The 122,602-nt window shown below is 36.5% G+C and overlaps 34 non-coding genes across 34 annotated transcripts; 7 read left to right on the top strand and 27 right to left on the bottom strand.

Annotated features, from left to right (window-relative positions):
* The first annotated feature begins 11,070 nt into the window (after positions 1–11,070).
* On the top strand, positions 11,071–11,163 carry TRNAI-UAU (transfer RNA isoleucine (anticodon UAU)). Its single transcript is given in 2 exon segments — positions 11,071–11,108; positions 11,128–11,163. It is a non-coding gene; the product is annotated as a tRNA-Ile (tRNA).
* A 2,511-nt stretch (positions 11,164–13,674) lies between these two features.
* On the bottom strand, positions 13,675–13,756 carry TRNAS-UGA (transfer RNA serine (anticodon UGA)). Its single transcript has one exon. It is a non-coding gene; the product is annotated as a tRNA-Ser (tRNA).
* A 379-nt stretch (positions 13,757–14,135) lies between these two features.
* On the top strand, positions 14,136–14,228 carry TRNAI-UAU (transfer RNA isoleucine (anticodon UAU)). Its single transcript is given in 2 exon segments — positions 14,136–14,173; positions 14,193–14,228. It is a non-coding gene; the product is annotated as a tRNA-Ile (tRNA).
* Positions 14,229–16,731: 2,503 nt separating this feature from the next.
* On the bottom strand, positions 16,732–16,813 carry TRNAS-AGA (transfer RNA serine (anticodon AGA)). The gene has a single exon. It is a non-coding gene; the product is annotated as a tRNA-Ser (tRNA).
* Positions 16,814–19,803: 2,990 nt separating this feature from the next.
* On the bottom strand, positions 19,804–19,885 carry TRNAS-AGA (transfer RNA serine (anticodon AGA)). Its single transcript has one exon. It is a non-coding gene; the product is annotated as a tRNA-Ser (tRNA).
* Positions 19,886–22,866: 2,981 nt separating this feature from the next.
* TRNAS-AGA (transfer RNA serine (anticodon AGA)) lies at positions 22,867–22,948 on the bottom strand. The gene has a single exon. It is a non-coding gene; the product is annotated as a tRNA-Ser (tRNA).
* A 2,904-nt stretch (positions 22,949–25,852) lies between these two features.
* Positions 25,853–25,934, bottom strand: TRNAS-AGA (transfer RNA serine (anticodon AGA)). Its single transcript has one exon. It is a non-coding gene; the product is annotated as a tRNA-Ser (tRNA).
* Positions 25,935–28,917: 2,983 nt separating this feature from the next.
* TRNAS-AGA (transfer RNA serine (anticodon AGA)) lies at positions 28,918–28,999 on the bottom strand. The gene has a single exon. It is a non-coding gene; the product is annotated as a tRNA-Ser (tRNA).
* A 379-nt stretch (positions 29,000–29,378) lies between these two features.
* On the top strand, positions 29,379–29,471 carry TRNAI-UAU (transfer RNA isoleucine (anticodon UAU)). The gene is given in 2 exon segments: positions 29,379–29,416; positions 29,436–29,471. It is a non-coding gene; the product is annotated as a tRNA-Ile (tRNA).
* Positions 29,472–31,989: 2,518 nt separating this feature from the next.
* On the bottom strand, positions 31,990–32,071 carry TRNAS-AGA (transfer RNA serine (anticodon AGA)). Its single transcript has one exon. It is a non-coding gene; the product is annotated as a tRNA-Ser (tRNA).
* A 379-nt stretch (positions 32,072–32,450) lies between these two features.
* On the top strand, positions 32,451–32,543 carry TRNAI-UAU (transfer RNA isoleucine (anticodon UAU)). The gene is given in 2 exon segments: positions 32,451–32,488; positions 32,508–32,543. It is a non-coding gene; the product is annotated as a tRNA-Ile (tRNA).
* A 7,485-nt stretch (positions 32,544–40,028) lies between these two features.
* On the bottom strand, positions 40,029–40,110 carry TRNAS-UGA (transfer RNA serine (anticodon UGA)). Its single transcript has one exon. It is a non-coding gene; the product is annotated as a tRNA-Ser (tRNA).
* Positions 40,111–43,024: 2,914 nt separating this feature from the next.
* On the bottom strand, positions 43,025–43,106 carry TRNAS-UGA (transfer RNA serine (anticodon UGA)). Its single transcript has one exon. It is a non-coding gene; the product is annotated as a tRNA-Ser (tRNA).
* A 2,977-nt stretch (positions 43,107–46,083) lies between these two features.
* Positions 46,084–46,165, bottom strand: TRNAS-UGA (transfer RNA serine (anticodon UGA)). Its single transcript has one exon. It is a non-coding gene; the product is annotated as a tRNA-Ser (tRNA).
* Positions 46,166–46,544: 379 nt separating this feature from the next.
* Positions 46,545–46,637, top strand: TRNAI-UAU (transfer RNA isoleucine (anticodon UAU)). The gene is given in 2 exon segments: positions 46,545–46,582; positions 46,602–46,637. It is a non-coding gene; the product is annotated as a tRNA-Ile (tRNA).
* A 2,504-nt stretch (positions 46,638–49,141) lies between these two features.
* On the bottom strand, positions 49,142–49,223 carry TRNAS-UGA (transfer RNA serine (anticodon UGA)). The gene has a single exon. It is a non-coding gene; the product is annotated as a tRNA-Ser (tRNA).
* A 379-nt stretch (positions 49,224–49,602) lies between these two features.
* On the top strand, positions 49,603–49,695 carry TRNAI-UAU (transfer RNA isoleucine (anticodon UAU)). The gene is given in 2 exon segments: positions 49,603–49,640; positions 49,660–49,695. It is a non-coding gene; the product is annotated as a tRNA-Ile (tRNA).
* Positions 49,696–52,136: 2,441 nt separating this feature from the next.
* TRNAS-AGA (transfer RNA serine (anticodon AGA)) lies at positions 52,137–52,218 on the bottom strand. Its single transcript has one exon. It is a non-coding gene; the product is annotated as a tRNA-Ser (tRNA).
* A 2,913-nt stretch (positions 52,219–55,131) lies between these two features.
* Positions 55,132–55,213, bottom strand: TRNAS-UGA (transfer RNA serine (anticodon UGA)). The gene has a single exon. It is a non-coding gene; the product is annotated as a tRNA-Ser (tRNA).
* Positions 55,214–58,124: 2,911 nt separating this feature from the next.
* Positions 58,125–58,206, bottom strand: TRNAS-UGA (transfer RNA serine (anticodon UGA)). The gene has a single exon. It is a non-coding gene; the product is annotated as a tRNA-Ser (tRNA).
* A 2,914-nt stretch (positions 58,207–61,120) lies between these two features.
* On the bottom strand, positions 61,121–61,202 carry TRNAS-UGA (transfer RNA serine (anticodon UGA)). The gene has a single exon. It is a non-coding gene; the product is annotated as a tRNA-Ser (tRNA).
* A 2,914-nt stretch (positions 61,203–64,116) lies between these two features.
* TRNAS-UGA (transfer RNA serine (anticodon UGA)) lies at positions 64,117–64,198 on the bottom strand. The gene has a single exon. It is a non-coding gene; the product is annotated as a tRNA-Ser (tRNA).
* Positions 64,199–67,109: 2,911 nt separating this feature from the next.
* On the bottom strand, positions 67,110–67,191 carry TRNAS-UGA (transfer RNA serine (anticodon UGA)). Its single transcript has one exon. It is a non-coding gene; the product is annotated as a tRNA-Ser (tRNA).
* Positions 67,192–70,105: 2,914 nt separating this feature from the next.
* TRNAS-UGA (transfer RNA serine (anticodon UGA)) lies at positions 70,106–70,187 on the bottom strand. The gene has a single exon. It is a non-coding gene; the product is annotated as a tRNA-Ser (tRNA).
* Positions 70,188–73,101: 2,914 nt separating this feature from the next.
* Positions 73,102–73,183, bottom strand: TRNAS-UGA (transfer RNA serine (anticodon UGA)). Its single transcript has one exon. It is a non-coding gene; the product is annotated as a tRNA-Ser (tRNA).
* Positions 73,184–76,103: 2,920 nt separating this feature from the next.
* On the bottom strand, positions 76,104–76,185 carry TRNAS-UGA (transfer RNA serine (anticodon UGA)). The gene has a single exon. It is a non-coding gene; the product is annotated as a tRNA-Ser (tRNA).
* Positions 76,186–79,097: 2,912 nt separating this feature from the next.
* TRNAS-UGA (transfer RNA serine (anticodon UGA)) lies at positions 79,098–79,179 on the bottom strand. Its single transcript has one exon. It is a non-coding gene; the product is annotated as a tRNA-Ser (tRNA).
* A 2,913-nt stretch (positions 79,180–82,092) lies between these two features.
* TRNAS-AGA (transfer RNA serine (anticodon AGA)) lies at positions 82,093–82,174 on the bottom strand. Its single transcript has one exon. It is a non-coding gene; the product is annotated as a tRNA-Ser (tRNA).
* Positions 82,175–85,087: 2,913 nt separating this feature from the next.
* TRNAS-UGA (transfer RNA serine (anticodon UGA)) lies at positions 85,088–85,169 on the bottom strand. Its single transcript has one exon. It is a non-coding gene; the product is annotated as a tRNA-Ser (tRNA).
* Positions 85,170–88,080: 2,911 nt separating this feature from the next.
* Positions 88,081–88,162, bottom strand: TRNAS-UGA (transfer RNA serine (anticodon UGA)). The gene has a single exon. It is a non-coding gene; the product is annotated as a tRNA-Ser (tRNA).
* A 2,914-nt stretch (positions 88,163–91,076) lies between these two features.
* Positions 91,077–91,158, bottom strand: TRNAS-UGA (transfer RNA serine (anticodon UGA)). Its single transcript has one exon. It is a non-coding gene; the product is annotated as a tRNA-Ser (tRNA).
* Positions 91,159–91,537: 379 nt separating this feature from the next.
* Positions 91,538–91,630, top strand: TRNAI-UAU (transfer RNA isoleucine (anticodon UAU)). Its single transcript is given in 2 exon segments — positions 91,538–91,575; positions 91,595–91,630. It is a non-coding gene; the product is annotated as a tRNA-Ile (tRNA).
* Positions 91,631–94,077: 2,447 nt separating this feature from the next.
* Positions 94,078–94,159, bottom strand: TRNAS-UGA (transfer RNA serine (anticodon UGA)). The gene has a single exon. It is a non-coding gene; the product is annotated as a tRNA-Ser (tRNA).
* Positions 94,160–96,473: 2,314 nt separating this feature from the next.
* TRNAS-AGA (transfer RNA serine (anticodon AGA)) lies at positions 96,474–96,555 on the bottom strand. The gene has a single exon. It is a non-coding gene; the product is annotated as a tRNA-Ser (tRNA).
* Positions 96,556–122,602: the final 26,047 nt, after the last annotated feature.

Genomic DNA, 122,602 nt, shown 5'->3' with positions numbered 1-122,602 from the left:
TGATACCACAGGACTACTCCCAGCTCGGGGCAACCTAGCGCTCCCCCCCCTCTCGGCCCGATGGGCCCCTCCCCGGGGCAATCTTATACCCTCACCGGATCCCGGGGCTCCCTCTCCCTCCCTGGAGGAGTGCTGCCAGCGCAAGTCTTCACAGCCCCACATGAGCCCTTCCGCGGTCATACTTCCAGGGATGGGGTCTGTAAAACTATGATACCCACATATATTCCCCTCTGAGTCTCTTCCTACCACCCCCTAGAGTCATCTGGGTTCCCCCCCTCACTACCCTATAGTTGTGTTATCCCCCACTAGAAGGATTATCAGGATTAGACATTGACTCTTTCCCTCAAGCTCCCATTCCTTTATCGTTAGCGTTATAGATGTTCCCCCCCATTTTGATTTTGATTCAGGGCCCCATGAAAGGGTTCTGTTGTTGCTGCTCGCGATCGTTACTGTTATTGCTCCGAATGGAGCTCATGTTATTATGCTCGCTTCACCTACAGGCTGAGACAAATTGTTGCTTATGAGGATATATGTATCCCCCCCCCGTTCCCCTACCCCCCCCCCCTGTTCCCCTAGCCCCCCCCCCCTTTCCTACCCCCCCCTCCTTCGCCCCCCCACTCTCCCCCTTCCCCCCCCCCTCTCCCCTTCCCCCCCTCCCCACCCGCCTCCCTCCCCTCCACCACCCCCCACCCCCCTCTCCCCCCTCCCTCTCCCACACCCCCCCTCCCCACCCCCCCCCTTCCCCTCTCCCTCCCCCCCACCCCTACCCCTACCACCAACCCCCCTCCCGCCTTCACCAACTAACTACCCTCTCACTCTGCTAAAACTGTTCCCCAACAACACACAGGTGAGAGAGACACTGCCCGGACTAAAAGCAGGAGGCAACGACCCCCCCCCGACACACTGATAACTTCTAACACCTGGTCACTTGAATGCTTTGTTAGTACTGGTTGAATGTGATCTGATGTTATCTATGTCTCTAATCTACACCATCTCAACAGGTACCAGGCGACTATAGCAGTCTTTATGAAAGATGTCAAGGCCTAACTTTCCTGCCATGGCCCATGTAATGCATATTCTCAATGTTACCCCGATGTTCAGCTCTGGTTGTTAAAGAAATAATCCATAATTACGTCAGCCAAACATGTCACAGGAGCCTATTGCCCTTTCCAAGGGCTAACCGGCCCCCACCCTGGGGATGCATGCTACATACTCCTTGATGCTCAAAATGACGTTATCCAATAACGGGCTCCTCCCGAGCCCCCTTTTTGATCCCCCCCGCTCCCCCCCCCCATCCTGTCGCGGTCCTCTCCCACTCCCTCTCCCCTCTCCCCTCCTCCTCCCCTCTCCCCCCCCCACACTCCCCTCGTCTCTTGCCCCCCCCCCCATACCTGGTAATCCCCTACCCCTTGCCCCCCTTCTCCCCCTCTCCCTCCCTCCCCCCCTCCATCACACTCCCCCCCCATTCTCCCCTCAACCCCACTCCCTCTGCCTATCCCCCCCTCCCCTCTCTCCCCCCCTCCTCCCCCCACCCCCCCCAAGCATCCTACCCTTCCCTGGAAAGGACGCCTCATAACAGTATCCCACCAGACATCGGGAGTGTGTAGCCTATCCCAAAAGGTTGGCACTACTTACCCTGGTGGTAAAGGATTGTGTAATGCAATATGTACTTTGAGTGTTTCATGCTATCTAAAATGAAAAACAACAGAGAACATGTGATTGAACTGCCCTTTCACCCTCCCACCTCTACCCCCCTACCTACACCCCCCCCCTCTCTCTCCCCCCCCCTACCCTCTCCCCCCTCCTTATTTTATCTTTCCTTCTCCCTTTTGGCTCTCCCTTCCTCCCCCCCCCTCCTCTCGCCCCCCTCTATCTCTAGGCACCCATCCTCATGCGCGCAGCTCATTCCCCCACTCCCACCAGCCCTAAACCACTCCCCCCCCAATCTCACCCGCACCTCAATACATGGGAAACCAAAAGATGTTATCCCCCTTTAGCCCCCCCCGCACGAAGGAAAATAGGGCGATGGTAGTATAGACCCGATCTGCCCTGTTGGCAGTAAGTTCCCTAGAAGCCTCTCCAATTCGGACACTCTAGAGAAAATATGCTCGGGTGTAACCGAATATTGTTAAGGGTCTCTGCCCAGCCCGCCTCTGCTGGAGGCCATTACCGGCCCGGCCCCCAAGGGTCTTATACCACTCCAGCCGGTCCTTAGATTAGACCGGTTTTCAACCTTTAAGACCCCATTAGGGTCGACTTTCTTCTCCTCTTCTCTTACCCGCTGTTACTGTCCCAGCGGTTCCTCACCCAATCCTCCCTCTCTTCCCCCCCCAACCCACCCTCTCTCTCCCCCCCGCTTCCCCCCCATTTTGGCTGCTTGTCTCTCAGCTCTACGCCAATGAAAACACACACGCCGATTCCCCGTCAGAGCAGGCAACCCCAGTCACTAAGACCCCCTCTCAAGCCTCCCCCCCCCAAACCGGAAGGGACCCCACCCATGGCCCAGCGAAAACTTAAGACAAAATGTCTCAACAAAAAGCACTAAAAATTGTTTCCCTAAATGTTAAGGGCCTGCACAACAATAGGAAGAGATGCCTGGCACTCCAGGAATTAAGAAGTCGGGGGGTGATATGGTTTTCCTCCAGGAGACCAACTTCACATCTCAGGAGCCGCCTAAAACATTTCAGCAAGCGTATCCGTTGAGCTACTTCTCTTCGTTTAGTAGCAAACGCAGAGGGGTTGCCATTCTGATTCGTCAGGGCACCTGGCTGGTCAAGAGAGAGGACTGAAATGCTGAAGTAGATTACTGCTATAAAGTCTTTCTTTTTGTATGCTGTCTGAAGCAGAGAGATACCCTGAAACTCTGGAGAGAGAACAGCTTGATTTAAGTATTCTAGGTGTGTCAGAGGGAACATTTGCATGTGATTAAATGAAGACCTTTGTGTCATCAAATGTATGAGCCCATCATTTGCGTCTTGGTTAACATTGTTCTTGTTATTAAAGTTTGTTCCAAGTTTTTTTGCATATGTTAACCTTAGTTAGTGACGTATGTCTTTCAGGACTCTAATCCCGCCCCCGTTGGTTCCCTATTGGACAATAGGATTAAGGGATTAACCAATGAGACACGATTGCGGGATATATAGCTTTTACCCGAAATCCACTTAATATTAGTCCCTGAAGAAGAAACGTTCCGTTTCGAAACGCGTAGGACAAGCTTGTACTAGTGCTCTAGCCCCATACTGGCACACTACTGCGCGATTTTGACTGTTGCTGAGCGGCGCCGAATCCCTGCGGTGACGTCACGATCCAGGAAGTGATCCACACGGAGGAGAGTGTTGGCGCACAGCTGATGTCTAAAACTGCCCTGCTGAAACACTGCAGGAATCAGCAGCTCCCAGCCTGCCTGTGCTCAGGGGAGCAAGATCAAGCAGAGGTTGTGCATACATTTCAATAGGACCCTGCACCATCGAGGACAGCAGTATCACCCCTGCAAAGAAATATATCCTGGTCTCCGAAGGCATTGGGTAAAATATCCCGAAACTGCTTGTTATTAATTTATTTGATGTACGCACATTACTCACCATTTATTATTCATGTCAATAATATTTTGTAATGCACTATGAGTGTTGTGCGCTGTGTCTCTTTTTTGTATCCATTTGACAGAATGGCTATTTCTAGAACACGCACTGACAAAATTTGGGTTCAAAGATTCGTTCATGAAGGGGGTTCAGGGACTATACCGAAACCCGTCAGCCTCAAAAAGACTTTCAGGTGGAGGCCCCGAACGATTCCAAATCCGCAATGGAACCCGGCAAGGATGCCCCCTCTCCCCTCTTCTTTTCGCCCTCACGATCGAATCACTGGCGACTAGAATAAGACAAAACCCAAATATTCAGGGTCTCTCCCTCGATCAGGAACAATACAAAATTTCCCTTTTCGCTGATGATATCATCCTAACTCTGACTAACCCCCTAACTTCCCTCCCTAACCTTCAGATGGAACTGACGGAGTTTGGGAAGGTATCAGGATATAAAATAAACAGCGACAAATCTGAGGCCCTAAATCGTAGCCTCCCAGATCCCGTGGTCAAACTCCTTAAACTAAATTTTAGCTATAGATGGTGCCCTTCGCACATTAAGTATCTGGGAATTAATGTGTCAAGGCACTACCGGGATCTATACCGGGTTAACTACCCGAAGTTATGGGTCAAGATCAAAAAGGATCTAGATCATTGGGAAGGTTACCAGATCTCGTGGTTCGGGAGGATGATCTCCGCAAAAATGAATATACTCCCAAGAATGTTATACTTTTTTCAGACACTCCCGATCCACGTTCCGGCCACTGATCTAAAATACATACAGAACAGATTGCTCCACTTCATTTGGCAGGGCAAGAGGCCCAAAGTAGCCAGATCGGTCCTGATGGCCGCGAGATCCAGGGGGGGACTGGGGGTACCAGATTTATATAAATACTACCTAGCTGCCCAGCTCAAGCAGGTAGTAATGTGGAACTCAGACCCGACCCGTTGTTGCTGGGTAAACATAGAGACTCAATATGCCAAGATGCCTTCCTTGCAAGCCTACCTCTGGAGCCTGGACAGAGGAGAGGGGCAAAAATATAATCTTGCACTGCAGGCCTCACGACTCACGTGGGATGTCTGGAATAGATGCAAAATCAAATATGATCTCTCCTCAACTAGTTCTCAACTGACCCCTATCTTTAATAACCCGAGATTCCCTCCGGGATGCGGATCTAAACTGTTCGTCCAATTCAACACAAGGGGTATAGAGGCGATTGCTGATCTTTTGAGCCTAGGGAAGCTCCTGACCTATCAAGAACTGAGGACTAAATATAAAATTCGAGAATTGGACATATTCAAATATCTACAAATCAGAAATTTTGTACGGACCACCTGTCCTCTTCCAGAATACCCCACTCTCACTAAGTTCGAGCACCTCTGTGAGGTTAAGACTCACCAGAAGGGTCTAATATCAGATATATACAATGTACTAGAGCACTCAACGACTCCCAAACAGCATGATTACATGCTTAGATGGTCAGCAGATATGAGTATGAATATAGAAAGAGAGACTTGGGAAGAAATCTGGCAGGCAGCCTCAGAAACTTCCCTATGTACTACAATCAAGGAAAATATTTACAAGATTATGTTTGGCTGGTATCTTACCCCAGCACGATTAAACCAGATCTACCCTCTGGCATCAGACCAATGTTGGAGAGGCTGTGGTAATAGAGGGGACATGGTCCACATCTGGTGGTCCTGTCCAGAAATTGTGAAATACTGGACCAAGGTCCACATTTTGATAAAAGAGGTCACCGACCTAGAAATTCCTATTGAACCACTGACCTACCTGTTGGCTGCGCCAATGCCGGACATTGTCCGGCCCACCAGGAAATTAATCTCCTTCATCCTTACCGCGGCTAGATGCTGCATTGCGGCCTCCTGGAGGAAAACGACCACGCCAGCACTGAGCACAATCAAAAACAGAATCGGTGATGTGATGTCCATGGAACGGCTGACCGCCATCGTTAGGCAAAAAGTCCCCGCCTATGAGGAAATTTGGGAACCCTGGATCCTTCTCACTAGAGTTGCCCAACCAACCTTAACGAGTCGGAGGCCCTCCTCCTCCCCGTAAGGACTAAAAAACAGTTCGAAACAGAGAACATACAACAGCCAAATGGGTTTCCCACCCCTCCCACCTAACTCTCCACCCTCCCCCTCTCTCTCCCCTTCATTCCCCACACCCCTCCCTCTCTTCGCCTTCCTTCCCCGAAGGCATCCCCCCCTTCCTCTTTTTTTCTTCTTCTCTGGCATCTCCAGTTGCCACTTTACTTCTCCCCCAAAAAAGTTGTTAAAAAAATTATTTTTAGGCTATGTTATTTGTAATGACTGATGTACTGTATAAGTGCCTAATAAAAACATTGGAAAAAAAAAAAAAGGAACAAGGCATACTTGTGGAGTGCAAGAGCACTCATCACCCTATACTTCTCCCTGAGTGCCGGTGGCAGACCGCGCAGGATGATGTCGGGCACCGTATCGATACAAGCAAATGTAGGTTGGGTTCTGGAATCGGGTGCTCTTCCGTGAGCAGGTGTGCTTGTGGCGGCGGGCGAGGGTAGGTGGTCTGGGAGGAAGCTTTCCTCCTGTCTTGGTCGCCGTGTTGTCTCCTGGTGTGGTCTTGACGGGGTTATCATGTTATCCTCCTCCTCAACGGCATACATGTACACTCCTGCTCTGACATCGGGGATACAGGGGCATGAACACCGAGCAAATTATGTATCCCCGCTATGTCAGCCTCTATCTTCTCCATCCGTCGATCCATCCATTGATCCATATTTAGCATCCGTTGTTCCATATTTAGCATGGTCTCCAGAAGCAGATCTATCTTTGCCAGCACAATAGAGTTCTCGGGAATATCCACACTTATCCCATTCAGCATCCGGTCTAACGAGCTGCTTCTTGTGCATGGTGTTCTGTGGACATCTGTTTGGATGGGTGCTACGGAGAATGAGATGGGGGTTCCATGGAGAGAAGCGCAGCGTCATCAAAGAAGGGTGGAGGAGGTGACCTGTGGATATCCTGGAGAGGAGAAGTGGCAGCGTCGTCGAAGAGGAATGGAGAAAGTGACATCTGGATTTTCGGGCGAGAAGCGGCAGAGTCGTCTAAGCGCAAAGGAGAAAGTGACCCGTGGATTTCAGAGGCACCAGCGGCAGCGTCGTCAAAGAGCACTGGCGAAGATGGCCTGTGGGTTTCCGGGAGGGCGGCGGCAGCGTCAAGGACGAGTAGTGGAGAAGACGGGCTGAAGATTTTCAGGAGAGCGGCGGCAGAGTCGTCGAAGTGAATGGGAGGAAGTGGTCTGCGGGTTCGATGGGTTGGCTGCCATTTGTTTTGCGTTGAGTGTACATTGCCGTATTTCTTCTTGACATAATAAGGCTGACGTCTATTAAAACAATTAGCCTTTGGAGTCAGCAGAAGGTTTTCTGTATTGGCCTTAGCCTGTCGCTTTGGCCTTGGCGTGGAAACGGCTGCCACCTTTCGCTTTTTCTGCATAACAGGCACGGCAGAGGCGAGTGGGTTCCTGCATCCGTAGAATCGGGGTTGATCCATGGAAGCAGATGGCACAATGCAGTATCTGCACAAGGGCAAGTTCAGATAAAGATCATTGAGTGGTTGGCTATGCAAAGTTTGTAACCTTTTATGCATGGTGACGAGGTACAGGTGTTAAAATATAATGAAGAAATAAGTGCGGAACCCAAAAAACACCTTAATAATGTGAATCACTATATAAATATAATAGTGTACCATATAAATCACCTTGTATAATTAAATAAAACACAATACAGGTGTTACTCTACTCTGAAAGTATAATTCAAACCATACAGTCCGTTGGTTGTGGCGTGTGCTGCTAAATCAGAGAGTGGCTCAGCACTCACACAAACTAGAAGAAAAAAACACAGGAAAAGCGCAAAACGCAAATGGTGAAGTATGTCATATACAAATGTATTCGTGATAAGGAGGTAAGTATTAAGCGTACATCAATATAGAACAAAATGAGCATTCATGTGCAAAATTGCACGATGTTACCACATTGCAGTCATCTGGGTAGAAGGTAAGGTCCAATGGTACAGCAGCTGGCGTTAGTGCAACGTCATCAGAGTCTCTCACCACCCGGATGTCCTCGCGATCAACAGCCTCAGTCCTTGAGCTGCTGGAATCACCCCACCGACTGGAGCATCTGTGTAGATCAAGGCACTGCGTGTAGACCGCACATGCGGAAGTCTTTATAACCAGCAGTGCACGTCCATGTTGAAGCACTTTCTCTGTTACCAGATCCCCCGGTGTGCAGCAGTAGTATACAGTCCCGGCGCTCGCGCACCTCAGTGACGTCACGGGTAGCATGCAGAGTGAGAACGGAACGAACTAGGCCAATAGTTCATACCACAAAGGCATAAAAATGCTAATATAGCAATGAGTAGTGGCAAAATTAAAAGGTACCAAGCTATAAAATAATCCAACGCGTTTCGAAGCTAAAAATGCTTCTTCTCCAGGGATAAAATTCACCGTCACATTCTCCAGTATTAAATACACACGTCACTGCCATCATTGGTCAGCCTATTAGGGCAATAAGCCAATCACATGTATATACTCAAAACTGGGGGCGTGACAATGGATCGGATCAGAAATATACAAAAGCAGTTAACACACTTTATTACATATATAACTCTGCAAAAAAACGGCTCTGCAAAAAAAGGGGGAAATAAAACACAATCATTAAACAAATACACATCGTTATTACATATTTATTTATCTAAAAGTTGATAAAAATGATTATAAAAAATATAAGAAATTTCCCACATAGAGAAGATTATACTGTTCAATGGAGTCAATGGACCTGATGCTATCCTAAGAGATAACAAATATAAACGTGATGAAGTATATTAGATACATACGGTGGCATCCATATAGTGCTAATAAAATGCCCATACATCTAACTCTTCGTTCAACCCCTTAGGTACCATACAATCTAATTTATGTATCCAAAAGGATTCCTGAGCAGAAAGGGCCTTAAGTCTATCACCCCCTCTCCTGTCTATTGCAACATGTTTGATGCCCAGAAATGTCAAACTTGAAGGGTCTTTCTGATGGTGGGTCAGGAAATGTCTGGAAACACTGTGTTTTTCAAATCCATTCCTGATATTCCGGATGTGTTCCTGTATTCTTATCTTTAAATTACATTTCGTTCTCCCTACGTAATGTAATCCACAGGAACATTCTAGTAAATACACTACGTACATTGAATCACAGGTTATGAAATCCTCTATAGTGAACACTTCTTTTGTTTTTTTAGACAAAAAGGTCTTCCTATTTACATGCATGTATTTACATACAGAACACTTTGTGCAGTTGAAGTTACCCATGGGTTTATTACCCAGCCAAATCTTTTTAGAGACTGGACATGTGATTAGTCCAATGTCACTAGGAGTTAAGACATTCTTTAGATTTGAAGCTTTTCTATAAATGAATCTAGGTTTCTTAGCCAGATGGTCACCCAACACTGGATCATTACTTAAAATAGACCAGTGTTTCGAAACCACCTTCTCGATTTGTTTGTGTACAGAACTATAGTTAGTCACAAATGCCACATCTACTGTTTGCGTGGTTGTAACCCTTGGTTTCTTTTCCTTTTGAGTCAACAGATTTTCACGGTCCATACACTGTACTCTTTGAGTTCTTTTGCTAAGTACTCAGAATTGTATCCTCTTTCAATAAACCGTCAAAACATTAAATCTGCTTGTTTCAAATAGGTGTTGTTGTCACTGCAATTTCTTTTCAACCTCATGAACTGGCCCCAAGGGATATTTCTAATCCAAGTGTCTTTATGATTACTGGATGCCATCAGTAGGTTATTTGTGTCAACCTCCTTAAGGAAGGTCTCAGTTTGCACCCTTCCTTCTTGATTAGATGTTAGTTTGAGGTCCAGATAATTAATGGTATTCATATCTGTTTGGTGTGTGAACTCCAAATTGAAGTCATTGTTATTAATAAATGACACAAAGTTGTCTACTGATGCATTATCCCTGTCCCAAAAACCAGGACATCATCTATATAACGCCGCCAAACAATGATGTTATTGGCAAAGGGATTGTTGGCCCATATACATTGATCCTCCCAGTGTCCCACATACAGGTTTGCGAAACTACAGAACCCATATAAGATCATATTGAACCCCCCAAAAAAATAAATCTGATTTTAATATAAAATGTTCTGTCTCTGAATTTAATATCATAGTACAAAGTACATTTGTTCTTAATGCGAATCATTCTGTTTCACAAAAGATTCCATAAAGTTTACATTTGATTAATTTCTTAATTTTCTGTAAACTTCAGGAAGTTACAGTACAATTATTACAGTACATTAATGACCATTTTTCAGTAAAATTCAAGCTAAGTTGTTTATTTCTTCAACAGGTTTAGAAAGCCCTGCTTATCTTTTGTGAATGATAACAATAAAACATTACAAATGCTTTTTCATAACAAATAGATATTTGTGCTGAAGTGTGATAAGCAGTTGAATTATAACATTGATTATTCCCATTATATGTAAACAATATAGTTTTAGCAGACTGTAAAGAATGTACACATCTCAATACATGCAGTACTTAGCACAGTCCTTAAGAAGAATTCAAATATTATCTGTAATTATAAAGTGGAAGAATTCCCTCACTCTCACACTAAAGTGCTCATTATCCGTTGTCACCTTAAGATATTTCTGTAGGGGTAAGCCGTTTCTCCTCTATTTTATGTTGTGCAAAGTATTGCACACAAATGACCTCTTAGCACTATGTTGCAGCATAGAGATACTTATCAATAGAAGACAATGCATTTATTGAAATGGAACCCTATATTAAATGTTTTACAGCTAGCAGCACCCTAAAATGTATAACTTGGATAATGTTTGAAGAATTCAGGGTGTTTTCTTCTTTGGTGTGCCACATATTCCAGTAAGTAAAGATTGCTTTGCCAAGCAGATACAAACAAAATGCAAAGTGCAGTGAAGTTTTTAATAACACATTACCACTGAGAAAGTCAACGTAGTCAGCTGGATTTGAACCTGCGCAGGGAAACCCCAATGGATTTCTAGTCCTTCGCCTTAACCACTCGGCCATGACTACATAGCTGGTAGTACTGAATACAGTCACACAGATGGCTCTTGAGCGGATATGGGTAACACTCACTAATGAATGATGACCAATATGAACTAAATAACCATGAGAACATTTTCATAAAGAGAAATACATGACTTGTTTGTACACATTGTTTAAACAACATTATCTTTGTAAAATGTTGCTTCTATTGGGTTTTTGAAAAATGACGAGAAATACTTTGTGTTAACCACATTCAATGTACAGTATGAAACAGATCTGAGGCAGAAAAAAAGAAAAGGGGTTAAAAGGAGTAATGGGAAAATGATCTAACTTGGATGTCAGAGATTAAAAGAGCAGAGTTGGAGGGCAATTGGGGCAAGAAGAAGATGGATCATTACAGGGACCTGCTCCAGTGGCGTAATTGGTTAGCGCACGGTACTTATATGTCAGTATATGCTAAGCTATACCGAGGTTGTGAGTTCAAGCCTCACCTGAAGCAAACCCTTTTTTTGTTTCATCAACCAATAGCATTGTTTGAATGTATACAATGTTAAATAAAAGGCCTATGGATGTAAATTGTAAAATGTAATCTTTTACATTAAAAACAACATTTCCGCATTTTGCTATTTGGCTTACATTGGAGCGCATGTAAATCAGTCAAATTTAATAGGTGTCTCAATGTGGGCAAGAAGATATTGGTAATTGATGATGTATGATTTAAAAAAATAAAAAAATGAGAGCTGTCCAAGCAAATTCTTCCTTTTTTCAAACCAAAATACACCAGTGGAGCCAATGCTACCTATTATTTGGATCTAGAGGATACATATATTTCCAGATGTATATATCCTAAAAAGGCAATCTTTAATGAGCATCCTGTCTATCTGTACTAAGTAGGGGTCAGCCTATCCCCCCTTCTTAACCCAACTATTCACCTCTCACATTCGTATCTTGCTCACCATATGTAAACCACTTCTCACCTCTCTCATAATCTGTTGTTATTACATTTCCTCCACCTACCCCCTGAGAATGATTAATAAACAAATCTAAACTCAATACAAAACCTCATTAAGAGTTAAAATTCACCCTAGCAAAGTCACATTCTGCCTTTCAATCAAGCCTGAAATATTTTTTCAAACACAATTTACACCTGAATGGCGGTGGTGGAACAAAAGCTTTCTACGTTTTGTTTTTAAATCCAAACAAGTATAAATACCTCTTAAGAGTTAATCCTCACTGTAGCACAACCCCATGCATTTCACCAGAGTCTTCAATTGAATAAATTCTCTTATTGCTATAGGCGAGTGGATCTTGTATGTTGTAGAAACCAAGAGTGCTGAAAGAAGTTTTGCATGTACGACCACCTTTTCTTTCAGTTTTACTTGCTTTATGCTTTATGCTTTATCAGAGTGGGCAATCATAAATGACAACATAGAAGAGGATTAAAGAATCTTCTTTTTTTTGCCATTTACATAGCAAGCTAAAGGAAAACATGCTAAAACCACAATGAAGATTTGAGTAACACAGTTAAAGTAAATATGAAGGAACAAGGCTTGATGTTAATATTAAAGCTATTTTAAATGCCTTAAGCATAGAATAAAATATTCCAACACATTTGAACTTTGCAACTCACTCAAAAAATCATGTCTTTTGATCAATTTTAAACAGAGGGTTCAGGGCTCTACGGATTTAAAGAATTTATTATATCAAATACACAACATTTCAACCATCAAAAAGTGGTCTTTCTCAAGTGAGAAAGACCACTTTTTGATGGTTGAAACGTTGTGTATTTGATTTAATAAATTCTTTAAATCCGTAGAGCCCTGAACCCTCTGTTTTTTTTGCTGACTTTGGAGTCTGTCATTCACAGGGACTCCCCTGGATCAAGAGCACCAGTAACAACAAGTATCAGTTAGAGTTTTCAGTTTTTGGTGTGCAGCATTTATCTTGTTTTTTCTGCTTTTGATCAATTTTGACATACAAAGGGTGGAGGGATACCAACATTGATCTCTTGGGTATCTAGAGGGAACTATCAATATGCAGACTATGGCAAAAGTATCAACAAAATAAACATGTCCAAGAATTAGGTATTCAATATTGTTAATCTGCAAGACAAAAACATACAGAACCCCTATAAGATCATATTGTAACCCCCCAAAAAATTAAATCTTATTTTAATATAAAATGTTCTGTCTCTGAATTTAATATCAAAGTACAAAGTACATTTGTTCTTAATGCGAATCATTCTGTTTCACAAAAGATTCCATAAAGTTTACATTTGATTAATTTCTTAATTTTCTGTAAACTTCAGGAAGTTACAGTACAATTATTACAGTATATTAATGACCATTTTTCAGTAAAATTCAAGCTAAGTTGTTTATTTCTTCAACAGGTTTATAAAGCCCTGCTTATCTTTGTGAATGATAACAATAAAACATTACAAATGCTTTTTCATAACAAAAAGCTATTTGTGCTGAAGTGTGATAAGCAGTTGAACTATAACATTGATTATTCCCATTATATTTAAACAATATAGTTTTGGCATACTGTAAATAATGTACACATCTTAATACATGCAGTACTTAGCACAGTCCTTAAGATTAATTCAAATATTATCTGTAATTATAAAGTGGAAGAATTCCCTCACTCTCACACTAAAGTGCTCATTATCCTTTGTCACCTTAAATTATTTCTGTAGGGGTAAGCCGTTTCTCCTCTATTTTATGTTGTGCAAAGTATTGCACACAAATGACCTCTTAGCACTATGTTGCAGCATAGAGATACTTATCAATAGAAGACAATGCATTTATTGAAATGGAGTTCTTTATTAAATGTTTTACAGCCAGCAGCACCCTAAAATGTATAACTTGGATAATGTTTGAAGAATTCAGAGTGTTTTCTTCTTTAGTGTGCCACATATTCCAGTAAGTAAAGATTGCTTTGCCAAGCAGATACAAACAAAATGCAAAGTGCAGTGAAGTTTTTAATAACACGTTACCACTGAAAAAGTCAACATAGTCAGCAGGATTTGAACCTGCGCGGGGAAACCCCAATGGATTTCAAGTCCATCGCCTTAACCACTCGGCCATGACTACATAGCTGGTAGTACTGAATACAGTCACACAGATGGCTCTTGAGCGGATCTGGGTAACACTCACTAATGAATGATGACCAATATGAACTAAATAACCATGAGAACATTTTCATAAAGAGAAATACATGACTTGTTTGTACACATTGTTTAAACAACATTATCTTTGTAAAATGTTGCTTCTATTGGGTTTTTGAAAAATGACGAGAAATACTTTGTGTTAACCACATTCAATGTACAGTATGAAACAGATCTGAGGCAGAAAAAAAGAAAAGGGGTTAAAAGGAGTAATGGGAAAATGATCTAACTTGGATGTCAGAGATTAAAAGAGCAGAGTTGGAGGGCAATTGGGGCAAGAAGAAGATGGATCATTACAGGAACATGCTTCAGTGGCGTAATCGGTTAGCGCACGGTACTTATATGTCAGTATATGCTAAGCTATACCGAGGTTGTGAGTTCAAGCCTCACCTGAAGCAAACCCTTTTTTTGTTTCATCAACCAATAGCATTGTTTGAATGTATACAATGTTAAATAAAAGGCCTATGGATGTAAATTGTAAAATGTAATCTTTTACATTAAAAACAACATTTCCGCATTTTGCTATTTGGCTTACATTGGAGCGCATGTAAAGCAGTCAAATTCAATAGGTGTCTCAATGTGGGCAAGAAGATATTGGTAATTGATGATGTATGATTTAAAAAAATAAAAAAATGAGAGCTGTCCAAGCAAATTGTTCCTTTTTTCAAACCAAAATACACCAGTGGAGCCAATGCTACCCATTATTTGAATCTAGAGGATACATATATTTCCAGATGTCCAGTATATATCCTAAAAAGGCAATCTTTAATGAGCATCCTGTCTATCTGTACTAAGTAAGGGTCAGCCTATCCCCCCTTCTTAACCCAACTATTCACCTCTCACATTCGTATCTTGCTCACCATATGTAAACCACTTCTCACCTATCTCATAATCTGTTGTTATTACATTTCCTCCACCTACCCCCTGAGAATGATTAATAAATACAAAACCTCATTAAGAGTTAAAATTCACCCTAGCAAAGTCACATTCTGCCTTTCAATCAAGCCTGAAATATTTTTTCAAACACAATTTGCACCTGAATGGCGGTGGTGGAACAAAAGCTTTCTACGTTTTGTTTTTAAATCCAAACAAGTATAAATCCCTCTTAAGAGTTAATCCTCACTGTAGCACAACCCCATGCTATTTCACCAGAGTCTTCAATTGAATAAATTCTCTTATTGCTATAGGCGAGTGGATCTTGTATGTGGTAGAAACCAAGAGTGCTGAAAGAAGTTTTGCATGTACGACCACCTTTTCTTTCAGTTTTACTTGCTTTATGCTTTATGCTTTATCAGAGTGGGCAATCATAAATGACAACATAGAAGAGGAATAAAGAATCTTCTTTTTTTGCCAATTACATAGCAAGCTAAAGGAAAACATGCTAAAACCACATTGAAGATTTGAGTAACACAGTTAAAGTAAATATGAAGGAACAAGGCTTGATGTTAATATTAAAGATATTTTAAATGCCTTAAGCATAGAATAAAATATTCCAACACATTTGAACTTTGCAACTCACTCAAAAAATCATGTCTTTTGATCAATTTTAAACAGAGGGTTCAGGGCTCTACGGATTTAAAAAATTTATTATATCAAATACACAACGTTTCAACCATCAAAAAGTGGTCTTTCTCAAGTGAGAAAGACCACTTTTTGGTGGTTGAAACGTTGTGTATTTGATTTAATAAATTCTTTAAATCCATAGAGCCCTGAACCCTCTGTTTTTTTTTTGCTGACTTTGGAGTCTGTCATTCACAGGGACTCCCCTGGATCAAGAGCACCAGTAACAACAAGTATCAGTTAGAGTTTTCAGTTTTTGGTGTGCAGCATTTATCTTGTTTTTTTCTGCTTTTGATCAATTTTGACATACAAAGGTTGGAGGGATACCAACATTGATCTCTTGGGTATCTAGAGGGAACTATCAATATGCTGACTATGGCAAAAGTATCAACAAAATAAACATGTCCAAGAATTAGGTATTCAATATTGTTAATCTGCAAGACAAAAACATACAGAACCCCTATAAGATCATATTGAACCCCCCAAAAAATTAAATCTGATTTTAATATAAAATGTTCTGTCTCTGAATTTAATATCAAAGTACAAAGTACATTTGTTCTTAATGCGAATCATTCTGTTTCACAAAAGATTCCATAAAGTTTACATTTGATTAATTTCTTAATTTTCTGTAAACTTCAGGAAGTTACAGTACAATTATTACAGTATATTAATGACAATTTTTCAGTAAAATTCAAGCTAAGTTGTTTATTTCTTCAACAGGTTTATAAAGCCCTGCTTATCTTTGTGAATGATAACAATAAAACATTACAAATGTTTTTTCATAACAAAAAGCTTTTTGTGCTGAAGTGTGATAAGCAGTTGAACTATAACATTGATTATTCCCATTATATTTAAACAATATAGTTTTGGCATACTGTAAATAATGTACACATCTTAATACATGCAGTACTTAGCACAGTCCTTAAGAAGAATTCAAATATTATCTGTAATTATAAAGTGGAAGAATTCCCTCACTCTCACACTAAAGTGCTCATTATCCTTTGTCACCTTAAATTATTTCTGTAGGGGTAAGCCGTTTCTCCTCTATTTTATGTTGTGCAAAGTATTGCACACAAATGACCTCTTAGCACTATGTTGCAGCATAGAGATACTTATCAATAGAAGACAATGCATTTATTGAAATGGAGTTCTTTATTAAATGTTTTACAGCCAGCAGCACCCTAAAATGTATAACTTGGAAAATGTTTGAAGAATTCAGAGTGTTTTCTTCTTTAGTGTGCCACATATTCCAGTAAGTAAAGATTGCTTTGCCAAGCAGATACAAACAAAATGCAAAGTGCAGTAAAGTTTTTAATAACACGTTACCACTGAAAAAGTCAACGTAGTCAGCAGGATTTGAACCTGCGCGGGGAAACCCCAATGGATTTCTAGTCCATCGCCTTAACCACTCGGCCATGACTACATAGCTGGTAGTACTGAATACAGTCACACAGATGGCTCTTGAGCGGATCTGGGTAACACTCACTAATGAATGATGACCAATATGAACTAAATAACCATGAGAACATTTTCATAAAGAGAAATACATGACTTGTTTGTACACATTGTTTAAACAACATTATCTTTGTAAAATGTTGCTTCTATTGGGTTTTTGAAAAATGACGAGAAATACTTTGTGTTAACCACATTCAATGTACAGTATGAAACAGATCTGAGGCAGAAAAAAAGAAAAGGGGTTAAAAGGAGTAATGGGAAAATGATCTAACTTGGATGTCAGAGATTAAAAGAGCAGAGTTGGAGGGCAATTGGGGCAAGAAGAAGATGGATCATTACAGGAACATGCTCCAGTGGTGTAATTGGTTAGCGCACGGTACTTATATGTCAGTATATGCTAAGCTATACCGAGGTTGTGAGTTCAAGCCTCACCTGAAGCAAACCCTTTTTTTGTTTCATCAACCAATAGCATTGTTTGAATGTATACAATGTTAAATAAAAGGCCTATGGATGTAAATTGTAAAATGTAATCTTTTACATTAAAAACAACATTTCCGCATTTTGCTATTTGGCTTACATTGGAGCGCATGTAAAGCAGTCAAATTCAATAGGTGTCTCAATGTGGGCAAGAAGATATTGGTAATTGATGATGTATGATTTAAAAAAATAAAAAAATGAGAGCTGTCCAAGCAAATTGTTCCTTTTTTCAAACCAAAATACACCAGTGGAGCCAATGCTACCCATTATTTGGATCTAGAGGATACATATATTTCCAGATGTACAGTATATATCCTAAAAAGGCAATCTTTAATGAGCATCCTGTCTATCTGTACTAAGTAGGGATCAGCCTATCCCCCCTTCTTAACCCAACTATTCAACTCTCACATTCGTATCTTGCTCACCATATGTAAACCACTTCTCACCTCTCTCGTAATCTGTTGTTATTACATTTCCTCCACCTACCCCCTGAGAATGATTAATAAACAAATCTAAACTCAATACAAAACCTCATTAAGAGTTAAAATTCACCCTAGCAAAGTCACATTCTGCCTTTCAATCAAGCCTGAAATATTTTTTCAAACACAATTTGCACCTGAATGGCGGTGGTGGAACAAAAGCTTTCTACGTTTTGTTTTTAAATCCAAACAAGTATAAATCCCTCTTAAGAGTTAATCCTCACTGTAGCACAACCCCATGCTATTTCACCAGAGTCTTCAATTGAATAAATTCTCTTATTGCTATAGGCGAGTGGATCTTGTATGTGGTAGAAACCAAGAGTGCTGAAAGAAGTTTTGCATGTACGACCACCTTTTCTTTCAGTTTTACTTGCTTTATGCTTTATGCTTTATCAGAGTGGGCAATCATAAATGACAACATAGAAGAGGAATAAAGAATCTTCTTTTTTTTGCCAATTACATAGCAAGCTAAAGGAAAACATGCTAAAACCACATTGAAGATTTGAGTAACACAGTTAAAGTAAATATGAAGGAACAAGGCTTGATGTTAATATTAAAGATATTTTAAATGCCTTAAGCATAGAATAAAATATTCCAACACATTTGAACTTTGCAACTCACTCAAAAAATCATGTCTTTTGATCAATTTTAAACAGAGGGTTCAGGGCTCTACGGATTTAAAGAATTTATTATATCAAATACACAACGTTTCAACCATCAAAAAGTGGTCTTTCTCAAGTGAGAAAGACCACTTTTTGATGGTTGAAACGTTGTGTATTTGATTTAATAAATTCTTTAAATCCGTAGAGCCCTGAACCCTCTGTTTTTTTTGCTGACTTTGGAGTCTGTCATTCACAGGGACTCCCCTGGATCAAGAGCACCAGTAACAGCAAGTATCAGTTAGAGTTTTCAGTTTTTGGTGTGCAGCATTTATCTTGTTTTTTTCTGCTTTTGATCAATTTTGACATACAAAGGGTGGAGGGATACCAACATTGATCTCTTGGGTATCTAGAAGGAACTATAAATATGCAGACTATGGCAAAAGTATCAACAAAATAAACATGTCCAAGAATTAGGTATTCAATATTGTTAATCTGCAAGACAAAAACATACAGAACCCCTATAAGATCATATTGAACCCCCCAAAAAATTAAATCTTATTTTAATATAAAATGTTCTGTCTCTGAATTTAATATCAAAGTACAAAGTACATTTGTTCTTAATGCGAATCATTCTGTTTCACAAATTATTCCATAAAGTTTACATTTGATTAATTTCTTAATTTTCTGTAAACTTCAGGAAGTTACAGTACAATTATTACAGTATATTAATGACCATTTTTCAGTAAAATTCAAGCTAAGTTGTTTATTTCTTCAACAGGTTTAGAAAGCCCTGCTTATCTTTTGTGAATGATAACAATAAAACATTACAAATGCTTTTTCATAACAAAAAGCTATGTGTGCTGAAGTGTGATAAGCAGTTGAACTATAACATTGATTATTTCCATTATATTTAAACAATATAGTTTTGGCAGACTGTAAAGAATGTACACATCTCAATACATGCAGTACTTAGCACAGTCCTTAAGAAGAATTCAAATATTATCTGTAATTATAAAGTGGAAGAATTCCCTCACTCTCACACTAAAGTGCTCATTATCCGTTGTCACCTTAAGTTATTTCTGTAAGGGTAAGCCGTTTCTCCTCTATTTTATGTTGTGCAAAGTATTGCACACAAATGACCTCTTAGCACTATGTTGCAGCATAGAGATACTTATCAATAGAAGACAATGCATTTATTGAAATGGAGTTCTTTATTAAATGTTTTACAGCCAGCAGCACCCTAAAATGTATAACTTGGATAATGTTTGAAGAATTCAGAGTGTTTTCTTCTTTAGTGTGCCACATATTCCAGTAAGTAAAGATTGCTTTGCCAAGCAGATACAAACAAAATGCAAAGTGCAGTGAAGTTTTTAATAACACGTTACCACTGAAAAAGTCAACGTAGTCAGCAGGATTTGAACCTGCGAGGGGAAACCCCAATGGATTTCTAGTCCATCGCCTTAACCACTCGGCCATGACTACATAGCTGGTAGTGTATAGTCACACAGATGGCTCTTGAGCGGATATGGGTAACACTCACTAATGAATGATGACCAATATGAACTAAATAACCATGAGAACATTTTCATAAAGTGAAATACATGACTTGTTTGTACACATTGTTTAAACAACATTATCTTTGTAAAATGTTGCTTCTATTGGGTTTTTGAAAAATGACGAGAAATACTTTTTGTTAACCACATTCAATGTACAGTATGAAACAGATCTGAGGCAGAAAAAAAGAAAAGGGGTTAAAAGGAGTAATGGGAAAATGATCTAACTTGGATGTCAGAGATTAAAAGAGCAGAGTTGGAGGGCAATTGGGGCAAGAAGAAGATGGATTATTACAGGAACATGCTCCAGTGGCGTAATCGGTTAGCGCACAGTACTTATATGTCAGTATATGCTAAGCTATGCCGAGGTTGTGAGTTCAAGCCTCACCTGAAGCAAACCCTTTTTTTGTTTCATCAACCAATAGCATTGTTTGAATGTATACAATGTTAAATAAAAGGCCTATGGATGTAAATTGTAAAATGTAATCTTTTACATTAAAAACAACATTTCCGCATTTTGCTATTTGGCTTACATTGGAGCGCATGTAAAGCAGTCAAATTCAATAGGTGTCTCAATGTGGGCAAGAAGATATTGGTAATTGATGATGTATGATTTAAAAAAATAAAAAAATGAGAGCTGTCCAAGCAAATTCTTCCTTTTTTCAAACCAAAATACACCAGTGGAGCCAATGCTACCCATTATTTGGGTCTAGAGGATACATATATTTCCAGATGTATATATCCTAAAAAGGCAATCTTTAATGAGCATCCTGTCTATCTGTACTAAGTAAGGGTCAGCTTATCCCCCCTTCTTAACCCAACTATTCACCTCTCACATTCGTATCTTGCTCACCATATGTAAACCACTTCTCACCTATCTCATAATCTGTTGTTATTACATTTCCTCCACCTACCCCCTGAGAATGATTAATAAACAAATCTAAACTCAATACAAAACCTCATTAAGAGTTAAAATTCACCCTAGCAAAGTCACATTCTGCCTTTCAATCAAGCCTGAAATATTTTTTCAAACACAATTTGCACCTGAATGGCGGTGGTGGAACAAAAGCTTTCTACGTTTTGTTTTTAAATCCAAACAAGTATAAATCCCTCTTAAGAGTTAATCCTCACTGTAGCACAACCCCATGCTATTTCACCAGAGTCTTCAATTGAATAAATTATCTTATTGCTATAGGCGAGTGGATCTTGTATGTGGTAGAAACCAAGAGTGCTGAAAGAAGTTTTGCATGTACGACCACCTTTTCTTTCAGTTTTACTTGCTTTATGCTTTATGCTTTATCAGAGTGGGCAATCATAAATGACAACATAGAAGAGGAATAAAGAATCTTCTTTTTTTTGCCAATTACATAGCAAGCTAAAGGAAAACATGCTAAAACCACATTGAAGATTTGAGTAACACAGTTAAAGTAAATATGAAGGAACAAGGCTTGATGTTAATATTAAAGATATTTTAAATGCCTTAAGCATAGAATAAAATATTCCAACACATTTGAACTTTGCAACTCACTCAAAAAATCATGTCTTTTGATCAATTTTAAACAGAGGGTTCAGGGCTCTACGGATTTAAAGAATGTATTATATCAAATACACAACGTTTCAACCATCAAAAAGTGGTCTTTCTCAAGTGAGAAAGACCACTTTTTGATGGTTGAAACGTTGTGTATTTGATTTAATAAGTTCTTTAAATCCGTAGAGCCCTGAACCCTCTGTTTTTTTTTGCTGACTTTGGAGTCTGTCATTCACAGGGACTCCCCTGGATCAAGAGCACCAGTAACAACAAGTATCAGTTAGAGTTTTCAGTTTTTGGTGTGCAGCATTTATCTTGTTTTTTTCTGCTTTTGATCAATTTTGACATACAAAGGGTGGAGGGATACCAACATTGATCTCTTGGGTATCTAGAAGGAACTATCAATATGCAGACTATGGCAAAAGTATCAACAAAATAAACATGTCCAAGAATTAGGTATTCAATATTGTTAATCTGCAAGACAAAAACATACAGAACCCCTATAAGATCATATTGAACCCCCCAAAAAATTAAATCTTATTTTAATATAAAATGTTCTGTCTCTGAATTTAATATCAAAGTACAAAGTACATTTGTTCTTAATGCGAATCATTCTGTTTCACAAATTATTCCATAAAGTTTACATTTGATTAATTTCTTAATTTTCTGTAAACTTCAGGAAGTTACAGTACAATTATTACAGTATATTAATGACCATTTTTCAGTAAAATTCAAGCTAAGTTGTTTATTTCTTCAACAGGTTTAGAAAGCCCTGCTTATCTTTTGTGAATGATAACAATAAAACATTACAAATGCTTTTTCATAACAAAAAGCTATGTGTGCTGAAGTGTGATAAGCAGTTGAACTATAACATTGATTATTTCCATTATATTTAAACAATATAGTTTTGGCAGACTGTAAAGAATGTACACATCTCAATACATGCAGTACTTAGCACAGTCCTTAAGAAGAATTCAAATATTATCTGTAATTATAAAGTGGAAGAATTCCCTCACTCTCACACTAAAGTGCTCATTATCCGTTGTCACCTTAAGTTATTTCTGTAGGGGTAAGCCGTTTCTCCTCTATTTTATGTTGTGCAAAGTATTGCACACAAATGACCTCTTAGCACTATGTTGCAGCATAGAGATACTTATCAATAGAAGACAATGCATTTATTGAAATGGAGTTCTTTATTAAATGTTTTACAGCCAGCAGCACCCTTAAATGTATAATTTGGAAAATGTTTGAAGAATTCAGAGTGTTTTCTTCTTTAGTGTGCCACTTATTCCAGTAAGTAAAGATTGCTTTGCCAAGCAGATACAAACAAAATGCAAAGTGCAGTGAAGTTTTTAATAACACGTTACCACTGAAAAAGTCAACGTAGTCAGCAGGATTTGAACCTGCGCGGGGAAACCACAATGGATTTCTAGTCCATCGCCTTAACCACTCGGCCATGACTACATAGCTGGTAGTACTGAATACAGTCACACAGATGGCTCTTGTGCGGATATGGGTAACACTCACAAATGAATGATGACCAATATGAACTAAATAACCAGGAGAACATTTTCATAAAGTGAAATACATGACTTGTTTGTACACATTGTTTAAACAACATTATCTTTGTAAAATGTTGCTTCTATTGGGTTTTTGAAAAATGACGAGAAATACTTTGTGTTAACCACATTCAATGTACAGTATGAAACAGATCTGAGGCAGAAAAAAAGAAAAGGGGTTAAAAGGAGTAATGGGAACATGATCTAACTTGGATGTCAGAGATTAAAAGAGCACGGTTAGCGCACGGTACTTATATGTCAGTATATGCTAAGCTATGCCGAGGTTGTGAGTTCAAGCCTCACCTGAAGCAAACCCTTTTTTTGTTTCATCAACCAATAGCATTGTTTGAATGTATACAATGTTAAATAAAAGGCCTATGGATGTAAATTGTAAAATGTAATCTTTTACATTAAAAACAACATTTCCGCATTTTGCTATTTGGCTTACATTGGAGCGCATGTAAAGCAGTCAAATTCAATAGGTGTCTCAATGTGGGCAAGAAGATATTGGTAATTGATGATGTATGATTTAAAAAAATAAAAAAATGAGAGCTGTCCAAGCAAATTCTTCCTTTTTTCAAACCAAAATACACCAGTGGAGCCAATGCTACCCATTATTTGGGTCTAGAGGATACATATATTTCCAGATGTATATATCCTAAAAAGGCAATCTTTAATGAGCATCCTGTCTATCTGTACTAAGTAGGGGTCAGCCTATCCCCCCTTCTTAACCCAACTATTCACCTCTCACATTCGTATCTTGCTCACCATATGTAAACCACTTCTCACCTATCTCATAATCTGTTGTTATTACATTTCCTCCACCTACCCCCTGAGAATGATTAATAAATACAAAACCTCATTAAGAGTTAAAATTCACCCTAGCAAAGTCACATTCTGCCTTTCAATCAAGCCTGAAATATTTTTTCAAACACAATTTGCACCTGAATGGCGGTGGTGGAACAAAAGCTTTCTACGTTTTGTTTTTAAATCCAAACAAGTATAAATCCCTCTTAAGAGTTAATCCTCACTGTAGCACAACCCCATGCTATTTCACCAGAGTCTTCAATTGAATAAATTCTCTTATTGCTATAGGCGAGTGGATCTTGTATGTGGTAGAAACCAAGAGTGCTGAAAGAAGTTTTGCATGTACGACCACCTTTTCTTTCAGTTTTACTTGCTTTATGCTTTATGCTTTATCAGAGTGGGCAATCATAAATGACAACATAGAAGAGGAATAAAGAATCTTCTTTTTTTTGCCAATTACATAGCAAGCTAAAGGAAAACATGCTAAAACCACATTGAAGATTTGAGTAACACAGTTAAAGTAAATATGAAGGAACAAGGCTTGATGTTAATATTAAAGATATTTTAAATGCCTTAAGCATAGAATAAAATATTCCAACACATTTGAACTTTGCAACTCACTCAAAAAATCATGTCTTTTGATCAATTTTAAACAGAGGGTTCAGGGCTCTACGGATTTAAAGAATTTATTATATCAAATACACAACGTTTCAACCATCAAAAAGTGGTCTTTCTCAAGTGAGAAAGACCACTTTTTGATGGTTGAAACGTTGTGTATTTGATTTAATAAATTCTTTAAATCCGTAGAGCCCTGAACCCTCTGTTTTTTTTGCTGACTTTGGAGTCTGTCATTCACAGGGACTCCCCTGGATCAAGAGCACCAGTAACAGCAAGTATCAGTTAGAGTTTTCAGTTTTTGGTGTGCAGCATTTATCTTGTTTTTTTCTGCTTTTGATCAATTTTGACATACAAAGGGTGGAGGGATACCAACATTGATCTCTTGGGTATCTAGAAGGAACTATAAATATGCAGACTATGGCAAAAGTATCAACAAAATATACATGTCCAAGAATTAGGTATTCAATATTGTTAATCTGCAAGACAAAAACATACAGAACCCGTATAAGATCATATTGAACCCCCAAAAAAATTAAATCTTATTTTAATATAAAATGTTCTGTCTCTGAATTTAATATCAAAGTACAAAGTACATTTGTTCTTAATGCGAATCATTCTGTTTCACAAATTATTCCATAAAGTTTACATTTGATTAATTTCTTAATTTTCTGTAAACTTCAGGAAGTTACAGTACAATTATTACAGTATATTAATGACCATTTTTCAGTAAAATTCAAGCTAAGTTGTTTATTTCTTCAACAGGTTTAGAAAGCCCTGCTTATCTTTTGTGAATGATAACAATAAAACATTACAAATGCTTTTTCATAACAAAAAGCTATGTGTGCTGAAGTGTGATAAGCAGTTGAACTATAACATTGATTATTTCCATTATATTTAAACAATATAGTTTTGGCAGACTGTAAAGAATGTACACATCTCAATACATGCAGTACTTAGCACAGTCCTTAAGAAGAATTCAAATATTATCTGTAATTATAAAGTGGAAGAATTCCCTCACTCTCACACTAAAGTGCTCATTATCCGTTGTCACCTTAAGTTATTTCTGTAAGGGTAAGCCGTTTCTCCTCTATTTTATGTTGTGCAAAGTATTGCACACAAATGACCTCTTAGCACTATGTTGCAGCATAGAGATACTTATCAATAGAAGACAATGCATTTATTGAAATGGAGTTCTTTATTAAATGTTTTACAGCCAGAAGCACCCTAAAATGTATAACTTGGATAATGTTTGAAGAATTCAGAGTGTTTTCTTCTTTAGTGTGCCACATATTCCAGTAAGTAAAGATTGCTTTGCCAAGCAGATACAAACAAAATGCAAAGTGCAGTGAAGTTTTTAATAACACGTTACCACTGAAAAAGTCAACGTAGTCAGCAGGATTTGAACCTGCGAGGGGAAACCCCAATGGATTTCTAGTCCATCGCCTTAACCACTCGGCCATGACTACTGGTAGTACTGAATACAGTCACACAGATGGCTCTTGAGCGGATCTGGGTAACACTCACTAATGAATGATGACCAATATGAACTAAATAACCATGAGAACATTTTCATAAAGAGAAATACATGACTTGTTTGTACACATTGTTTAAACAACATTATCTTTGTAAAATGTTGCTTCTATTGGGTTTTTGAAAAATGACGAGAAATACTTTTTGTTAACCACATTCAATGTACAGTATGAAACAGATCTGAGGCAGAAAAAAAGAAAAGGGGTTAAAAGGAGTAATGGGAAAATGATCTAACTTGGATGTCAGAGATTAAAAGAGCAGAGTTGGAGGGCAATTGGGGCAAGAAGAAGATAGATCATTACAGGAACATGCTCCAGTGGCGTAATCGGATAGCGCACAGTACTTATATGTCAGTATATGCTAAGCTATGCCGAGGTTGTGAGTTCAAGCCTCACCTGAAGCAAACCCTTTTTTTGTTTCATCAACCAATAGCATTGTTTGAATATATACAATGTTAAATAAAAGGCCTATGGATGTAAATTGTAAAATGTAATCTTTTACATTAAAAACAACATTTCCGCATTTTGCTATTTGGCTTACATTGGAGCGCATGTAAAGCAGTCAAATTCAATAGGTGTCTCAATGTGGGCAAGAAGATATTGGTAATTGATGATGTATGATTTAAAAAAATAAAAAAATGAGAGCTGTCCAAGCAAATTCTTCCTTTTTTCAAACCAAAATACACCAGTGGAGCCAATGCTACCCATTATTTGGTCTAGAGGATACATATATTTCCAGATGTATATATCCTAAAAAGGCAATCTTTAATGAGCATCCTGTCTATCTGTACTAAGTAGGGGTCAGCCTATCCCCCCTTCTTAACCCAACTATTCACCTCTCACATTCGTATCTTGCTCACCATATGTAAACCACTTCTCACCTCTCTCATAATCTGTTGTTATTACATTTCCTCCACCTACCCCCTGAGAATGATTAATAAACAAATCTAAACTCAATACAAAACCTCATTAAGAGTTAAAATTCACCCTAGCAAAGTCACATTCTACCTTTCAATCAAGCCTGAAATATTTTTTCAAACACAATTTGCACCTGAATGGCGGTGGTGGAACAAAAGCTTTCTACGTTTTGTTTTTAAATCCAAACAAGTATAAATCCCTCTTAAGAGTTAATCCTCACTGTAGCACAACCCCATGCTATTTCACCAGAATCTTTAATTGAATAAATTCTCTTATTGCTATAAGCGAGTGGATCTTGTATGTGGTAGAAACCAAGAGTGCTGAAAGAAGTTTTGCATGTACGACCACATTTTCTTTCAGATTTACTTGCTTTATGCTTTATGCTTTATCAGAGTGGGCAATCATAAATGACAACATAGAAGAGGAATAAAGAATCTTCTTTTTTTTGCCAATTACATAGCAAGCTAAAGGAAAACATGCTAAAACCACATTGAAGATTTGAGTAACACAGTTAAAGTAAATATGAAGGAACAAGGCTTGATGTTAATATTAAAGATATTTTAAATGCCTTAAGCATAGAATAAAATATTCCAACACATTTGAACTTTGCAACTCACTCAAAAAATCATGTCTTTTGATCAATTTTAAACAGAGGGTTCAGGGCTCTACGGATTTAAAGAATTTATTATATCAAATACACAATGTTTCAACCATCAAAAAGTGGTCTTTCTCACTTGAGAAAGACCACTTTTTGATGGTTGAAACGTTGTGTATTTGATATAATAAATTCTTTAAATCCGTAGAGCCCCGAACCCTCTGTTTTTTTTGTTGCTGACTTTGGAGTCTGTCATTCACAGGGACTCCCCTGGATCAAGAGCACCAGTAACAACAAGTATCAGTTAGAGTTTTCAGTTTTTGGTGTGCAGCATTTATCTTGTTTTTTTTCTGCTTTTGATCAATTTTGACATACAAAGGTTGGAGGGATACCAACATTGATCTCTTGGGTATCTAGAGGGAACTATCAATATGCAGACTATGGCAAAAGTATCAACAAAATAAACATGTCCAAGAATTAGGTATTCAATATTGTTAATCTGCAAGACAAAAACATACAGAACCCCTAAAAGATCATATTGAACCCCCCCAAAAAATAAATCTGATTTTAATATAAAATGTTCTGTCTCTGAATTTAATATCAAAGTACAAAGTACATTTGTTCTTAATGCGAATCATTCTGTTTCACAAATTATTCCATAAAGTTTACATTTGATTAATTTCTTAATTTTCTGTAAACTTCAGGAAGTTACAGTACAATTATTACAGTACAATAATGACCATTTTTCAGTAAAATTCAAGCTAAGTTGTTTATTTCTTCAACAGGTTTAGAAAGCCCTGCTTATCTTTTGTGAATGATAACAATAAAACATTACAAATGCTTTTTCATAACAAAAAGCTATTTGTGCTGAAGTGTAATAAGCAGTTGAACTATAACATTGATTATTCCCATTATATTTAAACAATATAGTTTTGGCAGACTGTAAAGAATGTACACATCTCAATACATGCAGTACTTAGCACAGTCCTTAAGAAGAATTCAAATATTATCTGTAATTATAAAGTGGAAGAATTCCCTCACTCTCACACTATAGTGCTCATTATCCTTTGTCACCTTAAGTTATTTCTGTAGGGGTAAGCCGTTTCTCCTCTATTTTATGTTGTGCAAAGTATTGCACACAAATGACCTCTTAGCACTATGTTGCAGCATAGAGATACTTATCAATAGAAGACAATGCATTTATTGAAATGGAGTTCTTTATTAAATGTTTTACAGCCAGCAGCACCCTAAAATGTATAACTTGGAAAATGTTTGAAGAATTCAGAGTGTTTTCTTCTTTAGTGTGCCACATATTCCAGTAAGTAAAGATTGCTTTGCCAAGCAGATACAAACAAAATGCAAAGTGCAGTGAAGTTTTTAATAACACGTTACCACTGAAAAAGTCAACGTAGTCAGCAGGATTTGAACCAGCGCGGGGAAACCCCAAAGGATTTCTAGTCCATCGCCTTAACCACTCGGCCATGACTACATAGCTGGTAGTACTGAATACAGTCACACAGATGGCTCTTGAGCGGATCTGGGTAACACTCACTAATGAATTATGACCAATATGAACTAAATAACCATGAGAACATTTTCATAAAGAGAAATACATGACTTGTTTGTACACATTGTTTAAACAACATTATCTTTGTAAAATGTTGCTTCTATTGGGTTTTTGAAAAATGACGAGAAATACTTTTTATTAACCACATTCAATGTACAGTATGAAACAGATCTGAGGCAGAAAAAAAGAAAAGGGGTTAAAAGGAGTAATGGGAAAATGATCTAACTTGGATGTCAGAGATTAAAAGAGCAGAGTTGGAGGGCAATTGGGGCAAGAAGAAGATGAATCATTACAGGAACATGCTCCAGTGGCGTAATCGGTTAGCGCACGGTACTTATATGTCAGTATATGCTAAGCTATGCCGAGGTTGTGAGTTCAAGCCTCACCTGAAGCAAACCCTTTTTTTGTTTCATCAACCAATAGCATTGTTTGAATGTATACAATGTTAAATAAAAGGCCTATGGATGTAAATTGTAAAATGTAATCTTTTACATTAAAAACAACATTTCCGCATTTTGCTATTTGGCTTACATTGGAGCGCATGTAAAGCAGTCAAATTCAATAGGTGTCTCAATGTGGGCAAGAAGATATTGGTAATTGATGATGTATGATTTAAAAAAATAAAAAAATGAGAGCTGTCCAAGCAAATTGTTCCTTTTTTCAAACCAAAATACACCAGTGGAGCCAAAGCTACCCATTATTTGGGTCTAGAGGATACATATATTTCCAGATGTATATATCCTAAAAAGGCAATCTTTAATGAGCATCCTGTCTATCTGTACTAAGTAGGGGTCAGCCTATCCCCCCTTCTTAACCCAACTATTCACCTCTCACATTCGTATCTTGCTCACCATATGTAAACCACTTCTCACCTCTCTCATAATCTGTTGTTATTACATTTCCTCCACCTACCCCCTGAGAATGATCTAAACTCAAACAAATCTAAACTCAATACAAAACCTCATTAAGAGTTAAAATTCACCCTAGCAAAGTCACATTCTACCTTTCAATCAAGCCTGAAATATTTTTTCAAACACAATTTGCACCTGAATGGCGGTGGTGGAACAAAAGCTTTCAACATTTTGTTTTTAAATCCAAACAAGTATAAATCCCTCTTAAGAGTTAATCCTCACTGTAGCACAACCCCATGCTATTTCACCAGAGTCTTCAATTGAATAAATTCTCTTATTGCTATAGGCGAGTGGATCTTGTATGTGGTAGAAACCAAGAGTGCTGAAAGAAGTTTTGCATGTACGACCACCTTTTCTTTCAGATTTACTTGCTTTATGCTTTATGCTTTATCAGAGTGGGCAATCATAAATGACAACATAGAAGAGGAATAAAGAATCTTCTTTTTTTTGCCAATTACATAGCAAGCTAAATGAAAACATGCTAAAACCACAATGAAGATTTGAGTAACACAGTTAAAGTAAATATGAAGGAACAAGGCTTGATGTTAATTTTAAAGATATTTTAAATGCCTTAAGCATAGAATAAAATATTCCAACACATTTGAACTTTGCAACTCACTCAAAAAATCATTTCTTTTGATCAATTTTAAACAGAGGGTTCAGGGCTCTACGGATTTAAAGAATTTATTATATCAAATACACAACGTTTCAACCATCAAAAAGTGGTCTTTCTCACTTGAGAAAGACCACTTTTTGATGGTTGAAACGTTGTGTATTTGATTTAATAAATTCTTTAAATCCGTAGAGCCCTGAACCCTATGTTTTTTTTTGCTGACTTTGGAGTCTGTCATTCACAGGGACTCCCCTGGATCAAGAGCACCAGTAACAACAAGTATAAGTTAGAGTTTTCAGTTTTTGCTGTGCAGCATTTATCTTGTTTTTTTCTGCTTTTGATCAATATTGACATACAAAGGGTGGAGGGATACCAACATTGATCTCTTGGGTATCTAGAGGGAACTATCAATATGCAGACTATGGCAAAACTATCAACAAAATAAACATGTCCAAGAATTAGGTATTCAATTTTGTTAATCTGCAAGACAAAAACATACAGAACCCCTAAAAGATCATATTGAACCCCCCAAAAAATTAAATCTGATTTTAATATAAAATGTTCTGTCTCTGAATTTAATATCAAAGTACAAAGTACATTTGTTCTTAATGCGAATCATTCTTTTTCACAAAAGATTCCATAAAGTTTACATTTGATTAATTTCTTAATTTTCTGTAAACTTCAGGAAGTTACAGTACAATTATTACAGTACATTAATGACCATTTTTCAGTAAAATTCAAGCTAAGTTGTTTATTTCTTCAACAGGTTTAGAAAGCCCTGCTTATCTTTTGTGAATGATAACAATAAAACATTACAAATGCTTTTTCATAACAAAAAGCTATTTGTGCTGAAGTGTGATAAGCAGTTGAACTATAACATTGATTATTCCCATTATATTTAAACAATATAGTTTTGGCAGACTGTAAAGAATGTACACATCTCAATACATGCAGTACTTAGCACAGTCCTTAAGAAGAATTCAAATATTATCTGTAATTATAAAGTGGAAGAATTCCCTCACTCTCACACTAAAGTGCTCATTATCCTTTGTCACCTTAAGTTATTTCTGTAGGGGTAAGCCGTTTCTCCTCTATTTTATGTTGTGCAAAGTATTGCACACAAATGACCTCTTAGCACTATGTTGCAGCATAGAGATACTCATCAATAGAAGACAATGCATTTATTGAAATGGAGTTCTTTATTAAATGTTTTACAGCCAGCAGCACCCTAAAATGTATAACTTGGAAAATGTTTGAAGAATTCAGAGTGTTTTCTTCTTTAGTGTGCCACATATTCCAGTAAGTAAAGATTGCTTTGCCAAGCAGATACAAACAAAATGCAAAGTGCAGTGAAGTTTTTAATAACACGTTACCACTGAAAAAGTCAACGTAGTCAGCAGGATTTGAACCTGCGCGGGGAAACCCCAATGGATTTCTAGTCCATCGCCTTAACCACTCGGCCATGACTACATAGCTGGTAGTACTGAATACAGTCACACAGATGGCTCTTGAGCGGATCTGGGTAACACTCACTAATGAATTATGACCAATATGAACTAAATAACCATGAGAACATTTTCATAAAGAGAAATACATGACTTGTTTGTACACATTGTTTAAACAACATTATCTTTGTAAAATGTTGCTTCTATTGGGTTTTTGAAAAATGACGAGAAATACTTTTTATTAACCACATTCAATGTACAGTATGAAACAGATCTGAGGCAGAAAAAAAGAAAAGGGGTTAAAAGGAGTAATGGGAAAATGATCTAACTTGGATGTCAGAGATTAAAAGAGCAGAGTTGGAGGGCAATTGGGGCAAGAAAAAGATGGATCATTACAGGAACATGCTCCAGTGGCGTAATCGGTTAGCGCACGGTACTTATATGTCAGTATATGCTAAGCTATGCCGAGGTTGTGAGTTCAAGCCTCACCTGAAGCAAACCCTTTTTTTGTTTCATCAACCAATAGCATTGTTTGAATGTATACAATGTTAAATAAAAGGCCTATGGATGTAAATTGTAAAATGTAATCTTTTACATTAAAAACAACATTTCCGCATTTTGCTATTTGGCTTACATTGGAGCGCATGTAAAGCAGTCAAATTCAATAGGTGTCTCAATGTGGGCAAGAAGATATTGGTAATTGATGATGTATGATTTAAAAAAATAAAAAAATGAGAGCTGTCCAAGCAAATTCTTCCTTTTTTCAAACCAAAATACACCAGTGGAGCCAATGCTACCCATTATTTGGGTCTAGAGGATACATATATTTCCAGATGTATATATCCTAAAAATGCAATCTTTAATGAGCATCCTGTCTATCTGTACTAAGTAGGGGTCAGCCTATCCCCCCTTCTTAACCCAACTATTCACCTCTCACATTCGTATCTTGCTCACCATATGTAAACCACTTCTCACCTATCTCATAATCTGTTGTTATTACATTTCCTCCACCTACCCCCTGAGAATGATTAATAAACAAATCTAAACTCAATACAAAACCCCATTAAGAGTTAAAATTCACCCTAGCAAAGTCACATTCCACCTTTCAATCAAGCCTGAAATATTTTTTCAAACACAATTTGCACCTGAATGGCGGTGGTGGAACAAAAGCTTTCTACGTTTTGTTTTTAAATCCAAACAAGTATAAATCCCTCTTAAGAGTTAATCCTCACTGTAGCACAACCCCATGCTATTTCACCAGAGTCTTCAATTGAATAAATTCTCTTATTGCTATAGGCGAGTGGATCTTGTATGTGGTAGAAACCAAGAGTGCTGAAAGAAGTTTTGCATGTACAACCACCTTTTCTTTCAGTTTTACTTGCTTTATGCTTTATGCTTTATCAGAGTGGGCAATCATAAATGACAACATAGAAGAGGAATAAAGAATCTTCTTTTTTTTGCCAATTACATAGCAAGCTAAATGAAAACATGCTAAAACCACATTGAAGATTTGAGTAACACAGTTAAAGTAAATATGAAGGAACAAAGCTTGATGTTAATATTAAAGATATTTTAAATGCCTTAAGCATAGAATAAAATATTCCAACACATTTGAACTTTGCAACTCACTCAAAAAATCATGTCTTTTGATCAATTTTAAACAGAGGGTTCAGGGCTCTACGGATTTAAAGAATTTATTATATCAAATACACAACGTTCAACCATCAAAAAGTGGTCTTTCTCAAGTGAGAAAGACCACATTTTGATGGTTGAAACGTTGTGTATTTGTTTTAATAAATTCTTTAAATCCGTAGAGCCCTGAACCCTCTGGTTTTTTTGCTGACTTTGGAGTCTGTCATTCACAGGGACTCCCCTGGATCAAGAGCACCAGTAACAACAAGTATCAGTTACAGTTTTCAGTTTTTGGTGTGCAGCATTTATCTTGTTTTTTTTCTGCTTTTGATCAATTTTGACATACAAAGGTTGGAGGGATACCAACATTGATCTCTTGGGTATCTAGAGGGAACTATCAATATGCAGACTATGGCAAAAGTATCAACAAAATAAACATGTCCAAGAATTAGGTATTCAATATTGTTAATCTGCAAGACAAAAACATACAGAACCCCTAAAAGATCATATTGAACCCCCCAAAAAAATAAATCTGATTTTAATATAAAATGTTCTGTCTCTGAATTTAATATCAAAGTACAAAGTACATTTGTTCTTAATGCGAATCATTCTGTTTCACAAAAGATTCCATAAAGTTTACATTTGATTAATTTCTTAATTTTCTGTAAACTTCAGGAAGTTAAAAGCAAAGTCACATTCTACCTTTCAATCAAGCCTGAAATATTTTTTCAAACACAATTTGCACCTGAATGGCGGTGGTGGAACAAAAGCTTTCTACGTTTTGTTTTTAAATCCAAACAAGTATAAATCCCTCTTAAGAGTTAATCCTCATTGTAGCACAAACCCCATGCTATCTCACCAGAGTCTTCAATTGAATAAATTCTCTTATTGCTATAGGCGAGTGGATCTTGTATGTGGTAGAAACCAAGAGTGCTGAAAGAAGTTTTGCATGTACGAACACCTTTTCTTTCAGTTTTACTTGCTTTATGCTTTATGCTTTATCAGAGTGGGCAATCATAAATGACAACATAGAAGAGGAATAAAGAATCTTCTTTTTTTTGCCAATTACATAGCAAGCTAAAGGAAAACATGCTAAAACCACATTGAAGATTTGAGTAACACAATTAAAGTAAATATGAAGGAACAAGGCTTGATGTTAATATTAAAGATATTTTAAATGCCTTAAGCATAGAATAAAATATTCCAACACATTTGAACTTTGCAACTCACTCAAAAAATCATGTCTTTTGATCAATTTTAAACAGAGGGTTCAGGGCTCTACGGATTTAAAGAATTTATTATATCAAATACACAACGTTTCAACCATCAAAAAGTGGTCTTTCTCAAGTGAGAAAGACCACTTTTTGATGGTTGAAACGTTGTGTATTTGATTTAATAAATTCTTTAAATCCGTAGAGCCCTGAACCCTCTGTTTTTTTTGCTGACTTTGGAGTCTGTCATTCACAGGGACTCCCCTGGATCAAGAGCACCAGTAACAACAAGTATCAGTTACAGTTTTCAGTTTTTGGTGTGCAGCATTTATCTTGTTTTTTTTCTGCTTTTGATCAATTTTGACATACAAAGGTTGGAGGGATACCAACATTGATCTCTTGGGTATCTAGAGGGAACTATCAATATGCAGACTATGGCAAAAGTATCAACAAAATAAACATGTCCAAGAATTAGGTATTCAATATTGTTAATCTGCAAGACAAAAACATACAGAACCCCTAAAAGATCATATTGAACCCCCCAAAAAAATAAATCTGATTTTAATATAAAATGTTCTGTCTCTGAATTTAATATCAAAGTACAAAGTACATTTGTTCTTAATGCGAATCATTCTGTTTCACAAAAGATTCCATAAAGTTTACATTTGATTAATTTCTTAATTTTCTGTAAACTTCAGGAAGTTAAAAGCAAAGTCACATTCTACCTTTCAATCAAGCCTGAAATATTTTTTCAAACACAATTTGCACCTGAATGGCGGTGGTGGAACAAAAGCTTTCTACGTTTTGTTTTTAAATCCAAACAAGTATAAATCCCTCTTAAGAGTTAATCCTCATTGTAGCACAAACCCCATGCTATCTCACCAGAGTCTTCAATTGAATAAATTCTCTTATTGCTATAGGCGAGTGGATCTTGTATGTGGTAGAAACCAAGAGTGCTGAAAGAAGTTTTGCATGTACGAACACCTTTTCTTTCAGTTTTACTTGCTTTATGCTTTATGCTTTATCAGAGTGGGCAATCATAAATGACAACATAGAAGAGGAATAAAGAATCTTCTTTTTTTTGCCAATTACATAGCAAGCTAAAGGAAAACATGCTAAAACCACATTGAAGATTTGAGTAACACAATTAAAGTAAATATGAAGGAACAAGGCTTGATGTTAATATTAAAGATATTTTAAATGCCTTAAGCATAGAATAAAATATTCCAACACATTTGAACTTTGCAACTCACTCAAAAAATCATGTCTTTTGATCAATTTTAAACAGAGGGTTCAGGGCTCTACGGATTTAAAGAATTTATTATATCAAATACACAACGTTTCAACCATCAAAAAGTGGTCTTTCTCAAGTGAGAAAGACCACTTTTTGATGGTTGAAACGTTGTGTATTTGATTTAATAAATTCTTTAAATCCGTAGAGCCCTGAACCCTCTGTTTTTTTTGCTGACTTTGGAGTCTGTCATTCACAGGGACTCCCCTGGATCAAGAGCACCAGTAACAACAAGTATCAGTTAGAGTTTTCAGTTTTTGGTGTGCAGCATTTATCTTGTTTTTTTCTGCTTTTGATCAATTTTGACATACAAAGGTTGGAGGGATACCAACATTGATCTCTTGGGTATCTAGAGGGAACTATCAATATGCAGACTATGGCAAAAGTATCAACAAAATAAACATGTTCAAGAATTAGGTATTCAATATTGTTAATCTGCAAGACAAAAACATACAGAACCCCTAAAAGATCATATTGAACCCCCCAAAAAAATAAATCTGATTTTAATATAAAATGTTCTGTCTCTGAATTTAATATCAAAGTACAAAGTACATTTGTTCTTAATGCGAATCATTCTGTTTCACAAAAGATTCCATAAAGTTTACATTTGATTAATTTCTTAATTTTCTGTAAACTTCAGGAAGTTACAGTACAATTATTACAGTACAATAATGACCATTTTTCAGTAAAATTCAAGCTAAGTTGTTTATTTCTTCAACAGGTTTAGAAAGCCCTGCTTATCTTTTGTGAATGATAACAATAAAACATTACAAATGCTTTTTCATAACAAAAAGCTATTTGTGCTGAAGTGTGATAAGCAGTTGAACTATAACATTGATTATTCCCATTATATTTAAACAATATAGTTTTGGCAGACTGTAAAGAATGTACACATCTCAATACATGCAGTACTTAGCACAGTCCTTAAGAAGAATTCAAATATTATCTGTAATTATAAAGTGGAAGAATTCCCTCACTCTCACACTAAAGTGCTCATTATCCTTTGTCACCTTAAGTTATTTCTGTAGGGGTAAGCCGTTTCTCCTCTATTTTATGTTGTGCAAAGTATTGCACACAAATGAACTCTTAGCACTATGTTGCAGCATTGAGATACTTATCAATAGAAGACAATGCATTTATTGAAATGGAGTTCTTTATTAAATGTTTTACAGCCAGCAGCACCCTAAAATGTATAACTTGGAAAATGTTTGAAGAATTCAGAGTGTTTTCTTCTTTAGTGTGCCACATATTCCAGTAAGTAAAGATTGCTTTGCCAAGCAGATACAAACAAAATGCAAAGTGCAGTGAAGTTTTTAATAACACGTTACCACTGAAAAAGTCAACATAGTCAGCAGGATTTGAACCTGCGCGGGGAAACACCAATAGCATTGTTTGAATGTATACAATGTTAAATAAAAGGCCTATGGATGTAAATTGTTAAATGTAATCTTTTACATTAAAAACAACATTTCCGCATTTTGCTATTTGGCTCACATTGGAGCGCATGTAAAGCAGTCAAATTCAATAGGTGTCTCAATGTGGGCAAGAAGATATTGGTAATTGATGATGTATGATTTAAAAAAATAAAAAAATGAGAGCTGTCCAAGCAAATTCTTCCTTTTTTCAAACCAAAATACACCAGTGGAGCCAATGCTACCCATTATTTGGGTCTAGAGGATACATATATTTCCAGATGTATATATCCTAAAAAGGCAATCTTTAATGAGCATCCTGTCTATCTGTACTAAGTAGGGGTCAGCCTATCCTCCTTCTTAACCCAACTATTCACCTCTCACATTCGTATCTTGCTCACCATATGTAAACCACTTCTCACCTCTCTCATAATCTGTTGTTATTACATTTCCTCCACCTACCCCCTGAAAATGATTAATAAATACAAAACCTCATTAAGAGTTAAAATTCACCCTAGCAAAGTCACATTCTACCTTTCAATCAAGCCTGAAATATTTTTTCAAACACAATTTGCACCTGAATGGCGGTGCTGGAACAAAAGCTTTCTACGTTTTGTTTTTAAATCCAAACAAGTATAAATCCCTCTTAAGAGTTAATCCTCACTGTAGCACAACCCCATGCTATTTCACCAGAGTCTTCAATTGAATAAATTCTCTTATTGCTATAGGCGAGTGGCTCTTGTATGTGGTAGAAATCAAGAGTGCTGAAAGAAGTTTTGCATGTACGACCACCTTTTCTTTCAGTTTTACTTGCTTTATGCTTTATGCTTTATCAGAGTGGGCAATCATAAATGACAACATAGAAGAGGAATAAAGAATCTTCTTTTTTTTGCCAATTACATAGCAAGCTAAAGGAAAACATGCTAAAACCACATTGAAGATTTGAGTAACACAGTTAAAGTAAATATGAAGGAACAATACTTGATGTTAATATTAAAGATATTTTAAATGCCTTAAGCATAGAATAAAATATTCCAACACATTTGAACTTTGCAACTCACTCAAAAAATCATGTCTTTTGATCAATTTTAAACAGAGGGTTCAGGGCTCTACGGATTTAAAGAATTTATTATATCAAATACACAACGTTTCAACCATCAAAAAGTGGTCTTTCTCAAGTGAGAAAGACCACTTTTTGATGGTTGAAACGTTGTGTATTTGATTTAATAAATTCTTTAAATCCGTAGAGCCCTGAACCCTCTGTTTTTTTTTGCTGACTTTGGAGTCTGTCATTCACAGGGACTCCCCTGGATCAAGAGCACCAGTAACAACAAGTATCAGTTACAGTTTTCAGTTTTTGGTGTGCAGCATTTATCTTGTTTTTTTCTGCTTTTGATCAATTTTGATATACAAAGATTGGAGGGATACCAACATTGATCTCTTGGGTATCTAGAGGGAACTATCAATATGCAGACTATGGCAAAAGTATCAACAAAATAAACATGTCCAAGTATTAGGTATTCAATATTGTTAATCTGCAAGACAAAAACATACAGAACCCCTATAAGATCATATTGAACCTCCCCAAAAAATAAATCTGATTTTAATATAACATGTTCTGTCTCTGAATTTAATATCAAAGTACAAAGTACATTTGTTCTTAATGAGAATCATTCTGTTTCACAAAAGATTCCATAAAGTTTACATTTGATTAATTTCTTAATTTTCTGTAAACTTCAGGAAGTTACAGTACAATTATTACAGTACATTAATGACCATTTTTCAGTAAAATTCATGCTAAGTTGGTTATTTCTTCAACAGGTTTAGAAAGCCCTGCTTATCTTTTGTGAATGATAACAATAAAACATTACAAATGCTTTTTCATAACAAAAAGCTATTTGTGCTGAAGTGTGATAAGCAGTTGAACTATAACATTGATTATTCCCATTATATTTAAACAATATAGTTTTGGCAGACTGTAAAGAATGTACAATACATGCAGTACTTATCACAGTCCTTAAGAAGAATTCAAATATTATCTGTAATTATAAAGTGGAAGAATTCCCTCACTCTCACACTAAAGTGCTCATTATCCTTTGTCACCTTAAGTTATTTCTGTAAGGGTAAGCCGTTTCTCCTCTATTTTATGTTGTGCAAAGTATTGCACACAAATGACCTCTTAGCACTATGTTGCAGCATAGAGATACTTATCAATAGAAGACAATGCATTTATTGAAATGGAGTTCTTTATTAAATGTTTTACAGCCAGCAGCACCCTAAAATGTATAACTTGGAAAATGTTTGAAGAATTCAGAGTGTTTTCTTCTTTAGTGTGCCACATATTCCAGTAAGTAAAGATTGCTTTGCCAAGCAGATACAAACAAAATGCAAAGTGCAGTGAAGTTTTTAATAACACGTTACCACTGAAAAAGTCAACGTAGTCAGCAGGATTTGAACCTGCGCGGGGAAACCCCAATGGATTTCAAGTCCATCGCCTTAACCACTCGGCCATGACTACATAGCTGGTAGTACTGAATACAGTCACACAGATAGCTCTTGAGCGTATATGGGTAACACTCACTAATGAATGATGACCAATATGAACTAAATAACCATGAGAACATTTTCATAAAGAGAAATACATGACTTGTTTGTACACATTGTTTAAACAACATTATCTTTGCAAAATGTTGCTTCTATTGGGTTTTTGAACAATGACGAGAAATACTTTTTGTTAACCACAATCAATGTACAGTATGAAACAGATCTGAGGCAGAAAACAAGAAAAGGGGTTAAAAGGAGTAATGGGACAATGATCTAACTTGGATGTCAGAGATTAAAAGAGCAGAGTTGCAGGGTAATTGGGGCAAGAAGAACATGGAACATTACAGGAACATGCTCCAGTGGCGTAATCGGTTAGCGCACGGTACTTATATGTCAGTATATGCTAAGCTATGCTGAGGTTGTGAGTTCAAGCCTCACCTGAAGCAAACCCTTTTTTTGTTTCATCAACCAATAGCATTGTTTGAATGTATACAATGTTAAATAAAAGGCCTATGGATGTAAATTGCAAAATGTAATCTTTTACATTAAAAACAACATTTCCGCATTTTGCTATTTGGCTTACATTGGAGTGCATGTAAAGCAGTCAAATTCAATAGGTGTCTCAATGTGGGCAAGAAGATATTGGTAATTGATGATGTATGATTTAAAAAAATAAAAAAATGAGAGCTGTCCAAGCACATTCTTCCTTTTTTCAAATCAAAATACACCAGTGGAGCCAATGCTACTCATTATTTGGGTCTAGAGGATACATATATTTCCAGATTTATATATCCTAAAAAGGCAATCTTTAATGAGCATCCTGTCTATCTGTACTAAGTAAGGGTCAGCCTATCCCCCCTTCTTAACCCAATTATTCACCTCTCACATTCGTATCTTGTTCATCATATGTAAACCACTTCTCACCTCTCTCATAATCTGTTGTTATTACATTTCCTCCACCTACCCCCTGAGAATGATTAATAAACAAATCTAAACTCAATACAAAACCCCATTAAGAGTTAAAATTCACCCTAGCAAAGCCACATTCTACCTTTCAATCAAGCCTGAAATATTTTTTCAAACACAATTTGCACCTCAATGGCGGTGGTGGAACAAAAGCTTTCTACGTTTTGTTTTTAAATCCAAACAAGTATAAATCCCTCTTAAGAGTTAATCCTCACTGTAGCACAACCCCATGCTATTTCACCAGAGTCTTCAATTTAATAAATTATCTTATTGCTATAGGCGAGTGGATCTTGTATGTGGTAGAAACCAAGAGTGCTGAAAGAAGTTTTGCATGTACGACCACCTTTTCTTTCAGTTTTACTTGCTTTATGCTTTATGCTTTATCAAAGTGGGCAATCATAAATGACAACATAGAAGAGGAATAAAGAATCTTCTTTTTTTGCCAATTACATAGCAAGCTAAAGGAAAACATGCTAAAACAACATTGAAGATTTGAGTAACATAGTTAAAGTAAATATGAAGGAACAAGGCTTGATGTTAATATTAAAGATATTTTAAATGCCTTAAGCATAGAATAAAATATTCCAACACATTTGAACTTTGTAACTCACTCAAAAAATCATGTCTTTTGTTCAATTTTAAACAGACGGTTCTCACTTGAGAAAGACCACTTTTTGATGGTTGAAACGTTGTGCATTTGATATAATAAATTCTTTAGATCCGTAGAGCCCTGAATCCTCCGTTTCTTTTGCTGACTTTGGAGTCTGTCATTCACAGGAACTCCCCTGGATCAGGAGCACCAGTAACAGCAAGTATCAGTTAGAGTTTTCAGTTTTTGCTTTGCAGCATTTATCTTGTTTTTTTACTGCTTTTGATCAATTTTGACATACAAAGGGTGGAGGGATACCAACATTGATCTCTTGGGTATCTAGAGGGAACTAACAATATGCAGACTATGGCAAAAGTATCAACAAAATAAACATGTCCACGAATTAGGTATTCAATATTGTTAATCTGCAAGACAAAAACATACAGGACCCCTATAAGATCATATTGAAGCCCCCAAAAAAATAAATCTGATTTTAATATAAAATGTTCTGTCTCTGAATTTAATATCAAAGTATAAAGTACATTTGTTCTTAATGAGAATCATTCTGTTTCACAAAAGATTCCATAAAGTTTACATTTGATTAATTTCTTAATTTTCTGTAAACTTCAGGAAGTTACAGTACAATTATTACAGTACATTAATGACCATTTTTCAGTAAAATTCATGCTAAGTTGGTTATTTCTTCAACAGGTTTAGAAAGCCCTGCTTATCTTTTGTGAATGATAACAATAAAACATTACAAATGCTTTTTCATAACAAAAAGCTATTTGTGCTGAAGTGTGATAAGCAGTTGAACTATACCATTGATTATTCCCATTATATTTAAACAATATAGTTTTGGCAGACTGTAAAGAATGTACACATCTCAATACATGCAGTACTTAGCACAGTCCTTAAGAAGAATTCAAATATTATCTGTAATTATAAAGTGGAAGAATTCCCTCACTCTCACACTAAAGTGCTCATTATCCTTTGTCACCTTAAGTTATTTCTGTAAGGGTAAGCCGTTTCTAATCTATTTTATGTTGTGCAAAGTATTGCACACAAATGACCTCTTAGCACTATGTTGCAGCATAGAGATACTTATCAATAGAAGACAATGCATTTATTGAAATGGAGTTCTTTATTAAATGTTTTACAGCCAGCAGCACCCTAAAATGTATAACTTGGAAAATGTTTGAAGAATTCAGAGTGTTTTCTTCTTTAGTGTGCCACATATTCCAGTAAGTAAAGATTGCTTTGCCAAGCAGATACAAACAAAATGCAAAGTGCAGTGAAGTTTTTAATAACACGTTAGCACTGAAAAAGTCAACGTAGTCAGCAGGATTTGAACCTGCGCGGGGAAACCCCAATGGATTTCAATTCCATCGCCTTAACCACTCGGCCATGACTACATAGCTGCTAGTACTGAATACAGTCACACAGATAGCTCTTGAGCGGATATGGGTAACACTCACCAATGAATGATGACCAATATGAACTAAATAACCATGAGAACATTTTCATAAAGAGAAATACATGACTTGTTTGTACACATTGTTTAAACAACATTATCTTTGCAAAATGTTGCTTCTATTGGGTTTTTGAACAATGACGAGAAATACTTTTTGTTAACCACAATCAATGTACAGTATGAAACAGATCTGAGGCAGAAAACAAGAAAAGGGGTTAAAAGGAGTAATGGGACAATGATCTAACTTGGATGTCAGAGATTAAAAGAGCAGAGTTGGTGGGTAATTGGGGCAAGAAGAACATGGATCATTACAGGAACATGCTCCAGTGGCGTAATCGGTTAGCGCACGGTACTTATATGTCAGTATATGCTAAGCTATGCCGAGGTTGTGAGTTCAAGCCTCACCTGATGCAAACCCCTTTTTTGTTTCATCAACCAATAGCATTGTTTGAATGTATACAATGTTAAATAAAAGGCCTATGGATGTAAATTGCAAAATGTAATCTTTTACATTAAAAACAACATTTCCGCATTTTGCTATTTGGCTTACATTGGAGTGCATGTAAAGCAGTCAAATTCAATAGGTGTCTCAATGTGGGCAAGAAGATATTGGTAATTGATGATGTATGATTTAAAAAAATAAAAAAATGAGAGCTGTCCAAGCAAATTCTTCCTTTTTTTCAAACCAAAATACACCAGTGGAGCCAATGCTACCCATTATTTGGGTCTAGAGGATACATATATTTCCAGATGTATATATCCTAAAAAGGCAATCTTTAATGAGCATCCTGTCTATCTGTACTAAGTAGGGGTCAGCCTATCCCCCCTTCTTAACCCAACTATTCACCTCTCACATTCGTATCTTGCTCACCATATGTAAACCACTTCTCACCTCTCTCATAATCTGTTGTTATTACATTTCCTCCACCTACCCCCTGAGAATGATTAATAAACAAATCTAAACTCAATACAAAACCTCATTCAGAGTTAAAATTCACCCTAGCAAAGTCACATTCTACCTTTCAATCAAGCCTGAAATATTTTTTCAAACACAATTTGCACCTGAATGGCGGTGGTGGAACAAAAGCTTTCTACGTTTTGTTTTTAAATCCAAACAAGTATAAATCCCTCTTAAGAGTTAATCCTCACTGTAGCACAACCCCATGCTATTTCACCAGAGTCTTCAATTGAATAAATTCTCTTATTGCTATAGGCGAGTGGATCTTGTATGTGGTAGAAACCAAGAGTGCTGAAAGAAGTTTTGCATGTACGACCACCTTTTCTTTCAGTTTTACTTGCTTTATGCTTTATGCTTTATCAGAGTGGGCAATCATAAATGACAACATAGAAGAGGAATAAAGAATCTTCTTTTTTTGCCAATTACATAGCAAGCTAAAGGAAAACATGCTAAAACCACATTGAAGATTTGAGTAACACAGTTAAAGTAAATATGAAGGAACAAATCTTGATGTTAATATTAAAGAGATTTTAAATGCCTTAAGCATAGAATAAAATATTCCAACACATTTGAACTTTGCAACTCACTCAAAAAATCATGTCTTTTGATCAATTTTAAACAGAGGGTTCAGGGCTCTACGGATTTAAAGAATTTATTATATCAAATACACAACGTTTCAACCATCAAAAAGTGGTCTTTCTCAAGTGAGAAAGACCACTTTTTGATGGTTGAAATATTGTGTATTTGATATAATAAATTCTTTAAATCCGTAGAGCCCTGAATCCTCCGTTTCTTTTGCTGACTTTGGAGTCTGTCATTCACAGGGACTCCCCTGGATCAAGAGCACCAGTAACAGCAAGTATCAGTTAGAGTTTTCAGTTTTTGCTGTGCAGCATTTATCTTGTTTTTTTCTGCTTTTGATCAATTTTGACATACAAAGGGTGGAGGGATACCAACATTGATCTCTTGGGTATCTAGAGGGAACTATCAATATGCAGACTATGGCAAAAGTATCAACAAAATAAACATGTCCAAGTATTAGGTATTCAATATTGTTAATCTGCAAGACAAAAACATACAGAACCCCTATAAGATCATATTGAACCTCCCCAAAAAATAAATCTGATTTTAATATAACATGTTCTGTCTCTGAATTTAATATCAAAGTACAAAGTACATTTGTTCTTAATGAGAATCATTCTGTTTCACAAAAGATTCCATAAAGTTTACATTTGATTAATTTCCTGTAAACTTCAGGAAGTTACAGTACAATTATTACAGTACATTAATGACCACTTTTCAGTAAAATTCATGCTAAGTTGGTTATTTCTTCAACAGGTTTAGAAAGCCCTGCTTATCTTTTGTGAATGATAACAATAAAACATTACAAATGCTTTTTCATAACAAAAAGCTATTTGTGCTGAAGTGTGATAAGCAGTTGAACTATAACATTGATTATTCCCATTATATTTAAACAATATAGTTTTGTCAGACTGTAAAGAATGTACACATCTCAATACATGCAGTACTTAGCACAGTCCTTAAGAAGAATTCAAATATTATCTGTAATTATAAAGTGGAAGAATTCCCTCACTCTCACACTAAAGTGCTCATTATCCTTTGTCACCTTAAGTTATTTCTGTAAGGGTAAGCCGTTTCTCCACTATTTTATGTTGTGCAAAGTATTGCACACAAATGACCTCTTAGCACTATGTTGCAGCATAGAGATACTTATCAATAGAAGACAATGCATTTATTGAAATGGAGTTCTTTATTAAATGTTTTACAGCCAGCAGAACCCTAAAATGTATAACTTGGAAAATGTTTGAAGAATTCAGAGTGTTTTCTTCTTTGGTGTGCCACATATTCCAGTAAGTAAAGATTGCTTTGCCAAGCAGATACAAACAAAATGCAAAGTGCAGTGAAGTTTTTAATAACACGTTACCACTGAAAAAGTCAACGTAGTCAGTAGGATTTGAACCTGCGTGGGGAAACCCCAATGGATTTCAAGTCCATCGCCTTAACCACTCGGAAATGACTACATAGCTGCTAGTACTGAATACAGTCACACAGATAGCTCTTGAGCAGATATGGGTAACACTCACTAATGAATGATGACCAATATGAACTAAATAACCATGAGAACATTTTCATAAAGAGAAATACATGACTTGTTTGTACACATTGTTTAAACAACATTATCTTTGCAAAATGTTGCTTCTATTAGGTTTTTGAACAATGACGAGAAATACTTTTTGTTAACCACAATCAATGTACTGTATGAAACAGATCTGAGGCAGAAAACAAGAAAAGGGGTTAAAAGGAGTAATGGGACAATGATCTAACTTGGATGTCAGAGATTAAAAGAGCAGAGTTGGTGGGTAATTGGGGCAAGAAGAACATGGATAATTACAGGAACATGCTCCAGTGGCGTAATCGGTTAGCGCATGGTATTTATATGTCAGTATATGCTAAGCTATGCCGAGGTTGTGAGTTCAAGCCTCACCTGAAGCAAACCCTTTTTTTGTTTCATCAACCAATAGCATTGTTTGAATGTATACAATGTTAAATAAAAGGCCTATGGATGTAAATTGCAAAATGTAATCTTTTACATTAAAAACAACATTTCCGCATTTTGCTATTTGGCTTACATTGGAGTGCATGTAAAGCAGTCAAATTCAATAGGTGTCTCAATGTGGGCAAGAAGATATTGGTAATTGATGATGTATGATTTAAAAAAATAAAAAAATGAGAGCTGTCCAAGCACATTCTTCCTTTTTTCAAATCAAAATACACCAGTGGAGCCAATGCTACTCATTATTTGGGTCTAGAGGATACATATATTTCCAGATGTATATATCCTAAAAAGGCAATCTTTAATGAGCATCCTGTCTATCTGTACTAAGTAGGGGTCAGCCTATCCCCCCTTCTTAACCCAACTATTCACCTCTCACATTCGTATCTTGCTCACCATATGTAAACCACTTCTCACCTCTCTCATAATCTGTTGTTATTACATTTCCTCCACCTACCCCCTGAGAATGATTAATAAACAAATCTAAACTCAATACAAAACCTCATTCAGAGTTAAAATTCACCCTAGCAAAGTCACATTCTACCTTTCAATCAAGCCTGAAATATTTTTTCAAACACAATTTGCACCTGAATGGCGGTGGTGGAACAAAAGCTTTCTACGTTTTGTTTTTAAATCCAAACAAGTATAAATCCCTCTTAAGAGTTAATCCTCACTGTAGCACAACCCCATGCTATTTCACCAGAGTCTTCAATTGAATAAATTCTCTTATTGCTATAGGCGAGTGGATCTTGTATGTGGTAGAAACCAAGAGTGCTGAAAGAAGTTTTGCATGTACGACCACCTTTTCTTTCAGTTTTACTTGCTTTATGCTTTATGCTTTATCAGAGTGGGCAATCATAAATGACAACATAGAAGAGGAATAAAGAATCTTCTTTTTTTGCCAATTACATAGCAAGCTAAAGGAAAACATGCTAAAACCACATTGAAGATTTGAGTAACACAGTTAAAGTAAATATGAAGGAACAAATCTTGATGTTAATATTAAAGAGATTTTAAATGCCTTAAGCATAGAATAAAATATTCCAACACATTTGAACTTTGCAACTCACTCAAAAAATCATGTCTTTTGATCAATTTTAAACAGAGGGTTCAGGGCTCTACGGATTTAAAGAATTTATTATATCAAATACACAACGTTTCAACCATCAAAAAGTGGTCTTTCTCAAGTGAGAAAGACCACTTTTTGATGGTTGAAATATTGTGTATTTGATATAATAAATTCTTTAAATCCGTAGAGCCCTGAATCCTCCGTTTCTTTTGCTGACTTTGGAGTCTGTCATTCACAGGGACTCCCCTGGATCAAGAGCACCAGTAACAGCAAGTATCAGTTAGAGTTTTCAGTTTTTGCTGTGCAGCATTTATCTTGTTTTTTTCTGCTTTTGATCAATTTTGACATACAAAGGGTGGAGGGATACCAACATTGATCTCTTGGGTATCTAGAGGGAACTATCAATATGCAGACTATGGCAAAAGTATCAACAAAATAAACATGTCCAAGTATTAGGTATTCAATATTGTTAATCTGCAAGACAAAAACATACAGAACCCCTATAAGATCATATTGAACCTCCCCAAAAAATAAATCTGATTTTAATATAACATGTTCTGTCTCTGAATTTAATATCAAAGTACAAAGTACATTTGTTCTTAATGAGAATCATTCTGTTTCACAAAAGATTCCATAAAGTTTACATTTGATTAATTTCCTGTAAACTTCAGGAAGTTACAGTACAATTATTACAGTACATTAATGACCACTTTTCAGTAAAATTCATGCTAAGTTGGTTATTTCTTCAACAGGTTTAGAAAGCCCTGCTTATCTTTTGTGAATGATAACAATAAAACATTACAAATGCTTTTTCATAACAAAAAGCTATTTGTGCTGAAGTGTGATAAGCAGTTGAACTATAACATTGATTATTCCCATTATATTTAAACAATATAGTTTTGTCAGACTGTAAAGAATGTACACATCTCAATACATGCAGTACTTAGCACAGTCCTTAAGAAGAATTCAAATATTATCTGTAATTATAAAGTGGAAGAATTCCCTCACTCTCACACTAAAGTGCTCATTATCCTTTGTCACCTTAAGTTATTTCTGTAAGGGTAAGCCGTTTCTCCACTATTTTATGTTGTGCAAAGTATTGCACACAAATGACCTCTTAGCACTATGTTGCAGCATAGAGATACTTATCAATAGAAGACAATGCATTTATTGAAATGGAGTTCTTTATTAAATGTTTTACAGCCAGCAGAACCCTAAAATGTATAACTTGGAAAATGTTTGAAGAATTCAGAGTGTTTTCTTCTTTGGTGTGCCACATATTCCAGTAAGTAAAGATTGCTTTGCCAAGCAGATACAAACAAAATGCAAAGTGCAGTGAAGTTTTTAATAACACGTTACCACTGAAAAAGTCAACGTAGTCAGTAGGATTTGAACCTGCGTGGGGAAACCCCAATGGATTTCAAGTCCATCGCCTTAACCACTCGGAAATGACTACATAGCTGCTAGTACTGAATACAGTCACACAGATAGCTCTTGAGCAGATATGGGTAACACTCACTAATGAATGATGACCAATATGAACTAAATAACCATGAGAACATTTTCATAAAGAGAAATACATGACTTGTTTGTACACATTGTTTAAACAACATTATCTTTGCAAAATGTTGCTTCTATTAGGTTTTTGAACAATGACGAGAAATACTTTTTGTTAACCACAATCAATGTACTGTATGAAACAGATCTGAGGCAGAAAACAAGAAAAGGGGTTAAAAGGAGTAATGGGACAATGATCTAACTTGGATGTCAGAGATTAAAAGAGCAGAGTTGGAGGGTAATTGGGGCAAGAAGAACATGGATAATTACAGGAACATGCTCCAGTGGCGTAATCGGTTAGCGCATGGTATTTATATGTCAGTATATGCTAAGCTATGCCGAGGTTGTGAGTTCAAGCCTCACCTGAAGCAAACCCTTTTTTTGTTTCATCAACCAATAGCATTGTTTGAATGTATACAATGTTAAATAAAAGGCCTATGGATGTAAATTGCAAAATGTAATCTTTTACATTAAAAACAACATTTCCGCATTTTGCTATTTGGCTTACATTGGAGTGCATGTAAAGCAGTCAAATTCAATAGGTGTCTCAATGTGGGCAAGAAGATATTGGTAATTGATGATGTATGATTTAAAAAAATAAAAAAATGAGAGCTGTCCAAGCACATTCTTCCTTTTTTCAAATCAAAATACACCAGTGGAGCCAATGCTACTCATTATTTGGGTCTAGAGGATACATATATTTCCAGATTTATATATCCTAAAAAGGCAATCTTTAATGAGCATCCTGTCTATCTGTACTAAGTAAGGGTCAGCCTATCCCCCCTTCTTAACCCAATTATTCACCTCTCACATTCGTATCTTGTTCATCATATGTAAACCACTTCTCACCTCTCTCATAATCTGTTGTTATTACATTTCCTCCACCTACCCCCTGAGAATGATTAATAAACAAATCTAAACTCAATACAAAACCCCATTAAGAGTTAAAATTCACCCTAGCAAAGCCACATTCTACCTTTCAATCAAGCCTGAAATATTTTTTCAAACACAATTTGCACCTCAATGGCGGTGGTGGAACAAAAGCTTTCTACGTTTTGTTTTTAAATCCAAACAAGTATAAATCCCTCTTAAGAGTTAATCCTCACTGTAGCACAACCCCATGCTATTTCACCAGAGTCTTCAATTTAATAAATTCTCTTATTGCTATAGGCGAGTGGATCTTGTATGTGGTAGAAACCAAGAGTGCTGAAAGAAGTTTTGCATGTACGACCACCTTTTCTTTCAGTTTTACTTGCTTTATGCTTTATGCTTTATCAGAGTGGGCAATCATAAATGACAACATAGAAGAGGAATAAAGAATCTTCTTTTTTTGCCAATTACATAGCAAGCTAAAGGAAAACATGCTAAAACCACATTGAAGATTTGAGTAACACAGTTAAAGTAAATATGAAGGAACAATACTTGATGTTAATATTAAAGATATTTTAAATGCCTTAAGCATAGAATAAAATATTCCAACACATTTGAACTTTGCAACTCACTCAAAAAATCATGTCTTTTGATCAATTTTAAACAGAGGGTTCTCACTTGAGAAAGACCACTTTTTGATGGTTGAAACGTTGTGCATTTGATATAATAAATTCTTTAAATCCGTAGAGCCCTGAATCCTCCGTTTCTTTTGCTGACTTTGGAGTCTGTCATTCACAGGGACTCCCCTGGATCAGGAGCACCAGTAACAGCAAGTATCAGTTAGAGTTTTCAGTTTTTGCTGTGCAGCATTTATCTTGTTTTTTTCTGCTTTTGATCAATATTGACATACAAAGGGTGGAGGGATACCAACATTGATCTCTTGGGTATCTAGAGGGAACTATCAATATGCAGACTATGGCAAAAGTATCAACAAAATAAACATGTCCAAGTATTAGGTATTCAATATTGTTAATCTGCAAGACAAAAACATACAGAACCCCTATAAGATTATATTGAACCTCCCCAAAAAATAAATCTGATTTTAATATAACATGTTCTGTCTCTGAATTTAATATCAAAGTACAAAGTACATTTGTTCTTAATGAGAATCATTCTGTTTCACAAAAGATTCCATAAAGTTTACATTTGATTAATTTCTTAATTTTCTGTAAACTTCAGGAAGTTACAGTACAATTATTACAGTACATTAATGACCACTTTTCAGTAAAATTCATGCTAAGTTGGTTATTTCTTCAACAGGTTTAGAAAGCCCTGCTTATCTTTTGTGAATGATAACAATAAAACATTACAAATGCTTTTTCATAACAAAATGCTATTTGTGCTGTAGTGTGATAAGCTGTTGAACTATAACATTGATTATTCCCATTATATTTAAACAATATAGTTTTGGCAGACTGTAAAGAATGTACACATCTCAATACATGCAGTACTTAGCACAGTCCTTAAGAAGAATTCAAATATTATCTGTAATTATAAAGTGGAAGAATTCCCTCACTCTCACACTAAAGTGCTCATTATCCTTTGTCACCTTAAGTTATTTCTGTAAGGGTAAGCCGTTTCTCCTCTATTTTATGTTGTGCAAAGTATTGCACACAAATGACCTCTTAGCACTATGTTGCAGCATAGAGATACTTATCAATAGAAGACAATGCATTTATTGAAATGGAGTTCTTTATTAAATGTTTTACAGCCAGCAGCACCCTAAAATGTATAACTTGGAAAATGTTTGAAGAATTCAGAGTGTTTTCTTCTTTAGTGTGCCACATATTCCAGTAAGTAAAGATTGCTTTGCCAAGCAGATACAAACAAAATGCAAAGTGCAGTGAAGTTTTTAATAACACGTTACCACTGAAAAAGTCAACGTAGTAAGCAGGATTTGAACCTGCACGGGGAAACCCCAATGGATTTCTAGTCCATCGCCTTAACCACTCGGCCATGACTACATAGCTGCTAGTACTGAATACAGTCACACAGATAGCTCTTGAGCGGATATGTGTAACACTCACTAATGAATGATGACCAATATGAACTAAATAACCATGAGAACATTTTCATAAAGAGAAATACATGACTTGTTTGTACACATTGTTTAAACAACATTATCTTTGCAAAATGTTGCTTCTATTGGGTTTTTGAACAATGACGAGAAATACTTTTTGTTAACCACAATCAATGTACAGTATGAAACAGATCTGAGGCAGAAAACAAGAAAAGGGGTTAAAAGGAGTAATGGGACAATGATCTAACTTGGATGTCAGAGATTAAAAGAGCAGAGTTGGTGGGTAATTGGGGCAAGAAGAACATGGATCATTACAGGAACATGCTCCAGTGGCGTAATCGGTTAGCGCACGGTACTTATATGTCAGTATATGCTAAGCTATGCCGAGGTTGTGAGTTCAAGCCTCACCTGATGCAAACCCTTTTTTTGTTTCATCAACCAATAGCATTGTTTGAATGTATACAATGTTAAATAAAAGGCCTATGGATGTAAATTGCAAAATGTAATCTTTTACATTAAAAACAACATTTCCGCATTTTGCTATTTGGCTTACATTGAAGTGCATGTAAAGCAGTCAAATTCAATAGGTGTCAAAATGTGGGCAAGAAGATATTGGTAATTGATGATGTATGATTTAAAAAAAATAAAAAAATGAGAGCTGTCCAAGCAAATTCTTCCTTTTTTCAAACCAAAATACACCAGTGGAGCCAATGCTACCCATTATTTGGGTCTAGAGGATACATATATTTCCAGATGTATATATCCTAAAAAGGCAATCTTTAATGAGCATCCTGTCTATCTGTACCAAGTAGGGGTCAGCCTATCCCCCCTTCTTAACCCAACTATTCACCTCTCACATTCGTATCTTGCTCACCATATGTAAACCACTTCTCACCTCTCTCATAATCTGTTGTTATTACATTTCCTCCACCTACCCCCTGAGAATGATTAATAAACAAATCTAAACTCAATACAAAACCCCATTAAGAGTTAAAATTCACCCTAGCAAAGTCACATTCCACCTTTCAATCAAGCCTGAAATATTTTTTCAAACACAATTTGCACCTGAATGGCGGTGGTGGAACAAAAGCTTTCCACGTTTTGTTTTTAAATCCAAACAAGTATAAATCCCTCTTAAGAGTTAATCCTCACTGTAGCACAACCCCATGCTATTTCACCAGAGTCTTCAATTGAATAAATTCTCTTATTGCTATAGGCGAGTGGATCTTGTATGTGGTAGAAACCAAGAGTGCTGAAAGAAGTTTTGCATGTACGACCACCTTTTCTTTCAGTTTTACTTGCTTTATGCTTTATGCTTTATCAGAGTGGGCAATCATAAATGACAACATAGAAGAGGAATAAAGAATCTTCTTTTTTTGCCAATTACATAGCAAGCTAAAGGAAAACATGCTAAAACCACATTGAAGATTTGAGTAACACAGTTAAAGTAAATATGAAGGAACAAAGCTTGATGTTAATATTAAAGATATTTTAAATGCCTTAAGCATAGAATAAAATATTCCAACACATTTGAACTTTGCAACTCACTCAAAAAATCATGTCTTTTGATCAATTTTAAACAGAGGGTCCTCACTTGAGAAAGACCACTTTTTGATGGTTGAAACGTTGTGCATTTGATATAATAAATTCTTTAAATCCGTAGAGCCCTGAATCCTCCGTTTCTTTTGCTGACTTTGGAGTCTGTCATTCACAGGGACTCCCCTGGATCAGGAGCACTAGTAACAGCAAGTATCAGTTAGAGTTTTCAGTTTTTGCTGTGCAGCATTTATCTTGTTTTTTTTCTGCTTTTGATCAATATTGACATACAAAGGGTGGAGGGATACCAACATTGATCTCTTGGGTATCTAGAGGGAACAATCAATATGCAGACTATGGCAAAAGTATCAACAAAATAAACATGTCCAAGTATTAGGTATTCAATATTGTTAATCTGCAAGACAAAAACATACAGAACCCCTATAAGATCATATTGAACCTCCCCCCAAAAAAATCTGATTTTAATATAACATGTTCTGTCTCTGAATTTAATATCAAAGTACAAAGTACATTTGTTCTTAATGAGAATCATTCTGTTTCACAAAAGATTCCATAAAGTTTACATTTGATTAATTTCTTAATTTTCTGTAAACTTCAGGAAGTTACAGTACAATTATTACAGTACATTAATGACCATTTTTCAGTAAAATTCAAGCTAAGTTGTTTATTTCTTCACAGGTTTAGAAAGCCCTGCTTATCTTTTGTGAATGATAACAATAAACCATTACAAATGCTTTTTTAAAACAAAAAGCTATTTGGGCTGAAGTGTGATAAGCAGTTGAACTATAACATTGATTATTCCCATTATATTTAAACAATATAGTTTTGTCAGACTGTAAAGAATGTACACATCTCAATACATGCAGTACTTAGCACAGTCCTTAAGAAGAATTCAAATATTATCTGTAATTATAAAGTGGAAGAATTCCCTCACTCTCACACTAAAGTGCTCATTATCCTTTGTCACCTTAAGTTATTTCTGTAAGGGTAAGCCGTTTCTCCTCTATTTTATGTTGTGCAAAGTATTGCACACAAATGACCTCTTAGCACTATGTTGCAGCATAGAGATACTTATCAATAGAAGACAATGCATTTATTGAAATGGAGTTCTTTATTAAATGTTTTACAGCCAGCAGCACCCTAAAATGTATAACTTGGAAAATGTTTGAAGAATTCAGAGTGTTTTCTTCTTTAGTGTGCCACATATTCCAGTAAGTAAAGATTGCTTTGCCAAGCAGATACAAACAAAATGCAAAGTGCAGTGAAGTTTTTAATAACACGTTACCACTGAAAAAGTCAACGTAGTCAGCAGGATTTGAACCTGCGCGGGGAAACCCCAATGGATTTCAAGTCCATCGCCTTAACCACTCGGCCATGACTACATAGCTGGTAGTACTGAATACAGTCACACAGATAGCTCTTGAGCGGATATGGGTAACACTCACCAATGAATGATGACCAATATGAACTAAATAACCATGAGAACATTTTCATAAAGAGAAATACATGACTTGTTTGTACACATTGTTTAAACAACATTATCTTTGTAAAATGTTGCTTCTATTGGGTTTTTGAACAATGACGAGAAATACTTTTTGTTAACCACATTCAATGTACAGTATGAAACAGATCTGAGGCAGAAAAAAAAGAAAAGGTGTTAAAAGGAGTAATGGGAAAATGATCTAACTTGGATGTCAGAGATTAAAAGAGCAGAGTTGGAGGGCAATTGGGGCAAGAAGAAGATGGATAATTATAGGAACATGCTCCAGTGGCGTAATCGGTTAGCGCACGGTACTTATATGTCAGTATATGCTAAGCTATGCCGAGGTTGTGAGTTCAAGCCTCACCCGAAGCAAACCCTTTTTTTGTTTCATCAACCAATAGCATTGTTTGAATGTATACAATGTTAAATAAAAGGCCTATGGATGTAAATTGTAAAATGTAATCTTTTACATAAGAAACAACGTTTCCTCATTTTCCTATTTCGCTTACATTGGAGCGCATGTAAAGCAGTCAAATTCAATAGGTGTCTCAATGTGGGCAAGACGATATTGGTAATTGATGATGTATGATTTAAAAAAATTAAAAAATGAGAGCTGTCCAAGCACATTCTTCCTTTTTTCAAACCAAAATACACCAGTGGAACAATGCTACTCATTACTTGGGTCTAGAGGATACATATATTTCCAGATTTATATATCCTAAAAAGGCAATCTTTAATGAGCATCCTGTCACTCTGTACTATGTAAGGGTCAGCCTATCCCCCCTTCTTAACCCAACTATTCACCTCTCACATTCGTATCTTGCTCCACATATGTAAACCACTTCTCACCTCTCTCATAATCTGTTGTTATTACCTTTCCTCCACCTACCTCCTGAGAATGATTAATAAAAAAATCTAAACTCAATACAAACCCCCATTAAGAGTTAAAATTCTCCCTAGCAAAGCCACATTCTACCTTTCAATCAAGCCTGAAATATTTTTTCAAACACAATTTACACCTGAATGGCGGTGGTGGAACAAAAGCTTTCTACGTTTTGTTTTTAAATCCAAACAAGTATAAATCCCTCTTAAGAGTTAATCCTCACTGTAGCACAACCCCATGCTATTTCACCAGAGTCTTCAATTGAATTAATTATCTTATTGCTATAGGCGAGTGGATCTTGTATGTGGTAGAAACCAAGAGTGCTGAAAGAAGTTTTGCATGTACGACCACCTTTTCTTTCAGTTTTACTTGCTTTATGCTTTATGCTTTATCAGAGTGGGCAATCATAAAAGACAACATAGAAGAGGAATAAAGAATCTTCTTTTTTTGCCAATTACATAGCAAGCTAAAGGAAAACATGCTAAAACCACATTGAAGATTTGAGTAACACAGTTAAAGTAAATATGAAGGAACAAAGCTTGATGTTAATATTAAAGAGATTTTAAATGCCTTAAGCATAGAATAAAATATTCCAACACATTTGAACTTTGCAACTCACTCAAAAAATCATGTCTTTTGATCAATTTTAAACAGAGGGTTCTCACTTGAGAAAGACCACTTTTTGATGGTTGAAACGTTGTGCATTTGATATAATAAATTCTTTAAATCCGTAGAGCCCTGAATCCTCCGTTTCTTTTGCTGACTTTGAAGTCTGTCATTCACAGGGACTCCCCTGGATCAGGAGCACCAGTAACAGCAAGTATCAGTTAGAGTTTTCAGTTTTTGCTGTGCAGCATTTATCTTGTTTTTTTCTGCTTTTGATCAATATTGACATACAAAGGGTGGAGGGATACCAACATTTATCTCTTGGGTATCTAGAGGGAACTATCAATATGCAGACTATGGCAAAAGTATCAACAAAATAAACATGTCCAAGTATTAGGTATTCAATATTGTTAATCTGCAAGACAAAAACATACAGAACCCCTATAAGATCATATTGAACCTCCCCCCAAAAAAATCTGATATTAATATAACATGTCCTGTCTCTGAATTTAATATCAAAGTACAAAGTACATTTGTTCTTAATGAGAATCATTCTGTTTCACAAAAGATTCCATAAAGTTTACATTTGATTAATTTCTTAATTTTCTGTAAACTTCAGGAAGTTACAGTACAATTATTACAGTACATTAATGACCATTTTTCAGTAAAATTCAAGCTAAGTTGTTTATTTCTTCACAGGTTTAGAAAGCCCTGCTTATCTTTTGTGAATGATAACAATAAACCATTACAAATGCTTTTTTAAAACAAAAAGCTATTTGGGCTGAAGTGTGATAAGCAGTTGAACTATAACATTGATTATTCCCATTATATTTAAACAATATAGTTTTGTCAGACTGTAAAGAATGTACACATCTCAATACATGCAGTACTTAGCACAGTCCTTAAGAAGAATTCAAATATTATCTGTAATTATAAAGTGGAAGAATTCCCTCACTCTCACACTAAAGTGCTCATTATTCTTTGTCACCTTAAGTTATTTCTGTAAGGGTAAGCCGTTTCTCCTCTATTTTATGTTGTGCAAAGTATTGCACACAAATGACCTCTTAGCACTATGTTGCAGCATAGAGATACTTATCAATAGAAGACAATGCATTTATTGAAATGGAGTTCTTTATTAAATGTTTTACAGCCAGCAGCACCCTAAAATGTATAACTTGGAAAATGTTTGAAGAATTCAGAGTGTTTTCTTCTTTAGTGTGCCACATATTCCAGTAAGTAAAGATTGCTTTGCCAAGCAGATACAAACAAAATGCAAAGTGCAGTGAAGTTTTTAATAACACGTTACCACTGAAAAAGTCAACGTAGTCAGCAGGATTTGAACCTGCGCGGGGAAACCCCAATGGATTTCAAGTCCATCGCCTTAACCACTCGGCCATGACTACATAGCTGGTAGTACTGAATACAGTCACTCAGATAGCTCTTGAGCGGATATGGGTAACACTCACCAATGAATGATGACCAATATGAACTAAATAACCATGAGAACATTTTCATAAAGAGAAATACATGACTTGTTTGTACACATTGTTTAAACAACATTATCTTTGTAAAATGTTGCTTCTATTGGGTTTTTGAACAATGACGAGAAATACTTTTTGTTAACCACATTCAATGTACAGTATGAAACAGATCTGAGGCAGAAAAAAAAGAAAAGGTGTTAAAAGGAGTAATGGGAAAATGATCTAACTTGGATGTCAGAGATTAAAAGAGCAGAGTTGGAGGGCAATTGGGGCAAGAAGAAGATGGATAATTATAGGAACATGCTCCAGTGGTGTAATCGGTTAGCGCACGGTACTTATATGTCAGTATATGCTAAGCTATGCCGAGGTTGTGAGTTCAAGCCTCACCCGAAGCAAACCCTTTTTTTGTTTCATCAACCAATAGCATTGTTTGAATGTATACAATGTTAAATAAAAGGCCTATGGATGTAAATTGTAAAATGTAATCTTTTACATAAGAAACAACGTTTCCTCATTTTCCTATTTCGCTTACATTGGAGCGCATGTAAAGCAGTCAAATTCAATAGGTGTCTCAATGTGGGCAAGAAGATATTGGTAATTGATGATGTATGATTTAAAAAAATAAAAAAATGAGAGCTGTCCAAGCACATTCTTCCTTTTTTCAAATCAAAATACACCAGTGGAGCCAATGCTACTCATTATTTGGGTCTAGAGGATACATATATTTCCAGATTTATATATCCTAAAAAGGCAATCTTTAATGAGCATCCTGTCTATCTGTACTAAGTAAGGGTCAGCCTATCCCCCCTTCCTAACCCAATTATTCACCTCTCACATTCGTATCTTGTTCATCATATGTAAATCACTTCTCACCTCTCTCATAATCTGTTGTTATTACATTTCCTCCTCCTACCCCCTGAGAATGATTAATAAACAAATCTAAACTCAATACAAAACCCCATTAAGAGTTAAAATTCACCCTAGCAAAGTCACATTCTACCTTTCAATCAAGCCTGAAATATTTTTTCAAACACAATTTGCACCTGAATGGCGGTGGTGGAACAAAAGCTTTCTACGTTTTGTTTTTAAATCCAAACAAGTATAAATCCCTCTTAAGAGTTAATCCTCACTGTAGCACAACCCCATGCTATTTCACCAGAGTCTTCAATTGAATAAATTCTCTTATTGCTATAGGCGAGTGGATCTTGTATGTGGTAGAAACCAAGAGTGCTGAAAGAAGTTTTGCATGTACGACCACCTTTTCTTTCAGTTTTACTTGCTTTATGCTTTATGCTTTATCAGAGTGGGCAATCATAAATGACAACATAGAAGAGGAATAAAGAATCTTCTTTTTTTGCCAATTACATAGCAAGCTAAAGGAAAACATGCTAAATCCACATTGAAGATTTGAGTAACACAGTTAAAGTAAATATGAAGGAACAAAGCTTGATGTTAATATTAAAGATATTTTAAATGCCTTAAGCATAGAATAAAATATTCCAACACATTTGAACTTTGCAACTCACTCAAAAAATCATGTCTTTTGATCAATTTTAAACAGAGGGTTCTCACTTGAGAAAGACCACTTTTTGATGGTTGAAACGTTGTGCATTTGATATAATAAATTCTTTAAATCCGTAGAGCCCTGAATCCTCCGTTTCTTTTGCTGACTTTGGAGTCTGTCATTCACAGGGACTCCCCTGGATCAGGAGCACCAGTAACAGCAAGTATCAGTTAGAGTTTTCAGTTTTTGCTGTGCAGCATTTATCTTGTTTTTTTCTGCTTTTGATCAATATTGACATACAAAGGGTGGAGGGATACCAACATTGATCTCTTGGGTATCTAGAGGGAACTATCAATATGCAGACTATGGCAAAAGTATCAACAAAATAAACATGTCCAAGTATTAGGTATTCAATATTGTTAATCTGCAAGACAAAAACATACAGAACCCCTGTAAGATTATATTGAACCTCCCCAAAAAATAAATCTGATTTTAATATAACATGTTCTGTCTGTGAATTTAATATCAAAGTACAAAGTACATTTGTTCTTAATGAGAATCATTCTGTTTCACAAAAGATTCCATAAAGTTTACATTTGATTAATTTCTTAATTTTCTGTAAACTTCAGGAAGTTACAGTACAATTATTACAGTACATTAATGACCACTTTTCAGTAAAATTCATGCTAAGTTGGTTATTTCTTCAACAGGTTTAGAAAGCCCTGCTTATCTTTTGTGAATGATAACAATAAAACATTACAAATGCTTTTTCATAACAAAATGCTATTTGTGCTGTAGTGTGATAAGCAGTTGAACTATAACATTGATTATTCCCATTATATTTAAACAATATAGTTTTGGCAGACTGTAAAGAATGTACACATCTCAATACATGCAGTACTTAGCACAGTCCTTAAGAAGAATTCAAATATTATCTGTAATTATAAAGTGGAAGAATTCCCTCACTCTCACACTAAAGTGCTCATTATCCTTTGTCACCTTAAGTTATTTCTGTAAGGGTAAGCCGTTTCTCCTCTATTTTATGTTGTGCAAAGTATTGCACACAAATGACCTCTTAGCACTATGTTGCAGCATAGAGATACTTATCAATAGAAGACAATGCATTTATTGAAATGGAGTTCTTTATTAAATGTTTTACTGCCAGCAGCACCCTAAAATGTATAACTTGGAAAATGTTTGAAGAATTCAGAGTGTTTTCTTCTTTAGTGTGCCACATATTCCAGTAAGTAAAGATTGCTTTGCCAAGCAGATACAAACAAAATGCAAAGTGCAGTGAAGTTTTTAATAACACGTTACCACTGAAAAAGTCAACGTAGTCAGCAGGATTTGAACCTGCGCGGGGAAACCCCAATGGATTTCAAGTCCATCGCCTTAACCACTCGGCCATGACTACATAGCTGGTAGTACTGAATACAGTCACACAGATAGCTCTTGAGCGGATATGGGTAACACTCACCAATGAATGATGACCAATATGAACTAAATAACCATGAGAACATTTTCATAAAGAGAAATACATGACTTGTTTGTACACATTGTTTAAACAACATTATCTTTGTAAAATGTTGCTTCTATTGGGTTTTTGAACAATGACGAGAAATACTTTTTGTTAACCACATTCAATGTACAGTATGAAACAGATCTGAGGCAGAAAAAAAAGAAAAGGTGTTAAAAGGAGTAATGGGAAAATGATCTAACTTGGATGTCAGAGATTAAAAGAGCAGAGTTGGAGGGCAATTGGGGCAAGAAGAAGATGGATAATTATAGGAACATGCTCCAGTGGCGTAATCGGTTAGCGCACGGTACTTATATGTCAGTATATGCTAAGCTATGCCGAGGTTGTGAGTTCAAGCCTCACCCGAAGCAAACCCTTTTTTTGTTTCATCAACCAATAGCATTGTTTGAATGTATACAATGTTAAATAAAAGGCCTATGGATGTAAATTGTAAAATGTAATCTTTTACATAAGAAACAACGTTTCCTCATTTTCCTATTTCGCTTACATTGGAGCGCATGTAAAGCAGTCAAATTCAATAGGTGTCTCAATGTGGGCAAGAAGATATTGGTAATTGATGATGTATGATTTAAAAAAATAAAAAAATGAGAGCTGTCCAAGCACATTCTTCCTTTTTTCAAATCAAAATACACCAGTGGAGCCAATGCTACTCATTATTTGGGTCTAGAGGATACATATATTTCCAGATTTATATATCCTAAAAAGGCAATCTTTAATGAGCATCCTGTCTATCTGTACTAAGTAAGGGTCAGCCTATCCCCCCTTCCTAACCCAATTATTCACCTCTCACATTCGTATCTTGTTCATCATATGTAAATCACTTCTCACCTCTCTCATAATCTGTTGTTATTACATTTCCTCCTCCTACCCCCTGAGAATGATTAATAAACAAATCTAAACTCAATACAAAACCCCATTAAGAGTTAAAATTCACCCTAGCAAAGTCACATTCTACCTTTCAATCAAGCCTGAAATATTTTTTCAAACACAATTTGCACCTGAATGGCGGTGGTGGAACAAAAGCTTTCTACGTTTTGTTTTTAAATCCAAACAAGTATAAATCCCTCTTAAGAGTTAATCCTCACTGTAGCACAACCCCATGCTATTTCACCAGAGTCTTCAATTGAATAAATTCTCTTATTGCTATAGGCGAGTGGATCTTGTATGTGGTAGAAACCAAGAGTGCTGAAAGAAGTTTTGCATGTACGACCACCTTTTCTTTCAGTTTTACTTGCTTTATGCTTTATGCTTTATCAGAGTGGGCAATCATAAATGACAACATAGAAGAGGAATAAAGAATCTTCTTTTTTTGCCAATTACATAGCAAGCTAAAGGAAAACATGCTAAATCCACATTGAAGATTTGAGTAACACAGTTAAAGTAAATATGAAGGAACAAAGCTTGATGTTAATATTAAAGATATTTTAAATGCCTTAAGCATAGAATAAAATATTCCAACACATTTGAACTTTGCAACTCACTCAAAAAATCATGTCTTTTGATCAATTTTAAACAGAGGGTTCTCACTTGAGAAAGACCACTTTTTGATGGTTGAAACGTTGTGCATTTGATATAATAAATTCTTTAAATCCGTAGAGCCCTGAATCCTCCGTTTCTTTTGCTGACTTTGGAGTCTGTCATTCACAGGGACTCCCCTGGATCAGGAGCACCAGTAACAGCAAGTATCAGTTAGAGTTTTCAGTTTTTGCTGTGCAGCATTTATCTTGTTTTTTTCTGCTTTTGATCAATATTGACATACAAAGGGTGGAGGGATACCAACATTGATCTCTTGGGTATCTAGAGGGAACTATCAATATGCAGACTATGGCAAAAGTATCAACAAAATAAACATGTCCAAGTATTAGGTATTCAATATTGTTAATCTGCAAGACAAAAACATACAGAACCCCTGTAAGATTATATTGAACCTCCCCAAAAAATAAATCTGATTTTAATATAACATGTTCTGTCTCTGAATTTAATATCAAAGTACAAAGTACATTTGTTCTTAATGAGAATCATTCTGTTTCACAAAAGATTCCATAAAGTTTACATTTGATTAATTTCTTAATTTTCTGTAAACTTCAGGAAGTTACAGTACAATTATTACAGTACATTAATGACCACTTTTCAGTAAAATTCATGCTAAGTTGGTTATTTCTTCAACAGGTTTAGAAAGCCCTGCTTATCTTTTGTGAATGATAACAATAAAACATTACAAATGCTTTTTCATAACAAAATGCTATTTGTGCTGTAGTGTGATAAGCAGTTGAACTATAACATTGATTATTCCCATTATATTTAAACAATATAGTTTTGGCAGACTGTAAAGAATGTACACATCTCAATACATGCAGTACTTAGCACAGTCCTTAAGAAGAATTCAAATATTATCTGTAATTATAAAGTGGAAGAATTCCCTCACTCTCACACTAAAGTGCTCATTATCCTTTGTCACCTTAAGTTATTTCTGTAAGGGTAAGCCGTTTCTCCTCTATTTTATGTTGTGCAAAGTATTGCACACAAATGACCTCTTAGCACTATGTTGCAGCATAGAGATACTTATCAATAGAAGACAATGCATTTATTGAAATGGAGTTCTTTATTAAATGTTTTACAGCCAGCAGCACCCTAAAATGTATAACTTGGAAAATGTTTGAAGAATTCAGAGTGTTTTCTTCTTTAGTGTGCCACATATTCCAGTAAGTAAAGATTGCTTTGCCAAGCAGATACAAACAAAATGCAAAGTGCAGTGAAGTTTTTAATAACACGTTACCACTGAAAAAGTCAACGTAGTCAGCAGGATTTGAACCTGCGCGGGGAAACCCCAATGGATTTCAAGTCCATCGCCTTAACCACTCGGCCATGACTACATAGCTGGTAGTACTGAATACAGTCACACAGATAGCTCTTGAGCGGATATGGGTAACACTCACCAATGAATGATGACCAATATGAACTAAATAACCATGAGAACATTTTCATAAAGAGAAATACATGACTTGTTTGTACACATTGTTTAAACAACATTATCTTTGTAAAATGTTGCTTCTATTGGGTTTTTGAACAATGACGAGAAATACTTTTTGTTAACCACATTCAATGTACAGTATGAAACAGATCTGAGGCAGAAAAAAAAGAAAAGGTGTTAAAAGGAGTAATGGGAAAATGATCTAACTTGGATGTCAGAGATTAAAAGAGCAGAGTTGGAGGGCAATTGGGGCAAGAAGAAGATGGATAATTATAGGAACATGCTCCAGTGGCGTAATCGGTTAGCGCACGGTACTTATATGTCAGTATATGCTAAGCTATGCCGAGGTTGTGAGTTCAAGCCTCACCCGAAGCAAACCCTTTTTTTGTTTCATCAACCAATAGCATTGTTTGAATGTATACAATGTTAAATAAAAGGCCTATGGATGTAAATTGTAAAATGTAATCTTTTACATAAGAAACAACGTTTCCTCATTTTCCTATTTCGCTTACATTGGAGCGCATGTAAAGCAGTCAAATTCAATAGGTGTCTCAATGTGGGCAAGACGATATTGGTAATTGATGATGTATGATTTAAAAAAATTAAAAAATGAGAGCTGTCCAAGCACATTCTTCCTTTTTTCAAACCAAAATACACCAGTGGAACAATGCTACTCATTACTTGGGTCTAGAGGATACATATATTTCCAGATTTATATATCCTAAAAAGGCAATCTTTAATGAGCATCCTGTCACTCTGTACTATGTAAGGGTCAGCCTATCCCCCCTTCTTAACCCAACTATTCACCTCTCACATTCGTATCTTGCTCCACATATGTAAACCACTTCTCACCTCTCTCATAATCTGTTGTTATTACCTTTCCTCCACCTACCTCCTGAGAATGATTAATAAAAAAATCTAAACTCAATACAAACCCCCATTAAGAGTTAAAATTCACCCTAGCAAAGCCACATTCTACCTTTCAATCAAGCCTGAAATATTTTTTCAAACACAATTTACACCTGAATGGCGGTGGTGGAACAAAAGCTTTCTACGTTTTGTTTTTAAATCCAAACAAGTATAAATCCCTCTTAAGAGTTAATCCTCACTGTAGCACAACCCCATGCTATTTCACCAGAGTCTTCAATTGAATTAATTATCTTATTGCTATAGGCGAGTGGATCTTGTATGTGGTAGGAACCAAGAGTGCTGAAAGAAGTTTTGCATGTACGACCACCTTTTCTTTCAGTTTTACTTGCTTTATGCTTTATGCTTTATCAGAGTGGGCAATCATAAAAGACAACATAGAAGAGGAATAAAGAATCTTCTTTTTTTGCCAATTACATAGCAAGCTAAAGGAAAACATGCTAAAACCACATTGAAGATTTGAGTAACACAGTTAAAGTAAATATGAAGGAACAAAGCTTGATGTTAATATTAAAGAGATTTTAAATGCCTTAAGCATAGAATAAAATATTCCAACACATTTGAACTTTGCAACTCACTCAAAAAATCATGTCTTTTGATCAATTTTAAACAGAGGGTTCTCACTTGAGAAAGACCACTTTTTGATGGTTGAAACGTTGTGCATTTGATATAATAAATTCTTTAAATCCGTAGAGCCCTGAATCCTCCGTTTCTTTTGCTGACTTTGAAGTCTGTCATTCACAGGGACTCCCCTGGATCAGGAGCACCAGTAACAGCAAGTATCAGTTAGAGTTTTCAGTTTTTGCTGTGCAGCATTTATCTTGTTTTTTTCTGCTTTTGATCAATATTGACATACAAAGGGTGGAGGGATACCAACATTTATCTCTTGGGTATCTAGAGGGAACTATCAATATGCAGACTATGGCAAAAGTATCAACAAAATAAACATGTCCAAGTATTAGGTATTCAATATTGTTAATCTGCAAGACAAAAACATACAGAACCCCTATAAGATCATATTGAACCTCCCCCCAAAAAAATCTGATATTAATATAACATGTCCTGTCTCTGAATTTAATATCAAAGTACAAAGTACATTTGTTCTTAATGAGAATCATTCTGTTTCACAAAAGATTCCATAAAGTTTACATTTGATTAATTTCTTAATTTTCTGTAAACTTCAGGAAGTTACAGTACAATTATTACAGTACATTAATGACCATTTTTCAGTAAAATTCAAGCTAAGTTGTTTATTTCTTCACAGGTTTAGAAAGCCCTGCTTATCTTTTGTGAATGATAACAATAAACCATTACAAATGCTTTTTTAAAACAAAAAGCTATTTGGGCTGAAGTGTGATAAGCAGTTGAACTATAACATTGATTATTCCCATTATATTTAAACAATATAGTTTTGTCAGACTGTAAAGAATGTACACATCTCAATACATGCAGTACTTAGCACAGTCCTTAAGAAGAATTCAAATATTATCTGTAATTATAAAGTGGAAGAATTCCCTCACTCTCACACTAAAGTGCTCATTATTCTTTGTCACCTTAAGTTATTTCTGTAAGGGTAAGCCGTTTCTCCTCTATTTTATGTTGTGCAAAGTATTGCACACAAATGACCTCTTAGCACTATGTTGCAGCATAGAGATACTTATCAATAGAAGACAATGCATTTATTGAAATGGAGTTCTTTATTAAATGTTTTACAGCCAGCAGCACCCTAAAATGTATAACTTGGAAAATGTTTGAAGAATTCAGAGTGTTTTCTTCTTTAGTGTGCCACATATTCCAGTAAGTAAAGATTGCTTTGCCAAGCAGATACAAACAAAATGCAAAGTGCAGTGAAGTTTTTAATAACACGTTACCACTGAAAAAGTCAACGTAGTCAGCAGGATTTGAACCTGCGCGGGGAAACCCCAATGGATTTCAAGTCCATCGCCTTAACCACTCGGCCATGACTACATAGCTGGTAGTACTGAATACAGTCACACAGATAGCTCTTGAGCGGATATGGGTAACACTCACCAATGAATGATGACCAATATGAACTAAATAACCATGAGAACATTTTCATAAAGAGAAATACATGACTTGTTTGTACACATTGTTTAAACAACATTATCTTTGTAAAATGTTGCTTCTATTGGGTTTTTGAACAATGACGAGAAATACTTTTTGTTAACCACATTCAATGTACAGTATGAAACAGATCTGAGGCAGAAAAAAAAGAAAAGGTGTTAAAAGGAGTAATGGGAAAATGATCTAACTTGGATGTCAGAGATTAAAAGAGCAGAGTTGGAGGGCAATTGGGGCAAGAAGAAGATGGATAATTATAGGAACATGCTCCAGTGGCGTAATCGGTTAGCGCACGGTACTTATATGTCAGTATATGCTAAGCTATGCCGAGGTTGTGAGTTCAAGCCTCACCCGAAGCAAACCCTTTTTTTGTTTCATCAACCAATAGCATTGTTTGAATGTATACAATGTTAAATAAAAGGCCTATGGATGTAAATTGTAAAATGTAATCTTTTACATAAGAAACAACGTTTCCTCATTTTCCTATTTCGCTTACATTGGAGCGCATGTAAAGCAGTCAAATTCAATAGGTGTCTCAATGTGGGCAAGAAGATATTGGTAATTGATGATGTATGATTTAAAAAAATAAAAAAATGAGAGCTGTCCAAGCACATTCTTCCTTTTTTCAAATCAAAATACACCAGTGGAGCCAATGCTACTCATTATTTGGGTCTAGAGGATACATATATTTCCAGATTTATATATCCTAAAAAGGCAATCTTTAATGAGCATCCTGTCTATCTGTACTAAGTAAGGGTCAGCCTATCCCCCCTTCCTAACCCAATTATTCACCTCTCACATTCGTATCTTGTTCATCATATGTAAATCACTTCTCACCTCTCTCATAATCTGTTGTTATTACATTTCCTCCTCCTACCCCCTGAGAATGATTAATAAACAAATCTAAACTCAATACAAAACCCCATTAAGAGTTAAAATTCACCCTAGCAAAGTCACATTCTACCTTTCAATCAAGCCTGAAATATTTTTTCAAACACAATTTGCACCTGAATGGCGGTGGTGGAACAAAAGCTTTCTACGTTTTGTTTTTAAATCCAAACAAGTATAAATCCCTCTTAAGAGTTAATCCTCACTGTAGCACAACCCCATGCTATTTCACCAGAGTCTTCAATTGAATAAATTCTCTTATTGCTATAGGCGAGTGGATCTTGTATGTGGTAGAAACCAAGAGTGCTGAAAGAAGTTTTGCATGTACGACCACCTTTTCTTTCAGTTTTACTTGCTTTATGCTTTATGCTTTATCAGAGTGGGCAATCATAAATGACAACATAGAAGAGGAATAAAGAATCTTCTTTTTTTGCCAATTACATAGCAAGCTAAAGGAAAACATGCTAAATCCACATTGAAGATTTGAGTAACACAGTTAAAGTAAATATGAAGGAACAAAGCTTGATGTTAATATTAAAGATATTTTAAATGCCTTAAGCATAGAATAAAATATTCCAACACATTTGAACTTTGCAACTCACTCAAAAAATCATGTCTTTTGATCAATTTTAAACAGAGGGTTCTCACTTGAGAAAGACCACTTTTTGATGGTTGAAACGTTGTGCATTTGATATAATAAATTCTTTAAATCCGTAGAGCCCTGAATCCTCCGTTTCTTTTGCTGACTTTGGAGTCTGTCATTCACAGGGACTCCCCTGGATCAGGAGCACCAGTAACAGCAAGTATCAGTTAGAGTTTTCAGTTTTTGCTGTGCAGCATTTATCTTGTTTTTTTCTGCTTTTGATCAATATTGACATACAAAGGGTGGAGGGATACCAACATTGATCTCTTGGGTATCTAGAGGGAACTATCAATATGCAGACTATGGCAAAAGTATCAACAAAATAAACATGTCCAAGTATTAGGTATTCAATATTGTTAATCTGCAAGACAAAAACATACAGAACCCCTGTAAGATTATATTGAACCTCCCCAAAAAATAAATCTGATTTTAATATAACATGTTCTGTCTCTGAATTTAATATCAAAGTACAAAGTACATTTGTTCTTAATGAGAATCATTCTGTTTCACAAAAGATTCCATAAAGTTTACATTTGATTAATTTCTTAATTTTCTGTAAACTTCAGGAAGTTACAGTACAATTATTACAGTACATTAATGACCACTTTTCAGTAAAATTCATGCTAAGTTGGTTATTTCTTCAACAGGTTTAGAAAGCCCTGCTTATCTTTTGTGAATGATAACAATAAAACATTACAAATGCTTTTTCATAACAAAATGCTATTTGTGCGGTAGTGTGATAAGCAGTTGAACTATAACATTGATTATTCCCATTATATTTAAACAATATAGTTTTGGCAGACTGTAAAGAATGTACACATCTCAATACATGCAGTACTTAGCACAGTCCTTAAGAAGAATTCAAATATTATCTGTAATTATAAAGTGGAAGAATTCCCTCACTCTCACACTAAAGTGCTCATTATCCTTTGTCACCTTAAGTTATTTCTGTAAGGGTAAGCCGTTTCTCCTCTATTTTATGTTGTGCAAAGTATTGCACACAAATGACCTCTTAGCACTATGTTGCAGCATAGAGATACTTATCAATAGAAGACAATGCATTTATTGAAATGGAGTTCTTTATTAAATGTTTTACAGCCAGCAGCACCCTAAAATGTATAACTTGGAAAATGTTTGAAGAATTCAGAGTGTTTTCTTCTTTAGTGTGCCACATATTCCAGTAAGTAAAGATTGCTTTGCCAAGCAGATACAAACAAAATGCAAAGTGCAGTGAAGTTTTTAATAACACGTTACCACTGAAAAAGTCAACGTAGTCAGCAGGATTTGAACCTGCGCGGGGAAACCCCAATGGATTTCAAGTCCATCGCCTTAACCACTCGGCCATGACTACATAGCTGGTAGTACTGAATACAGTCACACAGATAGCTCTTGAGCGGATATGGGTAACACTCACCAATGAATGATGACCAATATGAACTAAATAACCATGAGAACATTTTCATAAAGAGAAATACATGACTTGTTTGTACACATTGTTTAAACAACATTATCTTTGTAAAATGTTGCTTCTATTGGGTTTTTGAACAATGACGAGAAATACTTTTTGTTAACCACATTCAATGTACAGTATGAAACAGATCTGAGGCAGAAAAAAAAGAAAAGGTGTTAAAAGGAGTAATGGGAAAATGATCTAACTTGGATGTCAGAGATTAAAAGAGCAGAGTTGGAGGGCAATTGGGGCAAGAAGAAGATGGATAATTATAGGAACATGCTCCAGTGGCGTAATCGGTTAGCGCACGGTACTTATATGTCAGTATATGCTAAGCTATGCCGAGGTTGTGAGTTCAAGCCTCACCCGAAGCAAACCCTTTTTTTGTTTCATCAACCAATAGCATTGTTTGAATGTATACAATGTTAAATAAAAGGCCTATGGATGTAAATTGTAAAATGTAATCTTTTACATAAGAAACAACGTTTCCTCATTTTCCTATTTCGCTTACATTGGAGCGCATGTAAAGCAGTCAAATTCAATAGGTGTCTCAATGTGGGCAAGACGATATTGGTAATCGATGATGTATGATTTAAAAAAATTAAAAAATGAGAGCTGTCCAAGCACATTCTTCCTTTTTTCAAACCAAAATACACCAGTGGAACAATGCTACTCATTACTTGGGTCTAGAGGATACATATATTTCCAGATTTATATATCCTAAAAAGGCAATCTTTAATGAGCATCCTGTCAATCTGTACTATGTAAGGGTCAGCCTATCCCCCATTCTTAACACAACTATTCACCTCTCACATTCGTATCTTGCTCCACATATGTAAACCACTTCTCACCTCTCTCATAATCTGTTGTTATTACCTTTCCTCCACCTACCTCCTGAGAATGATTAATAAACAAATCTAAACTCAATACAAACCCCCATTAAGAGTTAAAATTCACCCTAGCAAAGCCACATTCTACCTTTCAATCAAGCCTGAAATATTTTTTCAAACACAATTTACACCTGAATGGCGGTGGTGGAACAAAAGCTTTCTACGTTTTGTTTTTAAATCCAAACAAGTATAAATCCCTCTTAAGAGTTAATCCTCACTGTAGCACAACCCCATGCTATTTCACCAGAGTCTTCAATTTAATAAATTATCTTATTGCTATAGGCGAGTGGATCTTGTATGTGGTAGAAACCAAGAGTGCTGAAAGAAGTTTTGCATGTACGACCACCTTTTCTTTCAGTTTTACTTGCTTTATGCTTTATGCTTTATCAGAGTGGGCAATCATAAATGACAACATAGAAGAGGAATAAAGAATCTTCTTTTTTTGCCAATTACATAGCAAGCTAAAGGAAAACATGCTAAAACAACATTGAAGATTTGAGTAACACAGTTAAAGTAAATATGATGGAACAAGGCTTGATGTTAATATTAAAGATATTTTAAATGCCTTAAGCATAGAATAAAATATTCCAACACATTTGAACTTTGTAACTCACTCAAAAAATCATGTCTTTTGATCAATTTTAAACAGAGGGTTCTCACTTGAGAAAGACCACTTTTTGATGGTTGAAACGTTGTGCATTTGATATAATAAATTCTTTAGATCCGTAGAGCCCTGAATCCTCCGTTTCTTTTGCTGACTTTGGAGTCTGTCATTCACAGGGACTCCCCTGGATCAGGAGCACCAGTAACAGCAAGTATCAGTTAGAGTTTTCAGTTTTTGCTGTGCAGCATTTATCTTGTTTTTTTTCTGCTTTTGATCAATTTTGACATACAAAGGGTGGAGGGATACCAACATTGATCTCTTGGGTATCTAGAGGGAACTAACAATATGCAGACTATGGCAAAAGTATCAACAAAATAAACATGTCCACGAATTAGGTATTCAATATTGTTAATCTGCAAGACAAAAACATACAGGACCCCTATAAGATCATATTGAACCCCCCAAAAAAATAAATCTGATTTTAATATAAAATGTTCTGTCTCTGAATTTAATATCAAAGTATAAAGCACATTTGTTCTTAATGAGAATCATTCGGTTTCACAAAAGATTCCATAAAGTTTACATTTGATTAATTTCTTAATTTTCTGTAAACTTCAGGAAGTTACAGTACAATTATTACAGTACATTAATGACCATTTTTCAGTAAAATTCATGCTAAGTTGGTTATTTCTTCAACAGGTTTAGAAAGCCCTGCTTATCTTTTGTGAATGATAACAATAAAACATTACAAATGCTTTTTCATAACAAAAAGCTATTTGTGCTGAAGTGTGATAAGCAGTTGAACTATAACATTGATTATTCCCATTATATTTAAACAATATAGTTTTGTCAGACTGTAAAGAATGTACACATCTCAATACATGCAGTACTTAGCACAGTCCTTAAGAAGAATTCAAATATTATCTGTAATTATAAAGTGGAAGAATTCCCTCACTCTCACACTAAAGTGCTCATTATCCTTTGTCACCTTAAGTTATTTCTGTAAGGGTAAGCCGTTTCTCCTCTATTTTATGTTGTGCAAAGTATTGCACACAAATGATCTCTTAGCACTATGTTGCAGCATAGAGATACTTATCAATAGAAGACAATGCATTTATTGAAATGGAGTTCTTTATTAAATGTTTTACAGCCAGCAGCACCCTAAAATGTATAACTTGGAAAATGTTTGAAGAATTCAGAGTGTTTTCTTCTTTAGTGTGCCACATATTCCAGTAAGTAAAGATTGCTTTGCCAAGCAGATACAAACAAAATGCAAAGTGCAGTGAAGTTTTTAATAACACGTTACCACTGAAAAAGTCAACGTAGTCTGGAGGATTTGAACCTGCGCGGGGAAACCCCAATGGATTTCAAGTCCATCGCCTTAACCACTCGGCCATGACTACATAGCTGGTAGTACTGAATACAGTCACACAGATAGCTCTTGAGCGGATATGGGTAACGCTCACTAATGAACGATGACCAATATGAACTAAATAACCATGAGAACATTTTCATAAAGAGAAATACATGACTTGTTTGTACACATTGTTTAAACAACATTATCTTTGCAAAATGTTGCTTCTATTGGGTTTTTGAACAATGACGAGAAATACTTTTTGTTAACCACATTCAATGTACAGTATGAAACAGATCTGAGGCAGAAAAAAAAGAAAAGGTGTTAAAAGGAGTAATGGGAAAATGATCTAACTTGGATGTCAGAGATTAAAAGAGCAGAGTTGGAGGGTAATTGGGGCAAGAAGAACATGGATCATTACAGGAACATGCTCCAGTGGCGTAATCGGTTAGCGCACGGTACTTATATGTCAGTATATGCTAAACTATGCCGAGGTTGTGAGTTCAAGCTTCACCTGAAGCAAACCCTTTTTTTGTTTCATCAACCAATAGCATTGTTTGAATGTATACAATGTTAAATAAAAGGCCTATGGATGTAAATTGCAAAATATAATCTTTTACATTAAAAACAACATTTCCGCATTTTGCTATTTGGCTTACATTGGAGTGCATGTAAAGCAGTCAAATTCAATAGGTGTCTCAATGTGGGCAAGAAGATATTGGTAATTGATGATGTATGATTTAAAAAAATAAAAAAATGAGAGCTGTCCAAGCACATTCTTCCTTTTTTCAAATCAAAATACACCAGTAGAGCCAATGCTACTCATTATTTGGGTCTAGAGGATACATATATTTCCAGATTTATATATCCTAAAAAGGCAATCTTTAATGAGCATCCTGTCTATCTGTACTAAGTAAGGGTCAGCCTATCCCCCCTTCTTATCCCAATTATTCACCTCTCACATTCGTATCTTGTTCATCATATGTAAACCACTTCTCACCTCTCTCATTATCTGTTGTTATTACATTTCCTCCACCTACCCCCTGAGAATGATTAATAAACAAATCTAAACTCAATACAAAACCCCATTAAGAGTTAAAATTCACCCTAGCAAAGTCACATTCCACCTTTCAATCAAGCCTGAAATATTTTTTCAAACACAATTTGCACCTGAATGGCGGTGGTGGAACAAAAGCTTTCTACGTTTTGTTTTTAAATCCAAACAAGTATAAATCCCTCTTAAGAGTTAATCCTCACTGTAGCACAACCCCATGCTATTTCACCAGAGTCTTCAATTGAATAAATTCTCTTATTGCTATAGGCGAGTGGATCTTGTATGTGGTAGAAACCAAGAGTGCTGAAAGAAGTTTTGCATGTACGACCACCTTTTCTTTCAGTTTTACTTGCTTTATGCTTTATGCTTTATGCTTTATCAGAGTGGGCAATCATAAATGACAACATAGAAGAGGAATAAAGAATCTTCTTTTTTTGCCAATTACATAGCAAGCTAAAGGAAAACATGCTAAAACTACATTGAAGATTTGAGTAACACAGTTAAAGTAAATATGAAGGAACAAAGCTTGATGTTAATATTAAAGAGATTTTAAATGCCTTAAGCATAGAATAAAATATTCCAACACATTTGAACTTTGCAACTCACTCAAAAAATCATGTCTTTTGATCAATTTTAAACAGAGGGTCCTCACTTGAGAAAGACCACTTTTGATGGTTGAAACGTTGTGCATTTGATATAATAAATTCTTTAAATCCGTAGAGCCCTGAATCCTCCGTTTCTTTTGCTGACTTTGGAGTCTGTCATTCACAGGGACTCCCCTGGATCAGGAGCACCAGTAACAGCAAGTATCAGTTAGAGTTTTCAGTTTTTGCTGTGCAGCATTTATCTAGTTTTTTTCTGCTTTTGATCAATATTGACATACAAAGGGTGGAGGGATACCAACATTGATCTCTTGGGTATCTAGAGGGAACTATCAATATGCAGACTATGGCAAAAGTATCAACAAAATAAACATGTCCAAGTATTAGGTATTCAATATTGTTAATCTGCAAGACAAAAACATACAGAACCCCTATAAGATCATATTGAACCTCCCCAAAAAATAAATCTGATTTTAATATAACATGTTCTGTCTCTGAATTTAATATCAAAGTACAAAGTACATTTGTTCTTAATGAGAATCATTCTGTTTCACAAAAGATTCCATAAAGTTTACATTTGATTAATTTCTTAATTTTCTGTAAACTTCAGGAAGTTACAGTACAATTATTACAGTACATTAATGACCATTTTTCAGTAAAATTCATGCTAAGTTGGTTATTTCTTCAACAGGTTTAGAAAGCCCTGCTTATCTTTTGTGAATGATAACAATAAAACATTACAAATGCTTTTTCATAACAAAAAGCTATTTGTGCTGAAGTGTGATAAGCAGTTGAACTATAACATTGATTATTCCCATTATATTTAAACAATATAGTTTTGTCAGACTGTAAAGAATGTACACATCTCAATACATGCAGTACTTAGCACAGTCCTTAAGAAGAATTCAAATATTATCTGTAATTATAAAGTGGAAGAATTCCCTCACTCTCACACTAAAGTGCTCATTATCCTTTGTCACCTTAAGTTATTTCTGTAAGGGTAAGCCGTTTCTCCTCTATTTTATGTTGTGCAAAGTATTGCACACAAATGACCTCTTAGCACTATGTTGCAGCATAGAGATACTTATCAATAGAAGACAATGCATTTATTGAAATGGAGTTCTTTATTAAATGTTTTACAGCCAGCAGCACCCTAAAATGTATAACTTGGAAAATGTTTGAAGAATTCAGAGTGTTTTCTTCTTTAGTGTGCCACATATTCCAGTAAGTAAAGATTGCTTTGCCAAGCAGATACAAACAAAATGCAAAGTGCAGTGAAGTTTTTAATAACACGTTACCACTGAAAAAGTCAACGTAGTCAGCAGGATTTGAACCTGCGCGGGGAAACCCCAATGGATTTCAACTCTATCGCCTTAACCACTCGGCCATGACTACATAGCTGGTAGTACTGAATACAGTCACACAGATAGCTCTTGAGCGGATATGGGTAACACTCACTAATGAATGATGACCAATATGAACTAAATAACCATTAGAACATTTTCATAAAGAGAAATACATGACTTGTTTGTACACATTGTTTAAACAACATTATCTTTGTAAAATGTTGCTTCTGTTGGGTTTTTGAACAATGACGAGAAATACTTTTTGTTAACCACATTCAATGTACAGTATGAAACAGATCTGAGGCAGAAAAAAAAGAAAAGGTGTTAAAACGAGTAATGGGAAAATGATCTAACTTGGATGTCAGAGATTAAAAGAGCAGAGTTGGAGGGCAATTGGGGCAAGAAGAACATGGATCATTACAGGAACAAGCTCCAGTGGCGTAATCAGTTAGCGCACGGTACTTATATGTCAGTATATGCTAAGCTATGTTGAGGTTGTGAGTTCAAGCCTAACCTGAAGTAAACCCTTTTTTTGTTTCATCAACCAATAGCATTGTTTGAATGTATACAATGTTAAATAAAAGGCCTATGGATGTAAATTGTAAAATGTAATCTTTTACATTAAAAACAACATTTCCGCATTTTGCTATTTGGCTTACATTGGAGCGCATGTAAAGCAGTCAAATTCAATAGGTGTCTCAATGTGGGCAAGAAGATATTGGTAATTGATGATGTATGATTTAAAAAAATTAAAAAATGAGAGCTGTCCAAGCACATTCTTCCTTTTTTCAAATCAAAATACACCAGTGGAGCCAATGCTACTCATTATTTGGGTCTAGAGGATACATATATTTCCAGATTTATATATCCTAAAAAGGCAATCTTTAATGAGCATCCTGTCTATCTGTACTAAGTAAGGGTCAGCCTATCCCCCCTTCCTAACCCAATTATTCACCTCTCACATTCGTATCTTGTTCATCATATGTAAATCACTTCTCACCTCTCTCATAATCTGTTGTTATTACATTTCCTCCTCCTACCCCCTGAGAATGATTAATAAACAAATCTAAACTCAATACAAAACCCCATTAAGAGTTAAAATTCACCCTAGCAAAGTCACATTCTACCTTTCAATCAAGCCTGAAATATTTTTTCAAACACAATTTGCACCTGAATGGCGGTGGTGGAACAAAAGCTTTCTACGTTTTGTTTTTAAATCCAAACAAGTATAAATCCCTCTTAAGAGTTAATCCTCACTGTAGCACAACCCCATGCTATTTCACCAGAGTCTTCAATTGAATAAATTCTCTTATTGCTATAGGCGAGTGGATCTTGTATGTGGTAGAAACCAAGAGTGCTGAAAGAAGTTTTGCATGTACGACCACCTTTTCTTTCAGTTTTACTTGCTTTATGCTTTATGCTTTATCAGAGTGGGCAATCATAAATGACAACATAGAAGAGGAATAAAGAATCTTCTTTTTTTGCCAATTACATAGCAAGCTAAAGGAAAACATGCTAAATCCACATTGAAGATTTGAGTAACACAGTTAAAGTAAATATGAAGGAACAAAGCTTGATGTTAATATTAAAGAGATTTTAAATGCCTTAAGCATAGAATAAAATATTCCAACACATTTGAACTTTGCAACTCACTCAAAAAATCATGTCTTTTGATCAATTTTAAACAGAGGGTTCTCACTTGAGAAAGACCACTTTTTGATGGTTGAAACGTTGTGCATTTGATATAATAAATTCTTTAAATCCGTAGAGCCCTGAATCCTCCGTTTCTTTTGCTGACTTTGGAGTCTGTCATTCACAGGGACTCCCCTGGATCAGGAGCACCAGTAACAGCAAGTATCAGTTAGAGTTTTCAGTTTTTGCTGTGCAGCATTTATCTTGTTTTTTTCTGCTTTTGATCAATATTGACATACAAAGGGTGGAGGGATACCAACATTGATCTCTTGGGTATCTAGAGGGAACTATCAATATGCAGACTATGGCAAAAGTATCAACAAAATAAACATGTCCAAGTATTAGGTATTCAATATTGTTAATCTGCAAGACAAAAACATACAGAACCCCTGTAAGATTATATTGAACCTCCCCAAAAAATAAATCTGATTTTAATATAACATGTTCTGTCTCTGAATTTAATATCAAAGTACAAAGTACATTTGTTCTTAATGAGAATCATTCTGTTTCACAAAAGATTCCATAAAGTTTACATTTGATTAATTTCTTAATTTTCTGTAAACTTCAGGAAGTTACAGTACAATTATTACAGTACATTAATGACCACTTTTCAGTAAAATTCATGCTAAGTTGGTTATTTCTTCAACAGGTTTAGAAAGCCCTGCTTATCTTTTGTGAATGATAACAATAAAACATTACAAATGCTTTCATAACAAAATGCTATTTGTGCTGTAGTGTGATAAGCAGTTGAACTATAACATTGATTATTCCCATTATATTTAAACAATATAGTTTTGGCAGACTGTAAAGAATGTACACATCTCAATACATGCAGTACTTAGCACAGTCCTTAAGAAGAATTCAAATATTATCTGTAATTATAAAGTGGAAGAATTCCCTCACTCTCACACTAAAGTGCTCATTATCCTTTGTCACCTTAAGTTATTTCTGTAAGGGTAAGCCGTTTCTCCTCTATTTTATGTTGTGCAAAGTATTGCACACAAATGACCTCTTAGCACTATGTTGCAGCATAGAGATACTTATCAATAGAAGACAATGCATTTATTGAAATGGAGTTCTTTATTAAATGTTTTACAGCCAGCAGCACCCTAAAATGTATAACTTGGAAAATGTTTGAAGAATTCAGAGTGTTTTCTTCTTTAGTGTGCCACATATTCCAGTAAGTAAAGATTGCTTTGCCAAGCAGATACAAACAAAATGCAAAGTGCAGTGAAGTTTTTAATAACACGTTACCACTGAAAAAGTCAACGTAGTCAGCAGGATTTGAACCTGCGCGGGGAAACCCCAATGGATTTCAACTCTATCGCCTTAACCACTCGGCCATGACTACATAGCTGGTAGTACTGAATACAGTCACACAGATAGCTCTTGAGCGGATATGGGTAACACTCACTAATGAATGATGACCAATATGAACTAAATAACCATTAGAACATTTTCATAAAGAGAAATACATGACTTGTTTGTACACATTGTTTAAACAACATTATCTTTGTAAAATGTTGCTTCTGTTGGGTTTTTGAACAATGACGAGAAATACTTTTTGTTAACCACATTCAATGTACAGTATGAAACAGATCTGAGGCAGAAAAAAAAGAAAAGGTGTTAAAACGAGTAATGGGAAAATGATCTAACTTGGATGTCAGAGATTAAAAGAGCAGAGTTGGAGGGCAATTGGGGCAAGAAGAACATGGATCATTACAGGAACAAGCTCCAGTGGCGTAATCAGTTAGCGCACGGTACTTATATGTCAGTATATGCTAAGCTATGTTGAGGTTGTGAGTTCAAGCCTAACCTGAAGTAAACCCTTTTTTTGTTTCATCAACCAATAGCATTGTTTGAATGTATACAATGTTAAATAAAAGGCCTATGGATGTAAATTGTAAAATGTAATCTTTTACATTAAAAACAACATTTCCGCATTTTGCTATTTGGCTTACATTGGAGCGCATGTAAAGCAGTCAAATTCAATAGGTGTCTCAATGTGGGCAAGAAGATATTGGTAATTGATGATGTATGATTTAAAAAAATAAAAAAATGAGAGCTGTCCAAGCACATTCTTCCTTTTTTCAAATCAAAATACACCAGTGGAGCCAATGCTACTCATTATTTGGGTCTAGAGGATACATATATTTCCAGATTTATATATCCTAAAAAGGCAATCTTTAATGAGCATCCTGTCTATCTGTACTAAGTAAGGGTCAGCCTATCCCCCCTTCCTAACCCAATTATTCACCTCTCACATTCGTATCTTGTTCATCATATGTAAATCACTTCTCACCTCTCTCATAATCTGTTGTTATTACATTTCCTCCTCCTACCCCCTGAGAATGATTAATAAACAAATCTAAACTCAATACAAAACCCCATTAAGAGTTAAAATTCACCCTAGCAAAGTCACATTCTACCTTTCAATCAAGCCTGAAATATTTTTTCAAACACAATTTGCACCTGAATGGCGGTGGTGGAACAAAAGCTTTCTACGTTTTGTTTTTAAATCCAAACAAGTATAAATCCCTCTTAAGAGTTAATCCTCACTGTAGCACAACCCCATGCTATTTCACCAGAGTCTTCAATTGAATAAATTCTCTTATTGCTATAGGCGAGTGGATCTTGTATGTGGTAGAAACCAAGAGTGCTGAAAGAAGTTTTGCATGTACGACCACCTTTTCTTTCAGTTTTACTTGCTTTATGCTTTATGCTTTATCAGAGTGGGCAATCATAAATGACAACATAGAAGAGGAATAAAGAATCTTCTTTTTTTGCCAATTACATAGCAAGCTAAAGGAAAACATGCTAAATCCACATTGAAGATTTGAGTAACACAGTTAAAGTAAATATGAAGGAACAAAGCTTGATGTTAATATTAAAGATATTTTAAATGCCTTAAGCATAGAATAAAATATTCCAACACATTTGAACTTTGCAACTCACTCAAAAAATCATGTCTTTTGATCAATTTTAAACAGAGGGTTCTCACTTGAGAAAGACCACTTTTTGATGGTTGAAACGTTGTGCATTTGATATAATAAATTCTTTAAATCCGTAGAGCCCTGAATCCTCCGTTTCTTTTGCTGACTTTGGAGTCTGTCATTCACAGGGACTCCCCTGGATCAGGAGCACCAGTAACAGCAAGTATCAGTTAGAGTTTTCAGTTTTTGCTGTGCAGCATTTATCTTGTTTTTTCTGCTTTTGATCAATATTGACATACAAAGGGTGGAGGGATACCAACATTGATCTCTTGGGTATCTAGAGGGAACTATCAATATGCAGACTATGGCAAAAGTATCAACAAAATAAACATGTCCAAGTATTAGGTATTCAATATTGTTAATCTGCAAGACAAAAACATACAGAACCCCTGTAAGATTATATTGAACCTCCCCAAAAAATAAATCTGATTTTAATATAACATGTTCTGTCTCTGAATTTAATATCAAAGTACAAAGTACATTTGTTCTTAATGAGAATCATTCTGTTTCACAAAAGATTCCATAAAGTTTACATTTGATTAATTTCTTAATTTTCTGTAAACTTCAGGAAGTTACAGTACAATTATTACAGTACATTAATGACCACTTTTCAGTAAAATTCATGCTAAGTTGGTTATTTCTTCAACAGGTTTAGAAAGCCCTGCTTATCTTTTGTGAATGATAACAATAAAACATTACAAATGCTTTTTCATAACAAAATGCTATTTGTGCTGTAGTGTGATAAGCAGTTGAACTATAACATTGATTATTCCCATTATATTTAAACAATATAGTTTTGGCAGACTGTAAAGAATGTACACATCTCAATACATGCAGTACTTAGCACAGTCCTTAAGAAGAATTCAAATATTATCTGTAATTATAAAGTGGAAGAATTCCCTCACTCTCACACTAAAGTGCTCATTATCCTTTGTCACCTTAAGTTATTTCTGTAAGGGTAAGCCGTTTCTCCTCTATTTTATGTTGTGCAAAGTATTGCACACAAATGACCTCTTAGCACTATGTTGCAGCATAGAGATACTTATCAATAGAAGACAATGCATTTATTGAAATGGAGTTCTTTATTAAATGTTTTACAGCCAGCAGCACCCTAAAATGTATAACTTGGAAAATGTTTGAAGAATTCAGAGTGTTTTCTTCTTTAGTGTGCCACATATTCCAGTAAGTAAAGATTGCTTTGCCAAGCAGATACAAACAAAATGCAAAGTGCAGTGAAGTTTTTAATAACACGTTACCACTGAAAAAGTCAACGTAGTAAGCAGGATTTGAACCTGCACGGGGAAACCCCAATGGATTTCTAGTCCATCGCCTTAACCACTCGGCCATGACTACATAGCTGCTAGTACTGAATACAGTCACACAGATGGCTCTTGTGCGGATATGGGTAACACTCACAAATGAATGATGACCAATATGAACTAAATAACCATGAGAACATTTTCATAAAGAGAAATACATGACTTGTTTGTACACATTGTTTAAACAACATTATCTTTGCAAAATGTTGCTTCTATTGGGTTTTTGAACAATGACGAGAAATACTTTTTGTTAACCACAATCAATGTACAGTATGAAACAGATCTGAGGCAGAAAACAAGAAAAGGGGTTAAAAGGAGTAATGGGACAATGATCTAACTTGGATGTCAGAGATTAAAACAGCAGAGTTGGTGGGTAATTGGGGCAAGAAGAACATGGATCATTACAGGAACATGCTCCAGTGGCGTAATCGGTTAGCGCACGGTACTTATATGTCAGTATATGCTAAGCTATGCCGAGGTTGTGAGTTCAAGCCTCACCTGATGCAAACCCTTTTTTTGTTTCATCAACCAATAGCATTGTTTGAATGTATACAATGTTAAATAAAAGGCCTATGGATGTAAATTGCAAAATGTAATCTTTTACATTAAAAACAACATTTCCGCATTTTGCTATTTGGCTTACATTGAAGTGCATGTAAAGCAGTCAAATTCAATAGGTGTCAAAATGTGGGCAAGAAGATATTGGTAATTGATGATGTATGATTTAAAAAAAATAAAAAAATGAGAGCTGTCCAAGCAAATTCTTCCTTTTTTCAAACCAAAATACACCAGTGGAGCCAATGCTACCCATTATTTGGGTCTAGAGGATACATATATTTCCATATGTATATATCCTAAAAAGGCAATCTTTAATGAGCATCCTGTCTATCTGTACCAAGTAGGGGTCAGCCTATCCCCCCTTCTTAACCCAACTATTCACCTCTCACATTCGTATCTTGCTCACCATATGTAAACCACTTCTCACCTCTCTCATAATCTGTTGTTATTACATTTCCTCCACCTACCCCCTGAGAATGATTAATAAACAAATCTAAACTCAATACAAAACCCCATTAAGAGTTAAAATTCACCCTAGCAAAGTCACATTCCACCTTTCAATCAAGCCTGAAATATTTTTTCAAACACAATTTGCACCTGAATGGCGGTGGTGGAACAAAAGCTTTCCACGTTTTGTTTTTAAATCCAAACAAGTATAAATCCCTCTTAAGAGTTAATCCTCACTGTAGCACAACCCCATGCTATTTCACCAGAGTCTTCAATTGAATAAATTCTCTTATTGCTATAGGCGAGTGGATCTTGTATGTGGTAGAAACCAAGAGTGCTGAAAGAAGTTTTGCATGTACGACCACCTTTTCTTTCAGTTTTACTTGCTTTATGCTTTATGCTTTATCAGAGTGGGCAATCATAAATGACAACATAGAAGAGGAATAAAGAATCTTCTTTTTTTGCCAATTACATAGCAAGCTAAAGGAAAACATGCTAAAACCACATTGAAGATTTGAGTAACACAGTTAAAGTAAATATGAAGGAACAAAGCTTGATGTTAATATTAAAGATATTTTAAATGCCTTAAGCATAGAATAAAATATTCCAACACATTTGAACTTTGCAACTCACTCAAAAAATCATGTCTTTTGATCAATTTTAAACAGAGGGTCCTCACTTGAGAAAGACCACTTTTTGATGGTTGAAACGTTGTGCATTTGATATAATAAATTCTTTAAATCCGTAGAGCCCTGAATCCTCCGTTTCTTTTGCTGACTTTGGAGTCTGTCATTCACAGGGACTCCCCTGGATCAGGAGCACTAGTAACAGCAAGTATCAGTTAGAGTTTTCAGTTTTTGCTGTGCAGCATTTATCTTGTTTTTTTTCTGCTTTTGATCAATATTGACATACAAAGGGTGGAGGGATACCAACATTGATCTCTTGGGTATCTAGAGGGAACAATCAATATGCAGACTATGGCAAAAGTATCAACAAAATAAACATGTCCAAGTATTAGGTATTCAATATTGTTAATCTGCAAGACAAAAACATACAGAACCCCTATAAGATCATATTGAACCTCCCCCCAAAAAAATCTGATTTTAATATAACATGTTCTGTCTCTGAATTTAATATCAAAGTACAAAGTACATTTGTTCTTAATGAGAATCATTCTGTTTCACAAAAGATTCCATAAAGTTTATATTTGATTAATTTCTTAATTTTCTGTAAACTTCAGGAAGTTACAGTACAATTATTACAGTACATTAATGACCATTTTTCAGTAAAATTCAAGCTAAGTTGTTTATTTCTTCACAGGTTTAGAAAGCCCTGCTTATCTTTTGTGAATGATAACAATAAACCATTACAAATGCTTTTTTAAAACAAAAAGCTATTTGGGCTGAAGTGTGATAAGCAGTTGAACTATAACATTGATTATTCCCATTATATTTAAACAATATAGTTTTGGCAGACTGTAAAGAATGTACACATCTCAATACATGCAGTACTTAGCACAGTCCTTAAGAAGAATTCAAATATTATCTGTAATTATAAAGTGGAAGAATTCCCTCACTCTCACACTAAAGTGCTCATTATCCTTTGTCACCTTAAGTTATTTCTGTAAGGGTAAGCCGTTTCTCCTCTATTTTATGTTGTGCAAAGTATTGCACACAAATGACCTCTTAGCACTATGTTGCAGCATAGAGATACTTATCAATAGAAGACAATGCATTTATTGAAATGGAGTTCTTTATTAAATGTTTTACAGCCAGCAGCACCCTAAAATGTATAACTTGGAAAATGTTTGAAGAATTCAGAGTGTTTTCTTCTTTAGTGTGCCACATATTCCAGTAAGTAAAGATTGCTTTGCCAAGCAGATACAAACAAAATGCAAAGTGCAGTGAAGTTTTTAATAACACGTTACCACTGAAAAAGTCAACGTAGTCAGCAGGATTTGAACCTGCGCGGGGAAACCCCAATGGATTTCAAGTCCATCGCCTTAACCACTCGGCCATGACTACATAGCTGGTAGTACTGAATACAGTCACACAGATAGCTCTTGAGCGGATATGGGTAACACTCACCAATGAATGATGACCAATATGAACTAAATAACCATGAGAACATTTTCATAAAGAGAAATACATGACTTGTTTGTACACATTGTTTAAACAACATTATCTTTGTAAAATGTTGCTTCTATTGGGTTTTTGAACAATGACGAGAAATACTTTTTGTTAACCACATTCAATGTACAGTATGAAACAGATCTGAGGCAGAAAAAAAAGAAAAGGTGTTAAAAGGAGTAATGGGAAAATGATCTAACTTGGATGTCAGAGATTAAAAGAGCAGAGTTGGAGGGCAATTGGGGCAAGAAGAAGATGGATAATTATAGGAACATGCTCCAGTGGCGTAATCGGTTAGCGCACGGTACTTATATGTCAGTATATGCTAAGCTATGCTGAGGTTGTGAGTTCAAGCCTCACCCGAAGCAAACCCTTTTTTTGTTTCATCAAACAATAGCATTGTTTGAATGTATACAATGTTAAATAAAAGGCCTATGGATGTAAATTGTAAAATGTAATCTTTTACATAAGAAACAACGTTTCCTCATTTTCCTATTTCGCTTACATTGGAGCGCATGTAAAGCAGTCAAATTCAATAGGTGTCTCAATGTGGGCAAGACGATATTGGTAATTGATGATGTATGATTTAAAAAAATTAAAAAATGAGAGCTGTCCAAGCACATTCTTCCTTTTTTCAAACCAAAATACACCAGTGGAACAATGCTACTCATTACTTGGGTCTAGAGGATACATATATTTCCAGATTTATATATCCTAAAAAGGCAATCTTTAATGAGCATCCTGTCACTCTGTACTATGTAAGGGTCAGCCTATCCCCCCTTCTTAACCCAACTATTCACCTCTCACATTCGTATCTTGCTCCACATATGTAAACCACTTCTCACCTCTCTCATAATCTGTTGTTATTACCTTTCCTCCACCTACCTCCTGAGAATGATTAATAAAAAAATCTAAACTCAATACAAACCCCCATTAAGAGTTAAAATTCACCCTAGCAAAGCCACATTCTACCTTTCAATCAAGCCTGAAATATTTTTTCAAACACAATTTACACCTGAATGGCGGTGGTGGAACAAAAGCTTTCTACGTTTTGTTTTTAAATCCAAACAAGTATAAATCCCTCTTAAGAGTTAATCCTCACTGTAGCACAACCCCATGCTATTTCACCAGAGTCTTCAATTGAATTAATTATCTTATTGCTATAGGCGAGTGGATCTTGTATGTGGTAGAAACCAAGAGTGCTGAAAGAAGTTTTGCATGTACGACCACCTTTTCTTTCAGTTTTACTTGCTTTATGCTTTATGCTTTATCAGAGTGGGCAATCATAAAAGACAACATAGAAGAGGAATAAAGAATCTTCTTTTTTTGCCAATTACATAGCAAGCTAAAGGAAAACATGCTAAAACCACATTGAAGATTTGAGTAACACAGTTAAAGTAAATATGAAGGAACAAAGCTTGATGTTAATATTAAAGAGATTTTAAATGCCTTAAGCATAGAATAAAATATTCCAACACATTTGAACTTTGCAACTCACTCAAAAAATCATGTCTTTTGATCAATTTTAAACAGAGGGTTCTCACTTGAGAAAGACCACTTTTTGATGGTTGAAACGTTGTGCATTTGATATAATAAATTCTTTAAATCCGTAGAGCCCTGAATCCTCCGTTTCTTTTGCTGACTTTGAAGTCTGTCATTCACAGGGACTCCCCTGGATCAGGAGCACCAGTAACAGCAAGTATCAGTTAGAGTTTTCAGTTTTTGCTGTGCAGCATTTATCTTGTTTTTTTCTGCTTTTGATCAATATTGACATACAAAGGGTGGAGGGATACCAACATTTATCTCTTGGGTATCTAGAGGGAACTATCAATATGCAGACTATGGCAAAAGTATCAACAAAATAAACATGTCCAAGTATTAGGTATTCAATATTGTTAATCTGCAAGACAAAAACATACAGAACCCCTATAAGATCATATTGAACCTCCCCCCAAAAAAATCTGATATTAATATAACATGTCCTGTCTCTGAATTTAATATCAAAGTACAAAGTACATTTGTTCTTAATGAGAATCATTCTGTTTCACAAAAGATTCCATAAAGTTTACATTTGATTAATTTCTTAATTTTCTGTAAACTTCAGGAAGTTACAGTACAATTATTACAGTACATTAATGACCATTTTTCAGTAAAATTCAAGCTAAGTTGTTTATTTCTTCACAGGTTTAGAAAGCCCTGCTTATCTTTTGTGAATGATAACAATAAACCATTACAAATGCTTTTTTAAAACAAAAAGCTATTTGGGCTGAAGTGTGATAAGCAGTTGAACTATAACATTGATTATTCCCATTATATTTAAACAATATAGTTTTGTCAGACTGTAAAGAATGTACACATCTCAATACATGCAGTACTTAGCACAGTCCTTAAGAAGAATTCAAATATTATCTGTAATTATAAAGTGGAAGAATTCCCTCACTCTCACACTAAAGTGCTCATTATTCTTTGTCACCTTAAGTTATTTCATTAAGGGTAAGCCGTTTCTCCTCTATTTTATGTTGTGCAAAGTATTGCACACAAATGACCTCTTAGCACTATGTTGCAGCATAGAGATACTTATCAATAGAAGACAATGCATTTATTGAAATGGAGTTCTTTATTAAATGTTTTACAGCCAGCAGCACCCTAAAATGTATAACTTGGAAAATGTTTGAAGAATTCAGAGTGTTTTCTTCTTTAGTGTGCCACATATTCCAGTAAGTAAAGATTGCTTTGCCAAGCAGATACAAACAAAATGCAAAGTGCAGTGAAGTTTTTAATAACACGTTACCACTGAAAAAGTCAACGTAGTCAGCAGGATTTGAACCTGCGCGGGGAAACCCCAATGGATTTCAAGTCCATCGCCTTAACCACTCGGCCATGACTACATAGCTGGTAGTACTGAATACAGTCACACAGATAGCTCTTGAGCGGATATGGGTAACACTCACCAATGAATGATGACCAATATGAACTAAATAACCATGAGAACATTTTCATAAAGAGAAATACATGACTTGTTTGTACACATTGTTTAAACAACATTATCTTTGTAAAATGTTGCTTCTATTGGGTTTTTGAACAATGACGAGAAATACTTTTTGTTAACCACATTCAATGTACAGTATGAAACAGATCTGAGGCAGAAAAAAAAGAAAAGGTGTTAAAAGGAGTAATGGGAAAATGATCTAACTTGGATGTCAGAGATTAAAAGAGCAGAGTTGGAGGGCAATTGGGGCAAGAAGAAGATGGATAATTACAGGAACAAGCTCCAGTGGTGTAATCAGTTAGCGCACGGTACTTATATGTCAGTATATGCTAAGCTATGTTGAGGTTGTGAGTTCAAGCCTAACCTGAAGTAAACCCTTTTTTTGTTTCATCAACCAATAGCATTGTTTGAATGTATACAATGTTAAATAAAAGGCCTATGGATGTAAATTGTAAAATGTAATCTTTTACATAAGAAACAACGTTTCCTCATTTTCCTATTTCGCTTACATTGGAGCGCATGTAAAGCAGTCAAATTCAATAGGTGTCTCAATGTGGGCAAGACGATATTGGTAATCGATGATGTATGATTTAAAAAAATTAAAAAATGAGAGCTGTCCAAGCACATTCTTCCTTTTTTCAAACCAAAATACACCAGTGGAACAATGCTACTCATTACTTGGGTCTAGAGGATACATATATTTCCAGATTTATATATCCTAAAAAGGCAATCTTTAATGAGCATCCTGTCAATCTGTACTATGTAAGGGTCAGCCTATCCCCCCTTCTTAACACAACTATTCACCTCTCACATTCGTATCTTGCTCCACATATGTAAACCACTTCTCACCTCTCTCATAATCTGTTGTTATTACCTTTCCTCCACCTACCTCCTGAGAATGATTAATAAACAAATCTAAACTCAATACAAACCCCCATTAAGAGTTAAAATTCACCCTAGCAAAGCCACATTCTACCTTTCAATCAAGCCTGAAATATTTTTTCAAACACAATTTACACCTGAATGGCGGTGGTGGAACAAAAGCTTTCTACGTTTTGTTTTTAAATCCAAACAAGTATAAATCCCTCTTAAGAGTTAATCCTCACTGTAGCACAACCCCATGCTATTTCACCAGAGTCTTCAATTTAATAAATTATCTTATTGCTATAGGCGAGTGGATCTTGTATGTGGTAGAAACCAAGAGTGCTGAAAGAAGTTTTGCATGTACGACCACCTTTTCTTTCAGTTTTACTTGCTTTATGCTTTATGCTTTATCAGAGTGGGCAATCATAAATGACAACATAGAAGAGGAATAAAGAATCTTCTTTTTTTGCCAATTACATAGCAAGCTAAAGGAAAACATGCTAAAACAACATTGAAGATTTGAGTAACACAGTTAAAGTAAATATGATGGAACAAGGCTTGATGTTAATATTAAAGATATTTTAAATGCCTTAAGCATAGAATAAAATATTCCAACACATTTGAACTTTGTAACTCACTCAAAAAATCATGTCTTTTGATCAATTTTAAACAGAGGGTTCTCACTTGAGAAAGACCACTTTTTGATGGTTGAAACGTTGTGCATTTGATATAATAAATTCTTTAGATCCGTAGAGCCCTGAATCCTCCGTTTCTTTTGCTGACTTTGGAGTCTGTCATTCACAGGGACTCCCCTGGATCAGGAGCACCAGTAACAGCAAGTATCAGTTAGAGTTTTCAGTTTTTGCTGTGCAGCATTTATCTTGTTTTTTTTCTGCTTTTGATCAATTTTGACATACAAAGGGTGGAGGGATACCAACATTGATCTCTTGGGTATCTAGAGGGAACTAACAATATGCAGACTATGGCAAAAGTATCAACAAAATAAACATGTCCACGAATTAGGTATTCAATATTGTTAATCTGCAAGACAAAAACATACAGGACCCCTATAAGATCATATTGAACCCCCCAAAAAAATAAATCTGATTTTAATATAAAATGTTCTGTCTCTGAATTTAATATCAAAGTATAAAGCACATTTGTTCTTAATGAGAATCATTCGGTTTCACAAAAGATTCCATAAAGTTTACATTTGATTAATTTCTTAATTTTCTGTAAACTTCAGGAAGTTACAGTACAATTATTACAGTACATTAATGACCATTTTTCAGTAAAATTCATGCTAAGTTGGTTATTTCTTCAACAGGTTTAGAAAGCCCTGCTTATCTTTTGTTAATGATAACAATAAAACATTACAAATGCTTTTTCATAACAAAAAGCTATTTGTGCTGAAGTGTGATAAGCAGTTGAACTATAACATTGATTATTCCCATTATATTTAAACAATATAGTTTTGTCAGACTGTAAAGAATGTACACATCTCAATACATGCAGTACTTAGCACAGTCCTTAAGAAGAATTCAAATATTATCTGTAATTATAAAGTGGAAGAATTCCCTCACTCTCACACTAAAGTGCTCATTATCCTTTGTCACCTTAAGTTATTTCTGTAAGGGTAAGCCGTTTCTCCTCTATTTTATGTTGTGCAAAGTATTGCACACAAATGACCTCTTAGCACTATGTTGCAGCATAGAGATACTTATCAATAGAAGACAATGCATTTATTGAAATGGAGTTCTTTATTAAATGTTTTACAGCCAGCAGCACCCTAAAATGTATAACTTGGAAAATGTTTGAAGAATTCAGAGTGTTTTCTTCTTTAGTGTGCCACATATTCCAGTAAGTAAAGATTGCTTTGCCAAGCAGATACAAACAAAATGCAAAGTGCAGTGAAGTTTTTAATAACACGTTACCACTGAAAAAGTCAACGTAGTCAGCAGGATTTGAACCTGCGCGGGGAAACCCCAATGGATTTCAAGGCCATCGCCTTAACCACTCAGCCATGACTACAAGGCTGGTATTATTGAATACAGTCACACAGATGGCTCTTGAGCGGATATGGGTAACGCTCACTAATGAATGATGACCAATATGAACTAAATAACCATGAGAACATTTTCATAAAGAGAAATACATGACTTGTTTGTACACATTGTTTAAACAACATTATCTTTGCAAAATGTTGCTTCTATTGGGTTTTTGAACAATGACGAGAAATACTTTTTGTTAACCACAATCAATGTACAGTATGAAACAGATCTGAGGCAGAAAACAAGAAAAGGGGTTAAAAGGAGTAATGGGACAATGATCTAACTTGGATGTCAGAGATTAAAAGAGCAGAGTTGGAGGGTAATTGGGGCAAGAAGAACATGGATCATTACAGGAACATGCTCCAGTGGCGTAATTGGTTAGCGCACGGTACTTATATGTCAGTATATGCTAAACTATGCCGAGGTTGTGAGTTCAAGCCTCACCTGAAGCAAACCCTTTTTTTGTTTCATCAACCAATAGCATTGTTTGAATGTATACAATGTTAAATAAAAGGCCTATGGATGTAAATTGCAAAATGTAATCTTTTACATTAAAAACAACATTTCCGCATTTTGCTATTTGGCTTACATTGGAGTGCATGTAAAGCAGTCAAATTCAATAGGTGTCTCAATGTGGGCAAGAAGATATTGGTAATTGATGATGTATGATTTAAAAAAATAAAAAAATGAGAGCTGTCCAAGCACATTCTTCCTTTTTTCAAATCAAAATACACCAGTAGAGCCAATGCTACTCATTATTTGGGTCTAGAGGATACATATATTTCCAGATTTATATATCCTAAAAAGGCAATCTTTAATGAGCATCCTGTCTATCTGTACTAAGTAAGGGTCAGCCTATCCCCCCTTCTTATCCCAATTATTCACCTCTCACATTCGTATCTTGTTCATCATATGTAAACCACTTCTCACCTCTCTCATAATCTGTTGTTATTACATTTCCTCCACCTACCCCCTGAGAATGATTAATAAACAAATCTAAACTCAATACAAAACCCCATTAAGAGTTAAAATTCACCCTAGCAAAGTCACATTCCACCTTTCAATCAAGCCTGAAATATTTTTTCAAACACAATTTGCACCTGAATGGCGGTGGTGGAACAAAAGCTTTCTACGTTTTGTTTTTAAATCCAAACAAGAATAAATCCCTCTTAAGAGTTAATCCTCACTGTAGCACAACCCCATGCTATTTCACCAGAGTCTTCAATTGAATAAATTCTCTTATTGCTATAGGCGAGTGGATCTTGTATGTGGTAGAAACCAAGAGTGCTGAAAGAAGTTTTGCATGTACGACCACCTTTTCTTTCAGTTTTACTTGCTTTATGCTTTATGCTTTATGCTTTATCAGAGTGGGCAATCATAAATGACAACATAGAAGAGGAATAAAGAATCTTCTTTTTTTGCCAATTACATAGCAAGCTAAAGGAAAACATGCTAAAACTACATTGAAGATTTGAGTAACACAGTTAAAGTAAATATGAAGGAACAAAGCTTGATGTTAATATTAAAGAGATTTTAAATGCCTTAAGCATAGAATAAAATATTCCAACACATTTGAACTTTGCAACTCACTCAAAAAATCATGTCTTTTGATCAATTTTAAACAGAGGGTCCTCACTTGAGAAAGACCACTTTTGATGGTTGAAACGTTGTGCATTTGATATAATAAATTCTTTAAATCCGTAGAGCCCTGAATCCTCCGTTTCTTTTGCTGACTTTGGAGTCTGTCATTCACAGGGACTCCCCTGGATCAGGAGCACCAGTAACAGCAAGTATCAGTTAGAGTTTTCAGTTTTTGCTGTGCAGCATTTATCTTGTTTTTTTCTGCTTTTGATCAATATTGACATACAAAGGGTGGAGGGATACCAACATTGATCTCTTGGGTATCTAGAGGGAACTATCAATATGCAGACTATGGCAAAAGTATCAACAAAATAAACATGTCCAAGTATTAGGTATTCAATATTGTTAATCTGCAAGACAAAAACATACAGAACCCCTATAAGATCATATTGAACCTCCCCAAAAAATAAATCTGATTTTAATATAACATGTTCTGTCTCTGAATTTAATATCAAAGTACAAAGTACATTTGTTCTTAATGAGAATCATTCTGTTTCACAAAAGATTCCATAAAGTTTACATTTGATTAATTTCTTAATTTTCTGTAAACTTCAGGAAGTTACAGTACAATTATTACAGTACATTAATGACCATTTTTCAGTAAAATTCATGCTAAGTTGGTTATTTCTTCAACAGGTTTAGAAAGCCCTGCTTATCTTTTGTGAATGATAACAATAAAACATTACAAATGCTTTTTCATAACAAAAAGCTATTTGTGCTGAAGTGTGATAAGCAGTTGAACTATAACATTGATTATTCCCATTATATTTAAACAATATAGTTTTGTCAGACTGTAAAGAATGTACACATCTCAATACATGCAGTACTTAGCACAGTCCTTAAGAAGAATTCAAATATTATCTGTAATTATAAAGTGGAAGAATTCCCTCACTCTCACACTAAAGTGCTCATTATCCTTTGTCACCTTAAGTTATTTCTGTAAGGGTAAGCCGTTTCTCCTCTATTTTATGTTGTGCAAAGTATTGCACACAAATGACCTCTTAGCACTATGTTGCAGCATAGAGATACTTATCAATAGAAGACAATGCATTTATTGAAATGGAGTTCTTTATTAAATGTTTTACAGCCAGCAGCACCCTAAAATGTATAACTTGGAAAATGTTTGAAGAATTCAGAGTGTTTTCTTCTTTAGTGTGCCACATATTCCAGTAAGTAAAGATTGCTTTGCCAAGCAGATACAAACAAAATGCAAAGTGCAGTGAAGTTTTTAATAACACGTTACCACTGAAAAAGTCAATGTAGTCAGCAGGATTTGAACCTGCGCGGGGAAACCCCAATGGATTTCAACTCTATCGCCTTAACCACTCGGCCATGACTACATAGCTGGTAGTACTGAATACAGTCACACAGATAGCTCTTGAGCGGATATGGGTAACACTCACTAATGAATGATGACCAATATGAACTAAATAACCATTAGAACATTTTCATAAAGAGAAATACATGACTTGTTTGTGCACATTGTTTAAACAACATTATCTTTGTAAAATGTTGCTTCTGTTGGGTTTTTGAACAATGACGAGAAATACTTTTTGTTAACCACATTCAATGTACAGTATGAAACAGATCTGAGGCAGAAAAAAAAGAAAAGGTGTTAAAACGAGTAATGGGAAAATGATCTAACTTGGATGTCAGAGATTAAAAGAGCAGAGTTGGAGGGCAATTGGGGCAAGAAGAACATGGATCATTACAGGAACAAGCTCCAGTGGCGTAATCAGTTAGCGCACGGTACTTATATGTCAGTATATGCTAAGCTATGTTGAGGTTGTGAGTTCAAGCCTAACCTGAAGTAAACCCTTTTTTTGTTTCATCAACCAATAGCATTGTTTGAATGTATACAATGTTAAATAAAAGGCCTATGGATGTAAATTGTAAAATGTAATCTTTTACATTAAAAACAACATTTCCGCATTTTGCAATTTGGCTTACATTGGAGCGCATGTAAAGCAGTCAAATTCAATAGGTGTCTCAATGTGGGCAAGAAGATATTGGTAATTGATGATGTATGATTTAAAAAAATAAAAAAATGAGAGCTGTCCAAGCACATTCTTCCTTTTTTCAAATCAAAATACACCAGTGGAGCCAATGCTACTCATTATTTGGGTCTAGAGGATACATATATTTCCAGATTTATATATCCTAAAAAGGCAATCTTTAATGAGCATCCTGTCTATCTGTACTAAGTAAGGGTCAGCCTATCCCCCCTTCCTAACCCAATTATTCACCTCTCACATTCGTATCTTGTTCATCATATGTAAATCACTTCTCACCTCTCTCATAATCTGTTGTTATTACATTTCCTCCTCCTACCCCCTGAGAATGATTAATAAACAAATCTAAACTCAATACAAAACCCCATTAAGAGTTAAAATTCACCCTAGCAAAGTCACATTCTACCTTTCAATCAAGCCTGAAATATTTTTTCAAACACAATTTGCACCTGAATGGCGGTGGTGGAACAAAAGCTTTCTACGTTTTGTTTTTAAATCCAAACAAGTATAAATCCCTCTTAAGAGTTAATCCTCACTGTAGCACAACCCCATGCTATTTCACCAGAGTCTTCAATTGAATAAATTCTCTTATTGCTATAGGCGAGTGGATCTTGTATGTGGTAGAAACCAAGAGTGCTGAAAGAAGTTTTGCATGTACGACCACCTTTTCTTTCAGTTTTACTTGCTTTATGCTTTATGCTTTATCAGAGTGGGCAATCATAAATGACAACATAGAAGAGGAATAAAGAATCTTCTTTTTTTGCCAATTACATAGCAAGCTAAAGGAAAACATGCTAAATCCACATTGAAGATTTGAGTAACACAGTTAAAGTAAATATGAAGGAACAAAGCTTGATGTTAATATTAAAGATATTTTAAATGCCTTAAGCATAGAATAAAATATTCCAACACATTTGAACTTTGCAACTCACTCAAAAAATCATGTCTTTTGATCAATTTTAAACAGAGGGTTCAGGGCTCTACGGATTTAAAGAATTTATTATATCAAATACACAACGTTCAACCATCAAAAAGTGGTCTTTCTCAAGTGAGAAAGACCACATTTTGATGGTTGAAACGTTGTGTATTTGTTTTAATAAATTCTTTAAATCCGTAGAGCCCTGAACCCTCTGGTTTTTTTGCTGACTTTGGAGTCTGTCATTCACAGGGACTCCCCTGGATCAAGAGCACCAGTAACAGCAAGTATCAGTTAGAGTTTTCAGTTTTTGCTGTGCAGCATTTATCTTGTTTTTTTCTGCTTTTGATCAATTTTGACATACAAAGGGTGGAGGGATACCAACATTGATCTCTTGGGTATCTAGAGGGAACTATCAATATGCAGACTATGGCAAAAGTATCAACAAAATAAACATGTCCAAGAATTAGGTATTCAATATTGTTAATCTGCAAGACAAAAACATACAGAACCCCTATAAGATCATATTGAACCCCCCCAAATGGAGTACTTTATTAAATGTTTTACAGCCAGCAGCACCCTAAAATGTATAACTTGGAAAATGTTTGAAGAATTCAGAGTGTTTTCTTCTTTAGTGTGCCACATATTCAGTAAGTAAAGATTGCTTTGCCAAGTAGATACAAACATAATGCAAAGTGCAGTGAAGTTTTTAACTGAAAAAGTCAACGTAGTCAGCAGGATTTGAACCTGCGCGGGGGAACCCCAATGGATTTCTAGTCCATCGCCTTAACCACTCGGCCATGACTACATAGCTGGTAGTACAGAATATAGTCACACAGATGGCTCTTGATCGGATATGGGTAACACTCACTAATGAATGATGACCAATATGAACTAAATAACCATGAGAACATTTTCATCAAGAGAAATACATGACTTGTTTGTACACATTGTTTAAACAACATTATCTTTGTAAAATGTTGCTTCTATTGGGTTTTTGAAAAATGACGAGAAATACTTTTTGTTAACCACATTCAATGTACAGTATGAAACAGATCTGAGGCAGAAAAAAAGAAAAGGGGTTATAAGGAGTAATGGGAAAATGATCTAACTTGGATGTCAGAGATTAAAAGAGCAGAGTTGGAGGGCAATTGGGGCAAGAAGAACATGGATCATTACAGGAACATGCTCCAGTGGCGTAATCGGTTAGCGCACAGTAATTATATGTCAGTATATGCTAAGCTATGCCGAGGTTGTGAGTTCAAGCCTTACCTGAAGCAAACCCTTTTTTTGTTTCATCAACCAATAGCATTGTTTGAATTTATACAATGTTAAATAAAAGGCCTATGGATGAAAATTGTAAAATGTAATCTTTTACATAAAAAACAACGTTTCCTCATTTTGCTATTTGGCTTACATTGGAGTGCATGTAAAGCAGTCAAATTCAATAGGTGTCTCAATGTGGGCAAGAAGATATTGGTAATTGATGATGTATGATTTAAAAAAATAAAAAAATGAGAGCTGTCCAAGCAAATTCTTCCTTTTTTCAAACCAAAATACACCAGTGGAGCCAATGCTACCCATTATTTGGGTCTAGAGGATACATATATTTCCAGATTCCTGTATCCTAAAAAGGCAATCTTTAATGAGCATCCCGTCTATCTGTACTAAGTAAGGGTCAGCCTATCCCCCCTTCTTAACCCAACTATTCACCTCTCACATTCGTATCTTGCTCACCATATTTAAACCACTTCTCACCTCTCTCATAATCTGTTGTTATTACATTTCCTCCACCTACCCCCTGAGAATGATTAATAAACAAATCTAAACTCAATACAAAACCCCATTAAGAGTTAAAATTCACCCTAGCAAAGCCACATTCTACCTTTCAATCAAGCCTGAAATATTTTTTCAAACACAATTTGCACCTGAATGGCGGTGGTGGAACAAAAGCTTTCTACGTTTTGTTTTTAAATCCAAACAAGTATAAATCCCTCTTAAGAGTTAATCCTCACTGTAGCACAACCCCATGCCATTTCACCAGAGTCTTCAATTGAATAAATTCTCTTATTGCTATAGGCGAGTGGATCTTGTATGTGGTAGAAACCAAGAGTGCTGAAAGAAGTTTTGCATGTACGACCACCTTTTCTTTCAGTTTTACTTGCTTTATGCTTTATGCTTTATCAGAGTGGGCAATCATAAATGACAACATAGAAGAGGAATAAAAAATCTTCTTATTTTGCCAATTGCATAGCAAGCTAAAGGAAAACATGCTAAAAGAATATTGAAGATTTGAGTAACACAGTTAAAGTAAATATGAAGCAACAAGGCTTGATGTTAATATTAAAGATATTTTAAATGCCTTAAGCATAGAATAAAATATTCCAACACATTTGAACTTTGCAACTCACTCAAAAAATCATGTCTTTTGATCAATTTTAAACAGAGGTGTTAGATCTCTACAGATCAGGTCCTTCTAGGGCAAGCAAAACCTTTTCTCCCGGGAGCTACTGAAACGCAACAGATATATAATTTTTTCAAATAGTATGACATATACGAGCTTGGAGCTGTAAGAATTCACGGAGGCACCTTGGCTTAGTTCTTACAACTAAATTTTAATGGTTCACAAGCAGGTTTATATACACAAGGCAGGGACAAAAATACAGTTGTCATCTGTTACAAATATGGGTACACATCTAAATTTACATGTATCCTTCACATAATGCCTTTTCTGTAGAGCTTAAAACATTTAACTGCTGAGCAAGAGACATATACAATGGTGACTTATAAGGCAGCCCTATCCTCTGTAGTCTTATTTTAACAATATTTTGACAGGCATTGAACAGTTGGTCTGAAGCTATTTACAATAGCCTCCCATGAAAATAGCAAGGCCAGTGTATTCTTTTTAACCTTATCAATTCCAGAAGACAGAAGACAGTTTTAACCTTACATACCTCCTTTTGTTCTGAAAGAACAAACCAATTGACCAATCCCATTTATTCTTCTGCAAACCACTCAGGAGAGGAAAAACTCCAAGGAAGAAACCTCCAAGAGACCATGTGCCTGCAGAAACCTATCTCTTTTAGGTATCTCGTTTGATAATCAGAGATGAACATATGGGTGGTTGACGAGTACCAAGACTATTGGTATTTCTCGCTCTCTTTGTGGGAGGTATATACATAATGGTCGAGCTAGAAGCAGAAACATCTTTCTTTGGCAAAAAATAGAGCTGATTACACTTTTACCCATCTAAATTAATTCATACACACAGAGTAATAAACCTGCGATTATCCTAATTCCGTAAAGAATTTAATTCCCAATACACCGAGCCAATTTTCAAGGCCAAATGTAAAATCAAACTCTTTTGTTTCCTCTCTCATTCTAGATTACATTTCTGCTAGTGTATCCATATCATGGTGTATACTTTTTGATTGGGTGTCAATATAAGAACGGCATTCTTTACCCACTAATTTACAAACCCCTCCTTGTGCTGCCATCAGATAACCCAATGCCATACAATTTTGCAAAACTACTGTCCTTATCTATTGCTGAACCTTAAAAATAGCGTCTTTTAGTATCGTGAAAAACAACATTTATATTGACTACTGAAAAATCCCCTTTTGCATATAAATCATACATTCCTAAAAGGGGATTAGACCTCCCACTACTCTCTTAACTGAGCTATTTTTTAATAATTAATGCCTTTCAATTTCGTATTCTTTGCTTAGGTATGATGAACATTATTTAAATTCTATTTCTGAGCATAAGTGGGGGTTGGTGTGGGTTAATATTTCCTAGGAGCGACTGCCCAACACATACATCTTACATACTACATTTATTCAGAATATCGGAACAGACAAAATGGCTGCCATAGGCAAAATGGTTAACTTGTGATCCTTTCCTTGTGGTTGACACATGCCCTTGGGTGACCTCCCCACCTTCCTCTTTTCCAATCTTCTCAGCCCCCTCTTCCTTTAGAGACAGTCTTTTTAAAGAACAATTAACCATATCATAGTCCTGCCGGACCAAAAAAATAGTCCCATAGTACATAACTTGATTCCTTTCTGGCCATTGTATTGGCCCAGTTAATTTCTTTTTTCGGTCTCTTCTTCTGGGGGACTGCTGACATCTTCATCACCAAAAAGAGACATAGCATCGGTGGGGGGGTTGCAACGCACTTCAGGACCAAAGTTTTGCTGTTCATAACACAGAGAGTAATGAGTAGGACAGACACACATACAAAAACATCCACTAGCTTCGCTCCCAGCGAAATAATCTAACCACCAAGTCCCAACAAATCCCAACCCTCATCTCTACCTTCAAACACTGGAACCACTTTCCCAAATAACATAACCTGGTCTAGTTGCAGGATAATACTTTATCTACCCTTCTATCACAGAGTCAATAATTTCCCTAGGGTAAACTTGTATTTCTACTCCCTTCATAACCAATTTCTTATATATATAGTTCTACAAATATCTTATAGCATCTTGTCTTTTTCCAAGGGGTTAAATATAACTCTCGTGTTCCTGGGGTGCAATTTATTGGGTATGTATAGTACATTGGTATTGATTGCACCTAAGATGTGGGCTTTGTTTACCAGGATTCCATTATATAACAAAATATTTTTGTTACTACCCTATCGTCTTTATGTGGACACCACTTACAGTATATAAACCTAATAGAATAAACATTGTAATTAAAATAATAAAACCTGTAAAAAGAAAGGTTATTAAAAAGTTCAAAGTTCATATGTTGAGGTCCAAATTTTCTTCCTATGAACTTTTCTCCTTTTTTTGTTTGGTTAGTGCCGGGTTTTCTTATGAACCAAAACACCAACTGAGAACGGCTGTGTCTTTAGGCCATCCCTCCTTTGTTGAGGTTTAATTTTGAAGTGACTGTGGGTGCACTTGTGTAACATGGATCCAAGAAAAATACTCTGATTGGGTAGAATCTGGAATGGGCCTCTCCACTTTAGATGAAAAGCGCTTTTGCGTCACCTTTATCTTCATCTAATTGGAAGGACTGCACCTGGACATGAGACACTGAGACAATTGCATTAGTTTCACACAATAGATGCTGATTAAAATCGTCTGTTTAGAGCATAATCATACAACATTAAATCTACAAGGTACCTAGGGTGACCATTGGTCTTCCCATGAGAGAAAATTATATCTGATTGTCACATTAGGCTAGGCCAAATACACCTTTATATTTAAGGGATCAATCACAAGGCAAAACAGGCAGAATAACAAATGGTGGTTTATTCGGATAAGACCTTGAAAACACAAACACAAGAAACAGAGAATATACTTTGGGGGACCTTATACTTATTAGGAAAATAACTTGGGGAGATTTGGACTCGAAATCCAGGAGTCTGGGGGGCACAGGGAGGCCCTGGTGTAATTCACACTGCGTTACGTCAAATCATGCCTGCTTTCTGGGGTAAATTAAGTGACTAACAGCACTTTGGCCCCACAACTCCTGCAACCAAAATAATTATATTTCCACCCAAATATCCTCCTAAAACTGACACACAAGAAATTTCACAGTTCCGCTAAGGGAATATGACATAGAAAATAACAGGGTCAGTTCACTTTCAGGTACTCCACATCTGAGCTGGGGCATTGGAATGCTTCTTCACATGTCATTCACCAACCTGGGTTTAAATCACAGGACAAACACAATGCATTGCAGGCTTAGAACTCATAAAACAAACATGTAGACACAAGAGCTTGCACTCCACTATTTGCACCTATAATGTGGGGTTCTAAAACCTTCTCTTCTCTAAGATACCAGCTAAGAATACTTTGCTGGCAGACAAGACAGGCCAAAATATCACCTCCCTTTCCCCTCATGTGCCAGGAGACTCTGTTCTCATAAGCATATTCTGTGCAGCTATTTCTCATAAGGGGCCACCCATACAAGGCAATCCACTTATAAGCCTGCACAGACAGCTGCAGGCCCATGAGGCAAAGGGAATACACAGAGAATGCATTAACTAGCCCACTGGGCTTACACAGTTAACCCTACATACACAGTTTCTAGTTTATACCCATATGGGGTATAAAAAGGAAAAATTACAGGCAACATAGTAAGGTACAACATTATGTAACCATGCTGTAAAATGGCTACAGTCATCTCTCCTGCTGACAATAAGGCCTGGTAAGTTATGGGCATGCCAGCAGTAATTATGGAGGTTTGCCCTCACACCCTGGTGAGGTGCCCTATGTATGGATGGGAGTGATTGCACCGAGGGGTGCACCACAGAGGAGTTCCTCACCAGGACTATCCACAAGCGGACGCTGGGATCCTGATGAGATGGAGGCGCTGCACTGGATATAGGTACGACTCAAGTACAGTACCTCAGCTGCCTGTCTGGGTTGGCAATCCCCACACACCATCATGCGGGAGACTCAGGAGTCCTGTTGCCAACAGGTGCACCACCAGACACTACACTAATGGGGGCTGCTTAGACCACAGGGGCCAATATGAGATTGGGTGGGTCAGGCCAGAAAATCCGTTACAATTATACCCAAGAGCCAAGAGCTGACAATCTCAGCCCTTGCCATATGGTTTCAGGGGCAGCCAGCAATAATAACAGCAATAACACCCTCCTTTTGTTCACTTGTATTACATGTGAACAATATCACATAAAGGATAACAGCATTTAAAGCATAACCTTAATGGAATTGCTTGATGTATAGCAAGACTAACCTAAAACCTTTGGGTATAACATTTTCATAAAAAAATCTCAAAAGAACCCTACTGAATATAAATATAATCTGCTATAGTCTTCTGACAGAAATTTTTAGAACACAAAATAGCATCTGATTTGCTGAAAGAACAACCTGTAGCATAAAAACCTATAGACACAGATTTAAAGGTGGGACACATTTGAGAGAAAAAGATGGTTAAAAATGATAAAATATTAAATATTTGATCAACTTTGCAGAAAAATAATTCCATAGAGAACCCTCTAGTATATGAGACAGAGTGGCTCAGTGAGCAACGACACCGACCGGCACTGAGAGCTTCAAGAAGGGGAGCCTGGTTCAATTCCCAGTGTCGGCTCCCCGAGACTCCGGGCAAGTCACTCTATCTCCCTGTGCCTCAGGCACCAAAAACATAGACCACAAGCTCCATGGGGCAGGGACCTGTGCCTGCAAAAATGTCTCTGCAAAGCACTGCGCACAACCAGCAGCACTGTAGAAGAACATGCTATTATTATTATTATTAGTATACTGGCAGACCTGGTCAGGGGCCGTTTTCCTTGTACATTGCTTTACTGCTATTTCGGGGTCTGCACACTTATACATGGCTCAGCACTAGAGTTTCTGTGCTGATTACATTGGACTAGTGGTTACTTTATCCACCTGTTCACACTGCAATACACTAGTGATTCTATGCAGTTCATCAGCGATCCAGAACATTACATTGTGTTCATACTATAGGATCTGAGCGTTTAATATTTGTTTTAATCCCCATTATTTTACACGGATATTAAAGATTTAAGTTTTAACCACTTCGTTACCCACCCACCAGGTGTTTAGAGTGCTCATTCTGGGTTACTGTCCTCTGTTTATTGGAATTCTATATTAATCAATTTACACCTGTTTCCATTTCAAGCCATATAACAAGCTCAAATAACTCTCTGGGCTTCCTGCCAAAACCTTGTAACAGAAAAAAATGGTTAATTACTGGTTACTGCAATACAATTTGGGACAGCTCTTCACACAGCCCGACAATGTTTCTGGTATTCAAAAATTAAAACTGGATCTTTGTTAAACAGAAAATTGTAGGCTTTAACATATACTTTTAGATAGTTTAGTTACTGGTTATACACAAAAAGAGCACAGAGCGCAGATACAAAACAAACAGAATTTTACGCTTCTTTCACACATTCAACCAGTTTTTACAAAAAATAACAGACACATATTTTCTCACCTATTTTAATAAATAGGAAAACAAAACAGTTTGATCCTGCAGAATAAATTAATAAAGATATCCCTTTTTTTTTCTTCATATCATAATTAACTTCTTTTTTTTTTTTTTAAACTAATTTTTAAAATGCTGAGCTTCTAGTTAGCTTTGTGTCTAGAATATATTTCCCCTGTTATTCTATATAAGATATTCACCTGATTTTATCTGTGGAGATTTAGAGGAAAAGAATTATAATTCTGGTTAAGGAAATAAATCGCCTGGCCAGTACGATAAACATCCTTATTATTCCAGTGACTGGACTGTTTACAAAAATAATTCATCCTTTCTTTATTCTTTTTCTCCACAGATACCCAAAACTTTCCCCTGCCCAGTGTAAATTAGTTTATATTATTGTGGTGGTGTACACCTTTTAAAAATTAAATTTCAATCATGAGCAATTAATTATATTCTTATTTTAGAATCATTTGCAAGTCCTGAATAGTCATTTTGTATACATACAATAAACCAGTATTCTTATTATTCAATGCAAATAACACTTTCACATAGATAGAATTCACCCAGATTCTTACAAGCACACACACACAGGGATTACTCAATCAATCAACCTTTTTTTTTTTTTATCATATCCATACTTAAAAATAAAACATTTTGAGGGAAAAAGAAACCTATACCTGTTATACTCTTGTTTTCCACTTTTCAATTCAGACGGGAAAATATTATTAATTTAAACTTAATATATACTCATACTCAGTTAATGTTGCACAAATAATTTGAGTTTGCATGTTCGTTTTTCCTAAGAGGCATGCTGTCATTCACGATTTTTAGTACATTCCTATGCCTGTGTAAAAATAGCTGGAGGAAAAAAAGGTGGGGGCTACTTGCAGCTGCTTATTACAATACATACAGGCGAGAGAGAGAGACAGCTGATTTTGCCACTGACAGTGAGGGAGAGGTTTGTGCGAGGGCTGACAGGTTAGTGTAAGTTCATTAGATGACAAAATGTTAGTGCCCATAATGAGTTTATACAGGAAAGAAATCTTAACACTTTATGCGCACGTATTAATAAACAATTATTAACTTAAATTTAAACAATTTTAACTTAACTTAACTTAAATTGCCATGCTATTTGAAATCATATACTGTCCGTTTTACTTATCAGGGACTTACTGTACACTTGATTAAACAATAGGGACTCACCCTTTGTTACAAAAATCACAGACTTACCCTCGATAAAACCAAAGGGACTCTCACCCTTTGTTACATAAATCGGGGACTTACTCTTGATTAAAGAGACTTACCCACGATTAAACAATAAGGACTCTCACCTTATGTTCTTTTGCCCTTATAAATTTAGGTTGTTTAGTTTCGCAGAGGAAAAGGTGAGAAACAAATAAAAAGAATCTTTACTCACCCTTTTTCCTGTGCGAAATCCCACTTCTGACACCAAAACTGTTAGATCTCTACAGATCAGGTCCTTCTAGGGCAAGCAAAACCTTTTCTCCCGGGAGCTACTGAAACGAAACAGATATATAATTATTTCAAATAGTATGACATATACGAGCTCGGTGCTGTAAGAATTCACCGAGGCACCTTGGCTGAGTTCTTACAACTAAATTTTAATGGTTCACAAGCAGGTTTATATACACAAGGCAGGGACAAAAATACAGTTGTCATCTGTTACAAATATGGGTACACATCTAAATTTACATGTATCCTTCACATAATGCCTTTTCTGTAGAGCTTAAAACATTTAACTGCTGAGCAAGAGACATATACAATGGTGACTTATAAGGCAGCCCTATCCTCTGTAGTCTTATTTTAACAATATTTTGACAGGCATTGAACAGTTGGTCTGAAGCTATTTACAATAGCCTCCCATGAAAATAGCAAGGCCAGCGTATTCTTTTTAACCTTATCAATTCCAGAAGACAGAAGACAGTTTTAACCTTACAAGAGGGTTCAGGGCTCTACGGATTTAAAGAATTTATTATATCAAATACACAACGTTTCAACCATCAAAAAGTGGTCTTTCTCAAGTGAGAAAGACCACTTTTTGATGGTTGAAACGTTGTGTATTTGATTTAATAAATTCTTTAAATCCGTAGAGCCCTGAACCCTCTGTTTTTTTTTGCTGACTTTGGAGTCTGTCATTCATAGGGACTCCCCTGGATCAAGAGCACCAGTAACCACAAGTATCAGTTACAGTTTTCAGTTTTTGGTGTGCAGCATTTATCTTGTTTTTTTCTGCTTTTGATCAATTTTGACATACAAAGGGTGGAGGGATACCAACATTGATCTCTTGGGTATCTAGAGGGAACTATCAATATGCAGACTATGGCAAAAGTATCAACAAAATAAACATGTGCAAGAATTAGTTATTCAATATTGTTAATCTGCAAGACAAAAACATATAGAACCCCTATAAAATCATATTGAAACCCCCCAAAAAATAAATCTGATTTTAATATAAAATGTTCTGTCTCTGAATTTAATATCAAAGTACAAAGTACATTTGTTCTTAATGAGAATCATTCTGTTTCACAAAAGATTCCATAAAGTTTACATTTGATTAATTTCTTAATTTTCTGTAAACTTCAGGAAGTTACAGTACAATTATTACAGTACATTAATGACCATTGTTCAGTAAAATTCAAGCTAAGTTGTTTATGTCTTCAAAAGGTTTAGAAAGCCCTGCTTAGCTTTTGTGAATGATAACAATAAAACATTACAAATGCTTTTTCATAACAAAAAGCTATTTGTGCTGAAGTGTGATAAGAAGTTGAACTATAACATTGATTATTCCCATTATATTTAAACAATATAGTTTTGGCAGACTGTAAAGAATGTACACATCTCAATACATGCAGTACTTAGCACAGTCCTTAAGAAGAATTCAAATATTATCTGTAATTATAAAGTGGAAGAATTCCCTCATTCTCACACTAAAGTGCTCATTATCCTTTGTCACCTTAAGTTATTTCTGTAGGGGTAAGCCGTTTCTCTTCTATTTTATGTTGTGCAAAGTATTGCACACAAATGACATCTTAGCACTATGTTGCAGCATAGAGATACTTATCAATAGAAGACAATGCATTTATTGAAATGGAGTTCCAATGTGATGGGCTGTTCATGGATTGTTCCAGTGAGAATGAGATAGCGACCTTCTGCGTCTTTCTTAATTGTCTGGAGTACAAAGGGTATGGTATTATGGAATAAAATGGCCACTCCTCTTTTCTTGACAGATGCTGAAGCCATGTAAAATTGAGTGAAGCCTTTGTCTAAAAACCCAGGTGAGTTACTCTTGCTGAAGTGCGTCTCCTGCAAGAATAACACTTCCGTCTTTTTTCTCTTATAATCTGTGAAAGCCAGCTTTCTTTTGATCGGGCTATTAAAGCCCTTTACATTATGTGAAATACATGTAAGCGCCATTTTTCATGTGTAAGAGAAAATATGTAAAGTGAGCATTGTACTTACTCTTGATGTTTTTCCTGGGGTTTCTTATAGTAATATTCATACCTGCTATGTCGGCTTGATGTGGTGGCTGGATATCATACATCCTAGGAAGGGAGGGGTGAGGGAAAGTGTGGGGATAGGTAGACAATACATGGGAAACAACGATGGGATTGCGGCAGGGAAGGGTGGGGAGGGAAAATAAAAGGTGGGAGAAAAATAAATAATAATAAAGAAAAACACAGGATACAAGAGCGTATCTCGGGAGCCCCAGAGAGTAGCTCCTGCGCCCAGAGGGTGGGGTGTCTGGCTCCAATTTCATGATGGGCCAGTCTCCTAAAGTGGAGATCAACCACCCTGGGTCTTGGTAACGGTCCTTCCAAACAGAGGACCGAGAAAAGGGGTACATGCACGAAGGAGAGTAGCTCCCCCGGGATCATATTTGTATTGTACAACTTGTATAACTTGTAAACTGGTATCACATATATATAACACATATAAAACTTATCTGTCATAATTAACTTAACAAACTAACTAATCAACTTTGTCAAACCCGTCAGAATTCCGCACTCATCCAACCTGTCATTTTTATTTTTTGTCTACATCGTCCGCTTTCAGATTTGTCTAGGCCGTCAATTGTCATATAGTATGTAATTTATATAATTTGAACTAACTGTTCCTATATAACTAAAATATACCTATGCTTAACTATATACACTATGTATTGGGCATATAACCTATATGTGCATATATAAATACATATACATCCACATATATATATATATATATATATATATATATATATATATACGTATCCGAATAAACTTTTCCTTGTACCTATATATATACATATATACATATACACATGTCCATATACACGCACACACATATACAAATACATACATATCTGTGCGTAAACACCTATACATACATATACACATAACCATATTCCTAAAAATACATATAACCATCTATGTGAAATAAATGTTAACATATACAGTTTATGTATCAATAATATGCCCTTACTTGTGTATACTTCATTATATATCTACAACTATTACATAGCTAATATATATCAAATCTATATTATGGCGTCTGCGCTTAATATTCTGGAACCCTACTATGGATATAGAAAGTATATAAAGTATATAGAATATATCAGAATTAATTAATTATATTATATTATAAACCATTAATTAATTAATTAACTATATATACTATATCCTAATCATTTATATTATTAACCATGTTAACCATGTTAATTGGTGATTTATATACATTTATACACTGGCGACACACTTTATTCGAGCACGGCTAGTCCCGCGAATTCGGGTATACTCGGGTGTATTCAGGTTTCTGATAGTTTTCTGCCAGAGTGCATTGCGTTCTTTTCCGGCAGGGATGTAAGCTTTTTATTCCGGCTTGCTGAAATACTGCAATGCCGTGAAAATACACATGGTGGCGCTTGCGAGCTGTTCTCTGTGAAGCCGTCCCCTATAATGAATTGTAATGCAGTATATATACTGTATATATATATATACTGTATAACAACAACCCCTATAAGCCCTAACATACAGTACTGTACACATACAGTACTGTATACTGTATGCATATACATAAATTATACTACTGTATGGGCGGCGGGGGCGTGATGTGTTTGCAGCAGAGAGAGATCCGCTGCTCTCTCTCTGCGCAAACATCGGCACAATAAAAATTATTTGAAATACATTTTTATTGATAGTGTAGATGTGCAGGGGGTCTCCGGAGCTGAATCGCGTTGGTTTTAGGTCTGGGGACCCCGTGCCCCCCGAGATACAGGCCCCTTTAGGGGGTGCCGGTATCCCTCTGCGTTTAAAGGCCCCGATCACGTGACCGCGGCCTGTAAACCAAGCAGAGCAGAGGGATACCGACACCCCCTAAAGGGGCCTGTATCTCGGGGGGCACGGGGTCCCCAGACCTGAAACCTGTGCGCTTCTGCTCTGGAGACCCTCTGCACATGTACAGTATCAATAAAACACATACAATATACAGTATAAATTAACACTCGTTCTTTACCTTAGCGTCTATGCGCTATGGTAAAGAAGCATCATTTGTGTATTTTAATAATATTGTACAGTGAGCAGGGGGTTCCCTGAGCCAGAAATTAATGCTCAGGGCCCCCCCCCTGCTCCTGATCAATATTATTAAAAATACGGAAAATGCTGCGTCATTACCATAGCGGATAGCCGCTAAGGCAATGAAGGGGTTAACCCACTGTGCCCGCTTTATTGTGTGTAGTGGGGATGGGTGAGGGGGGGTATTTGGCCCTTGGTGTGAGTTTAGGACTTGCGGGAGGGGGGGGGGGTTGCGGGTGCACTTAACCCCTTCACGACCGTAGCAGTTAATACTGCTACGGTCATGAAGGGGTTAAGCCCTCCTGCTACCCCCCCCCCCGCAAGCCCTCCCCAACCATCGTTGGGGCTAATACCCCATTCACCCACCCTCCCGCTACCCACAATAAAAAAATACACACACACACAGCAGCCGCCAAAAAATAAATAAATAAATATAAATAAATAAATAAATGACAATAAATACATTTGAAATACATTTTTATTGATAGTGTAGATGTGCAGGGGGTCTCTGGAGCTGAATCGCGTTGGTTTTAGGTCTGGGGACCCCGTGCCCCACGAGATACAGGCCCCTTTAGGGGGTGCCGGTATCCCTCTGCGTTTAAAGGCCCCGATCACGTGACCGCGGCCTGTAAACCAAGCAGAGCAGAGGGATACCGACACCCCCTAAAGGGGCCTGTATCTCGGGGGGCACGGGGTCCCCAGACCTGAAACCTGTGCGCTTCTGCTCTGGAGACCCTCTGCACATGTACAGTATCAATAAAACACATACAATATACAGTATTAATAAACACTCGTTCTTTACCTTAGCGTCTATGCGCTATGGTAAAGAAGCATCATTTGTGTATTTTAATAATATTGTACAGTGAGCAGGGGGTTCCCTGAGCCAGAAATTAATGCTCATGGACCCCCCCTGCTCCTGATCAATATTATTAAAAATACGGAAAATGCTGCGTCATTACCATAGCGGATAGCCGCTAAGGCAATGAAGGGGTTAAGGCATAATAAACAATTAATACATTCAATACATATTTTTCACGTCTGTGTTAAAACTCCCAGCCTTCTCTCTAATCTATGTAAAAACCCCTCCCCCTATTCTCGCTTTTAAAACGCCCTGCCTTCTCTCTAATCTATGTAAAACCCCCTCCCCCTATCCCCCTATTGTGTGTGTGCGTTAAGCTTCACTGCAATCTATGTAAAAAAACCTCCCCCTATTGTGTGTGTGTGTTAAATCTGCCTGGCCTGTGTTTCTGAGTGCTGAGTGCTCTGCGTTAAAGGCCCCGATCACGTGATCGCGGCCTGTAAACCAAGCAGAGCAGAGGGATACCGACACCCCCTAAAGGGGCCTGTATCTCGGGGGGCACGGGGTCCCCAGACCTGAAACCTGTGCGCTTCAGCTCTGGAAACCCCCTGCACATCTACACTGTGAATAAAACACACACATCATTAAAGAATCATTCTTTAGCTTAGCGGCTATGCGCTATGGTAAAGAAGCAGCATTTCTGTATTTTTAATAATATTGTACAGTGAGCAGGGGGTTCCCTGAGACAGAAATCTAATCTCAGTGGACCCCCTGCTCCTGCACAATATTATTAAAAGTTCAGAAATGATGCTTCATTAGCATAGCGTATAGCCGCTAAGGTAATGAAGGGGTTAAGGCATAATAACCAATAAATACATTCAATACACTACCCACTACCCATGGCAACCTCCGCTGCTGTACAGTAAAACAGAGAAAAAAATTAACACTTTCAAAGTAATGTCCCCTAACCCCTTAATCACCATAGCGGTTATTAACCGCTACAGTCATGAAGGGGTTAACCCACCCTCACCCACCACTCAGGACGCCTACTGTACATACCCTCCCACTCTAACCCCCCACCCCATGAGGCCTAACCACCCTCAACCCTCACCCACTAACTACCCACAAGGGAGGCCTACCCACATATCGTTGGGGAACCCCCCACCCCCCACCCCCAGTCCCCGCAATAAAAACAATGCACAGCCCCACAATAAACAGCATTCTATTTATTAAATACATTACCCACCCCCTGTGCACCCCCCCCCCCCATAAATACAAGATTTATTCTTTTACATTCAGGGTCCATAACGCAGCCCCACGCTAGTCCCCGGTGGGCTGGCAGGGCACCTGGACAGACCTACAGTTTACCAGCAGCATTCCACAGGTTCTGGAGGCCTGCTGGTGGATCCTGCCAGCACCATAGCCCTCAGGTGGTCTCCTTGGGTCACTGTGGAACACAATTGGGTCCCCACGGTAGGCCCAAGGATGTCTGGGAGCCCCGGGTCAAACCCACAGGTGTCTGCGGGGCCTCGGGTGGTTCCCATGGGGGTCTGGGGAACTCACGGGTGCTCACTACGGGTCCGCGGTGCCCCCACAGAAGTGGGACCACACATCATCATCCCCGCACCTACGGGTCGGAGGTGCCCCCACAGAAGTGGGACCACACATCGTCATGCCCGCAGACTACGGGTCCGCGGTGCCCCCACAGAAGTGGGACCACACATCATCATCCCCGCATGTGTCACCCGTGGAACCACCAGCCTGATACCCTTTAGGATACCCAAGGATTACCCGCGGGTGGTCTCCAGAGGTCCCACGCAAAACCACGGAAGTAACCCTGAATGTAAAAAAAATAAACCTGGCCTATACATTCAATACATACACCCTCCCCCCCCAACACCTACAGTACAATAATGTGCAAAATAACTATTATCCAGATATGGATAATAGATTAATTGCCCATTATTAAAAACATTAACTAGCATATACAAATAAATAAAGTACTACTGACCTCATCAATACGAAGTGTCCGACGCCAGCGCCTTCCTTCTCTTGCCCACACAAAACATAGCCAAAACCAAGCCAATACATTGCAATTACATTCAGATATCAATTAACCCCTTAAACACCTTATCGGATAATAACCGCAAAGGTAATTAAGGGGTTAAGCCACACAGGCACGATACCCACCCTTCACCCATGAATTTGTACTGTGGCTTCATCATGCAACTATATATATATACTGTATATATATATATAGAGAGACAGAGAGAAAGAGAGAGAGAGAGATATATATACAGTATATATATATATATATACACACACGTTATATACACACCCATGATAAACCAATATACAGTACAAATAAATGTAGAAGGGTTATCAAAAGCATACTGCCCTACAACCAAACACTTCTCCATACAGACACTACATTAAAATCAATTTCCTTTAAAAATCCTAACTGATCTCACAATCTACTGTACTGTATATGATCACAAACCAATGAAAAAACTCACATTCCAATATGCATAAAATCTATGCACCATATACATTCTGCAAATTAATCAAACATAAACAAAAATCAATTAGCAATCATTATTTACATCCCTAAACATTTCACACTCAATCACGAACAATGAAACCATTAACAGATTCACGCCTAGAGCAGAACAATTAAGCCTTTGAAAAAATATAAGTACCGACAAAAATACAACCTTTACAACCAAGGCTATCTACAGTATCCCTGACCTTCCTCAAACACACAATACAATACCAAGGAATACATCTATCTAATTTTAAAATACTTTAAACTCACAAAATAATTAAAAACACATCTAATCCAGCTTTTAAAACATCATCATTTCTTACCCTGAATGTATACTGTACAGTATATCTCTCTAGACATATATATTGTACATACATACTGTACATACATACAGTGGCAAGAAATGATATACCACAAAAAAAAAAATACACATGTTAAAAAACCTTTTGAAAAAATTAACAAGTTAAATAAAATACATTTCTTTACTGTAGTTCACTTACCATTACTTGCCCCCACCGACTCCCGTTGCGCAGCTTACTCACGAACCAATCCACGATCAGGAACCCATAAAATAATAAACCATTCAAAATAATAAACATTAATCTAAAAATCCAAATCAATCCACGGGTCTTCTACTTGTAATCCATCTTCATCTGTATTCTTCTTTCTTCTATCTCCTTCCGGGCGGGGCAGGGCGTGGTCTTCTTTCCATCATCGGCCACGCCCTTGTCTTTTTTCTTCTCCGGAGGTCCTTCCTCCGCGGCGTCTGGCTGCAAAATGAGACGACATAGGCTTTTAAAGGCCTATGACGTCACATTTTGCGTCATGGTTCCCACGGTCCTGATTGGACCGTGAAAACCATGTGTTTTGGCCGATAAAAAAAAAATGATGACGTCACTTAAAGGGAATGAAAGCACAGCCAATCAGAATGGCTTTGCTTCATTTGCCTTTAAGATGACGTCATGAAAAGGCACATGGCTGCCCTCACATGGTATAGTAGCCAATCAGAGCGTGGGAACTTTATCCCTACTCTGATTGGCTCTGGTATACCATGTGTCAGGGGCTTGGGGGAGAAAGGATGTGACGTCAATAAGGATAAAGTTCCCACGCTCTGATTGGCTACCATACCATGTGAGGGCAGCCATGTGCCTTTTCATGACGTCATCTTAAAGGCAATTGAAGCAAAGCCATTCTGATTGGCTGTGCTTTCATTCCCTTTAAGTGACATCATCATTTTTTTTTTTATCGGCCAAAACACATGGTTTTCACGGTCCAATCAGGACCGTGGGAACCATGACGCAAAATGTGACGTCATAGGCCTTTAAAAGCCTATGTCGTCTCATTTTGCAGCCAGACGCCGCGGAGGAAGGACCTCCGGAGAAGAAAAAAGACAAGGGCGTGGCCGATGATGGAAAGAAGACCACGCCCTGCCCCGCCCGGAAGGAGATAGAAGAAAGAAGAATACAGATGAAGATGGATTACAAGTTGAAGACCCGTGGATTGATTTGGATTTTTAGTTTAATGTTTATTATTTTGAATGGTTTATTATTTTATGGGTTCCTGATCGTGGATTGGTTCATGAGTAAGCTGTGCAACGGGAATCGGTGGGGGCAAGTAATGGTAAGTGAACTACAGTAAAGAAATGTATTTTATTTAACTTGTTAATTTTTTCAAAAGGTTTTTTAACATGTGTATTTTTTTTTTTTGTGGTATATCATTTCTTGCCACTGTATGTATGTATGTATGTACAATATATATGTCTAGAGAGATATACTGTACAGTATACATTCAGGGTAAGAAATGATGATGTTTTAAAAGCTGGATTAGATGTGTTTTTAATTATTTTGTGAGTTTAAAGTATTTTAAAATTAGATAGATGTATTCCTTGGTATTGTATTGTGTGTTTGAGGAAGGTCAGGGATAGATAGCCTTGGTTGTAAAGGTTGTATTTTTGTCGGTACTTATATTTTTTCAAAGGCTTAATTGTTCTGCTCTAGGCGTGAATCTGTTAATGGTTTCATTGTTCGTGATTGAGTGTGAAATGTTTAGGGATGTAAATAATGATTGCTAATTGATTTTTGTTTACGTTTGATTAATTTGCAGAATGTATATGGTGCATAGATTTTATGCATATTGGAATGTGAGTTTTTTCATTGGTTTGTGATCATATACAGTACAGTAGATTGTGAGATCAGTTAGGATTTTTAAAGGAAATTGATTTTAATGTAGTGTCTGTATGGAGAAGTGTTTGGTTGTAGGGCAGTATGCTTTTGATAAACCTTCTACATTTATTTGTCCTGTATATTGGTTTATCATGGGTGTGTATATAACGTGTGTGTATATATATATATATATATATATATATATATATATATATATATATATATATATATATATATATATATATATATATATATATAATATATATAAATATATACTATATATATATATATATATATACTGTATATATATCTCTCTCTCTCTCTTTCTCTCTGTCTCTCTGTATATATATATACAGTATATATATATATACAGTATATATATATAGTTGCATGATGAAGCCACAGTACAAATTCATGGGTGAAGGGTGGGTATCGTGCCTGTGTGGCTTAACCCCTTAATTACCTTTGCGGTTATTATCCGATAAGGTGTTTAAGGGGTTAATTGATATCTGAATGTAATTGCAATGTATTGGCTTGGTTTTGGCTATGTTTTGTGTGGGCAAGAGAAGGAAGGCGCTGGCGTCGGACACTTCGTATTGATGAGGTCAGTAGTACTTTATTTATTTGTATATGCTAGTTAATGTTTTTAATAATGGGCAATTAATCTATTATCCATATCTGGATAATAGTTATTTTGCACATTATTGTACTGTAGGTGTTGGGGGGGGAGGGTGTATGTATTGAATGTATAGGCCAGGTTTATTTTTTTTACATTCAGGGTTACTTCCGTGGTTTTGCGTGGGACCTCTGGAAACCACCCGCGGGGAATCCTTGGGTATCCTAAAGGGTAGCAGGCTGGTGGTTCCACGGGTGACACATGCGGGCATGACGATGTGTGGTCCCACTTCTGTGGGGGCACCTCCGACCCGTAGTCTGCGTGTATGACGATGTGTGGTCCCACTTCTGTGGGGGCACCTCCGACCTGTAGGTGCGGGGATGATGATGTGTGGTCCCACTTCTGTGGGGGCACCGCGGACCCGTAGTGAGCACCCGTGAGTTCCCCAGACCCTCATGGGAACCACCCAAGGCCCCGCAGACACCTGTGGGTTTGACCCGGGGCTCCCAGACATCCTTGGGCCTACCGCGGGGACACAATTGTGTTCCACAGTGACCCAAGGAGACCACCTGAGGGCTATGGTGCTGGCAGGATCCACCAGCAGGCCTCCAGAACCTGTGGAATGCTGCTGGTAAACTGTAGGTCTGTCCAGGTGCCCTGCCAGCCCACCGGGGACTAGCGTGGGGCTGCGTTATGGACCCTGAATGTAAAAGAATAAATCTTGTATTTATGGGGGGGAGGGCACAGGGGGTGGGTAATGTATTTAATAAATAGAATGCTGTTTATTGTGGGGCTGTGCATTGTTTTTATTGCGGGGACTGGGGGTGGGGGGTGGGGGGGTTCCCCAACGGTATGTGGGTAGGCCTCCCTTGTGGGTAGTTAGTGGGTGAGGGTTGAGGGTGGTTAGGCCTCACGGGGTGGGGGGTTAGAGTGGGAGGGTATGTACAGTGGGCGTCCCGAGTGGTGGGTGAGGGTGGGTTAACCCCTTCATGACTGTAGCGGTTAATAACCGCTATGGGGATTAAGGTGTTAGGGGACATTACTTTGAAAGTGTTCATTTTTTTCTCTGTTTTACTGTACAGCAGCGGAGGTTGCCATGGGTAGTGGGTAGTGTATTGAATGTATTTATTGGTTATTATGCCTTAACCCCTTCATTACCTTAGCGGCTATACGCTATGCTAATGAAGCATCATTTCTGAACTTTTAATAATATTGTGCAGGAGCAGGGGGTCCCCTGAGATTAGATTTCTGTCTCAGGGAACCCCCTGCTCACTGTACAATATTATTAAAAATACAGAAATGCTGCTTCTTTACCATAGCGCATAGCCGCTAAGCTAAAGAATGATTCTTTAATGATGTATGTGTTTTATTCACAGTGTAGATGTGTAGAGGGTCTCCAGAGCAGAAGCGCACAGGTTTCAGGTCTGGGGACCCCGTGCCCCCCGAGATACAGGCCCCTTTAGGGGGTGCCGGTATCCCTCTGCTCTGCTTGGTTTAACAGGCCGCGGTCACGTGATCGGGGCCTTTAACGCAGAGGGATACCGGCACCCCCTAAAGGGGCCTGTATCTCGGGGGGCAGGAGGTCCCCCGACCTGAAACCAGTGCGGTTCAGCTCCCGAGACCCCCTGCACATCTACACTATAAATAAAAATTTATTTCAAATGTATTTATTTGTATTTATTTATTTATTTATTGCGGGGATGCTGTGTGTGATTATTTTTTATTGTGTGTAGCGGGGGTGGGTGACGGGGTTTATAAATCTGAGTTTATAAATAAAATAAAGAATATTATTTCTAGGGGCCTTAGAACAGAAGTTCCCACGCCAATTGTGCGCTCATTGCTCTTTTGTTACAATGTTGCTGGTCTTGCGGGTTTGCAGTCTGGCAGCAAAAAGCAGTTTGTAGTACTGAGTGTGAGATAAATTAAGCAGTTCTTTTATTGCTGAAGTCGCCACAATAAACTTTTATTTACAAATACAGTACAAAAACCGTGCAACACACAACAACATACAGTATCCTTTGTTTAAGTACAGCAGGTACTGTAGGGTAAAACATGTACTGTACAGTACAGCACAATATTACAGTATGGTCTCACTGAAAGTCCTCCCCATTTTCCATCCATGGCCGATTCCTTGCATGGCGCAAAACGCCATTAATGCAGTCTCTAACGCCTCTCATTACAGGATCTGTAACAGGGTAATAGCGCTGCATTTCTTCCACAATCTTTTTCCTTAAATTAGAAGGAAGGGCCTTTTTTTGGCGATTCCCATCATAGTTCACTTTGAACACCCACTCGCAGTACAATGTGTAGGGAACATGGTGTTTAAATATGATCAAGGCATACTTGTGTGGTATACCAGCACTCCTCACCCTATACTTCTCCCTCAGCGCCGGTGGCAGATCGCACAGGGAGATGTCGGGCTCTGTTTGTATGCGAGCGGGTGTAGGAGGTCTTTTGGGAGCGGGTGTACTTGAGGCGATGGGCAATGGTAGGGTGTCTGGGAGGAAGCTTTCCTCCGGTAGTGGTCGCCGGGTTGTCTCCTGGCGTGGTCTTGACGGGGTTGTCATGTCCTCCTCAATAGCATAGTACACTGCATCTTCTGGTGGAGAGGGTGTGCTTGGTGATGGAAGGGGGTCGAAGGTACCATGCATCACATCCATGTCACCCCCCTGCTCCAGCGTCGGGGAAACAGGGGCATTAACACCGAGCAAATAATGTATGCCCGCTATGTCTGCCTCTATCTTGTCCATCCGTTGATCCATCTGTTGCTCCATATGTAGCATCCGTTGATCCAGCCGTTGCTCCATTTGTAGCATCCGTTGCTCCATATGTAGCACCGACTCCAGAAGCAGATCTAGCTTTGTCAGCACACTAGAATTCCCGGGGAGATCCACACTTAGCCCATTCAGGATCCGGTCTAACGAGCTGCTTGTGCATGGCATCTGGAGATCTGGGGGGATGGGTGTTCTCTGGAGAGAAGCGGCATCGATGGAGAGTGGAAGAGGTGACCTGGGGATGCCCGGTACAGGAGAAGCTGCAGCGTCGTCGAAGAGGGATGGAGAAGGTGACCGTTGGATTTCCGGGAGAGAAGCAAAGTCGTCCAAGAGCAAAGGAGACAGTGACCCGTGGATTTCAGAGGCAGCAGCATCTTCAGATGGAACCGGAGAAGATGGGGGTGGAGTAGCCGGGCTGAAGATTTCCGGGACAGCTACAGCAGAGTCGTCGAAGCTTATGGGAGCAAGTGGTCTGCGGATTCGGTGAGTTGGCTGCCATTCGTCTTGCGTACCGAGCACAGTACCGTATTTCTTCTTCACATAATAAGGCTGACGTGTTTTAAAAGCCTTAGCCTTTGGGGTCAGCAGAAGGTTTTCTTTGTTGGCCTTAGCCTGTCGCTTTGCCTTTGGCTTGGAAACGGTAACTGCCTTTCTCTTTTTCAGTGTGGCAGGCACAGCAGAGGTGAGATGGTTCTTTCGTCCATAGAACCGGGGATGCTCCATGTAAGCGGGAGGCACAATGCAGTATCTGGACAATGGCTCAGATAAAGATCAGCAAGTGGTGGGCTATGCAACGTGTACAACCTTTTATGCATGGCGGCCAGGTACAGGTGTTGAAAGTGGGTGGTCTGTAATGTGAGTCATTAACATATAAATACACCATCCATTTTGTGGATTCACTGCACATTGAATACACATCGACTAAACATCGAATACACATTCTTGTGTTTGTATTTCTTTCTACAGTACTCGCAGCAATGCCTGTTAAGAAGATTTCAAAGGATCTCAGCATGAGAATGAAGGAGATGTACACGAGCGGAAAACGAATTGCAGATATCCAGCGCTGGTTAACTGCTTCTGGCCTCGTTGTGCCATCAAGCACCGTGTGCTATCATGCACAAGGAAAAAACAGAGACCGCAAAAAGGCACCAAAGATAACAAATGCATAAGTATACTGTATTTATAAAACTTAACCAAAAAAAATATAGAAAACTGTAGTGTACATCTACAGTATACCGTATTTATATAGTATATTTATATTACAACAGTATATACTGTAGTGTACTGTATGTGTGGTCAATTTATATTTTTTGTGCAGCAGTATACACTTTTTGTATATTGCAATTCATCTTAAAACGGAATATACAGTATATGATGTGTATTTATTATGATATAACAACAGTATACCGTATTTATATAGTATATTTATTATATTACAACAGTATATAGTGTATGTGTGGTCAATTTATATTTTTTTGTGCAGCAGTATACACTTTTGGTATATTGCAATTCATCTTACAACGGAATATACAGTATATGATGTGTATTTATTATGATATAACAACAGTATACCGTATTTATATAGTATATTTATTATATTACAACAGTATATAGTGTATGTGTGGTCAATTTATATTTTTTGTGCAGCAGTATACACTTTTGGTATATTGCAATTCATCTTACAACGGAATATACAGTATATGATGTGTATTTATTATGATATAACAACAGTATACCGTATTTATATAGTATATTTATTATATTACAACAGTATATAGTGTATGTGTGGTCAATTTATATTTTTTGTGCAGCAGTATACACTTTTGGTATATTGCAATTCATCTTACAACGGAATATACAGTATATGATGTGTATTTATTATGATATAACAACAGTATACCGTATTTATATAGTATATTTATTATATTACAACAGTATATAGTGTATGTGTGGTCAATTTATATTTTTTGTGCAGCAGTATACACTTTTGGTATATTGCAATTCATCTTACAACGGAATATACAGTATATGATGTGTATTTATTATGATATAACAACAGTATATTTATATAGTATATTTATATTAATACAGTACTGTATACTGTATATTTTGTCTATTTATATTTATAGTACAGCAGTATACATTTTTTGTATATTTATATTTACTGTATATTACAACATTACATGTACAGTATACAGTATACATTTTATATTGCTGCATATTAATAACACAATATAATTTCTTTGCATTGTAGGGAGACTACTCTTCTGGTGGACAGAATAAGTGAGGAGAATGATGAGAGGAGCGCATTAAGGGTTAAAAACACTCTTCAGGAAAACCACAATCTGACTGTATCCGAGAGCAGCATAAAGAAGATGAGACGCAGAATTGGATGGAAATATGGACGTGTGAGGTTAGTACTGGACAGTACAGGAGGTACTGTAAAGTAAAAGTGTTGTTTTGCAAACTGTACTGCGCTGTGACGCTAACATTTTTTATTCATTGTCATTACAGAGCGTACCCCATGATACGGGACGCAAACAAAATCAAAAGAGTGCTCCAGGCCCAGGCATGGATCGACAGCGGTGAGACTTTCCAGGATTGCATCTTCACTGATGAGTCTACTGTGTCGCTGGAGAGATTTGCAAGATTTGCGTTCCACAAAAAAGGCCGCATAACTTTGAAGCCGCGGCCAAAACACCCTGTGAAGCTGCATGTGTGGGGTGCCATCTCTAGGCGTGGACCGGGATGCATTGTCGTCTTTGAAGGTACAATTTCTCAAATATAATGCCGCCTAATGCACTGTGCTTGACTAGTGTTGCCTTACCGTATGCACTGTACTGTACTATTGAGCACTTTTCTTTTCTTGCTATAGGAATCATGAATAAAGATTTCTTCCAAGACAACATTGTGCCCGTGATAGTGCGATACATCACACAAGACTTTCCCAATGGTCATCGCTTTTACCAGGACAATGATCCCAAGCACACCGCGTCGACGGCGCATATCCTTGAGCGCGGCATCAACTGGGTGAAGGCGCCAGCGGAGTAAGTGCAGTAGACCGTGTCCCATTTATGTTCCCCACTGTTTTTACTGTGTACTGTATCTCTTAAACTAATTGTCCTTTCTTTCCAATCACAGATCGCCAGACTTCAATCCGATCGAAATGGTCTGGCATCAGCTGAAGGACCACATCCGTAAAGTGGCGAAACCCTCCAAGAAGGACGAGTTGTATAAAGCCATAATGAGTTTTTGGAACGATGTACTCACCGTGGAACGATGCAATAAATATATAGACCATATTGCCACTGTGTTGCCCATTGTCATCGCGCGCAATGGGCAAGCATCAGGAAAGTAGTACAGTGCTGTAGTATTGTACAGTAAGTACAGTATGATACAGGTAAGTATGGCACAGATTTTTTCTTTCCCAATAGTCAGAGTATACAGTAGTTCCAGTATACAGTTCAGTAGACTAGTTTGACAGTACTACAGTAACTGCCTACTAACTGCTCCATTTTTTTCTTTCCAGAGAAAGCTGCACCAGCCACCTACTGTACAGTAGTTCTACCATAATACAGTACGCACATACAGTACAGTACAGTAACTGAACAAAGTTTTTGTTTTCTTGTCGTTCCAGGAAAAAGGGTGCCCAAGGGGGAGGGGGGGCCTTGTGTTCCGTCAAATCTGCTTGTGCAGTCAAATGTACAGTATATAAACAGCAGTAATGATGTACACAAAACCTCTCCTCTCTCAATGAACTACTGTACCGCAGACACAATGAGGATACTGTTACAGTATGAAGGGAAAAAGAACAGGATGGGTTATTTAACATTACAGTATACTGTGCTATATTTATACTGTATATTTATATATACTGTATTTTTATTCTAAAGGTATTCGAGAATGTACTGTACTGTATGAGGACCTGGTGACTTTCAACCCTCTCAGACCCACAGAACGGATTATTTCACATTACTGTATATTTATCCTGTATATTTTCAGTAATTTAGAAGCAGTGGCTGTTCTGAACAGAACAGTTACTGTAAGCAAACGGATGCACATCAGATTTACATTTCAAATTCGAGAGGGGATTTTTCCAAAGCAGGCAGGCCTCCCTCTAAGGAAGGTGGATGGTGGGATGATACAGTACTCTGGCTGGCCTCCTGCTGAATCTTGTTACCGTAGCCAGCCCAGGGCCAGATTAACAAAACAATGGCTTGGATTGGATTAGCCAGACGATTGATGCTTGGCCAGGGAGGGATTAAAAACTCTAAGGGAGGGGGTGGGTGGTGTAGCTGTAGGATTGTACTGTGTCAGTATTTCCAACGGCAGGTCACCCTAATAATTGCATGAATAAACCCCCAAAGACAAGGCCCAAATATAGTACAGTATACTGTATACTGCATATACAGTACAGAGCTGTATACTGTATTATAAATAAATAATCATAC

Source organism: Ascaphus truei, assembly GCF_040206685.1.
Source record: "Ascaphus truei isolate aAscTru1 chromosome 12 unlocalized genomic scaffold, aAscTru1.hap1 SUPER_12_unloc_6, whole genome shotgun sequence".
NCBI lineage: Eukaryota > Metazoa > Chordata > Amphibia > Anura > Ascaphidae > Ascaphus > Ascaphus truei.
This window is presented reverse-complemented; position numbering and strand designations above follow the sequence as displayed.